Source organism: Grampus griseus, assembly GCF_964374135.1.
Source record: "Grampus griseus genome assembly, chromosome: 6".
Classification (NCBI taxonomy): domain Eukaryota; kingdom Metazoa; phylum Chordata; class Mammalia; order Artiodactyla; family Delphinidae; genus Grampus; species Grampus griseus.
In genome coordinates this window covers 22,436,427-22,580,605 of record NC_139000.1, presented here as the reverse complement: position 1 = coordinate 22,580,605, position 144,179 = coordinate 22,436,427, and the positions used below count along the sequence as shown (strand labels likewise).

General features: G+C 38.2%; 1 protein-coding gene across 2 annotated transcripts; it reads left to right on the top strand.

Moving 5' to 3' along the window:
- The first annotated feature begins 53,411 nt into the window (after positions 1 to 53,411).
- MUSK (muscle associated receptor tyrosine kinase) lies at positions 53,412 to 143,768 on the top strand. Of its 2 annotated transcripts, XM_082657412.1 has the most exons (16): positions 53,412 to 53,617; positions 64,780 to 64,906; positions 76,482 to 76,633; positions 81,434 to 81,561; positions 82,892 to 83,033; positions 92,587 to 92,616; positions 100,061 to 100,090; positions 107,819 to 107,943; positions 114,662 to 114,821; positions 130,733 to 131,021; positions 134,919 to 135,094; positions 135,767 to 135,790; positions 139,403 to 139,604; positions 140,115 to 140,306; positions 141,481 to 141,629; positions 142,826 to 143,768. In XM_082657412.1, exons 1-16 carry the CDS (start codon positions 53,539 to 53,541, stop codon positions 143,506 to 143,508), a joined length of 2,688 nt encoding a protein of 895 aa, XP_082513538.1. In that variant the 5' UTR covers positions 53,412 to 53,538; the 3' UTR covers positions 143,509 to 143,768. The 2 variants fall into 2 exon arrangements, with proteins under 2 accessions (XP_082513538.1, XP_082513539.1); XM_082657413.1 differs by lacking the exons at positions 92,587 to 92,616; positions 100,061 to 100,090.
- The last annotated feature ends 411 nt before the right edge of the window (positions 143,769 to 144,179 follow it).

The following is a 144,179-nucleotide window of genomic DNA, read 5'->3' as shown; positions in this document are numbered from 1 at the left end:
TCTAAAAAATAAAATGAATGAATATAATAAAACAGATTCACAGATATAGAAAACAAACTAGAGGGGAGAGGGGTCGGGGAGAAGCAAGATAGGTGAAGGGGATTAAGAGATATAGACAAATAGATATAAAATAAATAAGTTATAAGGATATAATATACACATGGGAATATAGCCAATATTTTATAATAACTTTACATGGAGTATAATCTATAAAAATATTAGTCACTATGCTATACACCTGAAACTAATGGTGTAAGTCAATTTTACTGCAATTTAAAAATATCATGCACACCAGGCATTTAAGAAAGTGTGGTAGACAACCTTTGAAATGGCCTCTAATGACACCTGCCTCCTGATATGCGTGTCTTTGTAATTCTTTCCCCTTGAATGTGGGTTGTCCTTAATGACCGACTTCCAACAATAAAATATGGCAGAAGTGTTGGGATGTCACCTTCAAGATTAAGTTACAAAAGACTCTGTTTTCCATTTTGCTCACTCTCCCCCCTCTTGCTCTGAGGAAAGCCAGTTGCCACGTCGTGAGATGCCTGATGGAGAGGCCCACAGGGCAGGGAACTGATGTCTCTGGCCAAGAGCCAACAAGGGCCTGCAGTCTGTCAACAGCCAGGTAGTAAGCTTCGAAGTGGGGCTTCTGAAGCCTTTCAACAGCCGTACGAGTGAGCGTGGAAGCAGAGCCGCCACTGTCAAGCCCTAAGATGACTGTAGCCCTGGGCAACATCGTGGCTGTAGTTTTTTGCAAGACACTTTGAGCCAGATAACCCAGCCTAGCAACACCTGGAAATGTCAGATATGAAATGTCAGATATGAATAAAAAATGTCAGATATGAAATGTTTGTTGTGTTAAGCCACTGCATTTTAGGGTAATTTACCATGGCAGCAGCAATGTGGGCACCTAAAGCCCATAAGAAAACTCATGTCTCTGACTAGAGGAACAAATAAAAGGGCCCCTGTGGTTCAAAGAGTTTGGAGGGAATCACCATTATTTTCCCTCCATGTTTTCTCTTGCTACTTCATCCTGATGGCCTTCTCAGTAGCATGGACTGTACAACTTGAAAGAAACTCTGGCTTTCTGGTCCAAAAACCAGGGAAAGGAACCATAAGGGACAGAGTGTGTAGGGGAAATTCTAGGGAGAAGAGATCTGGAGAAAGAGATCCTCCAATTCTGTGTATGAACTGAGACAAGTCCTCAGTCATGAGCTGCAAATTCAGTGACAGACACAGAGAACCATAGTTTTGAGAACTAGACTACAATATAAACCTGTATCCATTATTCTAGACTCACCCATATGAGGTGTGTGTGTGGAGCAGACCTAAACAGCACAGAAAGGGCTTTGAAAATTGAACTTATCTTAGACTTGCCACAGAAGGAGAGACATAATGTGTGGTCTAAACCTAACTGGGTTTATTCACTGTTAAAACAAAACAGAAGACAAGAAATTGGTGTCCTGTTAAAATCCTCTGGATTTTAGAGGACCTAGAATCTCACAATATAATATTCAAAATGTCCAGGATACATCTCAAAATTACTTCAAAAAACAAAAAAGGAAAAAAGAAGAATCTGATCACTTTTTATCAGGAAGAGACAATCAACAAATGCAAACCCCCAGACTGTTTAGATATTTGAATTATCAGACAAAGATATTAAAACAGCTATTATAAACATGTCCCATAAGGTAAAGGTGAACACTCTAAAAATGTATAAAAAAAAAGTTTTGAGCAGAGAAACTAAAAATAAACCAAATAGAAATTTAAAAACTGAAAAATGCAATATCTGAAATTTTTTAAAAAATTACTGATGGGCTCAATGGCAGAAGGGGATGACAATGACAAAGGAAATATTCAGTGAACTTGAAAATAGATAAATAGAAATTAGCCAATCTGAAGAACAAAGAGTCAAAAACAGATTAGGGGGGAAAAAAGAACAAAATCTCTGATACCTGTGGGACAGTATCAAAGTTCTAACTTTGTATCATTAGAGTCCCAGAAGAGAGAAAAAATAGATTGGTACAAATATATATATATATATTTTTAAGAAATAACAGGTGAACACTCCTTAAATATAGTGAAAGACATAAATGTACAGATTCAAGAAGTTCTGAGACCCATCACAGGACAAACTAAAAAAAAAAATGCCTAGACACATCATAATCAAACTATCAAAAACGAAAGATTAAATTATATGTATTTTTAAATCTATATCTATCTATCTCTATATATACACACATATATAAATTATACATATAGTAGTCAGAGACAAATGACATATTACATACAAGGAAACAACAGTTTGAGTAACTAAGGATTTCTCATCAAAAATCATGCAGGCCAAAGTAGTTAAATAACATTCAAGCACTGAAGGAAAGGAATTGTCAACCTCAAATTCAATAGCCAACGAAATGTCCTTCAGGAATAATAGCAAAATAAAGACATTTTCAGCTGATGGAAAATTAGAAGAATTAGAAACCACCAGACCTGCTCTAAAAAACTGCTGAAGGAAGCTCTTAAAAGATGGAGAAAAATGATACAAGGGGTAAAATGTAACTACAGAAATAAAGGAAGCGCAACAGAAATGGTGAATATCAAGGTAAATAGACCATTTTTCTCCTTTTACACATTCTCTTCAAATCAGTATAACTATCAAATGCAAAATTTACAACACTGTCTGATGGTATTTTTAATGTGAGTATATGAATATGTATTACAACTATAACATAAAGAAAGTGATGTAAGGAACCTATGTGGATGTAAGGCTTCTAAATTTCCACATGTTTCAATAAGAAGACAGAGACTTTCAGGTTAGATTTTCAAAAGGACTCAATTATATGTTAACCCATTTTAAATGTAAATATAGTAGATTGATAAAAGTGAAAGGAAGGTAAGAGATACACTGTGAAATCAATCACCAATCAAAAGGATACCTCAGTGGCTATATTATCACAGTGAGAGTAGACTTTAGAACAGGGAAATATTATCAGGGACAGCAAAGGACATTAAATACTGACAAAGGGGTGAATTCTAGAAGAAGCTATAATAATCCTAAATGTGTATGCTCCTAACAACAGGCATCAAACTACATGAAGCAAAAACTGACGGAACTGAAAGAAGAAATAGAGAAATTAACAAATATAGTGGGAGATCTCTCTAGTCAGTAATTAATAGAAGAACTTGATAGAAAATCAGCAAGGACACAGAAGACTTCAGCAACAGTAATTGCCATTAATAGAACACTTTGTACAATTATAGCAGAATATATCTTCTTTTCAAGTGTTCATAGAACACTCACCAAGATAGATGCTATCCTGAGCCATAAAATGAGCCTTAATCAATTTACAAGAATTGAAACCATATGAAGTATGTGCTCACTATAATGGAATTAAACTAGAAATCAGAAATTAAACAGAGAAACATCTGGAAAAACCCCAAACATTTGGAAATGAAACAACCCATGGACCAAAGAAAAAAGTCTCAAGGGAAATTAGAAAATATTCTTAACTGAATGAAAATGAAAATACACCATATCATAAATTTATGGAATGCGGTTAAAGCAGTATTTAGAGAGAAATTTATAGCATCAAATGCTTGTATTTTAAAAGAAGGATGGTCTCAAGTTGATTTTCTAACCTCATTTTAAGAAACTAGTAAAGAACAAATTAAACCCAAAACAAGTAGAAGGAAGGAAATAACGAACGCATTATTAGGGGAGTATACTCCCTAAATAAAGGAACAGAAATAAATGAAGTGGAAAACAGAAAAACAGTAGGGAAAATCAATGAAACCAAGGAATGGTTCTCTGATTAAAACTAGCCAGACAGAGCATGGGGGAAAAAAGATGCAAATTACCAATATCAGGACTAAAAGGGGAGATATCACTACAAACCGCACACACATTACAAGGACAACAAAGGAATACTACAAACAACTCTATCACACAAATTCAACAACTTTTATGAGATGGACCAATTCCTTGAAAACTACAAACTACCAAAAGTCACCCAAACTAAATTTGGGGGGAATAGAGGGCATCTATCTCAGGAGGCTCTCCGGGCTTTAATCAGGACCACTGCCTGCTCCCAGTATGCTGTTTCTCCAGCCTCAGGCTGAGTTCTCATCTCCATAACTCCAGCTACCATCAAAGCTTAGTCCTGAATCTTGATCATTGTTTCATTAGTCCATCCTTTTTGCTATAAACCTCTAATTCCATCCCTCTCCCCTTCCCAGAATATCTATATTGAGAGGAGAATTAATACAATCTTTAGGAACCTTGGATAGCTTAGGTTTTGCAGAAAAATTTGAAGAATCTGATTAGCCTCTCTTAGGAGCCCCTGTCCCCACTGCCCTCTGCCAAAACTTTCTCAGCAGCATGTGTGTACTCTGTATTAGTGCACATTCAGGAAGGTTCAAAGCACTTGCCTGCTACTCTCTACATGGCCAAGCCCTCTGTCAAGGGGCTGTCTTCATCCAGCAACACTCCTCAAATCAACTAGTTTTCAGTAGTACGTGGCTTTTCTCATGAGCTTTATTTCTTTTAAGGACCAACAGAGTCCTCAGAGGAACTAACTGTTATTTGTTCCAATAACTGTTGCAAGGTTAGGACCCTAAAAGTACATCTGCTCCAGCACTTCACTGTAATTTAAGGGAGAACTCAATGTGTTTCTGTATAGCTTATGTCTGTAGATTTATGGTTTAGGAATTAACATCTAGGGCCCTTCCTCTCTTGTCAGCTTTCCAGTTAGTTTTTGTTCGTTTATAAAATGGAAAACACACACATCCAAAGCATAGTTCTCAACTCTGTCTGAAAGTGATGAAGTCGTTTTTACCCATTTCTTACAGTTTTGGAGCTGGTGTTCCCAAACTAACATTGCCTGTGAGGGACAAATATATACTTCCAGGCAGCGTCTGCCAGCATCTTGACAGGCGTGACAAGGTGCATTCCTGGCAACATTTTGAGAGAATACAAAAGCAATGGAGTGTGCAATAGATTCAACAGTTAAGCCCAAAAGTTATAATGTTTGAACTTCCCAAGAGCCACCCCCCATAATTAATATGGATTTCTTTAAACCACCAGAGCTGGGCCTCGTTCCTCTCGCACACTCCCTGGGAACGTTAACTCTCATCCAAGACCTTCCCTTAAGACCAGCAGGTCATGGTGTTTATGGCCTCAACAAAACTGGACTTTTCCTCCTAGTTACATGTTGACCAATTTCTCATTGAAGTGATTCCCCACCTTTGCAGAAACACCTGAATGCTGCCACCAACGCCTCTCTGAGCTGAGCCCTTGCCCCATCTTTGTTTCTGTTTGTTTTTCAGAACCAGAATCGGCAAGGACTCATCTTGCTTTCTAAGCAAATATATAACTCCTACTCACCTCTTCCCTTTTGACAGCAGCAGGCCCCTCTTTCACATAATTACCTCTTTCTTTATGCTCTGCCCCTTCTCTAAACAGGCAGTTTTCTTTTTGTTCTCTTGTTTCCCTTAAGTAGCTAGGAATATAAAAGCTAGGGCTTGATTTTCACTTTGAAATGTTTCCCACACTTGTAGCGTGACTGTCACTAGAGGATTTATATTAGATTAAGTGAAGAAAAAAGAAGGAGTGTGAGAGGAATGAAGAATGAAAAAAACTCTCCTGTGACAGATCAATTATTTTCAGATAAAACGTAATGTCATCCCATAGCTTAAAGTAACTCTGAGAACTGCAGCCAGTTGGAGTAACCAATAACACGAATGTGCTTAGTTCTTCTCCTTTGGAACACTGATTTTCAAATTTGAGCACCCATTGGAATCACCTGAGAAATTTTTTAAACTACTGATACACAGATCCCATCCACAAAGACTCTGATTTAACTTGTATGAGTTGCAGCCTGGGCATCAAGATTTTTAAAATTTCCTCAGGTGACTGTACTGTGCACCAAAGGGACTCTATCGTGTAGGAAATTTCCGCAGGATCAGAATCACCAGGAGAGTTTGATAAAATATCGATGGCTAGAGTTTCTGATTCAGTTGGATTGGATGCGGGCCTGAGAATTTCCATGTCTAATGAATTCCCAGCTGAAGCTGATGCTGTGGTCCTGGAGGCCTTACTTTGAGAACCGCTGCTTCAGAGCACTTTCCTTTGCATCAGAGTCACTTTTCTGTGCCTGGGATTCTGTGAAAAGGCAGGCCTGCTTTAGTAGGTGTGGGATTGGACCTAAGATTCTGCATTTCTAATATGCTCTCAGATGATACCAATGTTGCTGATCCCTGGACCATACTTTTACAGCAAAAGATTAGAGTACAGGAAGTCAACTATTAAGAGTATTCATTAAATAAATATGATTCTGTGAAAAGAGGAAAAAATTTAGTACCAAAGCACCGATTTGGAGGAAGTTTTCAATAGTAATTTCAATATCATTATACAGATACATGATAAAAATTTCATGATCTTTGAGAAATTACCCCCGAAATGGATAATGTCATATAATGAGAAATTCAAAATTACCCTGAGTATTTTTAAGGCAAAAGTGTCTAATGTTCAAGAATGCCCCCTCCAGAAAAAACAGTATTGAATGAATATTTGTTTCTAACAGCTTTACTGAGATATAATTTACTCACCATAAAGCTCATCTATTTAAAGTGTACAATTCAATGGTTTTTAGTATATTTACAGAGTTGTGCAAGCATCATCCTAATCTAATTTTAGTACATTTTCATCATTCCAAATACAAACCCCATACCCATGGCTAGTCTCTCCCCATCTCCCTTACTCTCCCAGCTCTAAGCAATCACTCATCGACTTTCTATCTCTATAACTTGCCTACTCTGAACATTTCAGACAAACGGGATCACGCAATACGTGGTCTTTTGTGCTTGGCTTCTTTCATTTAGCATCATGTCTGTCCTCTATTATAGAATCCTATCAGCATTATATCAATACATATATAGTTATTTTTCTGGTGATATTTAAAAATTAATGTTCAGCTTTTACGTCTTTTTTTTTTTTTTGCAAGTGCAAACGATCAGTCCTAACCAAGAATGGAAAAGTAAACTAGTAACTCACATTTCTGCTTTTAAGTATATAATAAACAGTCTCAGATTTGACTCTGTTCTGAAAAGTAAGAAGAACACATAAAGATTCTGTTTGTGATGGAACTGGTTTGCTACCATACCGGTGGAGCTTCCCAATTTTCTTACCTGGGGTGACAGGGTTACGTGACAGTAAGTGCCTTTTGTTGAACTCGAAAATGTACAACTAGCCCCTCTAAAATACAACACGATCTCTATTAAGGCCTGACCGTTTTCTGATGATCCACTATTAAGTGAGGTCATTTGGAAGGGAAAACCAAATGCCAAGAATCTTGAAATAATAATATAACTTTTATGGCAGTTTGTAAAAAAAAAAAAACAATCAGTGTCTGAAAATTGCCTGTTAGAGTAAGAATTGGAAACACCAGGGTCATGAATAATTGTTTTGGGGGTAATTTCCACAAAAGAGTTCTAATATAACAATTTTGTGTCTGCTCACCACCTTATATTTTTTAACTTCTAGGCTTAAACTTAGGGTTAATAATTTTTATACTCTTTTTACTCTGCAAGTGCTTATCCGTTTTTACACAAATGACAAATCAGTTTCTGAAGTTTGTTTAGTACTTTCTTTCTATGCCTTGGGTGATGAGGGTCTTACGATAAGGTGGAGAGAGAACATTTGGTTCCCATCAAGTACTCATACACACATTAAAGCAATGGCTTCAGTTTCAGGAACTCCTGCATTTTTTGAAACATCAGAATGTGACATTTCCAAATTCTAAGACAACATGCAAATACCCAAACAAAATGGCATTTTAGTGTGAGAGCTAAATCCTAGATTTAAGATGCTAGGTTTTAAAGGAAGTGACAGATATGAAAAGTGACGAGAGAGAGGAAATATCAGAAAATATTAAAGAATTTGATAAGGTCATCTTTCAAAATTAGGAATAAGCTATTTAGCAGATTTTAGTAAAAAATAGTAAAATCAGTAATATGTACATTTGTTTCTTCCAAATTAGAATTATTCTCGCCAATCTGAGAGCTCATATCTGAAGGCATAAGAAGCTATGGGTGGTGACTAACACAAGTGAACATGGCATGATGTGGTGACAGCCCATTTGGGCTCTTTAAAATGAGAAGTTTTTACTAGACTGTTTCTTAGTCTGTTTGGGGTGAGGGGGGAGCACAAAATGCTTTGAGAAGCTTATGAAAGCCATGGATCCTCTCTCCAGAAAAATTCAGAATTTTGCATACAATTTCCATGGATTCCAGATCCTTGAGGATGACTAATGGGTAAGGATTCCTAGAGCCCACACAGTACTTGGCATGTCATAAGTTATAAATGATGGTGATGATGATAATAGCTTTGTGTCATGAGTTGAAGAATGAGGAAAAAAAGACACTTTAAAAATGGAGTTTCAGGGCTTCCCTGGTGGCACAGTGGTTAAGAATCCGCCTGCCAATGCACGGGACACAGGTTCGAGCCCTGGTCCGGGAAGATCCCACATGCTGCGGAACAACTAAGCCCGTGCACCACAACTACTGAGCCTGCGCTCTAGAGCTCACAAGCCACAACTACTGAGCCCACACGCCGCATCTACTGAAGCCCATGCACTCTAGAGCCCGTGCTCTGCAACAAGAGAAGCCACAGCAAAGAGAAGCCCACACACCGCAAACGAAGAGTAGCCCCCCTCGCCACAACCAGAGAAAGCCCGCGTGCAGCAACGAAGACCCAACACAGCCAAAAATCATAAACAAAAATACATAAATGTTTAAAAAACTGGACTTTCATTCAGGTTAGTGACTAGTGAAAATTCCTCCCAGATTCTGGCAACAGGCTGTCTGTCAATATTCATCATCAGTTTTTGTTATCTGGAATGTTCATTCTTTTTTGTTTTAATCAGTATTTTTTGCCAACTTGGGAGAGGAGCCATTCTGGAACTACTATTTATGAATTGTTTTGTACCAAGCACTCTGATAAGCAATTAGTCTGCATTAGCTCATTTCATCCTAACAAATCCCAATAAAAAGATTTTACTAATGAAGAAGCTGAGACTTCAGGTAGCTCCCAAGAGCCCCAAAGGCTGTTCCCAGCAAGGAACAGATTTGTTTCATGCAGTGAAGAACATGTAGAACACAAACCATTTTTTAAAAGCAAATTTACCTTCATTGGCCCAATAATTACTAGAAATTTCTTCCAGATTCTAGCAACATTCTGTTAATATTAATTTTTACTGTTTGTTATTTTGGATTGTCACTATTGTCTGGATTTTGTCAATATTTTAATGGGAACTCTGGACAGGGTAAACTAGGGGCGGCTAGCCAGAGGCCACGTTAGCCTTCTACCAGCCATTCTGACCAGAACTGTCATCTCCCTGACATAGTTCCAACATTGCCATTTGGCTTCCTTCTTATCTTTGGGTTTTGCCAAGAACCTGCTACGTGGCTTACAAACTGAACCTTATTTTATGTTCTAGACCTGTGTACTTTGTTTTCTTTTCCATTCATCCTGGTTTCATGCTGAATATGAAACTAGCTAGAAAATTACCACTTCAAAATGTTCATTGCAAGGTTGTGAAGAAAAGGACACCATTTTGGTAAAGACCGACACGTCCAAACTTATTTGGTAAATGTTTGTCATGAATGTCAATGGGTAACGAAAAATTAATGTCAATAGGTCGTGGAAACTGCTCACACTGTGATCATCTGCTTTCTCTTTTTAGTTTTCTAGACTTCTGCCTTCTCCTTCCATCATTTTTTAAAAGCTTCTTTTATGCATATTCCTGGTTTTGGCCACATACTGTCATCTCTACACATTCTCCTTGGTGACCTCACCCACTCTCAAGTATTCATGCCATGCGAATCTCCATTTCCAGTCCAGACCTCCCTCCAAACTCAACTTGTTCAGTCACGTACAACCTGGATCCATCCATCCAGGTTTCCATGGGCATTTCAAACTCAACATGTCCAAATGAAGTTATCATCCTCGACAATCCTTTGATCTCTCATCCTATCCATTTCTCTCCCATCATTCACCTCCCCAAAACATTACCTTCCGATGTTTCTCACCACCCGATAATAATCACTGGTATTAATTTATCCATGTGAAATTCAGAAGCGCCTACATTCTTTGATCCATGTGGTCTTTTTACTCATTAATCACCATCTTCTGCATATATGAGTAGGAAGAATAACATCTACTTATCTCAGCAGTGGTTTTATAATTATTTTAAGGCCTTTTCAAATATATTTTTGTGAATTTAAAATGATGGACTATTTTTTAATGTATTTACATATACCATGCAAAATGTTTCACCTTTCTAAGTTTGTAACTTTTGGCTTAGAAAGCATTAATATTTTTACTCAAGCCATCTGGGTCTTGGAGATGTCGTGTGTTTTTGATAATTATATGTGGAAACTGATTTTGATCTTTAAAAATTACTTTAGGAATGCTATTTGCTAAATTTCTTTTCCTTTCTGTTTTTCTGAGTGTATTACAACTAATTTGCAATTCAAGAGAAAAATTTGGAAAGGCTTATATTTAAGCAATTTCAAGTGAACATCACAGATATCAAATGATCAAACTAAAACATTAATAGCTGTAGATGACTCAAATGTTTCTTTGACTTAACTGTCTTGTTTTATGTAATTTTTCCTCCACGTTAAAAAAAAAATCCTTTAGCGCCGTCTGCTTCTATAATACTTTGTCATGCTTTAAAAATTTCATTCCCAGACTCTGCAGTCTTGAAATACCTCCATGAAAGTTTCGTAAAGGAAATAAATCGGAAAAAGAATTTCCATTCCTCCTAGCTTGTTTCTTAACAAACAGCAGACAAATTACTCAAGAAACATAGAGCTGCATAATTTTTGTCACAATCAGACACTTCCCTTCTGATTTTCCCTCTGACCTTATGACCATGCTGTGCCTGAGGAAACAGTATTTTATGTGCTATGTACACAACTTGTGCAATAATTTTTCTTTAAAATATGCAGATCTGGTTTTATAATCTGTACCATTAAATATGATGAATTGCTATATAGTCTCATTCATTTTATAGATAAACATTTAACAGATGACTAGATTACCAAAATAAATTCTCCAAGGGACATTGATGGACTGAAGCAATAATACCAGTAAAAGAAATCCGATAAAGTAAATAGACTCTTCCTCGATGAACTTAAAGCACACGTTTAGATAAAAATCAGACTTTTCCAGTTTGGGACAGCAGTAACGGAAGATTAAGTGGCTCACTTTTGCACTGTGTACAACTCAAGTCTGATATTGATTTAGAAATAGAAATAAGTGGTATTAAAATAGTGATGCTGAAATTGTGGTAGAAGAAATAGCAATAGGCCAACAGTCTCCTCGGAGAAGTCTAAATATGGATGTTCAATTGTTTACAAATATATTCAACCTTTCAACCATTATTCAATATACATCAAACACCTGCTGTGTCTAGATTCTCTACAAGCTTCTGTAATGAATCAATAATTTTCTAAATAATTTTAAATGAAATTGATTCATCATCTTATAGATAGAACTGGACTCCCTTCCTCCTGTATTTTCTTCTCTGGTCCATTTTCCACATACTAACCAGAATTAACTTTGTGAAGTTAAAATTATATAATAAAGTTCAAACTCCTTAATGGGGTTTACAGAAACCTGATGGTTTCACGCTTGCTACCTCTCTGGCCTTGCGCTCGCCCTCGCCCTCCAGCCACACTGAACGACTAAGCGTTCACAGAAGTCAGGCCTTTGCATGCATTTCCACTGCCCAGATAATTTTCTTCCTCTCCTTTTCTGACTCTTTTTCCTTGCTTTTTAGTTTCTGGCCTAAATATCTCCTTGGCTAAAACTTCTCTAAGGAATAAAGCCTGGTCGGGTGAGCCTCTTATGCAGTCAAATACTCTACACCTGAGCTCTCTCCATCAGGTGTGTCTCCTATGAACCACGTTTAACATGCCATGCCTTCCACCTCTTAGCACCTAACCCAGCAAGTTATTAACTTGTCTGCCTCTTCTACTGGACTGGCTACCCCTCAAGGACAATTGTTTGCTCTGGAAATCTCGTTACGTGAAATAGGGCCTTGGTGATAATTGGCTGAATGAGTAAACGGAAAATTGAAATACATTTTTTCCATTTATTTTGGTGAGGCCATTTTACAGTGGCATGTGTGTGAAGTAAGGGAAATTATCCTTGGTCCCACTACTTGACTACGTGGATTGAAATATTTGATGGTAAATGCACACACTTAAGCACACTCTCCTTTTTCACACGTTTTAATTTTAATTTATTATTAAATGTTTTGTACTGAAATCAGTAATGCTCCCGTCTTTCCTACTGAGAAGATTAAGTGGCTTAGTCTTGCTTTGATGTATCATGATGAGTCAAAATACAAGGCAACTCCAAAATCAACTTAAATTTCTTTTCTTTTCTTTTTTTTTAAAGCAGGGTAAGAAGGAGTTGCACTAACAATAGTTATTTCTGGTTGACTTTTACTTTCATTTTTTACTCTCCCATGTTGTCCTAAACATTGACAATGAGCAGGTCAAAAAGGAAACCAATAAATATTTTATACACAGGAAAGAACAGGAAGATAATTACATTGTACCAAAGACAGATTAGTAATATGGGTGATCTGTGACTTTCTTGCTACCTTTAAAATTCTATAATTTTATGGCTTCTCAATTGTACTATGCAAAAACATGTAGATTTTAATCCATACTAGATACAGTAGGGATTCAACTAGAAATGTCTGTGAAATGTTCTATCACGATAGAAATAATCAATGAAAAAGTTTACATATGACTTTAGTCATAATAAACGGTAAATGCCTTGCACATAGTGAGCACTCATTAACTGTTAAACGAATAAATCTATGAATTGGTCAATGAATGTTAAATGAAGTTTGTGTATTAAAATCCTGTCTCTGCTGCCCTCCAGTGGCTCAAAGGTTAAACTCTGAAAGACTTCATTTTCTGCATTTCATTTTCAGATCCTTATTTGAGAGGAGCATGAATGTCCAGGTTTGGGGGCTTGGTATTTTTCGTGGACAGTTTTGTATTTGTTCTCTGAAATATTACCTTGGCGGATCCAGACTAAATCCCCAAGATCAAATGCATTATCCATCTCTTCCCATTTGCAGGCTAAACTTCAGCAGTAGTAATAGGTAGTGTCAATAAACACTAACATTTGTATGTTCACAGTTTACAGAGATTCTTCGTGTCATCACATAAAACTTCTTGTAAGAAATAGTGGTGTCAATGACGACACCAACTGCAACTGTTTTATTAGAAATAGCTCTGGCCTCTTGTTACTATAAAAAGTAGGTGATAGCCTTGCCATGTGCTATTAGGCATGAGGGTTCACATAAATGACATACCCTATGAGCAGCCTGGGACTCTAAATTTACATGTAATCTAAAAGTAGTACGATAGAAAAATGTTAACTTTGCAGCAAATACCATTACAAATATCAGTTCTGCCATCGGGTGAACTACAGAACTATATTTTTGTATTGCCCTGGTCTGTGAGAGTGATATCCTGAATCCAACCGGTTACTAGAGTAGATGCAGGAGAAAACTTTTGTTTCCAAAAATATGGAGTTTTTGACATTGGCTAGGAGCTAACTGCCAGATCTCCTGTGCTTCAGGCCTCGTCCTGGGGCTTTAGATAATGATCTCCAACTGATTTATCTCCTAGATGACTTCTCTAAATGTTTACCTTCCCTTGTTATTATAGTTCTTCTGGAATTTCCTTTCAGTCGTACCCAAGGAAGTCTCTAAATTCCTTCCTAGTCTGCCACCATACCTCTAGGTGGTGTGATTGTTTCCATTTTTTGCTCACCTACGATCTATCGTCTTGAATCATAGTCTCTTACTTTATGTGTCTTACTTAAACGTTATTTCTTCCTTTTCTGTAATATGTATGTCCCATTTATCTGTCATAATACTACTTGTGTTTTTCTTATTATCAATTAGATTAGAATTTTGTGTATTTTATTGATGTTTTCATAAGCTCGGGTTTATTTAACAATTGTGTAATTTTTCTACTTTTTACTTCACTGTACTTTTGCAACTTGTTTTCAGTTAATATATTGGGAATATTATAAAAGAAAAATTCTTTTTAGAACTAATCCTAAGAATATTTTCTCACCAAAGCATTTTTATAACAGTGAAGCGTTTAAAAAGAATAAGTAAACTGAAATAAATGTCCATTAAGAGGAGATGTGTTATATAAATTCAGTGACATCGTAAAATGCAATAATATTCACTAATTAAAATTATGTTTTCTTTAAATATTTATTTGTTACAAGTCCATAAAATAGCAAGTTAAAATTACAGGACATTTTGTGAGTTAAAATATAAAAAAGTATTTTTTTCCATTTTTAGAAATGGATGTGCATGGATGTATTGTGTGTATGTGTGTTTATGTGTTATATGCACACATGTCTGAAAGAATATACTCTAAGCTACTAACAGTGATTTTATCTGTGGTGTGGTTGTTATCATAAGAATCTATAACCAAAAATGTCCCAACTCTCATTATTCTTCATGAGGCCTTTAACCTAATGTGCCTTAAACTTCAACATATACTTTAATATAATTTTCTAAACACTTCCAAAAATTTTATGGAGATACAGGCACAAAAACAAAAGAAAACAGCCAAACTGGGATGCTTTCCATTCTTGTTCCAAGAAAAGCAAACCAAGAACATAGTGAGAAATTGTTTCAAGACAGGTTTGTGGTTTGTTGTGGTTTGTTAAGGTTTGTTATGGCAGTCCTAGGAAACTAATACAATTTCCTTAGGAAATTATCCATTTTATCAAGGTTTTAAATTTTTATTTGTATAGAAGTCTATAAAGCAGTCTCTTAGGATTTGTAATTGCTTCTGCTTCATTTTGTTTTCACTCAGTTCTTCATTTTTTACTTTCTCTCTTAAGTTAGGGGTACTTTGTCTATTGTTTTATTTCACCTCAAAATAAGCACTTTATTCGTGAATTAGATTTATTGTTTTCTATTCTGAACCTCAACAATTCCTGCTTTTACCCTTACGATATCTTTGATTATTTATTTCTTTGGTTTATTTTGTTGTTTACCTTTATTTTTTTCTTTGTTTTTATTTTTGGTTTGTTTTTGCATTTTTGAGCTGGGCATTTAATTCATTTATCTTCATTCTTTCATTTTTATTCATGAAAGTGTTTAAGGCTTTGAGTTTTCCTCTCACCAGTACTTTAAATATCTTCAAAAGATTCTGAAATATAGTGTTTTGTCACTGGTTTTCAATAATTCTGTAATTTGTATTTCCCCTTTCACCCAAGAAGCAGAAATTGTTTAATGGAAGGCTTTTAAATTGCCAGTTGGACATACATTTATTTATTGTTAATAATTTTTCATTTTTTGGCCTTGTGATAAATGTATAATATTTCTTATTCATGGTACTTATTGATCTTTTCTTTGTGACATTATATATGATCAATTCTCATGACTTCCATGTGCCCTTAAGTAGGTACACTCTATTATCAGAGTCTGAAGCTTTATATATCCTTAAGATCTGTCTTACTATAAGTCTGATATTTGTGGTCTCAAGTCTATCATATTATTTTATTTTATAATTATTATTGTTATATTTGCTGAGTTTTTTCTACACACTATAGATATGTTTTGCTCTTCTACCTTTTAAACTTTGCTATTTACAAAGTGATTTAACTTTATCCTTATGTATATTTTAACGCCCTTAGTCCCGTTTCCTTATTTAAACTTCTACTCAATACTCTGTTGTTTTATTCTGGTATCATTAATTCTCACCTGTTCACTATATGTATAAAAAAATTAGTAAAATTATTCTACTTTCCTCTTTTGTTCTCCATTCTCCTCTGATATGTTGGTTGTGTTATTTATACTTGTAAAAGATACAACACATAACTGACATTGTGTATAACATTATTTTACCATCATTGTCCTCATTTTTATAGTACTATAGTCTTACTTAGATCTATATACAACTGAATGTATGAAATGTATACCAATAGTCTTTTTTTCTGGTTTCAGCAGTCAGATCTTGGTTAGAAGATGCTCATTCTCTAGTGAATTCCTCAAGAAAGGCTACCTACCGAGTACAGAATGTCCTGATCTCTTGCATATTTAAAGCATTGCTACCAAAGACAACTTGGCTTTATAAAATTCTTGGTTTGCACATCCTTTCCTGAAAGGATATGAAAATTCTGCATCATTGATGCCTTGCTTTACGTATGTTTTTCTAAGAAATTTGATGCTAGTCTAATTTTGTCCTTGTAACTTTTTTTTTAACCTGATGGCCCTGAGAATTTTTTTCTTCATCTTTAAAGTCTAATAGTTTTACTAGAATATGTCACAGCATTGATCATTGTAGGTCAATTTTCCCTGGTACCTGGTAGATCATTTCACTATGTAAATATGGGTTTTGTTTATTTCTAGAAACTTTACTTAGATTATACATTTTAGTATTAGTTCTGTTTAATTTTTCTGCTTCTGAAACTCCAATAATACATAAATTAGTTCTTTTTTGCTTGAATACCATCTAAATCACTTTTCTTTGGTGGTTAAAGAAAAAACTATTTAAAAACTATTTTTTCATTCCCATGGTTGTTGTCTTACTTTTATTCATTGCACTTTATTAATTTTTCACTCGTATCTTTTCTTCCATGATTCCCTCCTCCCCCACTGAATTCAATCAACTCCTATTTCATTTCTTATTATTCTTGACTTTTGAATTGTTTTTTTTTCGGTACGCGGGCCTCTCACTGCTGTGGCCTCTCCCGTTGCGGAGCACAGGCTCCGGACGCGCAGGCTCAGCGGCCTACGGACCCAGCTGCTCCGCGGCATGTGGGATCTTCCCGGACCAGGGCACAAACCCGTGTCTCCTGCATCGGCAGGCGGACTCTCAACCACTGCGCCACCAGGGAAGCCCCAACTTTTGAATTTTTGATGCAAAGTGCTGTTTTAAAAATTCCCAAGGGACTTCCCTGGTGGTCCAGTGGTAAAGAATCTGCCTTACAATGCAGGGGATGTGGGTTCGGTTCCTGGTTGGGGAACTAGGATCCCACATGCTGCGGGGCAACTAAGCCCACGTGCCATAACTTCTGAGCTTGCATGCCTCAACTAGAGAGCCTGCATGCTGCAAACTACAGAGCTCATGCACCCTGGAGCCTTCATGCCACACCAGAGAGAAGCCTGGGCACCACAATGAAGATCCTGCATGCCTCAACGAAGATCCCACATGCTGCAACTAAGACCTGACGCAGCCAAAAATAAATAAATAAATAGTAAGTAAATCTTTAAAAAAAATAATCCCAAATACTTGTTTGACAATACTTAATTCAGTTTGGAACATTGTGTGCTAGTTTCCTTTTCCTTTTCTTTTCTTCTGTTTAAGGGAAAGTTCATTAGAAAACTGTTTTGATTTTCATTTGTTTTATTTTAATAGTAATCTATACAGACAAAGACTGTATCCCTGCTTGGGGTAGATTACCAGATTCTTAGTTCAAAAGTATCTTCTTCAGTCTGTATAGCAAAATATAACTTCTCTCTAGACGGCTTTCATTTTTCTGTAGGGGATAAGGAGAATGATTATGTGCTCTTTGATATTTTAATTTCCTTTTGTTTTCTAGGATCTCAAATTTCCCTCTCTTGCTTCTTTTTCTCATTCACTCTGAATTTTCCAAGTTGTGTTTGCTTCTTTTTCTCATTCACTCTGAATTTTCCAAGTTGTGTCTCTCCCATCTGTTTAACCCCTACATCCCCGCAAACTTACTCTTTTCTAATTGCCTCCTTGCATCCGCTGTACATTTCTCAGTCCCTTCCATGAGATCAGTACTCTTTTCCAATATTTTTACACTTATGTTTGGTTTTCTTTCTCTGGAAGTAATTTCTAGATTAACCTTAGGCCCACTGCCAGTTTCCCTCTTCTTTCATGCAGCTTTTAATAGACTGCTTTTGCTCTCCATGGACACTTCTGTCAGGAATGTGAGTAGTTTACTGGTATTTTGTTTTTATTTTTCCAGTTTTACAAGTAATTGGAAGTCTGGATGTTCTCTACTACTAGAATTTTGCATACTTTTATTTGTTCTTGTTGTTCTGACTTTTTTTAAGAGGATATGTTGGGAGATTTGAATTTACTGAATGCCTCAACGAAAATCCCGCGTGCCGCAACTAAGACCTGACGCAGACAAAAATAAATAAATAAATCTTAAAAACAAAATTCCCAAATGCTTGTTTGAGAATACTTAATTCAGTTTGGAACACTGTGTGATAGCTTGCTTTGCTTTAGCTTCCCTGCCATTGCTTTAGCTTCCCTAAGTTCCCCCAATTTTATTTTAAGTGGTAGATTTTAATATATTATTGTCAATTAAAAGTAACTTCGAAAATGAGTATTTTTTAAAGCAAAAAAAAAAAAAAAATCCTACGAAGTTGCATGAGTCGCTTCACAGGAAAGACACATCTAACTCTTCAAGCCTGTGCTCCAAAAAGAATTGCTATTGAGATGCTGGAATCACCACTAATGATCTTTGAGATACCAAAGAGACATAGAACAGTTGCGAGGATATTGCAAATGGGTGAATCCTGTTGAAATTTTCACAATGTGAAAGATGAATTATGTAAGATAACTATAGCAATTTTGACTTTGAGCCCAAATAGTGTTCTAGGATGGTTATTTAAGAGGTCGTTTGGGGTTACTCAGATGAAGCTCAGGTTGAACATGGGTTCCTTGTGAAGAAGTACTATCAGGTTAGCTAGACTCCTTTTTTTTTTTGAAAGTATGGGTAGATTTGGGAATTATGTGAATATAATGTATCTGGAATTAAGAAGACATTTGACAAATCTTTTATTATATCCTTTTGGGCAAAATGGAAAATATAAGCTGTATTATAATATCATCTTTTTCTTGCTTCCTCTAAGCTATTAGACCTATCTTTGTGTCAGGTGCTCACTCCACCATATAAAAGAGGTCCAAGAACACATTCGTTTTACTACCATATTGTAAACAATTTTCCCTTGCTTGTTTCATGTTTATTTTACCCCAACTTCTGACCTGATTCATTTTCCCATTTACGACTTTAACTTGAGCCTTGGAACTATTGCTCATTACAAGTTGCTGGCTAGCAGTTACGCTTGGCTGGAATTCATATTCTCTCTTTGATTACTTCTATGAAAAGGGATGACTATAAATAAAAGATGATAAAACTATAAATAAAATGAAGGGATAAAAGAATGAGAAAGTTCATAATTCAGATTCTGAAAACTGTCTTAACGGTACCATATATATACTACACTAAGGAAATTCCACAAGATTTTTCCTTATATATCCCTCTTTTTCTTACAATTTTATAATGTTTAATTTTGATAACTACCGCCTTCCCTAAGTTCTAAACATTTTGCTGGTGGTGTTGTTCTGAAGAAACACTCCCAAGACGATCAGCAGATGGCACTGCTAACTTGAGGAACCAATTCCAGATGAACTAAAATTTGGAGATGTGACTTTTTAAAACTATTAACAGTCACTATTTTTTCATTACACAAGTGTATTGAAGAATAATGAGAAAATAAAGCTAAGCAGATGGAAGAAATTTTAAAATCAGATAAATAACAGGTAAATTCACTATGAATATTTTAATGCATCGCCAGTTTTTATGGTCACATGGAAACAAAAATGGAATATATCCCACAAGAGCTTAGTGACTAGGTTTTTTACATGAATAATGTATTATAAACAAATCGCTATGTCATCTTTCTCAGCACCATGGTTTTTTATGCCTATAAAACTATATCATAATTTGGTTAACTAATAACATGTTGTCTGAAATCTAGGCTATTTCCAATTTCTTATTCTCATAAATAACACTGTCGTGAACATCCTTGTGCCTAATTCCTTAATTATAAGCATCACATACTTAATTGTCTCCCAACAGGATAAATTTTTAGAAGTACAACTTCTGTTTCAAAATATATCTATATTTTCAAAGTACTGTTTTCAAATTGGTCACAAGAAAGGCTATACTAATTTACACACTCCTTTTTGCTTTGATTTACATACACTGAATATATTAAAAAGCATTTGCTTCAAAATAGGAACAAAAGTTAACTTTAAAGCAAATGTTGTCTTTTATTAAACATTTTTAACTTTTAATAGGTTTATGATCTGCTTGGTTTTTATGAAATTCGTATTCAGGTCTTTTACCCCTTTTTAAAAATAGAGCAAGTCATAATTTCTCTGCTTATTCTGTAAGCACTCTATACATTAAGGTTATCATTGCCACTAACTAGCCCAACACCATTAACCCCAGAGTTATTTAAGAGAGCATTATTTTATTTTAGAAAGAATATTTCTTCTTTGTAAAGTTTATTAACTTTTTTTGAGTATTATTTTATAATTAATTTTAATAAGTGTCCCCAGGGGTTATGAAAGGGTTAGTCTATATTTGTATGCTCTAGAATTCAAATTTTACAATCCTGTTATATTTCTCTAATTCTCTATATGTTATTTATCTTTGACCACTTGATTTCTCATGGAGAAGAGATGCTAAAATTTTCAACAATTATGTTTCTCTTTACTCACATTTGTTTTTTCTTTTTATGTTTTATCATTATATTATTTGATGCATTAAAGCTTATAACTCATATTTTTAGTGTGGATTTTGCATTTTAGCTTAAAGAAAGCCCTCTACCCTATTCAGTTGTCTCTTTAAAAAAAATCAAATTATACTTGGTATGCTCCCTAATTAATATATCAATTGTATATTATATCAGTTAAGAGATGCTTCTAAAGTGGTTGAAAAGTTTGATCTTTTCAGTAGCTTTAAACATTTTACTCATAATGTTTCCTGTTTTTTCAATGGCTTCCTTCAAACTGTCCCACAGGTCTATGTCATTCCATATTATAAATTAATAGAATTTGAATTCCATAATATAAATGCTATAAAAGAGGATGTGACTGTCTCTTATGCACTTAATGTTTAGGGAGCTGCCTAACTGGAATAGAGTATTTCTCATGTAAATCAATGGATTTTTTAAAATAAAGGCATTCACTCTGACAGGGTTTTCAGGATAGGTGTATTTACTCAACAAAACATCTACATGGTGGGCTTCCCTGGTGGTGCAGTGGTTGAGAATCTGCCTACTAATGCAGGCAACACGGGTTCGAGCCCTGGTCTGGGAAGATCCCACATGCCGCGGAGCAACTGGGCCCGTAAGCCACAACTACTGAGCCTGCGCGTCTGGAGCTTGTGCTCCGCAACAAGACAGGCCACGATAGTGAGAGGCCCGCGCACCGTGATGAAGAGTGGCCCCCACTTGCCACAACTAGAGAAAGCCCTCGCACAGAAACGAAACCCAACACAGACATAAATAAATAAATAAATAAAAACATCTACATGAAGTAGATATTATTATTATCATTATTGTATTATTACTGTAACTTTTTAGAAATGAGGAACAGAGAGATTGTTATTTGCCCAAGGTAAGATAACCAGGATCCAAACCCACACAACAAAAACATCTGAGTTTGTGGTTTTATTTCCACAACCAAGCCAGAGAGAGAGAGGCCTGCAAGCAAAACCTGAAAGTGATGATTTTATCTACGACTTTGTAGGATGAGGGTGTACGGCCCAATACTGCTGGTGCCTGGTGGCAGCACCTCGGCAACCACAGTGGAGGTTGTTTCGACAGCTTAAGGAGTATTAGAAGACAGTCCCTTTGGCAGGCCTGGCGACAGTATTATGGTGAGCAATAGAAAGACAGTGATGAAGCGCACTTACAACAGGCTTGACAAGATGCCAATGGAAGGGGCTGGCGCAAAAGAGCAAGACCGAAGCAGAGATGGCGCAGGTCAAGACTCAGTTGTGAATTCAAGTGCACCCCACCCCCACCCCCTGGGGACTTGCAATGAATATGACAGAGTCCAGAAAAGACCTGATTCTACAGGAGGGGACGAAGTTAAAAGCAGAAAATTTTGCTTATTTCTTGACAAATTGCCGTACTTCTACCTGTCTGCTAGTATGGCCTAGGAAATACAGGATCCTTCTATGGGCTGGGGGTGGGAGAGGCAGCAATATTGACAGAGCAAAGGCAGTGTAACCCACTTGGCAGGAATTACATTTGCAAAATCAAAAGATTGGTTTGCACAGCCATGGTTCACACCTGGCCACAATGCTTTGTGATGCCTTAGATCCTATTATCCTGATCCTGAGTCTAGAAGTCTTTTCACTAAAGCATCTGCGTATGATTAAGAGCAGCTAACATAGGATTTAAAAAGAAGCACCCATGGTTTACACATGGTAGTTTTTTATGAATGATTATTAAACAAGTCAGAGTGAACATCTACCATTTCAGCTGCAGAGTTGAAGCCCTAGTTCTGTCAACTGCCCTGAGATTTGTGTGATCTTAGGGAAAGCATACCTCTGAGAGCCTTGGTACATCCACCAAGGATGTACCAAACTTCCCATATTCCAAGTGACACTGACCCTCAAATTAAAACAAGCCTCTCTCTTAGGGGTAAAATTAGTGACCAACGGACCCAAAGGCTTTTGAATTTTGATGATACTTAAATGAAATTCTGTTAGACTAACTAGGCAAAAACAAAATAAAACAAAACAGGTAACTTTCAATGACATAAAAATTAGATTTACCTCAAACTTCTATGTGATATTGGATGTCAGACAACACTGAAGAAAAGTCTACAGTGAAATCCATTGCCTTTTACCAGGAGAGCCTTCAGTAGATATTCTTTGATTATACAAGGCCTCAGCAAACACACCTCCTATGCACCCTTCTCGAAAAGAAGAAAAATATTTTACTCAATCGAAAAATGAATCAAAATTCACAAGATGATTCTGAGACACATAGAACTGATAAGCTCATGAATAATATATAGAATTATCTAAAGAGTGTTGTAAGTATAGCTACAAAAATGGGTACAAATATGAAAATTGTATTTATTTATGAATTTGTCATACATATGTATATTTAAAAGTAATACAGCATTGTAAATAAACTATACTTCAATAAAATAAATTTTAAAAAAAGGTAATACAAAATTATGGTGGGTAATTTAAGGAGTCAAAAAAGTATGGAGAAATAATCATTTGTAATTCTGCCTATGAAAAAGAAAATCTTAGCATTTCAGTGTATTTCCTCCTGCTACATATATGCATGTTGCAAGCCAACTATAAATGGCAAGTTTTATTCTTACATTTTAAAACTTAATAACGGACAAAATCTAATAGCCTGAATTTCTGAAAACATGATTTTTAATATTTTTGCATAATATTATATTCGACAAAAATCCTGTAATTTCAAAAGATTTCCTTTTGGGGGCCATTAGATCATTTCTACTTTTGGGGGCTATTGTGTATAACATAGATGTAAATGTCTTTTAATCTCTGCATTGGATAGAGTCCTGAACATGAAATTACTGAGTCAAAATGTATTATCTTTATAAAGCTCTTAATAAAAACTTCCCATTAATTTATACAACCACCATCTGTGTAGGAGAATATTGGTCTATGTCATCAATAGCAACGATCATCCTTAGAAAGTATAACTTCCCAATTTGAAAGGCAAGCAATGACGTATTTTATTCTATTTAGGTCCTAATGTTTTTCACAGACATTCAAATCAGGGTATTTTCCCTGGGTAAATGCGACTGGCCAAGGAGTCAAGGAATCATGTTCTGTCTGATACGTTATCTTAACAAACTGTGTCTATATCCTGACTGCACACACCCCTCAGCCACACCAGCCCCACTTACTACCATCCCATCCACCCCTCTCCCACTACACTGTCTGTCCTTCTAGCCCTGAGCTAATGTCCTATCATTGCACCATCCATCCTACAGATGGAAGCAAAGCAAGTTAGGGCTGGAGGTAGGAGCATGGTGTATTACATGCTGCCCATTGACCAACATTCTCCTACAACTTGCTATTTAGAAATGGGGAACCAATTCTTACTGGTGCATTTGATTTAACTCTTTGATAAGATAGGCCTTAATAACATCAGGAATTAAATCATTCTTGCAGTCACCAGTGGCTGATTGGTACAAGGCCGTTGCTTGTACTTCATTGTCACGATACCAGTTGCACAGAAGCTCATGGACCCTGCTTTTCTCTCCAAGGTGGAATGACAACTCTAAGAAATCTCACTTACACATTAACGTTTACTATTTGTTATTTTGTTGAATACTGATTAGTTTGAGAATTTTTATGCTGTTAGGTTTTTGTAATCCTCTGACTTGTCCTTTGTTGAATTTTAGGTTGGAATTTTTTTCTTATTAGTTTATATGACCTCTTTGCCCACTATAGTTAGTAATCAATGCGATTCCTGTAACAAATATTTACCCTTAATTTGTCTTACGTAGAGAATGGTCCTACCTCTTTCCTGATGTCTATGTTTGAATTCTATGTGCATGAGATTCCTGGACATATTCTGACCTTGTTATCACTTCTTTTCGAGGGAGAAGCAGCATCATGACCCAATTGATGAGTTTGGGAGCAAAATCTGTGCATACACAGCTCAGTACCCTTTTCAAGTGTTTTCTAATTTGAGAGCAAACTTCCCCCTAGTGAGACAAAAGGGACAAGTTCTATTCTGTTTTCTCATGTCGTAAGTTCAACAGGCGCAGACCCCTAATGTGAACGCTTGGGTTGCTCCAAGGCTGCCTGTGAGTTGACGGGTACATAAGCCTAACTCAGGGGCTCTATGGTAGCAAACTCACCCGTTTGTCACTGTTCGGCAACATTCTCCAACATGAGCTTGATAATAATAAAGGTGATATTTTGGCCTCTGTCTATTGACTTATCTCTTTTATATTTCAATTGGTTCAGAAGTTGGATGGGGGAGACAGATACTATTTATTGAATCTTTGAATTCCAGTAATTTGTTTCTTAATGATGTGGTTTTTTAAATAATACAAACTAGTTTAATTTTTGTAGTCAAATTTATTGCTGCTTTCCTTTATTCCTTACATTGCTTTTATTCTTAGAAAATCTATCCCCATGCTAATAAGATCATTCAGATTTATCTATATTTTCATCCAGCTTTTATGTACTTTGGCTTTTTGTTATTTAAATCTATTTGAAATTAGCTTATGAACATGATGTAAAGTGAAGATTTCTTTTCCAAATAATTAAGAAAACACCTTGGCACACCTTTTTTGAATAATCCTTATTATGCACAAAATTGTAATAACCTTCTCATTCACTACCAAATATGTACACGTGGCTTCACCGACAGCACCGTCAGGATCTGGGACCTGCAGGACCAGGGCGTGCTCAGGGCCCTGCCGGGTCACCCTAACGGAACAAAGACCATCATTGTCAAAGACCAGAACATCCAGACCTGACAGTCTGGACTCCTGCCAGCGGTGCTGAGACCCAGGGACAGCCGGGGAGCCCCAGGAATACCAATTCATGTCTCAGATAATGAGCCTGTACCCCCGCCTCCAAGAGGACCGGGTACTGGTGGGCACAGCCAATAGCCAGCAGTAGCTGCAGCACATCTGTGGGAGCCCGAAGTACACGGTGGGGTGTAAGGATAGCACCATCCTCTGTCTCAAGTTCTCTTCCCTCTGGCAGGGGTGGGTGAGTGTTGGGATGGACCACCTCGTTAGCATCTACTGCATGCCCATGGTGACCAAGGTGTCACAGGCACCCGAGACCTCCTCTATTGTGTGCTGGGATGTGTCCCCCACAGCTGCCTGATGGTTACTGGGGTCCAGGGGCTGCTCCTGATGTACCAGATCACGTACTGAGGGGCTTGCCCCTGTTGTCCCGACTCCGGGTCCTTTTCTTTGGTCTTTTTTTTCCCCCAGGGATGGGGGGCAGGTGGTAGTGGTGATGTGTGGTGTGGGGATGCTGAGCTTCTTTGGCATTACAAGACTGGACCGGTGATCTTTGCCACATGCAGTAAAGCAACTGAGGGAAACAATAACCCCCCCCACCACATAGAGATATTACATATATATGCATATATACATGTATCTGTGTGTTTACATACATATTACATATATACACAATCATGTCTCTGGACTGTCAATTATATACCACTGATTCTTTTGCCAAAGTTCTATTTTTCAATTACGATAGCTTCTTTTTTTTTTAATCAGGTAAGGGAGGTTCTACCTTGCACAGTCCATCGTATGAATACATGTTATAATAAAATACCATTTTTAGCTATCAAGTTTTGCAAGCAAACATTAATTAATTTTCTGCACTAAACTTTTATTATTTTGTAAGTGTGATCTCTACACATTGTTCATGCCTCTGAGTCAGGCACGGACTGGACTGTGGCTTGGGCTCCCAGCTGGCCTGCTGCACGACCGAGAATGGTCTCCACCAGTCACAAATTACATCTGTTTGTGCCTCTATTTGTTAGACAATCTGGCACCAGGAACAGCTGAGAGGAAAGATTTGAAAACAGCTTGCTTGACTGATGTGTCTAGAGTTATCTCTAAATCCAAATAAAATGTTAAGTGCTATCAAGAAATCATAAATCAGGCATGTCTCTCTTTGAGCCATGAGAAGATCTTGCTAAAGCTTTTATGACACCCATTTGTGAGAGACTGGCTTGCATTCAAAGACAGAATTTAGATCTGCTTGTTCTACACAATTAATTAGGTCACATTTTTAACCTGATTGAGCTGTGGGGTGTAGCACAGGGCCTAGCATTTAAGTCATGGTGAGGAAAACTACTGGAACTAGGATTTCAGCCAGATAAGAGGAATATAGCACCTACTAAGAATGCAGAAGGTGGTTGATACCAAAGAATATGTTGGGAGAGCAGCTATGATCCAGGAGATGTGTCTGTGGGTAGTGAGACATCGATCAGGATGGGCATGAACAATACAGGGTAGCTGAGCAAAAAACCAGTAGGACATCACCTTGGGGGAGATCCCAGTACTGAACTCTGTGGGTTATAACAAGAAGTTTTCAAGGGAACCCTCCTACACTGTTGTCCGGAATATAAACTGGCGCAGTCACTATGGAAAACAGTGAGGTGGTCCCTCAAAAAACTAAAAATAGAGTTGCCATGTGATCCAGCAATCCTACTCCTGGGCAAATATCCAGACAAAACTCTAATTCGAAAAGATATGTGCACCCCTATGTTCATAGCAGCACTACTTACAATAGTTGAGACGTGGAAACAACCTGGATGCCCATCAACTGATGAATGGATAAAGAAGATGGAATACTATGGAATACTACTCAGCCATAGCATACAATGGAATACTACAACGGAATACTACTCAGCCACAAAAAAGAACTGACATAATGCCATTTGCAGTTACATGGTTGAACCTAGAGATTATCATATTAAGTAAAGTAAGTCAGAAAGAGAAAGACAAATACCATGTGATATCACTTATATGTGGAATCTAAAATATGACACAAGTGAACTTATCTACGAAACAAACAGAATCACAGATGTAAAGAACAGACTTGCAGTTGCCAAGGCGGGGGCAGGGAGGGGAGGGATGGATGGGGAGTTTGGGACTAGCAGATGCAAAATATTATATATAGAATGGATAAACAACAAGGTCCTCCTGTATAGCACAAGGAATTATATTCAGTATGCTGTAATAAACCATAATACAAAAGAATATGAAAAAGAATATAAATATATAACTGAATCACCTCACTGTACACCAGAAACTAACACAACATCGTAAATCAACTATACTTCAATAAAAAAAAGAAAGGTTTCACATTTTTATATCTGTGAAAACCCTAAAGGCCACGTGAGGGTGTAAATGGACCTCTTCTCCAGGCAAAGCTTTTTTTAAAAAAAAAAAATTTCCTAACTGTTGTATTAGATGTCATCAGTTAACACCAGCTCAGCCTAATTTAGGCAGAAAAGAAATCACTGGAAGAATATTGTGAAGCTCACAGAATCAATGGAAAGGCTAGTGAATCGAACTTGAGAAATGGGTAAAAACCAAGGAAAGTTAGGCAGGAGGCACTACGTTAAGGCCATGCCCCAGGAGCAGTTGGGCTCTGGTGACGTCTTGGCACCAGCACCTCTACCCTCTACCGTGGCTGCCCTGCACCATGTCAGTGAATGAATTCTCACATGACTTTGGCTTTTGCTGACTCAAGACTGGAAGTAGTGGTCAGGAACATCTGATTGGCGGATCCTGGTCATGTGCCCACCCGGGTCTGGAGGCAAGCGGGGGAGGATCTGGAAACTTGGGCTTCTTTATGTAAGGCTGGGCCTTGACTCCTTAGCAAGACTGTTGAGAGTGGGAGGGGAGGGAGTCTGGGTGTTGGGTAGTGAAACAAAACAACAACAAAAAAAACCCACAAACACAAATATATCAGCAATGGATTTCTATACCTGAAATTTCAACATTTTGAATATTTGTTACTTACAAAAATCTGTTTCTGTTTTCTGCAATAATTTGTTTTTAAAAGTCTAATGCTTGGGCTTCCCTGGTGGCGCAGTGGTTGAGAGTCCGCCTGCCGATGCAGGGGACATGGGTTCATGCCCCGGTCTGGGAAGATCCCACATGCCGCCGAGCGGCTGGGCCCGTGAGCCATGGCCGCTAAGCCTGCGTGTCCGGTACCGCAAAAAAAAAAAAAAAAAAAAAAAAAAAGTCTAATGCTTAAGGTCTGTTTTTCTCCCACTTTTTGTGAAAGGAATATTTTTTCTTTATTCTTTCTTTTGATCAGGTCCTGGTATATCTCCCCAGTAATAGGGTGCTTACAGCGCCCCCTGGATTCCCCTAAACATCACTTGGGTCTTCATAAGGAAGGCTGGTCTCCAGCTCCTTGATCCAGTAGCCCAAACAGAGGGACCTAGGGCACTGGGCAGCCTTGGCAGGTAAGTCTCATTTCTGAAGTAAATCTCATCTCTCTCTCTCAAAACTTACATGCCAGATACCACATCTTTCCTGGCACAGCATAAGCTATGGAAACCTGATGTAACTGTGCCACCTACAGAGGACTGTTCCCCACCTCCACCTACCCTCATTTTAGCACTCTGAACAGTTGGCGGCCTGGGCTTAGGCAAAAGTTTTCCAATATCACTTTTGCCAGCAGCCGGTGGCTTGACAAAGCCATCCAGGGCTCAGACGTCTCAGGTTAACTACTCTCAAATCTGGCTGGATTCCCCCAAGGCACTTATACCAGTGAATCTGGGGACGAGCTGCTGCCCAAGACCCTCGAGGAGGAGGGTTTTCTTATGATCTGATGGTTCATTTCCAACTCAAGCCCTAGACCATATAAACTAATGTATATTTATGGCATTCAGAATTTCTTCTTAATTTTTGAAAGCCTCTAATTTCTAAGGCAAGAGTTTGCAAGTCAATCCTGATTAAGCTTCTTTAAGCAGATCCCATGTGCCCTGTAACTAAAAGAAATTCTAGCATTTGGATGGTACCCTTCCCTGGTTTCCTATATGAATGGAGCTGTTTCTCCATTTCTTGGCTGATTTCACTAGCCACTGGGAAGAGAAATATTAAACACCTGTTGTCAAGTAGCTACCTTCCCACAGATGGCAAAGAGATCTGTGTTTGTTCTTTTTATATTTTATTTCACCTCTTCCTTTGAGTTCCTGTCTCATTGCTTTCTCTTGGCATTCATAAAAAGGTACGAGGCAAAGACGAATTAGGCGAGAAAAGAAGTAGCACATTTCTCTCATACCCCACACATCGTGGACAGGTGGTTTCCCATGAGCTCTACTCCTCTCCCTGCTCTCACATTTTACCTAGTTAACAACTGCTCAGCTCAAATGCTCTCCTCTCTGGCGGTCATCTCAGACCAGCCTCACCATTGCGGGACCCACATCAGCACCCAGAGTGCCCCCCCCCCACCACAGGGCTCTAAACATGCCTCTCTCACACCTATTGTACTCTCCCAGCATTGTCCATGCACTCACAGCATCTCCCTAGCCAGACTGTGAACTCCCAGATAGAGTTAATTGTCACTGGATCCCCAAGGTCAAGTGGAGTTTGTGAAATGAATGAACAGGTTTGGGAAAGAGATAGAAAAGACAAGACGAAAAGTTTTCTTAGAACCTCTAGATTGTTCCTAAATTGGTAGCATCTAAGATCTCTCACACTTTATTCAACCAATTTGGGAGGACAAATGTGAAGAAAGAGCTAGATTATGGGGCTGATAACCATTTCTGTTTATTCTGCTAAAAGCATAGTGCTTGTGTTAGAGGCTAACATTGTAAATAATTACTAACAGCAAATAAAGTATATAAACAAAGCTTTGGATAATAGTTTCTATACAATTCCCACTTCTTTACAATAAATGCCCTATTCTGCATTTATTATTAGAAAAACGAATTGTCCACTGTGGAAGAGCTACCCAGCAGCCTCAAAGCTCCTAAACAATATACAATCTCGTCGTTTATGGCTCTCAGCTGCACGCTGCCTGGAGGATGCTTTAGACGTGAGCCAACTTTTGACGTCTAACAAATGCCCAGTAAAAGACACTTCGAATTCCAGTTGGGCTGAACTTGCCCTTGCTCCAGAGGGCACATAAATGAATAAATACATCGTGCACACACATATGCGCGCACGCAATCCTCAGAGCAGCTGTGTTATATTATAAGTTGGAGGCCTTTTGTTAGTTCAGATGTTTCAGGTCTGTAAAAGCACTCTGGAGAAGAAATAAATATTATGAGTAAGTCTCGTTTCCAGGCTTATAGTGGAGAAACACTTACTAGCACGGTTAACTACAGCTTTATACGCAAACAATCTCGTAAAAGAATACCAGCATTACTCACTCAGCACATGACTGCTAAGACAAGATGGTGTTTGTTTTATTCCCTAAATATTCAAAACATGATTTCATTCAGACCATCTCCCAGATGGATTTTCTTTTCAGTAAAACTAATCAGGATAATCATGGATCATGGACCCACTTTCGTCTGTTTTTTCCTTAAAGGATTCATCTTTCTTTTACTTTACCAAATATTGAATATTAATAAAACTTCACAATGAGAGAGACAAGATGTATACATTTGAATTGTCAAAGGAGAGGCAGGAAGCTGGGCAGGAACTCAACGTGGACTCTAGATCATTCCATTTGAGGTTTTGGGCTTTTGCTGTGAAGGCTCAGGGTCTGAGGCTGACAAATTAGGCAACAAGAGGAGAATGTACTGAAGACTGATATAAATGTGAATTTATTAATTTACAAGGAGAAAGGACTCTCATAATAACCAAAATACTATAAGTCTGCCTATCAGTGCACTCTCTTATCATTAAACTCTACGTGAAGCAAAATTATAACAAGATTGTTTAGTGAACATAAAGTCAGAACAAAGGGACAGGGAGAAGTTGATTTTTAATGGCACTGAGAGCCTGATGTGTCCATATCCCTGTGAGGTCTTGTTAAGGGGATTAGAAACACTTTGCCACGCTCTTCCCAAAGCCTGGTACATTCTTCCCCCCTTCTTCACTAACTTTTACTAATCCATCTAATCTTAGCTTAATTATCACTTTCTTAGAGAGACCTTTTCTGGTCTTCTTATCTATGAAAGGGTCCCCACTGCACACTCCAGAGCACCCTGTAATTTTTCTTTAGAGCACTTGCCTCGATTTGTACTTACATACTTACTTGTTGCTCCAAGTCCTGTCTACCTGCAGACTGTAAGTTCCAGGAGAGCGGGCATCATGTTTGTTTTGAGTCCCACCAGGTTTTCAGTACCAACCACAGTGCCTGGCACCTCTGCAAGCATTCAGTAGATATTTGTTAAATGAGTGTTCATCCAGAAGCTGCCTGGATGAGTGGCTAAGAGCACAGGTGCTGGATTCAGGCTCCCCAGACTGAAATTCTGGCTCTGCCTCTTAATAACTATGGGAGCCTGAGCAAATTACAGAATAAGATCCCTTATCTTACGATAAGGGAGGACACTGAGAGTGCCTGCCTCATAGAATTCTAATGAGGATTAAATAAGATAATAGGGCTTCCCGGGTGGCGCAGTGGTTGGGAGTCCACCTGCCGATGCAGGGGACGCGGGTTCGTGCCCCGGTCCGGGAGGATCCCGCATGCCGCGGAGCAGCTGGGCCTGTGAGCCATGGCCGCTGAGCCTGCACGTTCGGAGCCTGTTGTCCACAACGGGACAGGCCGCAGCAGTGAGAGGCCCGCGTACCACAAAAAATAAAAAAATAAGATAATAGATGTAAAATACTTGAAACACTGACTAGCACAGTAAGCACTCAAGCAGAGTTAGCTCTTAATAGTTTCTTTCAAAGCATAATTCTAAGAAAAATTGAAAGCCTGATTGCTAAAACTCAATTTCCCTGGAAATTATTAGGATGAGTACCATCGATACTAATCTCTGAAGATATTTATGTTCCCATGGTTTAGCAGACCATCTTTTTGATTAAAAAATCCTTTATTACTAAATATGTGGATATATTGAAACAAGTCATCCTCAAGCCCTTCCAGCCTGGAATTCACTTTATCTTACGATGTTTTGTGTCTATGTACTGATCCACTGTGCATGGGCGACAGAGCTTAACTCTAATGGCAGCTGTATCATCCTCATTTCTGAGTTTTGTAACAATGAGTTACGGACAATACTCAAGGCGGATATTTTATAAAATTTAGTAAGGAAAGAAGAAGAACATAATAAATACACAAAATTCTGTAAGAACGGAGGTAATCACTATTGTATTCATTTGTTTTTTTGTGTTTGTTTTTGTTTTTTTTGCGGTACGCGGGCCTCACTGCTGTGGCCTCTCCTGTTGCGGAGCACAGGCTCCGGACGCGCAGGCTCAGCGGCCATGGCTCACGGTCCCAGCCGCTCTGCGGCATGTGGGATCTTCCCGGACCGGGGCACGAACCCGTGTTCCCTGCATCGGCAGGCAGACTCTCAACCACTGCGCCACCAGGGAAGCTCAGTATCCATTTGTTTTAAACGCTTTACTGACAAACACTATGGGGCATGCACCATATTTGTAATAAATTAGCATTGCAGTTTTTGCCCCCCTGCCACCCCTTGTGGGTTTCACATGGGTGCTTATGGATAAGCGCCTGGACACGAGGAGAAAAGTTACATAACCTCAAGCTGTCAATCAACTTGTCAGTCAAATGACACAGGACACAGGGAGGGGCCACCACTCTAAAAAAAAAAAACCCCAACCCTACCCCACTGCAGGGCTGCTTCTGGTTTCCAAACAGCCCGCTCTCATGCTTTCTCGGGACTGTACTTTTGCTCTGCTTAATAAAACTCTGGCTGCTTAAAAAATGCTCTATGCCTCTCAACTGAATTCTTTCCCTCGAGAGTGCAAGAACTGAGGAAATGGCCGATCCACTGGTGACAGATAAGAAATAAGTCCATATACATATAGTCAACTATAATTTTTGAGAAAGGAGACATGAAAACACAATGAGGGAAGGATAGTTTCTTCAATAAATGGTGTTGGGAAAACTGGATATTCCCATGCAAAAGAATGAAATTAGACATCTGTCTTACAACATACACAAAAATCAACCCAAAGTAGAGTAAGACTTAAATGAATGACCCGAAACGGTAAAACTCTGAGGAAAACATGGGGGGAAATCTCCTTGACATCCATCTTGACAATGATTTTTTAGATTTGACACCAAAAGTAAAGGCAATAAAAGCAAAAATAAATAAGTGGGACTACATCAAACTAAAAAGCTTCTGCACAGCAAAGGAAACCAATAACAAAATGAGAAGGCAACCTACTGAATGGGAGAAAATATTTGCAAATCATATATCTGATAAGGGGTTAATATCCAAAATATATCAAGAACTCATACAACTCTGTAAAAACAAACAAATGGGGCTTCCCTGGTGGCGCAGTGGTTAAGAATCTGCCTGCCAACATAGGGGACACGGGTTCGAGCCCTGGTCTGGGAAGATCCCACATGCCGCAGAGCAACTAAGCCCATGTGCCACAACTACTGAGCCTGCGCTCTAGAGCTCATGCGCCACAACTACTGAGGCCGCATGCCACAACGACTGAAGCCCATGCACCTAGAGCCCATGCTCTGCAACAAGAGAAGCCACCGCAATGAGAAGCCCATGCACCCCAACAAAGAGTAGCCCCCGCTCACCGCAACTAGAGAAAGCCCGTGCACGGCAACAAAGACCCAACGCAGCCAAAGATAAATAAAATAAATTAAAAAAACAACAACAACAAGTTGAAAAATTGGAGGAGGAACTGAGTAGACACTTTTCCAAAGAAGACATACAAATGGCTAACAGGTACATAAAAATGTGCTCAACATCACTAGTCATCTGGGAAATGCAAATCAAAACCACAATGAGATGCCACCTCACACCTATTAAAATGGCTATCAGCCAAAGCCAAGCAATAGCAAGTTCTGACAAGGACGTGGAGAAAACAGAACCATTTTTCACCGTTGGTAAGAATATAAATTGGTGCAGCCACTGTGGAGGTTCCTCAAAAAATGCAAAATAGAACTACCTTATGATCCAGCAGTTCCACCTCTGGTATTTATCCAAAAGAAATGAAATCATAATCTCAGAGAGATATCTGTACTCCCATGTTCATCACAGCATTATTCAAAATAGTCAACATATGGAAACAATTTAAATATCCATCAACGGGTGAATCGATAAAGAAAATGTGGTATACACATACAATGGAACATTATTCAGCCTTAAAAGAAGAAGGAATCCTTGCCAGCATTTGGTGCTGTCAATGTTCAGGACTTTGGACATTTTAATAGGTGTGTAGTGGCATCTCACTGTTGTTTTAAGTTGCATTTCTCTGAAAACATATTATGTAAAACAGATTTTTCATATGCTTAATTTGCCATCTGTGTATCCTCTTTGCTGAGGTGTCTGTTAGGGTCTTTGGCCCACTTTTGGATTGGGTTGTTTGTTTTCTTGTCATTGAGTTTTAGGAGCTCTTTGTGTATTTTGGGTAGCAGTCCTTCGTCAGATATGTCCTTCGCAAATATTTTCTAACACTTTGTGGCTTGTCTTCTCATTATCTGGACATTGTCTTTTTTTTTTTTAGGTAGTGAAATTAGAGGAAGCTTTATTATTTATAGTATTCTTCCATTAATCTATTTTATACCATGCTAATTGTAAAATAATTTGCACTCACTTTTTGAAATATGTGAACATTAATGTTCATCATTTATACATTTCATTATACCTGGAATATAGAATTAGTAAACTAGAAAAGAGAACTGGTACAATGCTTGTTCATCCTATTTGGAGAATAAAGCTGGGGAAAGGAATTAACAATTATGAATGCTAGTTTATTATGAGCTAGATATTGCCCTTGTTCACAAAATACATCATCCCCTTTTAACTTCATCACTCCATGAGAAAGTTTTATTACCATCTTTTTTTTAAGACTATTTTTTAGAGCAGTTTGTGGTTTACATCAAAATTGAGAAGAAGGTAAAGAGATTTTCCAAATACCTTCTGTCCCTACATGTGCGTAACTTCCCCCATTATCAACATGACTCACCAGAATGATACATTCTTTAACAAGGATGAATCGATATTGATGAATCACAATCACCCAAAGTCCGCAGTTTACCTTAGGGTTCACTCTTGGTGCTGTGGACCAAGGAATTGGACAAATGTATAATGACATGTATCCATCATTATAATATAATACATAATACTTTCACTGCCCTAAAAAACATTGTCTTTTGCAGAGCAGGCTTTAATTTTAATAAATTCCAGCTTGTCAATTAAAAAAAAAAAAGAAGGAAATACAGCCATTTTTGACAACCTGGATGAACCTGGAGGACATCCCGGTAAGCAAAGTAAGTGAGACAGAGAAAGACAAACACTGTATTTGTGGGGGTGGAAAAAATGGGGAGAGGTTGGTAAAACAGTACAAACTTTTAGTTATAAGATGAGTAAGTTCTGAGGATCTAATGTACAGCATGATGACCATAGTTAACAATGCTGTACTGCATACTTGAAATGTACTAACAGAGTAAGTCTTATGCTTTCTCATCGGAAAAAAAAAAAGGTAACTATGAGAAGTGATGGATACGTTAATTACCTTGGTAGTGGAAATCATTTCACAATGTATACACATATCAAATCATCACATTATACACTTTAAATATATTACAATGTCAATTATATCTCAATAAAACTGGAAAAAACCTACAATTTTTCCACTTGAATTATCAATTACACAGAGGTGTGTTAAAATCTTCCACAGTGGTTGAAATGGTTCTATAATAGCTGTGGATTTGCCAATTTCTCATAGTAATTCTATAATTTTTATTATAAATTATAATTAATTTCTATAATTTTATATAAATTATAATTCTATAATTTTTTGCTATATATTCTTTATATATATATATTAGGTACATGAAGCTACATAAATGATAGTGGGTGAAGAACAGATAGACATCAATGAAACACAATGTACAAATATAAAGCATCTTTCCTGTTACCCTCTCACATATGTGCTCATGGGAGTCCTTAGTAATCAATCACGGCACTCCATCCTGATCCTAAAATTGTTCCAGAATATGTTTAACATAGTGCTCTGTGCAATCATCTTCGTCACCCTTCAAGGTAATTCCTTTTTGCCTTTCCCTTCCTTACCATCTTATTGTCCTCAAGAATTTAATACACTAAAAAGATGAGATCTCAGGTAAATGGGATAAATAAGAGATTACTTTTTAATAAATGGAGATTATTATTTAATCAATCATTAAATTTAATTTAATAAATGGAGATTAGTTAATAAAGAGATTATTTAATAATTGATACTTTAAAAAATGTCATATTTCTACTTTCCATGATGCTAAGGAAAATTCTGGATTGATTGAAAAATTTAATATAAAGATAATAAACCCTTAGTTGGTCTAGAAAAGAATGTACGTTGTTATTATCTTTTCTTGGAATCCAGAGAGATTTTATGAACATAAAAGCAGGGCCTGGGTAGCGGGCACAAGGAAAAAGTCTGATAGATTAAGTTTTATAAAAATTAAAAGCATTTTTTTCAGTCATAAAAGGCACACTGAATAAATGAGGAATAGATCGACAATGCATATAATACTTTAGGTTCTTAATATATACAGATCTTATAAATTAAACAAGAAAAAGACAAACATCTTAGAGGAAAAACAGACTAAGAACAAGCTCACATAATTTACAATAGAAGAAGTATTAACAGCCAATACACATATTGCAAAAGGTTACATTTCACACATAAAACAGCACAAGATACCTATTTTACCCATCAAATTATCATAGACAGAAAGCCAAAGATTATATGATTTCACTTACATGTGGAATCTAAAAAACAAATGAACAAACATAACAAAACGGAAACAGAGTCATAGATACAGAGAACAAACAGATGGTTGCCAGAGGGGAGGGGAGTGGGGGGATGAGAAAAAAAGGTGAGGGAGATTAAGAGGTACAAACTTCCAGTTACAAAATACATGAGTCATGGGTATGAAATGTACAGTGTGGGGAATACAGTCAACAATAATGTAATATCTTTGTACGGTGACAGATGCTAACTAGAATTAGCTTCATGATCATCTTGCAATGTATAGAGATAGCGAATCACTTTGCTGTGCACCAGGAACTAATGTAGTGTTGTAGGTCAATTATTCTTCAAAAACAAACAAGCAAACAAAAAAAACTTATAGAAAAGAAGAACAGATTTGTGCTTACCAGAGGCGGGGTGGGGGAGAGGGAATTGGATCAAGGTGGTCAAAAGGTACAAACTTCCAGTTATGACATAAATAAGTACTAGGGATGAAATGTACAGCATGATTAATATAATTAATACTGCTGTACGTTCTATACGCATGTTGTTAAGGCAGTAAATCTTAAGAGTTCTCATCATAAGGAAAAAACAGTTTCCCTTCCTTTTGTATGAGATGATGAATGTTCACTAAACTTACTGTGATAATCATTTCATGGCGTACGTAAGTCAAAGCATTATGCTGTACACCTTAAACTGACACAGTGCTGTAGGTAAACTATATCTCAACAAAAATGGAAGAAAAAAATTATCATAGATAAGTTCAAAAATGATAGCATGATAGAGTGAAAATTGGTGACACTGGTAAAAATAGCTGGAAGGAAATTTGGAAACATATATCAAGGGCTTCATAAACATTCACATACTTAGACTCAGTAATTCCGTTCCTATATTTATCTGAAGGTCAGAGGATCGCATGAACAAGGATGGATGAGATGCTGACATTTTACTTCTAAGGTTAGGAACTGGAAATAACTAAAATGCGTGAACGATTGCACAGATGGTATTAATAGTATAGCTGTATGTTAGAATAAAATCCGTAATAATCAATGTTGGTAGAAACGTACACAAAACAATGTGCAGTGTTCTTCAAACTTTAACATATAGTCTATGTGTATGGCAATAACATGGCAAACATGGCAATAATGTTGGTTTGCTAAGTCTGGGCACTACTATTAAATGACTGACTATTGTTTTTATTGTTCTTAATGTTTTATGATTGTTTTCTTTTTCTTATTTATTTTTTTTACTATGAATGGCTAAAGACAGAAAAAGATTTTTAAAAAGAAAAAGTCAGCAAACAAAGAGTGCCTAAAAATCACATCAGACTATTGCAGTCTTCAAATGTTTCCTAATCCAGAGAAGTACAACTAACAACGGTTTTATTAGACCACTGACAAAGAAACATCTCAAAAATATTACTTCGCTCGCAAAGCTAGAAAATCACAGAAAATGTCTCCTTGAGTATGTACTGTAATCATTTCTAAAGCCCTATGTAAACCGCTACTCAAAATCTCCAGAACTTTCCCTAGTCTGCACAGTTCAGTCTGGCCCTTGCCCTGGGCTAACCAAAAGCAACCTGTCCTCCGGCCCATAGGCCACACACATCCAGGCTTTGCAAAAGGGCCAGAGGTATGGCTGGTCTGGCAACCCTAATCCTAGTGATTACCAGGATGTTACAAAATAAGACTTATCTGTGGATTTATATTTTTATTAAATTAAATCTCCTGAGGCTGTCAGGGTTACGCAAAAACCGCATTTACTAATCCTTGCAACAGCTCAGAGAGACCACTGCAAAATCAGACTGTGAATGCACTGACCACGTCATACTGATTCAGTGTGCAGCGTAATCTCCTGAGCGTTATTTGGTGCTAAGCTGTTGAGGAGCTAAATGAAGCCTTCTCTGTCCCTGAGATGGTATGTCTTTCAAAACTGGAAAATTCTTTCCAGGCCATTTGGACATTAGTACACACTTCCTGAGCCATTATTTATCCAGCACGTCACTATAAGGGTACTGTGCTGTTTATAGAAAATGCTAGAAGATGTATCTAGCGCCTTGTCCAATTTGTTTACAATGACTGAATTCAACCATATAAAGAAGCACTGTCATAGTCTGTGTGTGCATCTAGCAACTATTGCCAGGCAAGCAGAAGGGAGTGCTGACTAGATTCGTTCTCTCATTGTTTAGTCACCTGGCAAAAATGAAAGCTAGCAATTTTGGCAAGCAAATGCCAAAGCTACTTTCAATATGGTGTCAACAGTTCAAATATCTTCTGCTTTCGTTTTTGGAAATGAGGATGTCATAAATCAAATTAATAAAAAATTTAATAAACACAGAGATCTAAGAATTCAGCATGTGAATTGTTGTCTGCGATTTTCTTCCGTGCTCATGTTAGCCCTTAACCGTGCATGTTTGAAATACTCCTGACAAGGTCACCACCAACCACCATGTGGCGAAATCAGATGGACACTTCGCATCCCTAAACTCCCTCACCCCTCAGCAGCATTTGACCGAATTAACCATTTCCTCCTGCTTAGGAGCTTCCTTCTTCCCACAAGAATGCACACACCTGCTTTTCCAACTTGTCTGGCAATTGTGTCTCACTCTCTTCTGCCTTATTAACTTTCTCTTCTCAGTACAGCCTCTAAAAGTTGGTATTCCTAAGAGCTCAGTCCTGGGGTCTCAAATTTGCTCCAGCTACCCTTTTCCATGACAATCTCTGCTGTCTTATGATTAAACAACATCAACATGCTGAAAACTCCCGAATTTACATGGAAGCCCAAACTTTTCTTCTGAGCTTCAAGCCCTAAATCTAACCTGTTTAGCAGACATTTTTATTTGTGTGTCACACAGACTTCTCAAACGTCACATCCAGAACCAAAATCATGGTTAAGAACATCTTCCTTCTTAAGCTGTGTTTTTCCCTTTCTAAAAAAAATCCAGTCTTCAGCGTCTTAGTAAATGACACCCCGTCCATCCAGGTATTCAATCTAAAACCCTGAACATCATTTTTGTTCCTCCTTCTACCTCACCAAGGCCTGTTGTTCTAATATCCCAGATGAAGGAGCAGTCTTTTTATAACCTAATATCGGAGGTGACATACCATTGCTTCTGCTGTGTTTTATTCATTAGAAGTGAGTCATTAAATCCAGACCACACTCAAGGAAAGGGGATTACAAAAGGGCACTCCACGTTTGGGGACTATCTAAGAGGCTGTCAAAACACTCCCCCACTGTTCAGGCAGTGCTCCCAGCCCTGCCAAGAGCTTCTCTCCTTACATTGCCACATGGCCTAGTGGAAGCAGTTGTCGATGTTTCTTTTGGATGCCAGTGCCTGGGATGAGGACTCGTAATGACGTGTTGAACTGAATAGAATTGTACGTCTCTAAGGCATGGTCAGAATATGTAAACAGTGCTGATGGTTGGAACTAAATTGAGAAATAAAGCTTTTAAAATGGGATGTTTCCTTTGGAGGTGGTCTAGTTCAGTGTTCTCCAATCTTTTCCACAGTCCCCTGAAAATAGACCTAATGTTTTTGAGGAATATGTGGTAGGAATCTGGAACACACCAGTTATGATGATAAGGAAGAAGGAAGGAGACAGGTGGTGAGAAACAGGGATGACTCTGTCATCCTTGTAAGGGGCTTAAATGATGGTTTATGGTCTTCTCTGTGCCTCTCTGTCTCGGGAAACTCTGGATGAAGTTTAAGATTGAGGAAAGCAGAAGAGATGACAATACAGAGGGGCAGCTTACAGGGCACTCAGGTACTAGTTTTATTATAAGAGGAACTGAAGGAGGACCTTTGCTTACCACTACCCTCAGGTTCCCAAATGATAAGGGCCAGAGAACGCCCAAATCAAATTCACTCTTTTCCTGTACACAGGATATGCCCAGAATTCCTGCCTGCCATTTTTTTCCCTAATGATCTGGGTAAATACAGTAACATAGATTATCTTTCTTCTCTACCAAAAGCATAGACTTCAAGCATACAGCCCTATGACTCCAGTCCTGTTTTCTCTCCAGTGTTGAGTATGCCTTCAAACCATCATTTCTCCAAGCTGCAAAATGCAATTCTGCATGACCTAACACTCCAAATGCTCCTCTGGAGGAAAGGAAAAAAAAATACAGCCTATGAAAGTAAGCCAAGGAAACCCCTTTTAATGCTTCACTCCCGTGTCAAAAGAATCCACCACCAAGGCCTAAAATTGCTAGGGGGAAAGGAGGATATTGTTTCATTGATTCCTCTCTCATCATAAAATAGGTACCAGGGGTACAATACATCAGGAACTCTGCTAGGCACAGGCATCACAAAGATAAAAGATACAAAAATCAGCCATCGATAAGCTCACATTCAAGAGCAGGTAAGAATCTATTGTACAGTGTGTTGTGATATACAGAGAGTGGGGCGCACAGGGTCGGAGCACTGATGAGAACAGAGAAGAGGGCATCCTACCTGGGTCGAGTCATCAAACGAGACTTCTTAGGGAGGTAAGAACCGGGTGGAATCTTGATGGACAAGCCGTGACTGGCTAGAAAAAAAAGCAGAAGAGTTACATTTCAGCGGAAAGGAAGCCATGTTAAAAGGCAGAGAGGGGGGCTTCCCTGGTGGCGCAGTGGTTGGGAGTCCGCCTGCCGATGCGGGGGACGTGGGTTCGTGCCCCGGTCCGGGAGGATCCCACGTGCCGCGGAGCGGCTGGGCCCATGAGCCATGGCCGCTGAGCCTGCGCGTCCGGAGCCTGTGCTCCGCAACGGGAAAGGCCACAGCAGTGAGAGGCCCGTGTACCGCAAAAAAAAAAAAAAAAAGGCAGAGAGGCCAGAAAGAATGTGGTGATTTCAAGGCACTACAGTTACTCCTCAAAGAGTGTGAGGAAGGGAGGATGAGAGAAGAGGGGGGAGAGGTGAACAGAGGTTTGCCATGCTAGGGAGTGTGGAGTTTACCCCCCAAAACAGTGGGAAGCCATAAAACATTCTGGGCAGGAGAACAAAGTGGCCAAATTTGTATACTAGAAGGAACTCTGACATTGGTGGAGAGAAATGATTGGCAGACCCATTAGGGGGCTGCTGTAGTGAACAGACAATAAATTAAAGAGGGCTTAAAGTAAGGCAGTGAGGGCACTGAGAAAGGGACAAACTAGAAAGGCCTTCAGAATGTAAATCAGATAAGATTCACATTCAATTTAAGGTTCAGGGGAAAAAAAGGGTGTCAGGGATGATTCACAGCTTAATAGCTTGAGAAGCTGAGTAGAAGATGGTGATATTGACTGAAACAAGAGATAAAGGAATTCCCACATTTCAGGGAAGATGATGAGTTTAGTATTGGACATACTGATGCTGTAGGGCCTTAGGACCAATTTCCTCTGTTACTAGGATCTTGGATTCATTTAAATGAAGACAGATCTTTTGGTCGGTAGAAATTTAGACTCCAGGTCTTGAGAGCTTTGCGAAAAGGTTTTGTATCAGATTTAATCAGCTCTGAAATCATAACACCTTCCCAAGCTGTCTCCCACAACTCCCCAAAATAACTTCCCACTACCATACAGGGATTGGGGCATATAGGGGACAAACAACCGAGACTGTCTTACTTAAAGATACAGACAGCTGTACAGGAGTAGCTCTTGGTCTGTTACTAACTTACTCTAAGGAAACTTTAACATTGAAAATCACGTTTTACACGCAATTTAGAGCCACATCAACTTGAAAAAGTTATTAATTTATGTTCAACTCTTATTTATTAAACACATTCCATACGCCAGTCATTATTCTAAAGTACTTGCTTTCATAGAACTCACCAATAAGAGGAAACACATATCCTCCAACTTTCCCACTGGCACCTTCATTTATGAGTTTGGAACTAGGTCTAGTTTCTGGAGATATGTGGGTTTCCAGAACTATTTTAGCTCAGATGAGAACCGTAGAGAGCCATTATGGAGATATGGTCTGTAAATGACATTTTCGTCTTAAAGAGCCCCTTGCAGTGATGTGGAGAAAAAGCAAAGTTTGAAGGTTTTCTGTCCTCTCTGATCTCACTGTTAATTCTAGTTGAATATTAAATGGTTTTAAGATTTAAAATATTGTATCTCAACTGTCAAGTTTCAGTTGCCGTGGGGCAGCCAGGTAGGTGACCACATATGCAGGTGTCTCCAAAAGAGAGATTTAATTCAAAGATACAGGTGTAGGAGTCATACATGTATAGATGTTGTCTAATACTGTAAAATGGCTAAAGCCACTCTTAGAATATGTGTGCCAAAGAGGAATGCCAAGGACTTAATGTTGGGAAAAAATAATTTTAATTCTACATGGGAAAGAAACGGTTTTATGAGGGTGAGCACAAAAAATAACAAGAAAGAGCACATGCAGAAAAGCCAAGTGAAAAAGAACTTCGAGTAAAAACAACTGGCCAATATTGTCATATGCTGAGGAAAATTCAAGTAAGATACATACTGAGATATCCATTATCTTAGGAAGGTTTTTTTTTCCTTTTTGATAGTTGCCTTTTGGCAATACGTTTTCCAAGATAGATGTGAAAACTTTATGTAGTCAAATGTATTCATCCTTACATGACTTGTAGGTTTTGTATCATATGACTTTTCCCACAAGAATATACACATGTATTTTTTTCATGCGTTCTTCTACTACTTTCAATTGTTTTAGGATTTTACTTTGGTGTAATACATGAGGAACATACATAATTTTTTACTTTGGTGTAATCTATGAGGTATATAGATAATTAATTTTTTAGATGGCTACCCAGTTGATAGAAGTTATCTTTTCCCACTGATTTAAAATGTCATCTATCATTTATTCAATTTCCATCGATCTATTTATAGCCTAGTACTACACTATTTTAATTATTACAGCTTTTACAATGTGTTTCAACATTTGCTAGGCAAATTACCCCCTTGTTAGTCTATTTTTTCAATAACTTTCCTTGGTCATTTTTGCTTATTTAGTTTCCATATATGCATCCTAAAAATCAGTTCTCCTACTTCCAAAAATACTACTGGAATTTCATTGGGTTTTCCTTAAATATAGAGGCCACACATTATCTCAGGGGGCAATAGTTCTGCTAAAGCTGTGCCTTGCTCTTTTTCTTCTTCACAAACTGCCATTAGGAGTAAATGAAACACTATTACAAGTAGTTCTCCTTTAGGGTCTAGATCTCTAGCTCTAAGCAAGATTACCTGAACTAAGGGTACATACATAGGACTGATGTAAAACTGAGGTCCCGGTGGAGGCGGCAATACAGGCTTCTATACACTAAGAAGAAAACAAACCCCCCAAACCTCTCCACCGCTTGTATACTTGCCTGACATCTTAGGTGTTAATATCACCGAACCAGGTTCACTCACCGGGGGTGCAGCAAGCCAGACCCTGAGACGCCGAAGTTTGAAGCAGAGAAAGGGTTTATCCACGAGGCAGCCAAACGAGGAAATGGGTGAACGAATCTCAAATCCGCGTTGGCAAGGTTGAAGGGCTCGGGATATTTATGGGATAAAGCTGGGGCGTGGGGAAAGTGGGGAAAGGTGATTGGAGATAATAAACAGCTGAGGCACTCCTAGTTCTGCACAGGTGCAACTACGCTACCGGCTTCTTCACCGGCCGCACCTCCAGAAGAGTGGTACCAGCATGTTCTGAGGGTGGAGCTCCTGGCCCTCTGACGTCAAAAGGTCACTGAGCGGACACCCGCGCATGCCCAGTTGGAGGGTCAGCGGTCCCAACCAGTCTTTTCAGGATTAAGCGCAAACGGGACACAGCTGACTCCAAGTTTCCAAAAAAACAACTTGGGCAAACATCTCGTTGTTTAGGCTACGTGACACTTGGAGGAAATGTGAGTTTTTATAAAAAACCAAGTTAAAGCAAGCTTGATCCAGTGAAGGCAGGTCACAGTTTATTATTAATGGCTAACTAACTGATAATTGCCCTTGGTTTCTTTCATACACCAAGATAGGCAGACGCACAAGAAATTCATAGTCAATATTGATGACAGTAGGCTAAGTAGTTAAAATCCAATAATTAAGTCTCCCGTTCACAATCCTGTGAGTGGCAAAAGCAATGGGTGAACACAAATGACAGTAATTCGGTGGAGAAACTCTAGGTTTCTAGGGCCAGTAATTCCTGATGTTATCATCTCCGGCTCTTACAGGTAAGTCATTACCTCCTGCATATCCATAGAAAACTGGAATACTTTGCAGGATGAGATTAAGTTTGAAGGCAGTAAGTACTGAGGTTTTGGGGTTTGTTGGTTGGTTGGTTTGGTCTGGTTTGAATAGGCACCAGGAAGTAGAAGGGAAACAGTGACTTGGAGGAAAGCCCTGCATGAACCGTCTGGTCTCCTAGAAGTTCAGGAATATTTAAGTTTTACCTGCTGAGGAAGTTAGTTTTGGTCCCAGAGGGGAGGAGGCATGTACTTACCTGCCTCCCAAGTTTATTGGCTAAGTCCCACCAAAAACCTGACTGATCTCATCTGCAGTCATGTATACATCTTGGGTCACCTTCTAAGCCAGCCTGCTTACTATGACTGTTCACACCAATTTGTAAAGAACCCCAGATGACTCACCTTCATACGGCAGGACATGTCCCATGTGATCTTGGGACAGCATGTACCATCCCCATCCTTCTTCCAGAGTCACTGTATAACCATGTTTGCCGTTTCCCTGATTTCTCAGTTTGTATTCATCAGAGAAGATAAAATCACCACTTACCTTGACTAGTTCAACCTCTACGCTTGTTTGGCCATTAAAACACCCACCTGTCATATGAAGCGTATACTGTATCCACATTGTAGATGCAGCGGTTTGGGGGCTGGGATGGGCGGGAATCATATTTAGAAGCCAGACAGACCTGTGTTAGAATTCTGCCTCCACTTCCTAGTTACAAAACTTTGGACACATTTTCAACCTTTCAAAGCTTTAATTTTCTTTTCTGCAAAATAGACATTTATTGTTACAATCAACAACAAATGACTGGTTTATTTAGGAGAAAGGGAACTTGGGGGAAGGATATTGGGTAGCTTGTGGAATCCTGGGGAACACTGAAGAGCTAGGCAGGAACCTAAGGCAGTCAGGTGGCAAAGCGCTTGGACGACGATCTCAGCAGAGGAACAGCCTGGTCAGGATGACACAGCTCTGCAGCTGAACGCTGGGCACTGGCACTGCCATCGCTAGATACTGGATACTGCTAAGGCACTGCCATGGCCGCATGCTGCCCTTGGCACCACTGCCACTGAACACTTGATGCCACACCACTGGCGTGAATTCTAACTACCTCTTTCTTTGTGACACTTGCTCCAGATTCACAGTCCCAGCAAAGGCGTCTGATTGTCTGAGCTTAGGTCACTTACCATACCCAGCTAGCAGGTTCACAAGAGTAAGTATTCACTTTTCTTAGTTTCTGTAGGGACAGCATAGACTTTCCTCCTACCAAAACTCACAGAAACATAGGAAGAATTTCAAATACTGAATTAAAACAAAACAAAACAACTTCACTATAGAGTATAATGCCTTCCTTGCAAAGATGTTTTTAGGACTAGTTCTTGGTCATAAAAGGACATCTGTAGTTGTCATAATTTTTCAATATTTATAATAAAACTTTTATAAAAACATGAATACTATCATTGTATTGACTCTTTACATAAACTCTTTTTAAAAAAAGACTTTATATTTTTAGAGCAGTTTTAGGTTTACAACAAAATTGAGAAGGAGGTACAGAGATTTCCCATACACCCCCTGCCCCACACATGCATACCTGTCTCAATATCAACATCACTCACCAGAATGGTATGTTTTTTAGCAAGGATGCTTACATTGACACATCATAATGATCATAGTTCATGAACATTATGAACATTAGGGTTCAATCTTGGTGTCATACATTATATGGGTTTGGACAGTTGTATAATGACATATCCATCATGATTCTATCATACAGAGTATTTTCACTGCCCTGAAATTCCTCTGTGCTCTGCCTACTCATCTTTTCCCTTCTTTCCCTGCCCCTCAAAACCACTGATCTTTTTACCATCTCTATAGCTGGGCCTTTTCTAGAATGTCATATAGTTGGATCATACAGTAGGTAGCCTTTTCAGGTTGACTTCTTTCTCTTAGTAATATGCATTTATGTTTCCTCCATGTCTTTTCATGGCTTGACAGCTCATTTCTTTTTAGCACTGAATAATATTTCATTGTTTGGATGTACCACAGTTTATTTATCCACTCACCTACTGAAGAACAACTTGGTTGCTTCCAAGTTTTGACAATTATGAATAGAGCTGCTATAAACATCTGTGTGCAAATTTTTGTGTGGACATAAGTTTTCAACTCCTTTGGGTAAATACCAAGGAGTGCAATTGCTGGATCAGATGGTAATCTGTTATGAGTATGTTTAGTTTTTTTTTTTTTTTTTTTGGCGGTACGCGGGCCCCTCACTGTTGTGGCCCCGCCCACTGCAGAGCACAGGCTCTGGACGCGCAGGCTCAGCAGCCATGGCTCACGGGCCCAGCTGCTCCACGGCATGTGGGATCTTCCCGGACCGGGGCACGAACCATCTATTTTGGACCGGGGCCATCTATTTTGTTTTGGGACCCAAACAGCATCCTGAGATATATAAGATATACATTTACCTGTTGGAAATTCCTGCTAGCATACAATACTCCATTTTCTATATTCACTCAATTTTTCCAGTTGGAAATCTGTCTTTATGAACAAATCCTTCTGATTCACCTTTCCATACTTGTCTAAATCTATCCTTTTCTCTCCATCAACACTGTTACAACCTCATTGCCCCTCGTGTGAATGGCAACAGCTACAGAGCTGGTCTCCACTCTGAGAAATGAGCTTAACTACACATAAGCAAAATGGCCCCGGGTCGTGGGCTGTGTTCCCAATATGAACTCCTAAACTGGTTTAAACCTACCCCCATCCCTGAATCCACGCTTTTCATTGCTTGCTCCCCTTGTCCATTTCCTACCTTCTTTGTCCTGCCAGTATCATCACTGGTTTATTGACTATCTCTAACGCAATACATCCACTTTGCTTCCTATCATTACACTTCATTGTCTCTTCTGGAATGCTGCTTCCTTGGGTTAATATATCACTAACAAATACCCTTTCCTTCCCCCCTCCCCCAAATAAACCTAACATTTCAACATCTGTTATGTGGAAAGCTGAGAATTGGTAGAGAAAAAAATTACACCAGGGTATATGAGAATCAGTATGACTCTATACTGAACAATCTCAGCAGTGTGTTCTCTTCTTCTCCAGAGTAACTGTTTTAAATCTTCTCCGACCTCATCTTCTACCTGATAGAGATGATAGAAGTCATCAGATGAGGGTTCAGTAAACTCTTTGCCATTCCTGCCAAAAACTCCCCTACTTATCCTCATCATCTTCTATTACAAGATCCTATCCACCTGGTTTCCTTGAGACCGTGAATTGTCTATTATCTCTTTTCTCTCCTGTGTCTTTAACCTCTTTTCTTTCTACAGGATCCTTCACAGCACACCTTCAAAATAAATGAAAAATCAATTCTGTCTTCATCCAGCCTCTCCCTCCAGCTGCTTAACTTTCTCTATCCCTTCAAAGTCACTCTTCTTGAGAGAATCATATTTCCATACTGTCTCCATTTTCACACCTCTTATTCACTCTTCCATCTCTATACCACTGATTTCTCACCTCATTCTCCACTGTTTCCTGAGACTGCCCTTTATCAACGTCATTAATTACTTCTATGTTGCTAAATTCAATGGAAACCTTTCCGTTCCTTCTTACTTGCCCTCTCAGTAGCATTCAGAACAGTCCTGGAAAGTAGGCTCTCCTTCTGGAAACGCTCTCTTCCCTTCCTCCCTTTTGTGACACTCTATCAGTTTTTTTCTATCTCGCTAGCTGTTCCTTATCAATCTCTTTCTCTAGCTCTTTATGTTCTACTGAATTTTAAAGGGTGGGATGTTTCATGGCTCAGTTCTAGGGCTTCCTGTCCTTCTACACTCTCCCCTTAGCGCAGCTGATTCACTTTTATAGCTTTATTTGTGATCTACATTCCCATGAGTTATTCCTGCTCTTAGAATGAAGTTCTTACTGAAATATACAAGATCCTGAATGACCTCCTCTACCTGCCTCTGTAGGTTTTACCCTCACTTTCTATACTCCAAACACACTGACCCTTTTTCTTTCCATCACATCACATCCTTCATGTTCTGGGTCATTTCCACATTCTTCTCCCACTACCTGTTATGGTCCACTCCCAGACGTCCCTAGTTTAGTTGTCTGACTTTTACTTATCCTGCAGGGTTTAAGCCTCACTAGCATCTTCTCAGAGAAGCATTTCTTGAGCCCTCAGACTAGGTCAGGCTCAATTCTTATATAATTTCACAGTACAATGTATCTCTCCAGATTATAACTTAGTTAATTATTAATGTTATTGTATAATATTCACTCTATCACCAGACATTGTTTCCTCCTCCATTGATTCCTGCTGAATGTTCAGCATACAGTAGGTAGTTAATATAATTCATTCACTCATTGAATAAACATTTTGAGTCCCTCCCAATTTTACAAGGTATATGTTCCCAGAGTATTGATGTATCTCTAATTGCCATCCTAATATTTAATCAGACATTAAATCCATTTGTAAAAAATAGAACTCTAGAATATCCCTTTGACTTCCCAGGAATTTTCTGGAGAGGGCAATCCGTGTGGCACTTCTGAACCACTGTCTGCCGACCAGTGAGGCAGAGAACCAGGTCATTGCCCTTTGTGATAATTAGAAGGGGCTCCCTGCCAAGCCTCAGCAGATGTATGAGAGCAGGGTGCAGACCAGCGGCACTAGCTGGGGGATGTGCTGACTCCAGCAGGAATGGGGCCGGTCTCATCAGCCGCTGTATGGTTGAATTCTGGCATCAAGTCCAAGATATGGCTCAGCATGGTGCTGCTTGCTCTCGTGGCCAGCTCTTGAGATGAAGAAGCAGAGATACCAGAGGTGGCAAGACAAGCTTACCTGGTGACTGAGTGCATTTTACTGAAGGGAAGACTGGCCATCAGCCCCATTTACTCCCCACATGCCCAAGAAAGAAGCCAAATAACGGGCTGGCACCCAGTCTCCACTCGCTGTGGCTGAATGAGCCTGCTTTACCAGGAATAGGTTTGCTTGTAGTATTGGATGGAAGGCCATTTTCTATCCAGGTTCCAAGAAACTGCTGCAAGGACCATGATTGGCTGACGACCTCCAGCTGCTACATTTTGGGAGCTGCTGCAGCGTCCATGCCTAAGCCACACTCTCCAGGGGCTTCTCTTAGCCAACAGTTGATTCATTTTATTTATTTATTTCAATTGAAGTATAATTGATTTACAATGTTGTGTTAGTTTCAGATATACAGAAAAGTGATTCAGTTATACATACATACATATATATTTTTTTCAGATTCTTTTTCCTTATAGGTTATTTCAAAATATTGAGTATATTTCCCTGTGCTATACAGTAGGTCCTTGTTGTTTATCCATTGTATATATAATAGTTTGCATCTGTTAATCCCAAACTCCTATATTTATTCCTCCCCCACTTCCCCTTTGGTAACCATAAGTTTGTTTTCTGTGTCTGTTGGTCTATTTCTGTTTTGCATGTAAGTTCATGTGTATCATTTTTAAAATGTGGTTTATTTATACAATGGAATATTACTCAGCCGTCAAAAAGAATGAAATAATGCCATTTGCAGCAACATGAATGGACCTAGAGATGATCATACTAAGTAAGGCAGACAAAGAAAAATATCGTAGGATATCGCTTATATGTGGAATCTAAAAAAAATGATACAAATGAACTTATATGCAAAACAGAAATAGAGTGATTCATTTTAAACCAGCCCTCAGCCACACATTCTGGATTTCCCTCAACAGAGTTTTGTTTCCCCTTAGCTTCGCACAGTACTGTTGTCACCTTCAGGCTCAGGTTGTGGTAGAATTTGAAGTAGGGATAATTTCCTGGGGTCACTGGTCTAGAGGGTACAATTCCTGTTGGATTCAAAATGGGCACCATCAGTGCTTGTTCTCTACTTTAGGGGAAGAGGATGGAGAGTGGTCACTCCCAAATCCTCCTCCTGGACATTTGAATAGAGGCCCCTTGAATCACTCACCTTGGACTTCCCTTTATTAACAGCTGGTAGTGATCCTGAGCTTAACTTTAGCTCATAAATCTATAGTCACCCAAATCTCTGAAACCCTGTGCTTTCCCTAGTGTTGCTTATGGGAACCACAGCCACTCTGTTCATCCTGCTGATTCCTAAATTTCACATAAAAAAAAAAGTGCTCATCCTGCTAATGTCAAAGTTTCCCACGAAGTACGTTGCATCCGCAGGGTATTCTCACAGCAGAAACTACACCAAATTTCTATCTCTTCTATTAAAATTACATCAGGATTATTTGGATTGCAATTTAAGGAATCAAATTCATATTAGCCAAGCAAAAAAAATAAAAAGGAATTTATTAATTTCAAAAACAAGGCAATCCAATGGATCGTTCTGGCTTTGCACACTATTTCTTGTTAATGAAGCATGAAACCTCCAACAACCTTGGCTTTCCTGGTCCTCACAGGCGGTGATCTAAGAAAGAGGAGCTTATTTTGTATTAGGTCCAGTAAAATACCATGGAGACCTTGAGCCATAAACCAGCTTGAGCCCTAAGCCCTTTTCTGAAGCAATCACGATGGCTAGGTAGTAGAGCTGTTCTACACAGAAAATATTTGCAAAATATACAATGGACCAATGATATAAATTATTTACAACCAGAGTAGTTTTTAAAACTCCTATAAATTAATAAGAAAAAGAAAAATGACCTAAGAGGAAAATAGACAAAAGCCACAGAAGAGGAAAATGAATAAGAAACACCTGAAAAATTCTCATTACCAATAGTAAGAGTGGAATACATGTAAATTAAAACAACGACATACCCTTTTTATTCTACTTAAATGTAAAAATCCAAAGGTAAGTGTCGACGAGAGTATGGGGAAATGGATTCTCTCATACATTGTTGGGGCATGGTTAAATATACCATCATACATCCACGATTTAGAAATCTGTGTAGCCAATAGAAATAATGAGGTAGTGCTGTACATTAACATGGAAAAGTCTCCAAGACACATTGTTCCAGTGGGAAAAGGCAATTTGCATAAGAGAACATTTTGGAAGAATCTGCTGCAATTGACAGTCCATGGCTGCTGACTCTGTGGACTCACGAAGCCAAAGAATGAGGGAGACACCAACACAAGCGGAAAAAAATCTTAAAACCATGTGGTAAGTGCAATGACAGAGAAGCCCAGAGGAGGTAAACCTAATGCAACTTTGGGAAGATGTGGGAGTTTTGGTCCAGGATGGCTCCCAGGAGGAGATGATGATCAAGCTGAGATAGATATTAACTGGGTGGAGAGGAGGGGAAAGCATTCCAAGACGGGAGAACAGTAGGAACAATTCATGGAGGCAGGAAGGCTGTATACAGGAACCAGGTTGCTAAATACTAAACTAGAGGCATGGATTGTAGCAGATGGGGCTAAACAGGTAGGCAGAGTCCAGCGAGCCTTCCTACGGCATATTAGGTTTGAATATTTTTTTCTATGATGAAGAGCCACTGAAGACTTTTGAGTAGGGCAGGCGATCTGAAAAGAGATTAGAGGACAGTAGGACACAAGGCAGAGAGAACAGACAGGAGGTTACCACTGTCATTCCAAGAAGATGAATGTCTGAAAGGGAGGTTGGGATAGGGTGAGACTAGCTGGAATCAAAGGAGGGGAGGAAATCAAGGAATATCGAGTTGGTGCAATCTGTAGGAATTGTTAACGGGATGGATGTGGGAGGGGGAAGTGAGAAATGGGGAGGAGTCATGATTAGATATGCCCAGGGCTCTGGGGTGAGTGCGGGAGGGATGGTGAGCTGACTCAGAAGACCAGGAAAACTATACCTCGGGGAATCCAGTGATGGTTGCGAAAGGCATCTGGTATTGTCCTTCTACCACTGTCTTAAAAGGGATTCTAAAGGGATTTTCTTTCCCTTGTTCCTCCAGCCCTACACTTGCATTACTGGCCTAAGTGGATACTCACCAGCTGGCCGTGTCCATCATTACAGCCAAGTCTGAGAATTCCTGATTATACTTAGAGTCAGTGGAGCTGCTGACACAAACAGTCATTAGCAGACGACCCTTTTGGAACAAACTATGCTTTAAAATGTAAACTGGGGGGGGGGGCATTTTCCTTGTGTTGTCCAGAAAGAACTTTCTGCTGCCTGAGCCTGGATTAATCATGAGAGAGCTTGTCAACATTCCACTGGTACATATTCTTACTTTGGTTGCCTTCAGCGGGACTGAGAAACTTCCAAAAGGTTGGTTTGAGCAATCTTGTCTTCTCTTGCCTTATCATAGTTCTGAGGTGCATGCGTGTGTTCCGATCATGACTGATTCATATTATGGCATGCTTGGGTTTTACTTGGTGAAGTAGGGGTGCAGTATATGGAGAGGGAGAAAACTGTATAAATAAGCAATTGATTGATGGTCTCCATTCTACTGCTATCCCTCCTCTGCTTAGGTTCTGCAATAAAAAGTTCAGCCATTCAGTGAATGTGGAGCCCTCGCTTATAGGGGAAACATTAGCAGGTAGACTGCAAGTTATCGAGGTCCGTTTGTTTATGTGTATGTCAAACTTCAGGGTGGTCTAAATGGATGATGAAAACCTTTTCACATCAGGTTTGCCGGGAATATAATCAACCGCAGTCCCAGACATCCAGAGTGTTTGCTTCTGGACAAAAATCATTTCCATTTTCAGTTTCAGCTTTGCAAAACTCTTAATCAATATTTTAGTTCCTCCCACATTGGAATTAGAGAAAGACGCACACAAGTGCCTATAAGATAAAAGCCTGAAGAACAATGGGTTCTCAATAACTTAGAGGCTGGAGCCATGATTTGGTTTGGCAAGAGACTGTGAAAGGTTTTTTTCAGAGCCTTTGGAATGTACCGGAAATAACACCACCTCAGGGGAAAGGAAAGCAACTTAAGAAACTGACAAACACCTGTTGCAGTAGCAAGAATGTCCACAGTTTCTGGCCAGCGTATTATGAAACTGAGACTAGGGTATTTCAAATCAGGAAGAAAGATAGGAAAATAGGTGACTTGTGAAGTGACTGGGGGCTTCATTGAAATCTTTTTACAAAGACACGAGAAAGCAGATTGAATGATACTACAGAGTTTTCAAATTAAATGTATTACAGTAGAGTAAAAAAGGTTCTGTGATTTATGACCCACTCAAATGCATTATTTTCCCTTCATATTACTTTACCAAAGAACTGAACAGGTTTGTATTGTATAGATAAGTGAAGGTACTAAAATATATTGTATGTAGATGGGAAACATAGCTTAGATTTTGTGGTTCATTAGAATTTCTGGAACCACAAGGTCAAAATTCACATGCTAACAAGATACAGCTTTCTTCACAAACGGTCGGATTTCATAGACTTACGTTGTTTTGTTGCTTTCTTTTTCTATTTTACATGAGTAGAACAGCATCTTCAAATGTATTTAAATGTCTAATTGTCAACTAATACTTTAAGGTAGCTCCAGATAAAAGAGAATCTAGATCTTTCCAAATAGCTAATAATAGCCAGAAAGACTTAACATTGGCTTCAGATTATTTTAATACTTCCTGATCATACAACGGATGTCCGGAAAGGCAGCACCTGGACGTCTGGACTTATGGATTGTTATAGATTTATTTGTGCTATTCTAAACCATGAAGTTACATTAAAATGACATGGTTAAATACTAAAATATACTGAAATCCAGTCTTACAAGGAGCAGGACAATTGATTTTCTGGTCCAAATTAGAATCTCGTGCACAAAGAAAAACCAAACCCAACCTCCTAATTTATATTCTAGAAAGAGAAGATTTGTAGCTTCCAAACTTTACAGATGAAGCACACTGTTTATTTTGAAAACTTCAAAAATGGTGGCATAAATGTCACAAAGCCAAGACCCTGACTTCTAAATAAAATAGCCAGATTGTTACCCCAACCTTGTTTATTTGTTCATAATTTATTTACTGCTTTAATTAGACTGTAAAATCAAAAAAATATTTTTGCCTACCTACTCAAAGAGAGTATTTGAGTATTATTAAAAAATGTAAATTAATATGGGTTTAACGTCAGCCTTAGCCAAAACACCAGGCCTGGAAGAGCAAACATTCATTAACTACACTTACCAGTTCTGAGAATAAACATTATCATGAAAACACAATCCTTAAAATTTTAAATGTTGAAGTACATGGGATATATTGGTACAAAAAAACACATTAATATGTGATTATTTTAATACTATTGAAAGTAATGAAATTGTTCTACACAAAATATCTCTAGTTGTTTTCTCTATTCTTGGCAGAAGGCAATAATGGGAAGAGGCTTTTTAGATGGTATACCTTTTTCCTAAGTCCTTTAGCATGAATGAATCAAGGCGTCTGCAGCATAATATATCACAAAATAAACCGACACAATTAAAATACTGCAAGAGTATTCCATGGGTTCTTTTCCAACCATCGGCATAGGATTTCCTCCATAAAATTAATAACCAACTTTGTAGAATTAATAGTGTATCCTTATAGTTTTAATTTAATTGATATTCCTAATATTCAAAGACAAAGGGAAAAGTCACTATCTTTCTGAATCATTTCAACTAGTAATACTTTCAATCATGAGCTCAGTATCAAACCATAAGGAGGAAAATTTTATAAACTGTCATGTATGAAAATAGTCAACATTTCACTGAACATTCGCCTTAACCACATTCTTCAATAATATTTAACGCTTTATCAGGGAGTATGAAGTGTATAGTGGGATTTTCTGTAGGAGTATAGTAGTTCGTGTAAGCAGCCCTGAATTTGTTAACATGCTATGCACAAAGAACTCCCGTCCAAATTCCAGTTTTAAAATTACCCCATAACTACCATACCGAGAAGCTCTTGAGTCTCAAGGGATTTAACCTGAGGTATATTTTAGTAACTTCTTCTTCTAAATCGTATGTCTACAGGGATAGAATTCACAAATTCGACATATGACTAAGTCAGATAGGCACAGCTGTCATTGAAATCCAGGATACCAAGTCCTGGATGAATGTTTTATACTAACGTATATTGAAAGAGTGACTCATTCCACGTTTGCAGAAACACAGTTGCTTTAAATATTATTGACCTTAAAGAACAGAAAAAGAGAAGAAATGGCAAGATTTCTACCATATTTCGAAAGGTGAAGTAGGCAACTTCTCAGTGAAATAGGACGTGAGATTATTGGGGGAAAGTGACAAGTAAGGGATGCCTAGAGGACCTCAAGGAAATGGTCCCATTCAGGAAGATGAGAGAAGTGTATCCGATAATGTAGAAGGACCATATGTCCATGCTGAGGACCCGCTGGGACTGGAGACTGCATGCCCATCATGGTCCTGATCTGCACTGTTGTTTCACTTTATCCAACAATACTTTATGAACATATGAGCAGTGAAGACAGCTGGTTGGATTAGTTCAAGATTGGTACTTTCCAGGGTCAGTGCAGCTAAAGGACTAGAGAGTAAGGGAGCTGAGATTATCTGGCAACATACCATGTCGTCTAGGTCAAATAATGAAGAAAGTGAAACAAGGATATTGCAGGTCTGGAAGAGAATGTTACAATCGAGTTCCTTTTCTAGTCCCCAATGCCTTTCTGTGTGTCTTTAGGGAAAGCATGTAGTCACTGTAAGCCTCAGTTTTCTCCTAAAATGAAGGACCTACCAGTGCTCAACTTACAATGTTATGTACTATGCTAAGGATTGTCAATGATTGGTGGCGTGATCACTTCTGGGGAACAAGCACATTTTAGATGAGTCCCTATGAAATCATCTCTTAATCCCAAAGGAATGCCCCCCAGGAGAGGTCATTTCAGAAATTCTAACAGGCTGACCCAGAATTCCTACCTGCCTGTCCCCAGTGTCATTCCTGAAGGCAAGGACCAACAGTGTGTTCTGCGACAAAGAGTTAATGATACGGTATTAATAAGTGAGATAACAATAATTATTGAGATGATCAATGACCCTTACAAGTTCCAAAGACATCATAATAAAAAATAACTTATGTTTGATTACATCACCAGCAGAATAAATGTGTCAGTTTCTAAGATATGCCAAATGATGAGCAGTACTGAACATCCTCTTTCTTTGGGGGATTTGAAAAATTTCCGACACCAAAGTGTTTTGTCATACCGAAAAAACAATACTGTATTCATGATGTTAGAAAAGCATGAATATGTTCCAAGTCTGAGCCCTAATTATACCAGAACAGAAAGGAGCAAATACACCTGACTTCTTTGTTTATTCAGTCATTTGGTTATGTCAGTCAGCAGCTGGTCAATCAGAAGTTGGTATGTCAATGGCCATGTGCTAGAGCCCATAAAAGGGTAATATCATATCCTTCTCAGCAGCTAGTATCCAAGTCAAGTTACTCTTTGGGTACAGAAAAGCATTGTGTTTATTTTCATGTATTTGTTGTTCATGTGGTCCTTGGATTGAGGGAAGAAATAGTGTCCTAGTTTAAACAGGCCCTGGCTGAGATGAAAGCTGGATAGTAGAATGAAAGCAAACAGGAGACGGTCTGCTGAGTCAACAAATGTCATTAAATACAACTATGTGATTGTGCCAGTAAAAATCTGAAAGCAGATTTGTTTGGGTAATTTTGGAATATGGGCAAAGTGGACTTAACTGACTATACTCTGTCTATAGGTATTGATATTGGTGTCAATCATGTTTTTCCCCTTTCTGTAACTAGTACCACACTGAAGACATGGTATACCTTAGAGTTAAAAGATAGGTACTTTAAATCAAACTTAACTTTGAAGTTCAGTTCTATCACTTCCTGCTTTTGTTTTGTTTAGACAAGTTGTTGAACAATTCGTCGCCCTCATTCCTCATCTGCCAATGAGAATAATAAAAGTATCTGCCTTTATGTTTGTTGTGATACATAAATGAGATCATGAATGAAAAGTATAATGCATGGCTGATAGCAGGTTTTTAATCAGTTTTAGATGCTAAAATTATTAAAAACAGAATCAAATCTCACATGAAACTGTCATGCCACTGAACATTAAGGGAAGCTGTTCTTAGTAAGAGCTCATGTATTTCTCCATGTCTAAGTTTATCAAGACATTCTAAGATTTACTTCTTTGATCTTAACTGATCTCAACAGAGTTTGTGTTGCCTCGTTGGAAAGATAATATGTCTGTTAACTCTGTCACTTCTGCATCTGCATGTTGAATGAGAAGAAACTAATGAATAAAGTTTGGAGCTTTGGGTAAAAATAATTCATGGCCATTAAGAATGATATTGAAAACACAAAATATACAAAAGTTTAAAAGAGAAAATCACCTACACTTCCAGGACTGTAAAGATATTGATATATTTTCTTCCATTTTTTTCTACATATCCTAAAAAAAGATATCATAAGATTGTTTATGCAATTCTGCTCCCTGCCACTAAAGCATGAGCATATTTTATATCATATCTTCAAAGTACCATTTGCAGTGACTGTGTAAATAGTATCCTGTTTAGATAACAGTTGCTAATATATGTTGAACATTTGCCTCTCTGAGGAAAAAAAGGCCCTGATATGTTACATTTGTTGACTGCTGTATAAATGCTCCAGTCACAGCCAATTTCCAGGTACCAACAAACACTGAGTTGGGAGGAGATGTATAGTAGCACACCTACAATTTCTACAGACATTAGATGTAAATAACCGCAAGAACATAGATAATAGTAAAATATAGAAAAATAATTAGAAAGTGATAAATGTTAAGTATTATTACTTTGTTTTTAACACAATTTATCTAATCAAATTTATATAATTTTGTTTCTAATAATGGCTCTATTCCATTATGTTGTTAAATTTCTGAGAAATTAACACGTGACTCTTGCAAGCCAGTACAAGCCAGCTCCAGTAGACCACAGCTAGAAGACAAAGCTGTGTGCCTAACTCTTCTTCCACTTTCACACAATTAGTACAATTTAGTACAATTAATCTATTTTTGTGCAGTGAAATTCATCTATATGCCTTTCCATTTGGGGATTATTTCCTTGGGATAGACTCCTAGAAGTATTATTGGTAATTTGCAGGTAATACAGCAACCAGGAGAACAACTGAATAGTTCAGGTTTCTGTCTCTAAATTATAGGAATCAAATAACACAGAGTGTTCCATACGGACCAAGGACAATGTTAAATGCATTATGTATATTCACTTACTTAATCCTCATGACAAGCCTATGCGGTGGTTTTATTATCTCCGTCTACAGCTGAAGATGCCAAGGCAACTAGTTAAGTGAGTGGGAAGTAAGTGATGGAGCAGGGACTTGAATTCAAGTCCTGTGCTAGAACCTCTTACCGTCTAGTTCCTCAACAGGCTTTCTTTTTAAACAATGAAAGCATTCAATACTATCAGTTAACCATCATTACTTGCATCCCATGACCTTACTATAATATTTTTTGTTTTTTGATCTCCCAATATCTATGTGATTATGCAATTGATTGCTTATTTCATTCATTAGTTGTTTAGAAAAATCTGCTTTCTTTCTTAAGAGACTGACTTTCTCAAACTGTGTTATCAATTACAAATTTGCTTCCACTGCATTGGAAAATTAACATTTCTGTGGCCTTCTGATTTATGTCCTATAATTTTTATTACAAAGATAATATAATTTTATATATTTTATATTAATTTTATGTATTCTATATATTTTATATTAATTTTAATATTTAATATTTTTATATAAAATATAATTTTATAATATAAAATTATGATTTTAATATTTTATATAAAATATTTTATATTACTTTTAATATTTTATATTAATTTTATATATTTTATATATTTTATATTAATTTTATATATTTTAAAATATTATATAGTATTTTCCTGTAATACTTTGCTGTAAGGTACGGCAAAACAAAAATACAAAGTTACACACAATGCTCACAACTAGGAGGTAAATGATTATAACATTTTGCTCCTCATTCATTTTTCCACTCTCGTGTGTGTGTGTGTGTAATGTTCTTTAAAAATTTAGTAGCCTATTACTTCATTGTAATATCTTCTGGTAATATTAATTTTAGTCTGGGCTTTGTTTGAGTCTATATTTTTAAATAATTAAGCTTCATGATTGTTGTATCTTCCCGATGGATTGCTCCTTTTATCATTAAGTAGTATTTCTCTTCATTCTTTAAAGGCTTACTTATCACCTCATATTCCATTTTTTCTTATATTAGTACTACATTATTGCTTTATCACTTTGTTTTGTTTACTTCGTATATATTTTCCATTCTCTTTATATCCAATGTTTCTGTTTTAATTTATTTAGGCATGTCTTTTGTGTTTTTTAATCCTGTATGATAGTGTCTGTCTTTCCATAGATCAGTTTATACCATGGGTGTTTACTGTGATTTCTGATATATTTGGCCATGTTTCTTCCACATTAATTTGTGTCTTCTGTTAACTATACCTTTTCTTGGCTTATTTATCCTTTTCTGCTTCTTCATCATTTTTTTTAAATTGATACAGTTCTAGTCTCTTTTTCTTCTGCTACTCTGGAAGTTTGGGGTTTTAATCTATTATTTTAGTGGTAAGCATTAATGAAATTTTAACAATATGTCTCTAACCATATATTTTCTCCCCGTGTTTAGAGTTATTCAGTGTTTCTGTCATCTTCCTGCTTACGGTAAAGAACTTAGAATGTTTTAACAATCTGCTGAACTTCTTCCCTAAACTTTCATCTTATAATTGTTTGTCTAGAATTCTAGTTCCACTCTTTTTTTAAACACAAAAATTATTGAGTTTAAAAAATATATATTCCACAGTGTCGAAAATTGCAATTATTTTTTACCACCATCTATGCTAACTACAGTTTCTCATCACTGGCCCCTTTCTTTGGGGTACAAGTTATTTCTTATGGAGTTTATATACTTTCAGTAACTGTTTCAGAGAAGGTCTCAGTGGTAAATACTCTCAGCATTTGTCTGTGTATTTACTTTGTCTTCATTTAAAAAAAAAAATGATTATCTAAGCTGGCTATAGAATTCCAGACTAACAGTTATTTTTTTCTCAGCCTTTTAAAAATACTGGTCCATTGCCTTTTGGTATCAACTGTTGCCAAGTAATATCAGGTTAGCCTAATTGGCATTCTTCTTAAGGTGACTGATCTTTTCTTTCTAGTAAGGTTTAAGATTTTCTTTATCTTAAATTTTCTACAGTTTTAATCCAGTGTATCTAAGGATAAATTTATTTTTCTTTATCTGGCTCGATGCTTAGTGGAAACTTTCAATGTGAATATTTCTGCTTTTTTTTTCACTTTTGAAAAATGATCAGTGATTTATCCCTTTACATATTACTTCTGTGCCATTTCTTCTATTTTATTTTTTTTGGAACTTCTGTTAGAAGTTTATTAGTGCCTGTCTGTCTTTATGTCTCTTAACTATTCTTTAATACTTTTAATTTCTTTATTTCTTTGTACAGCATTCTGTATATATTAATGGTCATTTTAGTGCAAAGTTGGGAAAAGGGGGGCCTTGCTGCCTAGATATAAAAGACGTCATTTCACCTAAAAATTCTGCCCTCTTCTTTCACCTACTTTCTCTCAACCTTTTAAAAAATTTATGCCTTTTATAAAGCCCTCAGTAATAGAGTTTGGTTCATTTAAACAATACATTAGTCAGTATGCTAGCCCTCCAGATAGAGAGAGGTCTGAGACATGGTCCCTGACCCAAAGCTTAAGGTTTTTATAACTGAGTGTGGGACAAAGACATAAATCATTCTAATAGCATCTGTGTGGCAAGTGCTATGAGTGACATATATAGGATGACCCAAGGTTAAAGAAAAGGGCATTTGGTTCTATCTAGGAAGTCAGGGAGATTGGGAGGAGATGGTGCTTAAACTGGACCTTAAGAAAAGAATAACACTTACGAAAGAGATATGGGCTAAGTGGACACTCCCAACCACCATTTCCCTTACTCTCAGCCAATGAGTTTGCCTCTGAGTTTACTGAAAAAAATAAGTTTCATTTAGACACTGTATGCATTTTTTTTAATTTTTTTTTTTTGCGGTACACGGGCCTCTCACTGTTGTGGCCTCTCCCGTTGCGGAGCACAGGCTCGGGACGCGCAGGCTCAGTGGCCATGGCTCACGGGCCTAGCCACTCTGCGGCATGTGGGATCCTCCCGGACCAGGGCACGAACCCGTGTCCCCTGCATCGGCAGGCGGACTCTCAACCACTGCGCCACCAGGGAAGCCCTGGATGCATTTTTAAATGGCCAATGTGCCAGTTTTTTCTTGCTTTATGGGGCTGTCACCCCCTACCCTGCATCTAAAATATTGCTCACACTACTTACTTGGCTTTCCCAGGCACCTTGCATTTTAACTAAAATGACCATATAATTTACTGTCCAAACTCAGGTATTTTTGGAGTATGGGGGTACTATTAATAATTATGCCAGGATAGCAGGCATAACTGATTATTATAGCTGATCATTTTATGTATCTATCCTACCTTATCATCTATATTGTGGACTCTTACCAGGCAGAGATGTGCTTTACACATCTTTTTGCTTCTAGTCAACCCAGTGCCTGCTCCATGAAAAATCGTAAATAAATATTTGATAAATAATAACAAAGCAGTGATGATAATTATTTTAAATCAGATTATACAATGGGGTAGATTTTCAGACTCACCCAAATACAGGGGCCGGCACTCTCTCACACCATCAAACCCTTGAGGTGACCAGGACCTCACCCCTTTGTTTTGGTGGGATTCACAGATTTGTAAATTGAAGTGGGGTGCATCCCTTTACCAACACATTCTCATCCTTCTTAACTTCTCTTTCCTCCCCAATTCTTCTAAGCCAGGTGACCCTCATTTCATGGAGGTGGGAGGAGAGAGGGACCATGTTTATGGCCTCTCTTCCTTTTGTCTTTCTTTTTGTAACACACACACACACACACACACACACACACACACCCCAAGCAAAAACAAACAAACAAAACCCCCAGCTTTATTGAGATATACTTCACATACCAGTCTCTTTGGGTAAAATATACGGTTCACAGAGCTGTGCATTCATCATCATAATCGATTTTAGAACATTCTTATTACACCTATTTGAAATCCTGCATTCCTTAGCCATAGATTACTCCCTAAGCCCTCCATCCTCTTCCCAATTCCTAGACAATCACTCATGTATTTTCTGTCTCTACAGATAATGACTATTCTGGATATTTTATATAAATGAAATTGTATAGTATGTCGTTCTTGTGACTGGCTTCTTTCACTTAGTTTATTGTTTCCAAGTTTCACCCATGTTGTAGCATGTATCAATACTTTGTTTCTTCTTATTGTCAAATAATATTTCGTTGAATGGATATACCACATTTTGTTTATCCATTAATCTGTTGGCAGACACTTGGGTTGCTCCACCTTTTGGCTACTATGAGTAATGTTGCTTTGAACGTGGATGGACAAATATCTGAGTCTCTGCTTTCAGTTCTTTTGGGCATATATCCAGAAGTAGAATTGCTGGATCATATATTAATTCTATGCTTATCTGAGGAACCACCATCCTGTTTTCCACAGTGGCTGTGCCATTTTACATTCCCACCAACAATGCACAAAGGTTCTAATTTTTCCACATCCTTGCCGGTATTTGTTGTTATATTTCTTTTTTATTATAACCATTCCAGTGTGTGTAAACTAGTATCTTACTGAGGTTTTGGTTCGCATTTCCTTAATAGCTAATGATGTTGAGCATCTTTTTACATGCTTGTTGTCCATCCGTATACATTCTTTGGAGACAGGTCAGTTCAGATCCTTTGCTCATTTGTTGTTTGGGTTGTCTTTTTATTATTGAGTCTTTTTCTAATCTACTCATAATTCAGATGTGAATTCTTTATAAATCTGATGAACCTTCACCTTCAAAGCCTCTCATTTACAGGAGCCCCCTTCTAAGACCTCTGGTGGTTTCTAGCAATGTGTTCATATAAACATACGTTTTAACAAAATTTGGGAAAAATTGTTTTTAAACAGGAATTGTTAAGATTGTTTTCTCTTTTCACTTTGACTTCCCTTCAGTGACACTTCCCTTCAAGTTGATTGGTGTTAGGGAGGCAACAGACATTTTGTATTAATAATTTTATATATTTTTTCGTAAAAAGAACACCTAAATTATATAACTTTGAACTTCACACAACCTGGATCTGCCTCTACCCATATATAATAAATCTAAGTCCGACTCTCCTGAGAGCCTTCTCTTTTGATTCTCAAATGCCTACTTTAGAAGTAGCAACAAAATCCTCTGCACAAAATTTTTCCTTCCTTTTGGCAAATTTCTACTATGGGGAAATGTCATTCTCATTCAGGTATGTGGTGGCCTCTGACTACTTACAGAAGAGTTAGTAAGCAGTACTGTAGAATGCTCTCATTTGATTTCTCCTCTCCTTTCAGCCCCTGTCATCACCACTCCTCTTGAAACAGTGGATGCCTTAGTTGAAGAAGTGGCTACTTTCATGTGTGCAGTGGAATCCTATCCTCAGCCTGAAATTTCCTGGACCAGAAATAAAATTCTCATTAAGTAAGTATTCTGCCTTTTTCCAGCAAGAATGCCCAAGGCTGCCTTGAGATTCATCTTTGTCATAACTGTAATCACAGCTCTGGCAGTACTAAAGTTCACCTTCTAGAATACGTAAAATGCAAATTTCCTCATTTTATAAATGTAAGATCTGAACTTCAGTGAGGTTGAGAGAATTGCCCAACATAAAGTGATTTAACTGATATGGGGAAGTCAGGGTTATTTCATGGATCCCAGGTTAGGACCTAGAAGAAGTTTCACAGTAATTAGGAAACACCATGATATCCTAATTCTGGGGGTACATGTTCCGGGACACTCTGGGGAGTTAATAGGGACCAGCCTCATTTCCTGTACTTCTAATATCCCAATCAAGTGATGCATGTGGTCTAGGAATCTGACCTCTAGGTGACCATGACTTTTTCTTTTAAAAGTCAGAAAGGACTCCTGATGTATATAGTGAGGTAGCCTCTCAAACAGATAAAATTTCTACTTGGCACATAAAGGTTAGGCTATCCTTTCCCCATTACAATAGCTATCTGATCAAAAATACTCTAAAAATCTGTAGCAAATGTAACCACTGGCTTTCTAGCAGGCCACATAGCTTGCCTTAGGACTAGAGCATTTAACTCCTCCACAAACTGGAACTTGAACACATCCATGAACTTGGATGGGGAAAAATTACATCTTTGTTTTCACTAAGCTCCAATTGAAATTTATCATTTCCTTCTACTATATATGTTGTAATGTGGAAAACTACCCTGGGCTGCAGAAGCCTTCAAGTACTCTACCAGGCAAGCTATCCCAGAAGTCCTGGAATAGGAAAGCTCACAGACCAAATTAAGATGCCTGAAATACAGTTTATTAAATAAATTTAAAATACATAGATAGAGAAAGGAATGGAAACTACCAGAGGGTTTCTATAGGTGTGCGCTCTGTTCACGATGTTTCTGTTTGGCTGAAGGCTTCCCTAAGCCGTGTGGCTGACAGGGTCTTGGTGCTCTGGCCTTTTGTGCTGAGTTCAGGACACTGGACCACCAGAGACCTCCAGACCCCATGTAATATCAATTGGTGAGAGGTCTCCCAGAGATCTCTGTCTCAATGCTAAGACCCAGCTCCACTCAACGGCCAGCAAGCTCCAGTCTGGATGCCCCATGCCAAACAACTAGCAAGACAGGAACACAAGCACACCCATTAGCAGAGAGGCTGCCTAAAATCACACTAAGTTAACGACACCCCAAAACTCACCACTGGATGCAGCCCTGCCCAACAGAAAGACAAGATCGAGCCCCATCCGTCAGAACACAGGCACCAGTCCCCTCCACCAGGAAGCCTACACAAGTCACTGAACCAACCTTACCGACTGGGGGCAGACACCAAAAGCAACGGGAGCTACGAAACTGCAGCCTGTGAAAAGGAAACCCCAAACACAGTAAGTTAAGCAAAATGAGAAGACAGAGAAATATGCAGCATATGAAGGAGCAAGGTAGAAACCCACCAGACCAAACAAACGAAGAGGAAATAGGCAGTCTGCCTGAAAAAGAATTCAGAGTAATGATAGTAAAGATGATCCAAAATCTTGGAAATAGAACGGAGAAAATACAAGAAACGTTTAACAAGGAACTAGAAGTACTAAAGAGCAAACAAACACTGATGAACAACAAAATAAATGAAATTAAAAATTCTCTAGAAGGAATCAATAGCAGAATAACTGAGGCAGAAGAACGGATAAGTGACCTGGAAGATAAAATAGTGGAAATAACGACTGCAGAGCAAAATAAAGAAAAAATGAATAAAAAGAACTGAGGACAGTCTCAGAGACCTCTGGGACAACATTAGATGCTCCAACATTCAAATGATAGGGTCCCAGAAGAAGAAGAGAAAAAGAAAGGGTCTGAGAAAATATTTTAAGAGATTATAGTTGAAAACTTCCCTAACATGGGAAAGGAAATAGTCAATCAAGTCCAGGAAGCACAGAGAGTCCCATACAGGGTAAATCCAAGGAGAAACATGCCAAGACACATATTAATCAAACTATCAAAAATTAAATACAAAGAAAAAATATTAAAAGCAGCAAGGGAAAAGCAACAAATAACATAAAGGGAATATGCATAACATTAACAGCTGACCTTTCAGCAGAAACTCTGCAAGCCAGAAGAGAGTGGCAGAACATATTTAAAGTGATGACAGGGAAAAACCTACAACCAAGATTACTCTACACAGCAAGGACCTCATTCAGATTTGATGGAGAAATTAAAACCTTTACAGACAAGTAAAAGCTAAGAGAATTCAGCACCAGCAAACCAGCTTTACAGCACATGCTAAAGGAACTTCTCTAGGCAGGAAACACCAGAGAAGGAAAAGGCCTAGAAAAACAAACCCAAAACAGTTAAGAAAATGGTAATAGGAACATATACATCGATAATTACCTTAAATATAAATGGATTAAATGCTCCAACCAAAAGACAAAGACTGGCTGAATGGATACAGAAACAAGACCCATTATGTGCTATCTACAAGAGACCCACTTCATACCTAGGGGCACATACAAACTGAAAGTGAGGGGATGGAAAAAGATATTCCATGCAAATGCCAATCAAAAGAAAGCTGGAGTAGCAATTCTCATATCAGACAATATAGACTTTAAAACAAAGACTTTTACAAGAGAAAAGAAGGACACTACAGAATGATCAAGGCATCAATCCAAGAAGAAGATATAACAATGGTAAATATTTATGCACCCAACATAGGAGCACCTCAATACATAAGGCTAATGCTAACAGCCATAAAAGGGGAAATCAACAGTAACACAATCATAGTAGGGGACTTTAACACCCGACTTTCACCAATGGACAGATCATCCAAAATGAAAATGAATAAGGAAACACAAGCTTTAAATGACACATTAAATAAGAGGGACTTAATTGATTTTTATAGGACATTCCATCCAAAAACAACGGAAAAGACTTTCTTCTCAAGTGCTCATGGAACATTCTCCAGGATAGACCATATCTTGGGTCACAAATCAAGGCTTGGTAAATTTAAGAAAATTGAAATCGTATCAAGTATCTTTTCTGACCACAATGCTATGAGACTAGATATCATTCACAGGAAAAAAACTGTAAAAAATACAAACACATGGAGGCTAAACAATACACTACTTAATAACGAAGTGATAACTGAAGAAATCAAAGAGGAAATCAAAAAATACCTAGAAACAGATGACAATGAAAACATGACAATTCAAAACCTATGGGATGCAGCAAAAGCAGTTCTAAGAGGGAATTTTATAGCAATACAATCCTACCTCAAGAAACTAGAAACATATCAAATAAACAACCTCACCTTACACCTAAAGCAATTAGAGAAAGAAGAACAAAAAATCCCCAAAGTTAACAGGAGGAAAGAAATCATAAAGATAAGATCAGAAATAAATGAAAAAGAAATGAAGGAAACAACAGCAAAGATCAATAAAACTAAAAGCTGGTTCTTTGAAAAGAAAAACAAAATTGATAAACCACTAGCCAGATTCATCAAGAAAAAAAAGGGAGAAGACTCAAATCAACACAATTAGAAATGAAAAAGGAGAAGTAACAACTGACACTGCAGAAATACAAAGGATCATGAGAGATTACTACAAGCAACTATATGCCAATAAAATGGAAAACCTAGAAGAAATGGACAAATTCTTAGCAAAGCACAACCTTCCAGTACTGAACCAGGAAGAAACAGAAAATATAAACAGACCAATCACAAGCACTGAAATTGAAACTGTGATTACAAATCTTCTAACACACAAAAGCCCAGGACCAGATGGCTTCAGAGGCGAATTCTATCAAACATTTAGAGAAGAGATAACACCTATCCTTCTCAAACTATTCCAAAATATAGCAGAGGGAGGAACACTCCCAAACTCATTCTAAGAGGCCACCCTCACCCTAATACCAAAACCAGACAAAGATGTCACATAAAAAGAAAACTACAGGCCAATATCACTGATGAACATAGATGCAAAAAATCCTCAACAAAATACTAGCAAACAGAATCCAACAGCACATTAAAAGGATCATACACCATGATCAAGTGGGGTTTATCCCAGGAATGCAAGGATTCTTCAATATACGCAAATCAAGCAATGTGATACACCATATTAACAAACTGAAGGATAAAAACCATATGATCATCTCAATAGATGCAGAAGAAGCTTTTGACAAAACTCAACACACATTTATGATAAAAAACCCTCCAGAACGTTGGCATAGAGGGAACTTACCTCAACCTAATAAAGGCCATATATGACAAGCCCACAGCCAACATTGTTCTCAGTGGTGAAAAACTGAAACCATTTCCTCTAAGATCAGGAACAAGACAAGGTTGCCCACTCTCACTACTGTTATTCAACACAGTTTTGGAAGTTTTAGCCACAGCAATCAGAAGAAAAAGAAATAAAAGGAATCCACATCAGAAAAGAAGTAGAGCTGTCACTGTTTACAGATGACATGATACTATACAGAGAGAATCCTAAAGATGCTACCAGAAAACTACTAGAGCTAATCAATGAATTTAGTAAAGTAGCAGGATACAAAATTAATGCACAGAAATCCCTTGCATTCCTATACACTAATGATGAAAATATGAAAGAGAATAAACCTACCTAAGGAGACAAAATACCTGTATGCAGAAAACTATAAAACACTGATGAAAGAAATTAAAGATGATACAAACAGATGGAGAGATATACCATGTTCTTGGATTGGAGGAATCAGCATTGTGAAAATGACTATGCTACCCAAAGCAATCTACAGATCCAATGCAATCTCTGTCAAACTACCAATGGCATTTTTCACAGAACTAGAACAAAAACTTTCACAATTTGTATGGAAACAAAAAAGACCCCAAATAGCCAAAGCAATCTTGAGAAAGAAAAATGGAGCTGGAGGAATCAGGCTCCCTGACTTCAGACTATACTACAGAGCTACAGTAATCAAGACAGTATGGTACTGGCACAAAAACAGAAATATAGATCAATGGAACAGGATAGAAAGCCCAGAGATAAACCCATGCACATATGGTCACCTTATCTTTGATAAAGGAGGCAAGAATATACAGTGGAGAAAAGACAGCCTCTTCAATAAGGGGTGCTGGGAAAACTAGACAGCTACATGTAAAAGAATGAAATTAGAACACTCCCTAACACCATGCACAAAAATAAACTCCAAATGGATTGAAGACCTAAATGTAAGGCCAGACACTATCAAACTCTTAGAGGAAAACATAGGAAGAACACTCTTTGACATAAATCACAGCAAGAACATTTTTACCCACCTCCTTGAGAAATGGAAATAAAAACAAAAATAAACAAATGGGACCTAATAAACTTAAAAGCTTTTGCACAGCAAAGGAAACCATAAACAAGATGAAAAGACAACCTTCAGAATGGTAGAAAATATTTGCAAATGAAGTAACTGACAAAGGATTAATCTCCAAAATATACAAGTAGCTCATGCAATTCAGTATCAATAAAACAAACAACCCTATCCAAAAATGGGCAGAAGACCTAAATAGACATTTCTCCAAAGAAGATATACAGATTTCCAACAAACACATGAAAGGATGCTCAACATCACTAATCATTAGAGAAATGCAAACCAAAACTACAGTGAGGGGCTTCCCTGGTGGCACAGTGGTTGAGAGTCCGCCTGCCGATGCAGGGGACACGGGTTCGTGCCCCAGTCCGGGAAGATCTCACATGCCTCAGAGCGGCTAGGCCCGTGAGCCATGGCCGCTGAGCCTGCGCGTCCAGAGCCTGTGCTCCGCAACGGGAGAGGCCACAACAGTGAGAGGCCCGCGTACCGCAAATAAAAAACTACAGTGAGGTATCACCTCACACTAGTCAGAATGGCCATCATCAAAAAATCTACAAACAATAAATGCTGGGGAAGGTGTGGAGAACAGGCAACCCTCTTGCACTGTTGGTGGGAATGTAAATTGATACAGACACTATGGAGAACAGTATGGAGGTTCCATATAAAACTAAAAATAGAACTACCATATGACCCAGCAATCCCACTTCTGGGTATATACCCTGAGAAAACCATAATTCAAAAAGAGTCATGTACCACAATGTTCATTGCAGCACTATTTACAATAGCCAGGACATGGAAGCAACCTAGGTGTCCATCGACAGATGAATGGATAAAGAAGATGTGGCACATATATACAATGGAATATTACTCAGCCATAAAAAGAAATGAAATTGAGTTATTTGTAGTGAGGTGGATGGACATAGCGCCTCTCATACAGAGTGAAGTAAGTCAGAAAGAGAAAAACAAATACCATATGCTAACATATATATATGGAATCTAAAAAAAAAAAAGAAAAATGGTTTTTATGAACCTAAGGAAAGGACAGGAATAAAGACACAGATGTAGAGAATGGACATGAGGACATGGGGAGGGGGAAGGGTAAGCTGGGACAAAGTGAGAGAGTAGTATTGACCTATATACACCACCAAATGTTAAATAGGTAGCTAGTGGGAAGCAACTGCATCACACGGGGAGATCAACTCGCTGCTTTGTGACCACCTAGAGGGGTGGGATAGGGAGGGTGGGAGGGAGATGCAAGAGGGAGGGGATATGGGGATATATGTATACATATAGCTGATTCACTTTGTTATACAGCAGAAACTAACAAAACATTGGAAAGCAATTTTACTCCAATAACGATGTTAATAAAATACATAGATAGAAACAAGGGGAAAGAAATAGGGCAAGTTAATATACTTAGGAATCTTGGTTTACTTAATGTTTATGTGTCCAGTCTCTCTTCCCTGTGCCTCAGATGTCCCCACTGTGGTGTTCTTACAAGAAACAGAGTTGAGGTTGAGCAAGGGCCCACAGGTGGAGGGTTCCTGAAGCCAATGATATATATTTGCCCTGTTGGAGGGACGCAGGGATAAGTATACCTGGCCGGAGCTTGTCAGTTAGCCTGCTCAACAGCCATGGATTTTAACTGTGTTTCCTGGATACAGCTCATGGGACCATAATGGGGCCATAGTGTATATCACCAGTGGGTGGTTGTTTTCAAGGTGACAAAGTTGTCAGTCTAGAGGTGGCAGAATTATGAACTTGTCTTTCCATCTCTTCCTACCATAAATAATGCTCTTCTTTGTTCCATCATATTTTTAATTTATTCCATCTATGTTTAGTAGGTGGCAATTTTATTTACTACCTATATTCAACACAATTTATCAATTCTGCCTATATTTCATAAGTCAGTAGCTTACTTTTTATCTCTACTTACAAGTCATTTTACCAATATCTCATAAGTTATTAGCCTTACAATTTATATGCTTAACACTTTTTATGAGTTTTATCCATCTTATGTCTTTGTCTTCTATAATAAAATTGACTATTCCTAAACAATACAGGAAAACCTCATTTAATATACATCATGAATAACAGTGGTAATAAAGTACCTGTGACACTATTACAGTAGAAGTTATAAATAGTTTTATATTACAACATGATGTAATATATTACTGTTGCTTATATACTGGGATATTATTTATATTCTTCTCTACTTTGAAATTATAATAGGTGTTAGATAGCAGTCAGTATTCAAAAGTCAATATTCAAAGACTACTCTCCCCATCATCATCTTTTAACTTGTCCAAGAAGGAAGTTTGTTGCCTACATTGTCAAATAACTTTGAAAATTATTGCCCTATAATCCTCTCGTGTTTATCTCCCAATATTGTAAGTAGATGAAGAAATGGACAACCAATGAGTTTTTTTCAAATCATGCAAAGAAAATCAACATTATAAGTCTGGTTCAGGAAACCATAAATATTCTAACTTGGCTTAAAATACTATGAATAAAATTACTTTTAATAAATTTAAATCTTCCCTTTATTGTATGGCAAAAATATGTTACAAATAAATAAGAAATAAACGGAGCAACAGGTTCAGATAGTTGTTAGTCAAAGGATATGTGAAATAGGAAGAAATTACGTTTTGAAAATACAATTGAGTGCTTCTTGAGGAATAATGAATAACTTTACACAGGAGATACTCGACAAGCATTACCTCAGCCAGGTGATAAAGGTCAATATCAATAGTGAGAAATTATATTGATAGTAGTACCCTTGTTATGATGTGACGAAATGGCACTCTACCTGTGGTCTTCCTCCCCAAAGCTATAAACCCAATTTAATCATGATAAAAGCATATGACAAATTCCAATAGAGGAGCATCCTACAAAATATTTGACCAGTACTCTTCAAAACTGTCAAGTCATCCAAAGCAAGGAAAGTCATAGAAAATGTCAAAGCTAGAAGGAGCCTAAGGAAATGAGACAAATAAATTAAATGTAGTAGCCTGGAAGAGATTATGCAACAGAAGAAGACATTAGGTAAAAACAAAACAAATCTGAATAAACTATGACTTTAGTTAATAATGTATCAATGATGATTCATTACCTGTAACAAATGTACCATACTTACCTAAGATGTGGGAAACTGGATGTAGGGGGTATATGTGAATTCTCTGTACTACCTTTCCAATTTTTCTATAAATCTAAAACAGTTCTGAAAAATTTCTCTTTGACATAAATCATAGCAATATGTTTTTGAATCTGTCTCCTAAGGCAAAAGAAATAAAAGCAAAAATAAACAAAAAGGACCTAATTAAACTTGAAAGCTTTTGCACAGCAAGGGAAAACACCAACAAAACAAAAAGACAAGCTACAGAATGGGAGAAAATATTTGCGAATGATATGACCAGTAAGGGGTTAATATCCAAAATATATAAACAGCTCATACAACTCAGTATCAAAAAAAAAACCAAACAACCCAATCAAAAAATGGGCAAAAGGCCTGAATAGACATCCTTCCAAAGAAGACATACAGATGGCCAACAGGCACACAAAAAGATGCTCCACATCACTAATTATTAGAAAAAACAACAATAAGATATCACCTCTCACCAGTCAGCTATCATAAGTCTACAAATAACAAATGTTGGAGAGGGTGTGCAGAAAATGAAACCCTTGTACACTACTGATGGGAATGTAAGTGGTGTGGCCTCTATGTAAAACAGTATGGAGGCTCCTCAGAAAGCTAAAAATAAAGTATTATATGATCCAGCAATTCCACTCTGGGGTATATATCCAGAAAAAATGACAACACTAATTTGAAAAGATATATGCACCCCAAATTCATAGCAGTAGTATTTACAATAGCCAAGACATGGAAGCAACCCATGTGTCTGTAACAGATGAATGGGTAAAGAAGATGTGGTATATATTTAGAATGGAATCTTAGCCTTAAAAAAGAATGAAATTCTGCCATTTGCAGCAACATGTATGGACTTCGAGAATATTATGCTTAGTGAAATAAGTCAGATGGGGAACAACGAATACTGTATGATACCACCTACATATGAAATCTAAAAAGTAATACAAACGAATGTATATGCAAAACAGAAACAGATTCACATAGAAAACAAACTAGTGGTTACCAAAGGGGAGAGGGATGGGGGAGAGGGATGGGGAGGGGCAAATTAGGTATATGGGATTAAGAGATACATACTATTATGTAGAAAATAGATGAGCAGCAAGGATATATTGTATAGCACAGGGAATCATAGCCATTATCTTGTAATAACTTAATGGAGTATAATCTGTAAAAATACTGACTCACTATGCTATGTACACCTGAAACTAATATAATATTGTAAACCAAGTATACTTCAATAAAAAAGAACAATTTATATTTTGAAAATTATAAATACTTGTGTCCCTCACAATCTAAAAGCAATTTATGTACTTGAATTAAGCAGCAGTGATACCACAGATTATAAATCTTGGAAGTTTATATTTCACAGAGTGGCTGGACCCTTGGTCCACAAGCACATCTGTAAGATATTCCAATATTCATATTTTCCATGAAAACTTATACAAAGCAAAAACTACACGAGAGTGAATATCATGGCTATCCTCAGTTATTTGACGTGATTTAATGAACTACCCAGTGATTATATTATCCTTAGTCACATTAGACCAAAAATCACTCCATCCCTTTTTTCCTCTTTAAGATCAGTGTGTGATGGGAGCCACCCATTGAATTAGAAAAATCAAAATTCCATTCCCTTTACAGTTTTTGTTTTCATGTCGTGTTAGTTTTTCCCATTTCTACTGTAACAAATTACCACGCATTTCATGGCTTGAAACAACACAAATTTACTATCTCCCAGTTTCGGAGTTCAGAAGTCTGAAATAGGGCTCTTTGGGCGAAAATCCAGGTGTTGGCGGGGCTGCATGCTTTCTGGAGGCTCCAGAGGAAAGTCTGATTTCTTGCCTTCCCTAGCTTCTCGGAGCTGCCTGCGCTTCTTGGCCCCTTCCTGCATTTTCAAAGCCAGCAGCTGTGTCACTCCATACTCTGCCTCCACCATCACAGCTCATCCTCTGATCCTCCTGCTTCCCTCTTCCATCTTTTAAGGACCCTAATGATTACATAGGGTCCCTCTGGATAATCCAGGATACTCTATTTTAAGATCCCTGACATCTGCAAAATCCCTTTTGCCCTGTAAGGTAACATATTCACAGGTTCTGGGGATTCAGACATGGATCTTTGCTGGGGGTGGGGTGCTTTACTCTGCCTAATATACGGATTTAGCGTAAAGGATATTTGGTCATAAAACTCACTTTTAGGTTGACGCTTCCTCTCAAATTTCTTTCTTTCGTCCTAATTTCCTTCTCAACATTCACACTGCATGTCATTTAGTGAGATAATATATGTAAAACCTGTATTTTTACAGTTTGGACCTTTTTTGCTTACTTATGTGTCCCAAGGAACTAGCACTGTACCTGGCACTTGTTAGGCACTCAACAAACATTTGATTAATGAATGAACAAATAGTTAAGTGGTAGTTACTTCTATAAATATTTAACTCTTTTTTTTCCCATTTTTTAAAAATTGAGGTATAGTTGATTTACAGTGTATTAGTTTCAGGTGTACAGCAAAGAGATTCGGTTCATATATACATACACACACACATACACACACATGCTCTTTTTCAGATTCTTTTCCCTTATAGGTTATTACAAGATATTGAATATATTTCCCTGTGCTATACAGCAGGTCCTTGCTGTTTATCTGTTTTATATACAGTAGTGAGTATCTGCTTATCCCTTTCTGCTAGTCGCACTTATGTGTGTGTGTGTGTTTTCATTATCTAGCTGCTACTTCCCAGTAAATATGGGGCAGAACTCATATCTTGGGTAATGATATATACTTTCCTAAATAAATAACTTTATGTTTGGTCTCATCAACAGACATCACCTTTTGAAGTTATTTTTGAAGGACTCAACACTGCTCTGATTATTGGAGCCTAGGAAAGATTAGAATATAATGTTAGCTTTCAATTCCCAAATACGCTTATTCTGTTATTCAGAACTCAATCGAATTTCCTCTTACCTTTAGTCTACTTCCTCCATTGGTAAGCCATCTGTGTGATCATTTAATCATAGCCAAAACATCACAGATGGGGCCCTAACCTGCCATAATCCTCTGCGACCCACAGGCTCTTTGACACCCGGTACAGCATTCGGGAGAACGGTCAGCTCTTCACCATCCTGAGCGTGGAAGACAGCGATGACGGCATTTACTGCTGCATAGCCAACAATGGCGTGGGAGGAGCTGCCGAGAGCTGTGGAGCTCTGCAAGTGAAGATGAGTGAGTAGGAAAGAGAATCATCCATTGATTTCAAAGCTGACTTGGTACATTTTGAAGCAGGCAGTAAATAGAGCCTCCCGCATACCTGTATGTTCAGGCAGCCAGACAAGTTCAAGTTCAAATCACAACCTTGAGACAGTCCCACACCTCTTACTCCTGCCATCAACCACCATCCTACAGGCAAGCCTCATTGTTCTCTACCGTCTCCCATTTTCATGCCTTTATATGTCTCTTTATTTGCGCCACCCTGACATCTTTCACCAGGAGCTTCCCTTTAGAATCTTTACCCCATACCTTCAAAACAGTTTCATGACAACCAAACACCCTTTTAATCTAAAACCTCTTTGCAGACACTTCTCCTACCCTTTTGCCTTGTTTCAAACTTGATTTTCTTGAGCGACTTTTCAAACTTGAGTGACTTTTCTGCTTAAAGGGAGGCTATTTCTTCCCCATTTCATGTCAACAAGGCTAGCATGTACTGATGTTTCATGGTGGCTTTTAAGCCATTACATTTTGTATTCCTGTGCAAAACCTTTCCTCTCATGAGGGCTTTTGCCATTTTGACATTCTCTCTAACTTTATTCATCAAGTCAGCTACTCACTTCTAGGTCCTCTCCCATATTTCTCAAAGATTTTGATTCCAGATTTATTAAATTTCTATCCATTCCTACTCCTGCCATTATCCTAAGCGATTTCAACAGCCATGATTCAGAGCCACTGTCCACTTCATCCTATAGCTCCTTGACCTTCACAAGTCCAGTGATGTTTGCCTTAACTCTTTATCAGTCTACCCAATCTATGACCTTGTCACCCCCAGGAAATGGACTGTATTTCAAATCTTAAACCCCAGTAGGTCACATCCTGAACATGGACATTTCTATTTCCATCTCTGTCCGATGAGGAAACTAGTTTCCCACACTCATGATTTGCCTCCAAACTGAAGGCACAAACTCCATCTGTCTCCTTCTCAGCTAAGAACAGAGTCTGGCTCTCTCACACCCTTCCTCCCATTCCATACGATCGCAATCATGGTCATGTTCTCCTGCCCTTAACTCCATTGGGGGGAGTCTCTGTTCCATCGACCCCCAATGGGCACTTCATTCAATTCTCTCTTCACTTTGTTCTCTGTCCTACCTAGTGTGGCATCATCTCGCAGCCCTTACCAGCATCCTCAAATCTCATGACCCCCTGTGCTATAGCACCTGCTGCTTGCAAACTCTCAACCTTGTAATGAAGTAACCTTTATTTTCTCCTCTCTGATGTCACAGTACTGATGAGAAAAATCACAGAAACATGCATATTGGCACCATACAAAGCACGGTGGAATCCAGTTCCACCCGGAACGTTTATTATGAGGTTTTGTTGTTGACTTTATCACTATTTCTTACATCTTTTATCTTTCGGTTTTATTGTTATTGTTTTGCTGGAGGAAGTGGTTTGCTGCTTCTTTTCAGTGTGAGCACGCGAGATGCATTTTCTGAATGTTTGTGTGGCTGAAAGTCTTTATTTTGCACTCCAATTGTTTCTCCTCATATTTCCTACATATCTATCTTGATATTCTGCTTTCTAGGAGATTTATTTGGCTTTTCCTTCTATATCATGGATTTGGTCTTCAGTATGACCATTCTGCTATTCTGACCTTATATTCTGTACTTTGATCTTAAAAACCCGTATTTTTAATTTCTAGGTATTATTTTTTCCCTGACTGCTCCTTTTCTTCATAGCCAACTTTATGTGTATGATGCAACATTCACTCATCTAAGGATACTATTAATGCACTTTTTTAAAGCATTTTCTTCTTTCACCTGCTTTATTGCTGTTTTCTTCAGGCTAAGTTTTGATTTTATTTTGATTCTCTTTCTTCATGTTCATGGTTGTTCTCACATGTCTGTTAATCTTTTATGTTTGGTCACACCTATAAATGCTGTCCGAGATTAACTATAATAGGTATGTAGTGGGGCTAGTGGGACATCATGGGGAAGCTGATCTGGGGGTTCTGAGGGTAAAGAGGTTGGGATGTACCCACAAGCAGGCTTTCTTTCAGCATGTGGGGCAGTAAGAACACCAAGTAAGGAAGTTGGGATGTTCTCTTTTGCTGAAGAATGAAGGTGTGATTCCAAAGAGTACATTTAAGTACTTCACTACTTTGTGGTACTACTTTTCCTTTGAATACTGCTTATATTTTTCTGACACTAAATGTTCTTGATTTTGGTTCTATCCTAAATCCTCTTTTTTTCTTCTCTCCTCTTCTTTTCTCCACTCTCTCCTTAGGAAAGCTTACCCATTCAGGTGGCTATACACTGGTGTGGCCGTCCCAACTGTTAAAATTTTGGAATGCTTCCACACTGCTTGCTAAAGAGCTGTTTCCTGAGACCCTCGAGGTCCCCACCCCCATGGCTACTCCAACTACCCTCAGACCTCCTTCGGGAGTTCCCTCCCCCAGATTCCTTATGGTCCAACAACTAAGGGTTCAGTCTTGGCGTAGCAGGACACTTCCAGCATCCCACTTCAGCAAGATGACCAGTTCTGATTAGTCAGTGCTCATGGCTCCCCCTGAATCATGCTCCCTTAGGGTGGGGAATCCATGACTCCACATCAATACTCAGTTCATTCCTAGTTTTCTTAATGTTCAATTGCCCGCAAAGGTTCTCCTGAGCTCTCACCAACAGATGACAAGGACATCTATTTCATTGAGAAGACAGGAGTTATTTGCTTTAAGCAAAGGTTTTCTGCCTAAGACATTATCTGCGACTCAGGTTTGCCATAGGGATCAGTTCAGGGAGCCCAATGGAAGGAATGAATAATACTCTCTTTGACTATATCACAGGTGTATCAACTCCTAAGCTAAGCTTTTGCCAATAGCTGTATGACAACTCAGCTCACAGTTGAGGCGCCTAGTCATTGTCTAAGCATAGGTATTCACTGTCATTGATGAGAATGAGCATTGTATGCTTTAGATCGCAGACAAAGTGACAACGTTGATAGTTTTCTATAACATGTTTAAAGCCTATCTTGTATCTTTGCCACACTGCAGGGTCATACCACCTCTAAATGGCAATAAATAGCTAGATTAAAAATCAATAGACAGGGCTTCCCTGGTGGCGCAGTGGTTGAGAGTCCGCCTGCCAATGCAGGGGACGCGGGTTCGTGCCCCGGTCCGGGAAGATCCCACATGCCGTGGAGCGGCTGCGCCTGTGAGCCATGGCCGCTGAGCCTGCGCGTCCGGAGCCTGTGCTCCGCGACGGGAGAGGCCACAGCGGTGAGAGGCCCGCATACCGCAAAAAAAAAAAAAAAAAAAAAAAAAAAAAATCAATAGACAGGGCTTCCCTGGTGGCGCAGTGGTTGAGAGTCCGCCTGCCGATGCGGGGGACACGGGTTCGTGCCCCGGTCCGGGAAGATCCCACGTGCCGCTGAGCGGCTGGGCCCGTGAGCCATGGCCGCTGAGCCTGCGTGTCCGGAGCCTGTGCTCCGCAATGAGAGAGGCCGCAGTGGTGACAGGCCCGCGTACCGCAAAAAAAAAAAAAAAAAAAAAAAAAAAAATCAATAAACCATGCAGTCTTTGCAAATATCACTTATAACCACCACCAAACCATGTCCCTCCAACACACACACACACACACACACACACACACACACACACACAATTGAAGTAGAAGGGCAAAAATCCTTATTTCCTGCTCTTCTATGTCAAAGTAACAAATTGATTATGGCACATGACCTGAAAAAAATAAAATGCATCTATTTCTCAGTAGTCTCTCCTGCAAAGATAGTCTTCTGCTTTGTAACTGTAACATAAGATTCCTTAGGAAATAAATGTAGTTTTCATTATTTTATGAGTGTTTCAAATAGTAAAATCACTGGCATCCTGAACTTGTCAGTACTTCTATGCAATAGATTTAATAACGTCTTCCTCTGAAAGCTCCATGTTGGAGAATAAAAATTAACTGACATAAACTATTTCTTCTGAACAAATGAATTTAGGAGTGTTTCACAGAACAGTATACACAAGTTGGCTTTGCAGAGTGGAGTTACTCTGAATTATATTACAGAATTTCTCTGATTACAAGTATAGTAACATTTGATTTATTTTCTAGAGGATAAATGTATCTAATTTTTAATCATCAAACTTAATAGTCAAATTAAGATGGAAACCAAAGGAAAAGTAGACATAACTCAGAATTATACAAATAAAACTTATATCAAAACTTTACTTTCATATGTTTTCATGTCTGTTGCTATGAATTACGTGATGTTGAATTGTTATCAGTTTATTTTTATTTATTTATTTATTTTTTTTTTTTGCGATACGCGGGCCTCTCACCGTTGTGGCCTCTCCTGCTGCGGAGCAGAGGCTCCGGACACGCAGGCTCAGCGGCCATGGCTCACGGGCCCAGCCGCTCCGCGGCATGTGGGATTCTCCTGGACCGGGGCATGAACCCGTGTCCCCTGCATCAGCAGGCGGACTCTCAACCACTGCGCCACCAGGGAAGCCCTTATCAGTTTATTTTAATCAACTTTTTATTAACTATTTTAAAAGTGCAGAATACTATGATAATTATAAACTCCTAACATGTTTTATGAACTGATTTTTCAAATAAGATAAAACAGAGATAACCTAAATTTTCAAAAATGATTTCTGTTTGATAGCCACTAAAAACATGTCTTAGCATTTGGTGAATTCTGTATTATAATAGCCTAAGAATATTTTTAATGTATATTTATAATTAAACATAAACTTAGAAACTCTAAGTTTAATAAAGCCATATTGCTTTTTAATTTTTAACCTTCATTTCCCTTTAGAACCTAAAATAACTCGTCCTCCCATAAACATAAAAATAATAGAAGGATTAAAGGCAGTTCTACCATGTACTACAATGGGCAATCCCAAACCATCAGTGTCGTGGATCAAGGGGGACAGTGCTCTCAGGGTAAGTGATTGTTATGTTAAAACATGTATATACAACACATTGTCAAATACAACAATCCTTTGCAAGCTCAGTCGCACACTTACAAACTTAGTATAAACTTTTTTCCATGTACAACATTTAACCAAACTTTAATATTTCTGTTCCCATATATGCAAATTGTAAGGCATTCCAGTTGGGGCTGAGTAGGGGAAAAAAGAGATAGGAACCAGTAGTGTTAAGGATGATAAAGGAGGCAAAGCAGAGCAAAGCTACAGTCTTTTTTGTTGGTTGGTATTTGAATCATTTATTTTTCAACATTGAATCTTTGAGACTCATGAGATTTAAAAAATGGAACTAAGCTCCAAGCTTTAGACCTGACAAATCGTTTCTGGGAGGAGAGAGAGAAATAAGGTTCGGAAGAAAAGGAATGAGAACATTCTGGAGTGAAGTTAGAGCATCAAGACTGGTGAACAAACCACCTTGACAACAACCTCAATCACATACAGTAGTCAAACTTGAAATGCAGTATTCACACGCTTATTTTGTACTGCTTTGTATCTTATACCTACATTTATTGATAAATTACTATACTGCATCACCATCGTCTCTTTCCATCCTTGTATAACCTACGAACTGTGAACTCAGTGAGGTCAAAGACATTATGTTTTTCGTATTACTGTACTCAGAGTATTCCATGGGGAATACATAGGTGTTGATATATGTCAATTAATTGAAATAAAACATAATATCAATTAGCTTTGTTTTATTTAAAATAAAACAAATAATTTTCATTTTTTATGGTAATCTATATAATTCTCTGGCTTTCCTTTTGTTATATTTTCTACAATAAAAGCAGGGGGTGGCTCTATATGAATTTAGAGTCCCCAGAGAGAAGATAGATGTAACATTTTAACTATAAAGACCAATTTTTGTATTATCTGTAGAATTTTCGAACTTTTCAAAGGATATATATTCCCCTAAGGATACCATATAGGCAGTAAGCATGGCTGTTAAAAGCAATGCTTTTAATCAAACAGACCTGGATGTGACATTTTTAGATATCAAAGAAACTCCTAAAATAAGGCTTGTTGATGTAGGACATCCAATAAGCCTTGGGGTCCTCATATAATGAAAGAAAATAAAAATAACTATATCTTATGGCATTGTTATTAAAATTAATTTTGGTAATCTTATACTATCTCATTTATTATTGTGTTACCCATAATAAATGCCAAATAAATGTTAAAATAATATTTTTGATACAAGTGATAGTGATGACTAGATGAAATATAGCAAATGTGTCCTTGACAGACCTATGGCCATTTTTAATTCATGTCCCTGTCCCTGGCAGGAAAACTCCCGCACTGCGGTTCTTGAATCCGGAAGTTTAAGGATTCATAATGTGCAAAAGGAAGATGCAGGACATTATCGATGTGTGGCAAAAAACAGCCTCGGGACGGCATATTCCAAGTTGGCGAAGCTGGAAGTTGAGGGTAAGGAGCTGCGTTCCTTCCCATTACAGGGCTAGCTGAGGGCCTCACGGTCTACTGTGAAGCATTTCAGCTTGCAAAACAGAGAGGCAGTAGGTAGTTCATTTCCCTCATTTATTCCAGATATTAGACCGTTAGGTCAACACTCAAACATTTGAAACGAGAAAAAAAATGTTCCTTTGTATAACAGGTCATATTCCATCTATAGCCCGTCAATTAACCAAAACCGACTAAAGTCACTATAATACTAAAACAATAGGATATCATTTTAGAACATCTTCTTGGCTTGGACAATTCTCCCTTGTTTATAAATTTGAAGATATTCATTTTATCTTTTTTCAGCATAAAAGACGTGTCTTAAAAATGTATCAAAAAGAAAAGAAAAAAAGTAACTTCTTTCCAATTGTATTGTCACAAAGGGTTGAGAAAAATATAATACTGGCTCAAAATGTATAACCCCAAACGGTCCTACTTCTATGAGTTACATTGTCAAAATATTTTCCGTTTTTTAAAGTGTTCCTTTAAGTCAATTAATCCAACAACTGGTTGTGAAATATCTTCACTGAGAAATCAGAATCCAGATCGAGCTAGGGATTCTATCCATTTGGTCCTCAGCTCCTTCTTGACCTAAAATTATAACATATTTTGCTTAAAAATAGAAACTACCAGCATGCCTATACGAGGTGAGTAAACTGAGTACAAAACTCTTCCCAGCTCCTCCTGTTACAGGCCTTAGAATTAACCTCTCTGGCTCTCAGTTTTCTTATCTGCAAAGTGGGGTTTGTTGTGGGTATTCAATGAGATAAATTACTGGTAGTATTTAGCAGAGTGTCTGACGCTTTGTAAAACTCAGTAAATGTTGACTATAGGAGTTATCACTTCCTTTTCTGTTATCTGATGGATAAAGTGATTATCACACACTGGCACAAATTATAGTTCAGCTGGGGAAGACTTCACAGCTTCCCCATAGCTTACTTTGATGTCACCCTTCTCTTAGGCCAAAATCGAGCCTTTCCTACATTTCTTCCTTCTCAATCATACAGTTTTCTATTAGCTTCTTTAAGATTATCTTTATTTCCTAGCTAGACCTTCTTCTCACAGCTTTGATGATCTCATTTCAATTAACTGTTCATGGAAAGGAATGAGGTTGGAGGGAATAGTGGTTGTCAGATGTAAAAAGAATATATTTTTCACACAGCTGCTAGAATTTAATATCTTTTAAATTATCAGTGCTATTTAAAGCTCAGAATGCAAAAACCAGCTGATGTAACTTATGGAGTGAAAATTAAATAAACATACAAACACACTCAGTCCCACTTTCAGACACAGTGAATGTCTGCCTAGATCCAGTGTTTCCTTGACCTATATGTGGAGGGATACAGAACCAATGTTATCCATTTGTGTACAATATCATAAATATTTCCCTCTTCAAGGTATGAAATATGAGCCCACTGCATTATAACATCAAATACTGATTGTTTAGGTTACTGTCTTCAAAGATATTGAAACCATTTGGTTTAGCTTTGGCCTAGAGAAAATTATCACAGATCTCATTAGTTGGAGTTCAATTACACAGTTTGGTCTTGCCTTGCCATTTAGTTTTGTATCATGCCTATCAGTAAAACTGAACACTCTCCTTTCTTCCAAACACTGAAACGATCATGTTCATTGTGTTAGTAATTAATATATGCTAGAGATTTTATTAAACTTGCTAGTACTGAGAGCTCATAATATCATTTAAAATTACTCTACCAGTAGGTTAAGATGCTCATTTTAGCACACATGTCTATTTCTACTCCATTTTAATCCTTATTAGTCAATAGACACGAAAATATGTGACATGCTTAGCACAGCTGCTGGTATATAATATGCATTTAGTAAATGGTATCAACTATAATTATTACTATTAGAAGATAAATTTTGCAGAAAATCTGCTTTGGCTATTGAAGCTCTGAAAAATTGGCTTCCACCTAAAGAAATAGTGGAGGCATGTCCACAAGATATAATGCAAACATGACCTATTTTAAAGGAAGGGCCAATTCAACCAACAACTCAGAGCATGTGAAAAAGCAACTAAGAAGTCACTGGAAGAATCCCAACGTGCCTTCAAATGCCTGCTGTCTTGGCAATGGTGAGGGCTAAAGATGAAGCTGGCCATGGTCAGTTAGGACAGATGAGCATTTGCTATGTATTATATCGGTAACTCTGCAAATTAGTTTGAGCATATCAGAATGAGAGCCCTGTAAGTGCTAGTTGATGTGGGGCTACATTGAGGGCAAATAGATATGTCAGGGAAAGATATGGTTTGTCTGCCATTGTGAGCTTCTAATGAGGTTAAGCATGCCAGGTTATGGATTTAGTACAGTGTGTTTGCTAAATCCTAGCAGCCATAACAAACATGAAAGAAACACCCTTGGACACAGAAGTAAAGCTAGCTCCCTTTCTAGATTGCCATCCTCAGGCCGCCGGGTCTCTGGAATGGCAATGTAAAGATATTCTACCCTGACGCCTTGCCTTAAAAGATTCAAACAGTGGCATGCAAAATTACTGATGGGACCGTCTAACTCAACCATGACCAAACATGGATGTTTTTCGAAAAGGACGAGCAACGGGATGGCTAACATTTTAAAATCCTAAATGCTTTACATGTATTATTTTATTTTAATTTTCACGAACAGTCACTGAGGAACGGCCTATAATTGTACCATTTTAGGAAACCGAGGAACACAGAGGATAACTAATTCACTCAAGGCTGCACAGATGGAGGCACCTAAGAAATGGGGTAACACTGAATACTGTCTGTTCTATTAAAAAATGAGAGAATCATGTGTGACATTGTCAAGAGTGATGTCAGAATGGGGATGGGGAAGAAGCCAGAATTCTGTGAATGAAGGAGAACAGGAACTGAAAAAAAGAGAGACAGTGTATGCTGACAATTTTTTTCAATAAATTTGGCAGAGAAAAGGGATGAGTCAAAAAAGTTAGCAGTAGTTGGAGGCATCTTTGGCACATAGGAAGCGTGGTTTTGCATGATTTCTCTTTTTAAAAGATTGAAATGTTTAAGAAAAAACATGGACAGTGTTAAAATATTAACGAGAAGGAACCCAGAGAGAAGGAAAATTTGAATATACAGGAGAGAGGTGGAATGTTCAAGGGACTGTGGTGCTTGGGAAGGCAAAACAGATGTATTCAGCAATAAACTTTATATAGGGGGTGACCGCATGTCCCAGTTTGCCCAGGATAGTTCTGGTTTACACCTGTTGTCCTGGAATAATTATTAATAGAGTCCTTCTTTTACTTTCAAAAATATCTCAGCTTCAGTGGTCAATTATATGATTACTCAGACAGGAAGAAGAAACTTCCTTCCTCATAATAGGAAGAAGGAGAAAAGAGGTGTATGCCAGTGTAAATGAGTTCATAAGTTGGGCAGATGGAATTTGAGAAAGCTCTGTTCTGATGGGCTCTATTTCCTCTCGGAAGTAGGAAGTAAGGTTATCTTCTGAAAATACTTCTGTAAAGGGGGGCAGCGGGATGAGGAGAGTGGAAAGGTTTTAAAATAGCTGTGGGGAATGGGGGAGATGACTCACAGGGAAACTAGGCTTGCTGGGGAACATTCAGATTTTAGCAGAGAACAGGACTATGAATACAGAGTGGCATCAATTTGCTTCATTGCAGGTTTTCCTGCAGGGTTGCTCAGCAGTACAGGTGTAAGTTGGAATATGTAGAAAGCCAAATCCAAAGGCCAGATATAAGCATTGGAGTTTTGCCAGGAAAGAAAAGAGGGCAAAGGATTTGTGAATATTGGAAGAGAATGCTTGAAATGATGACTCATGGAATCTTTAGGTACTAAATACACAAACCCGGGATTACACACTTAGAACTCCAGCAACACGGCCAACAAGATAATATGAAAATCTTCCCACTACAAACAGCCAGAAATGCCGGGTTAGTTGTACAACTCATACGGAAAAAATGGAAATATTCAGAAGTCAGGAATGAATAGGAATTGGAAAAGCAGAGCGGTGAGATCATGAGCTGGTTGGGCACTGTCCTCCATGTAATGAGACAAGTGCCCACTTCTATAATGTAGAAGATTGGTTTTAAGGCTCTTAAAGGGAAAAAGTCAAGGTCTTGGGTCCCTGTGAAGTGGAAGTTAGCGCTGATACCCTTGTATAAAGCTGAGAACCACTGAAGTGAAAAGATAGGCCAGAAAAATGCTACCCGTTGGCATAGAAACACAGAGGCTTGTCTTTCTCTTCATAAGAATAGCCAATATTCATTCTTCATATGAATGAATAGCCAACACTCAGGACAGTATCTCAATTAGATTTGCTTTTGAATTCATGCTGCCAGCCGGCCAGTCTGGGAATCCCCAGTTGGAGAAATTAACATAAAAGTTAGTCCCAGGTCTTCCAAAAAAGAAATAGAGATGGCCAACAGGCACATGAAAAGATGCTCAATATTGCTAATCAATAGAGAAATGCAAATCAAAACCAAAATGAGGTATCACTTCATACTGGTCAGAATGTATATTATCAGAAAGTCTACAAATAATAAATTAGAGAGGGTGTGGAGAAAAGGGAGCCCTCCTACACTGTTGGTGGGAATGTAAATTGATACAGCCACTATGGAAGACAGTACGAAGGTTCCTTAAAAAACTAAAAATAGAGCTACCATATGATCCAGCAATCCCATTCCTGGGCATATATCCAGAAAAAATGAAAACTCGAATTCAAAAAGATGCATGCACCCCAATGCAGCACTATTTACAATAGCCAAGACATGGAAACAACCCAAGTGCCCACAAACAAATGACTGGCTTAAGAAGATGTGGTATATATAGAACGGAACATTACCTGGCTATAAAAAAAGTGAAATATTGTCATTTGCAGCAACATGCATGGGCCTAGATGATATTATACTTAGTGAAGTAAATCATTCAAAGAAAGACAAATATGTGCAAAGACATATGTGGAATCTAAAAAATAATACAAATCAATCTACATACACAACAGAAACAGATTCGCAGACACAGAAAACAAACTTATGGTTACCAAAAAGGAGAGGGAGAGAGGGAGGGACAAATTAGGAATATGGGATTAACAGATACAAAAAAATACATAAAATAGATAAGGAACAAGGATTCACTGTATAGCACAGGGAATTATATTCAATATCTTGTAATAACCTGTAATGAAATATAATCTGAACAAAACCTGAATCATTTTGCTGTACACCTGAAACTAATACAATATTGTAAATAAACCATACTTTAAAAGAAAAATTTTAAAAATTAGTCCCTGGTCAAAAATTTAACAACAAAAATGCTGAAAAAAGAAACACCTTACACAGGTTACATAGGGTTTTCATAGGTAAAGCCACACTGAGGATGAGTTCACAATACAAAATTATCGCATCCACAGGAAACAACCCGCCTTGAGTGAGAATTAGCTGACACAATATACAAAGTGATTTAAACCCCAGGAAATTCGATTAACAACACAATATAATAGATACTCTAAAATAAATATGTTTAAACTAAAGACACAAAAGGAGGAACAACAAAAAAGTAAGATACATTAGGAAGAAGAAAAACAGTTCCGATAAAGAATTAAATATAATTTTAACAAATGAAAAAGATAATGGTTAAAATTAAAATTCAGTGGTTGAGTAATGGCATATTAGAGATAAAGAGATAATTCACACATTAGAAGTTAGCTCTTCAGAATTAAGAATTCAGTGCAGAGAGACGGGAAAGATGAAATTGAATTTAAGAAATAATTAAGGATAAAAAAAGAAATAATTAAGGATATAAATTATAGAAAGAGAGAATAGAGAAATATAAGAGAAGCTATACTCAAAAGCATGATGCCTGAGAACTTGCCAAAATTGATGAAAACTTAAATCATCAAGTATGAGATGTACACCAAGTCCCAATAGTAAAAATAAAGAGCAGATACAGAAATATTTGCACACCCAGACACATTATAATGAACCAAACACATAATGAACCAAAGACAAAAAGGTGATGTTAATTATTAAAGAAAAGACAGATTGCTTACAAAGAACATCAATTAGAATAACAACAATTGACAGGGTGTAGGAAACCAGCACTTGCAATTATTCTTATAATTTGGTGTAGCCTAGTAGATATGTTTTTTGTTTTTAATAACCATCAAACTTTAAAATGTGTATAGATTTGTCTCAATAATTTAACTTCTAAAAATTTATCTAAGGGAATTCTTTACAGAAGTATATACTCAAGATTATCACAAAGTTGTTTATAATAGTAAAGTTTTTTAAATAATTTAAATTTGCATCAATAGGAGACTGACATAATATGTGATGAAATTCCGTGTGACCATTAAAAAGGATGAGATCGATCTATATGTATTAATTTCTAAGACTTTCCACCATATATGTGACTTGGGTCTGTTTCCTGTCTCTGAATCTCATTTTCCTCATCTCTAAAACAGGGGTAAAAATAGGACCTACCTCTTAGGTTTCTGCAATGATTACATGAATTAATACTGGCACACAGTATGCACGATATATTTGCTGCTTTTATTAGTAGTGATTTAATTAATACTTACATAGTGCTTACCATGTGCAAGGCAATATCCTATTTCTTTAGAAATATTAACCCATTAGAAATATTAATGTGTTCATAAGTGAAAAAGTAAGTTAAAGAACAGTATGTTATATATTATACACTGGAGTATAAATGCCGAATTGTTAATAGTCATCATCTCTGCATATAGAATTACATGGGGGGGTGGTAACCTTCCATAATATACTTTATATAGCTTTATACTTTCTGAACTTTTATAAAGAGACCTTTATAATGAGGAAGAATTAATGCTTGTATTTATGCTTTGGAAAAAATGACTTCTTCCAAATATTATACTATTTAAATCAAGTGACATCAACCTTTCTGTTCATTGGTTTTACATATTTTTGTAGCTCTCTTGCTCCATTCTGCTCTAGAACAAACTCAGGGATGGGAAAAGTTTTGTCAAAGGCAATCGATCCCTACCTTGATTAGATATTCACAACTCTTGCCTATTGGCTGAAGAACGTCTGTGGTGGGATCATGATAAACAGAACACGGAAGCTGCCATTTCCTTAGGCAGGGAATTAACCCGTAAAGACAGTAAGTTGAGGAAGTAAGGGAGTGGGAAGTGAAAAGGTTCAGAGAGTGGCAGCTACTGGTGAATTCTCTCCTCGTTTGACTCTTCTTTCTTGATTATGGGCAGAAACCTGGAATTTATGATTCTGTAGTAGCTTGGAGGATCCAAAGTAAAATTCCATACGGGTTCTGATTTCTCAATGAATATTTTCTACACTTGGTTAGGTGTTATTGACTCACAAAGTAAATTAACAGAAAGTTCACATAGAAAAGTGAAGCACTCCTGGGTGAGAACTATACAGCTCTACTGATTTGCCATTGGCAGGGAAGTCTCTGGTTTCCCAAATTCCATAGTCACCTGGGATGCAGAAAAGAGCTGTCAGTCTCACAACGATGGAGGCTCTCCCTCTGGAAATGTTAACCCCTCTCTCGGGTACCTCTGTGACAGTGGGCTTTAGGATAGCCCTCATGGCAGGATAAATGAGGGCCAGAGAAATCTGTACGTCATATTGCATAGAAAATTTCATTTTCTAAATGTTCATTTTTAAATATTTTACCATATTTGGAGTGAATCTCACAGTCATTGGTTTCTTACAACAAGCATTGGCTAACTTCTTGTTTCTTTATTATGCATTTTAATATATCTGAAATTGAGGTTTGTCTTACCCAGCTTAATGGCAATCATACCTTGTTTGTGGCTTCTGCCCCCTAGCTAAGATGGTTCCTTAGCTGTCTCCAGATATGCGAATGAATATACAGTTATAAAACAAAGATAAATCAATCATATTGGCTCAGAAAGATTTCCTTATATTTAACTAGAAATGTTCCTTCTGTTTGAGATCATTTGTTTTAATTAGTTCCTCACAGAGGTAAAAACACCATTTTCAGCAGCATAACTCTTTGTAGTCTCCCCTCCCCGCGCCGGCCCTGAACAATGATACTTGCTGCATTAGTTTTGGTTGAAAAGAGACAAAGTGACTTCTCAGGGACCTATGGAAGGAATTCTCTTCTAAGTCAAGGGACAGCGTTGTCTCTTTCTCCAATCTACTTCATGTTCTACCTTAGGCATGTGCGCATCCAAAGAATGATCCCTACTGTTTCTCTTATGTGTCTTTAATTGAAAAAGTTTTCTCCTGAGTACTCCGAAGTACTCAGTACTCCAGAGTACTCAGTGGCAGGGCGATACCACCATGGAGTGTGATGATCTGAGTGGTAGAGCTGAAGTTTTCAAGGAGAGGCTGCCGTCAGGGGAGGCTTTGAATGACCTCTGAAGTACCAGATTCTTATTTTAGTTTTCCAATTTTGACGAGAGGGATATTCTCCCTTAAAAAGTGTTTCATAAACACTACACCACAGAAATTAAACACTTCTAATACGATAATGTAATTATTCTTCTTATAGCCAGAAAGAACATGGTTCTGAGTTTTTTAATCATTGGAAAGGATCCATTAAAAAAAACTACAAATATCTAATTTTCTTATATTTCTCTTCTATTCTTACATATTTCCCTTAAACTTCCCTTATCTCCTTTGCCTTAATTATTAATGAAATGATTTATTTATTTGGAGCTGAGGGCGGATCTCATACATTCTGTGAATATCACATTCAGACGAATCCTGCTTTGTGTATAGAAACTGGTTGAGTGTAGAATACTTGAGACCCAAATTAAAACAGATGCATGTTGGAATGGATCGGGCTCCCTGCTAATTGCATTTTCCATTATTGCCTTGTTTCCTCTTGGAGCTTTAAGCCATTAAGGAAAAGGTTAGGCAGAAGGGAAGCTAGAACCAAGGGTTCTCAGTCAGTGATCACCAGTGGAAAGAGGTGGCTGGGCATAGTATAAAGTTGCAAGTGAGAGCCCTAGAAGCAGACCAAGAAGAGAACAGAACCCTTCTACACAGAGGGCTATAGAGGGTTACATAGAGGCTCCTCTAACGTTTAAACAACTCCTTATTTGCAGGGGGCCTCAAAAAGAGACCCATGTCTCCACACTTGGGAGAGGCATTTTGGGGAGTGAGGAGGAGGGAAGGTGAGCCATTTGGCAAACTTGATCGGCTCCAGGGCAAGAGTTTCCCAACACTGAACAGGGCACTTTATTGCTGTCAGCCCCTTTCTCTGCAATCTGAAAAGCTTCACCATGTATCCTTAGGGATGACCTGGTCTATTGGAGGCTTTTGTTGTTGTTGTTGAAGACTTTTGGCAAACATACGCAGTATATAAGATAAGTAGAACTCTAAAAGACCCAAACAGATACACACATAGGATGTCCCAGAGGCAAATGGCAAGAGATCTAACTCTAAGAGATCGGGACTGTTTTCAAAAATGTTAGACTTCTGGCTGTCTTCTTTCCTAGAGATCAGACTTCCTTACTGCATCTAGAAATGTTTACATACATTTGATTTGCTTTTTCCTTTGTTTATGCTGCAGCTCTTAATATGACAAATGCCACAGAGAGAGGTATTTAAACCCCCAACGTGTGCTGTGCTCTCAGTGATTGCAGTCTTAATAAAATTTGCAGTGGCCCTGTTCCCGGCATCAATTCTACCTGCCTGATGCCACTAACAGCTTTGATTTGCTGTCATGAGTACACTGTGCATTTAAAAACCAAAGAAAAGAAACAGGCATAAACCTTCGATAACCCGGGGGGCTATCATGGGGAAAATTAAATCTGCATGATTAATAGGGTGCATGCTCTAAAAGAAGGGTTTGACCCATTGATTTCAACTTTAGGGGAGATTATGCTGCATTCTCATCTAGAAAGTTCTGTAGTGCTTTTGAGAAACAATGGTAAAGTGGTCCTTTAGTTGAAGAGTTGTCAGTAAAGTTCTCTAAGGACAAAAAAGTGTTATATAATGATTATGCACTGAACATATAATACTTCAAGGTGAAGAACAGTTAGGTCCTCTTTAATCGCTTTTAAGAAAAGAAAATGTGGGCTTCCCTGGTGGCGCAGTGGTTGAGAGTCCACCTGCCGATGCAGGGGACACGGGTTCGTGCCCCAGTCCGGGAGGATCCCACATGCCGCAGGAGCAGCTGGGCCCGTGAGCCATGGCTGCTGAGCCTGCGCGTCCGGAGCCTGTGCTCCACAATGGGAGAGGCCACAACAGTGAGAGGCCCGCGTACCGCAAAAAAAAAAAAAAAAAAAATTTAGTGCGTGGGAAGAAAACAATGGTCTCTCTTGAGACCATTTTGCACTCCTTCCTGTAGCGAGAGCTATGTACTTTATTTTCTTTTTTGCTCTAGCTTGCACGTATCTCAGAATTCAGTTTGAAGCTTCGTCATAGTATCCGTTACACTAAACCAACAAGAGGTCTCCTTTTCTTGAAACTAATGTGTTGTTATTTCATTTAATTTACTGTCACACCATTGATTAGACTCACTTCAAAATTCTCTATGAAAAGAGATGGAAATAACAAAGCTGATGGACTAATGGAACTCTTCCTCCAAGGCAGTGGTTTCCAAGCATCAGTGCACATCAGATCTTCTTTAAAGGCATAGCTCTAGGTTGCATTCCCCAGGGATTCAGATCTGATGCGTCTCTGTTAAGGCCTTTTAACAATCTCCCAAATGATCCTTACATAGGTAGTCTATGAACTACACTTTGAGAAACATTGATTTAAAGATTTCTACCTGGAATGTCTTCATTCCAGATGAAGCTTAAAAATTTAAGGAGAAACTTAGCTTATTCACCATTAGTATTAGGATAACTTCAAATTTATTCATTTGTTGAGTGCCTACTATATTCCATGTAGTGAGGTAAATCCAAGGTTACAGAGATAAATAAGACATGGTTCATTTCTTGAAAAGTTTTCAAATTTAGTGAGGAAGGTGAACATGCAAGCAAGTAATTACAGTAATTAAAGTTCAATATATTTGCAATGATAGAGTTTGGGCAGGATACATACACAGGACAGGGGAGACAGTGAAAGGTCAGGGAAAGCTTCAGAGAGGTGAGGTCTCACAGGGCTTTGAAGGATGAATGGCAGCTCATGGTACAGATCACATCTCAGTGAGGGAGGGGAAAAGGCAGACTTATCATGCTAGCACAGGCACACTGACCCCTAACCAGGGAGTCAAAGATGGACTAAAGAGTTTGGGATAGTATCTATTGGAGGCGCTATGAAGACCGGAAGGAGCTGCAATTTGACTCACAAGCTATTTGAGTTTATAGTCTATGCTATCTTTCTTGGACATCATTTTAAAATGGGTGTATATCTACCATCTCATCAGCATGGGACCCTACAGTTTGGAGGCCTATATATGGTCCTATTGGAACATCCAGAATCCCATCTCAAAGGCTACAGAAATGTTCCCAAGCCAAGCCACTTTAGACAACTGGGATATTACCGTGTCACTTAAGATTAAGGTTGTGACTCCTGTTTCTTTTCCCAGATAAAACTTCTGGTCAGCTAAAAAATAAATAAATAATTTGAAAATGCTGGTTCTTATTAAACTTCAGTTTCTTTGACTACTGTCAGAGTCAGGTATCTTCCTTTTCATGCGATTAGGTCAAAATGTCATTTAAAAGTAAACGAAGATTTTGATAAATATACTGTAGTTATATACAGTGTTAACATTGGAGGAAACTGAGTGAAGAGTACCTGGGAACTTTCGTATGCTTCCTTTACAGCTCTTCTGTAAATCTAAAATTAGTCCCAAATAAAAACCTTTTGAAAGGGTAAACTAATAACGACTTCTGTCCTCCTCATCAAGCTGTTTAGCATCTCCTCCCATTAAAACCAGAAGATAATTTTTTTTAGAATGAAAAAAGTGAATCAGAACCGAAATTCAACTTTTGACTTACAGTTAAACTTGTAATGTACTTTCAGAACCATTTTAACAAAAATATTCCTAATAGTTGCTCTAGCTACGTCGAGGACTGAAATCAAAACAAGTTAACTCTGTGTGGCTCTTGTCTGATTTCCTTGGTAAACATGTCTTACTCACAGTCATTATTCACCATCCATATTTACAAGCTAGGAAAATGTTATTATCTCCAAGGCCACAGAAATGTTCCCAGCCCAAGCCACTTTAGAGAATTGAAATGTCACAGAGGCAGGCCAGCCTGACTTGGAGGAGAGAGGCACAGTTTGTGAGGGTACCATGTATGTTTTTCTAAAGGAACTTGCGCTCCCATCCCTTCAGAGATGGAGCCGCAGTGGATAAACCTCTTTATGCATTGCTCTGCTTCAAAGGGGACAGAAATGTAAACAGTGGCAGCACACCAGGATGGGGTTTCTTTGCTTTAGCCACCAAGAAGTCAGGAAAGGAAAACCAGGTATTTACTTAGGTTTATCATTACTATTGTCAGGTTTTCTTTTAATGATTGGAAAACAAAAGAAGAATCCGTTCAGAAACAAAGTACCACAGAGCCTCACTGTGATTTCTTTTCAACCACCCCTGAGCCATTTTTTTTAAGTATAAAATTAAAAATTAAAATGACCTTTTTTGTTCTTTGGGATGGTTGTCTACTAACAGGCATCTCTGACTCAATAATTCTTAAAATACAATGCTGTATGAGACAAATGTAGCCTATTTAAGAATGGATTCAAATAATCTAATATTGATTAGCATCTGTGTTTTGATAATAGGGCCTGAAGAATGGATTTCTCTTTCTAGAGTGATTCTTCTCGGATAATTGAGGAATGGATTTAAGCACAGGGTTTTAACACCTACAGAAAGGCTGTTCAACATGATCAATATCTGGGATGCAGCCAGCTAAGGCAGACTGAAATTTAAAGACAAGATAAAATAAAATAACCTTCTACCTCTGAAGTCAGTTGGAAGAACAGCTTTCATCAGTCAGGAAGATACCATAGAGATAGAAATAGCAAGCAAGAAAGCAAGCAAGAAAGAGCTAGAAGACATGGCTTCAAAATTAGCCCTCAGTACCTTCTAGCTGTGTCTTAGTTGCTGTATTAACTTGTTTGTACAAATCATTTCACTTAATCTTCTTCATAATTCTATGAGTTGGGAGTCGATACCTACATTTTCTGCATGAAGAAGCTGAAGTTCAAAGAAGTTGAGCAATATCACAGTTCAAAGAGCTAATAAGCAGTAGAATGAGGACTCAAACCCAGAGCCACTTGCCTGGTTTGTTTTAAGGATATTATATATAACTGTAAGGAAACAATTCTAGTAATACGATTTTGATTTCCCAATTTCTGAGTATGTCCTTAGAAAAAGCCCTAGAATGGTATTCTTAGAGTACAGAGATTTCCTTAAGATATTGCCTAAGAAGAAAATTATAAATGATGCCATCCTACAAAGAGCAAAGAATGTGCTATTTCAGCCTCCATTGAGACTTCAACTCTAGATAGCCAAATTCCTATTATCTTCTTGGCTTTCCTCACTCTTACAGTCAAAAGAATGGAAACCGTCTCACAGGTCTGCCTGTTTTCTCTTCTGGTTTCATTTCTTTCTTTCTACAAGATCTACATGACCTGTATTATTTAACCAAATATATTCCTTTTATTTCCGCCAGAGAACATTGATGACTTTCCCTCCTTCTGTATAACAATACATTTCCCCTCCAAACTTCTTCTCCCATCAACTAATACGGTGAACTAGTAGGAAAAAGTTAATTGACCTTAGAATCAAGTCATATTTACTCACTCTCTCACACACACACACATATTCAAAATTGGGGAGATAGACCTTAATAAAAGCAAATATAGAAATGAGTATTGGGTATTCAGGACTTTCAGTGGAACCAATGACCTGTTTTATTATATGAACGCAAATAAAAACGTACGCAAGTTTAGATTCATAGAGGTAGAGTATTTAGAAAGAGTCTTGCTATTCTTTGAATTTGTGAGACTCTAGGTGTATGTTAGTTTTAGTTCCTGGTACCACAAGATAAGAGGATAAATTACGAAAAGAGGGAAAGATAAGAGGTGGTTCAAAAGTGAGCAGTCAGGATGGTAAACTGGGGCTAGCAAGCTTGGAAAAATGATAATATTTGATGGATTTTTTTTTTCATTTTTGTCCAGTGGATAGAAGTAGGAACTAGGTCTTGGCGGGGGGGGGGGGGGGGGGGGCGGTGATTATAAGGAGACTGATTTTAGTTTGATTTAGAATATATATGTATATATTTTTAAAACACAGTTGTTCAAAATGGGTTGATATGATAATGCTGAGTTCCTCATAAACCAAAGTATTCAAGAAAATGATGGATATCCTCTTTAACTTGGATGTTGATTTTATCTCAGATTAGTCCAATATGAGAAGTCTCAGATTCTCTGTTCTAAATGTCCTACTGAACAATCCCAAGAAAGCAGAGACGGAAAATGAATCACTATCCAACTCTTTTTTAAAGAATTTCCTTTCTCTACAAGAGACTGTGCTGGACTTTAGGGGAAAAAAAAAAAAGGCAAAAGCAAAGTATGCTATTCTGCTCCCTCCTCCACCCCCTACTCCCCACCCCCCAAAGAAGATTACAAATCACATTGGAAGACAAGACTGATGCAGTACACATAAGGCAATTAAACGAAAATTTAACAATCAAGTGAGAATAAACACCATGAAACAGAATATGTAAAAATTGATAAGAGGTAAAGCAATCAGTTTAGAAGACAAGAGGGATCGTGGTAGGCTAGGCAAGCAGGATACACGGAAAAACTAGGGCTACAGTTTGACCTTGAAATAACAATCTCATACACTGAATGCTCGTACTCAACCTTAAATAGTTTGCGGGTATTCTTGCATATTTGCCTCTAATGTAAAGTAACCTCAATTGTGTGCGCATGTGTGTGACTGTGAATGTGTATATTAATACCTAAGCATATGTAAATATGTATCTATAAAGATGTATATTTGCATTTGTGTGTAGAAAAAAACTTTGAGAGTCTATATACGAAAGTATAATTTCTGGTGGAACTTCCAGACCTCCTCCTAGGAAAATGGCAAATCTTAGACATTCTTTCATCTTCCGAGTTGGTTCTACATGTCTGGAGTGGAGGAAATGGGTGCATTAGTTCAAAACTGCTTCCAATTCCAAACAGATCAAGTAAAATGAACAATAATAACAATAGTAGCAACAAGGTGAAAGATGGCAAAGGAAAATCAGCATTGCCCTCGGAGTCGACTTTAAAATACAGCCCAGTAGAAGATCACGGTGTCAAATTAAAAGGAGACTGAGGATTTACCTGTACTTGCTCTAGAATCCTAGTGAGAGTAGTGTAAGAGATGAGTAAATAAAGTTCTCAAAACTTACTTAAGGCCCTTCAACTTTAGTGGAACAAAATTTTGGAGATATAGCAGCCAGATAATAAAGACACTTAATATTCCCAGAGAAGTCCCTTGCCCATCTCAGGCACTCATAAATAGTTATTTGGCTGGTGGAAAAAAAAAAAAAAGGGTTTTTTCTAAGCTTAGAAATAAGCACAATTGTGCTGACGAACTAGAAAGATATGCGCAGCCCAAAGGCATTCAAATATAATTTTTCAGGTCCAATCTGGTCCAACTATGGACCTTTATTTATTTATTCTGATTAAGATCTGTGTGGCAAACAGGGAATCTCTGCAGTTTTCAAGTGTCCAGATGACCAGTTTTTAGCATGGAAAAAAACTCATTTTTAGCCAACATGACCTTGATACTTAAAAAAATAAAATAAGAATGTGCCACGGACTTGATTGGTGGAGGGAGGGAAAGCTCAGAGTAAAATCTAACTGGGAAATTATAAGTTCACTTAAATTTAAGAGTACTGGGTATTAAGTACCAAAATGAGGCCTTCTCACTGCGATGCTAGGTTAGAACAGAAGATTTGGTGTCTGAAAGTTGGAGTGGCATTTCTGGGTCTGCATCTGCAGCAAATCTGTGAGTCTCAGATTCCTTGTCTGGAAAATGGGCTGAATCATATCAACCATGTACAATCACAGAGATATGGTGAGGATTAAGTGAGATAATATACAATGTGTGTGAAAGTCTCCATAATCTGAAAAGAATTATACCAATGTATTCTTATCATTAAAAGTAGTTAACCATAGCATTGCCATTTTATACTAAAAACAAATATTGTACTTGGCTCATCACTAATTCAAAGAAAGGTCTATTCTAACTATACTCCAATAAAATTAAAATATTTTTTAAACAACAAAGAAAGGTCTAAATTGACATGAAAAAATAAATCTTCATGATAGAATAATAGAGCTTCATGTGGGCTCTACATCTGATATGGTTGTATTAAACATTTTGGAACAATTAATTTGGTGGTTGTCTCTTTTCTAGGATTTTTTAAATTCTAAAAATTCTCAATTCCGTATACCCAATTTAGATATTTTGATATTTTTCTTTGTAGCTTGCTTTACTGCTTTTTTCCTGAAAGAGAATGACTTGCTCCTCTCTGCTCTCTGAGCAGCCTCTGGGAATTGATACAGAGGAGAGAATCTCTGTTGGTTGTAGGCTCCGTTCTGCAGACACCCCCTAATCCTCTGTTTACCACAACACGAGTCTATTACCATAGAAATGATAGCTGAGATCCCAGATTCAACATCACTGACTTCACAGCAGGGCCTCGTAAGTGGAGAAGCCACGCTGACGAGGAGAAGCACAATCACTACTACTATTATCAGAAGAGTAGACAGTCCGTGGCCTTGAAAGAAAGGGTAATTGTCAACATCGCTATAAAAACGATGAATGAATGAGCTGCGTTGCTGGGATATGTTGTAGTTCATTTTCTGTGTAATACTGCCTGACTAAAAGTAATGAGTTGAAATTTTATGTCATTTAATAGTTTGCTTTTAAAAGGCCAGCAGTTTCACTGGATTGCATTTGTCTCTCATTAAGAAACAAGCAGATTCTAATTCATCTTTACAGCGCTGTTTCAGTGCTCAAAGGTTTCCCTTTTCATGATGCGTTGTTTTTGTTTGTGTTTGTTTGTGTGTCTTGTTTCTATTAATAGAAGAGAGTGAACCTGAGCAAGATACTAAAGGTATTTTTTTTTTGCTTTCTGCACTGCTTCTTTTTAAATGTATGGTTCGATTCAACTGTTTATTTCTCTGACTTTGTAAACAACTCTGGGTGCCACGATTTTGTAAGGAAATAACAAACGATGTACGGGGAATATTAATTCAGCATTTAACAGTGTTATTAGATGGGCTGCCTTATTACATAATATAGTTATTGAGCACTTACTTTTATTAAGAAAAGTTTGAATCGACCGAAATGTTTAAACTTTGTACCCCAAACTCTGAAAATGCAAACAAAATGAAATGACGTCAATCAGCATGAGAAGATAAATCTCACACAGATTGGAATAGAAAGATCCTCTGACCAAAAGCCTTGGGGGGACAGGAGGTGAGGGTGTTACAATCTTCGGAGACTTGTAAAAATGTCAAGGTGCCAGCTTAGGTTTTTACTGTCATTACTTGAAGTGGACAAGTATTATGCAAGTGCTCCAAACCAAACCAAATCAATCATACTGTTCTAATCTAACTTTTGTGTATTTTGGATGAAATTCACAAGTTCTCATATAATACACTTTGGCTCTAGGAATAAACCCTAGGGTGGTATTCGTTGAAATAGCACCTCCTTATCTTAGTATTTCAAATAAATAAGGTATCCGCGATGTTTTCCTATTTCTAAATATCACGCTGCTTATAACTAAATTTAGATAAAATTATTTCACCTGCTCCTGTGTGGTTTTGGGGGGTTTTGTTTGTATTTTAGTTTTTGTTTTGCTTGTTTTCAATTTACTCCTGTCAGTGCTGGTTTGAATCAAGTAGCCTCAAAGACCTCTTTAAGGGAAGCTAGAAAATTAGAAAGAAGGAAGAGAACGAAAGAAAAAATTCATGCAAACTTATTGTGTCCTTTGAAATAATTGCTCAGACATAGAACTTATAACGGACTTCAGTATTCTTCTGGTCCTACTCGCTTACCAAGAAAAGAGAGGCAATTCATCTCAAGCCAAACTGCTTATTAATTTCGGGATTTAACTTGGGTCCCCCACCTGTTAGGCTTTCCATTACCCCACCAGGCAAATTTCAGAGTGTATAATGGCCCTACTTCCTTATTACAAATTCAGATTACCCCTTAAAATGGCAGCCAATAATAAACTTTATTATATATCTGAAAGTGCTTTGAAAAATGGAATGAGAAAGATGCGGTGGGGTGGGGGGAAGAAGGGAGGGAAGGAAGGAAAAGGAAAGAAACAGAGAGAGAAAGGAAATGGGAATACAATACGGTTATATTATACAGAACTTTGGAATCACTGGCTGCTTAAGCCCAATTTTGAATACAGGATTCTCAACCTGCAGTTAGTATTGTAAACTTACCCCAGAGAAAGTAGAGCCCCAAACTCAGAACTAGATACCATGAGAGAAAACCCAGGGATAAACAGATTGCCCGTGTCTACTTTACATGTTGCAGATGAAGAATAACGTGCTTGGCCATAGGAAAGCAAGTCAGAAACAGCTCACAGTGAATTGGAGAATGATGGATAAAACTATTTGTAGAAAGCAGAGTTGGATAGTTTTTTTCTTTAAAAATCCACATCGAAACAATTGTAAACATTTTCCAAATTACTCAGTAATGTCATGCCCCTTCTATCAAACAGCTCGTTTATGCAACAAAAACACTTCTATATTGTCTTTCATGCAAATATAGGTAAAATAGGGATATTCAAGGGACATTTATTTGATATGAAACCTATCACATTACTTTTAAAATGGATGACTCAGAACGAATTTTCAGTTTGTGGCTGCCGCTAAAACAATGGGAGTTTATTACTGAACTATGTTTAAGTTTATTATTACAGGTATACTGTTATCCATGGAGCAGTCTGGCATTTATTTTTAATGGCAACTGGCTTTATTGTTTTGAATGTTTGATAAATGTGGTGAAATTTCCTTCTCCATCCCTTCACCTTTTATGCTTGGAACTGGTAACAAATACTGATGGGTATAAGAATATTAGCTTCATTGCCAATAAAGCTGAATTGAAAAATAAAGCTTTCTCTTCCTTCATCCAAGAATTGGAGTCAAGTGATCTACTGATTCCTCCCCACAACTCCACCTTTCACCTGGAGTCATAGGATGGAGAAGTCCTGACCTGGAGAACTTACCTACTGCATATTAACCCATACCCTTCTTGTTTGCTGGGTAGCTGGCAGAAAGATGGCCCAGAGAGGATTGAGATACTCATCACATATACAAGCACTTTTCCCCAATCTCACCAATCAGAGGAGTCACTAATTCACTCATTCAACAAATATCTATTGAGTGCCTACCATGTATCATGCAGGGTTCTGGATCAATTGATCAATGAACCGACCAATGATCTGTCTATCAATCAGCTTGTGTTAATGAACAAAGCAAGCTTTGCCCTTCTGATGCTTACATTCCAGGAGAAGAGACAGCCCAAAACCAAACAAATCAATACTTATGACATGGTGTGAGGGGGATGTGTCGAGAAAGCATTATGAGAAGACATCTGAGTCAAAACCTAAAAGACATTTGCAACCTTCTTTGAGGGAGGGAAACTGGCAGGAAAGGTGTAAGCTATCTTTCAATACTGAAAGAGTCAAGTTTCTATTTTATCTTTTGGCAAGAATGTGGGAGGGCAGGAGAGACCAGCTTCCCTTTATTTCCTGGCCTTTTTTTTTTTCTCTTAACCCATCAGACTTAACAGTGAAACCCATGATCAGCCAAGGGTATATCTGCCCCCTCGTAGCAGGAGACCAGGTTGTCAGCACAAGCCTACATTCATGAAGCCACCTGCAATGCCAATGGTGCTCCTTTCTGTACCCTCCTGTGCCCCACTGGACCTCCCAGAAGGTTCTGATATGGGACAGAGCAGCACATTAATTAAATTAACTCCAAGGCTACGTTGACCTCTAGAACGATGACGGACTCTGTTTCAGTTACCATCGCACGTAATTCTTAACTGTGTTGTGCAATATGGATCATCAGAGGTTTTGCAATGAGCCCAAATGATATTCCAAATAATGTAACGCCAGCCAGAAGAAGAGAAAAATCCATAAATTACAGAATAAATAAATAAATAAACCCTCCCTTATTACTAAATTTCCAGGAAGAATTTAAAGTCCCCAAATGAAAATTCTTGCCTTTGTAAATTAAAGCAGAAAGAAAACAATCTAGATTTCATAGTTCTCCAGTTTCTTACGCTTCTCATCTTCAGCCAGAAGGCTCTCATTCAGTTTTAAGGGCACACTGACTATTGTCATCTTCAGCAGCTGCTGTCTACACTTTTCCAGCATTTATGGAATTGAATTAAACCCACTCTCAATCTTTCAAGGATCCTGCTTTTTTCCCCAGATTCTCGAAGGCAGTGGGACCCGTAAAATGATCATTGCAGTAGACTCAAACTCAAAAACTTCTGGACATACAAGTATAGCCCCAACCCCCTACAAGAGTTATTTCAGCCAAATGATGAATATGGACTCAATTATGTTGTGCAATCTAGGTCTCCATTATTGTTGCCAGAAAACATCAGAAGGAAAAGAATCCCTGGGTGTACCCTCGCTCAGATGCCAGTCACTCTGTGTTAGTTGTCCAGGGTCCACAATCTGTGAACTTAGACTGAGTTGGGAGAAATCCCCTATCAGGTGTTCAGATGGGGTACCATGTTTGTCGCTCTGGAAGAAATGTACACTGCCTCCTAGCTGGCTTTTCTTCTTGAGAAATTTAGACTTTCCAATGCGGACAGCCTCTGTCTTCTAGTCTTTCTTGACACTTCCTTCTGACCCATCCAGCATTTTGCAACTTTTTAATTTTCTATTTCACCTTGGAGCCTTGTTTTTCTGGAACTCCAACAGAGGTGCAGCCTTCACCCCTATTTTAAGAAGGCAGTTTTAGCTCTCACCGCCAGGCTCTCAGGACTGGCTCCATAATTTGTGGACCAGGTGCAAATGACACTGAGGGCCCCTAGTTCAAAAATCACTTATAATTTCAAGACACAGGCAGCAGAAAAATAAACGAAGCATGGGCCCCTCTAAGCATGGTGCCCTGGGGGACTACACAGGTCACTCGCTCTTGGAGCCGACCCTGCTGACCACCATAATGACTGCTATTCCTCTTGCTATGGAATTTTTCAGGTTATAACTATCGCCTGCTAGGGAAAATTTTCCCTGAGTCCCACATTTTGTTTCAGTTTGGAATCATCCCCCACAGAGCTCTGATCTAAAACTGTTGTGGTTATTTCTGAACTCTTAGGACTGATACCTCTGACAAACGTTTTTCCTCAGAACCTTACCCTTCTTCAGGTTTTAGGTTTTCTAGTACCTTATGCTATTTCAATGGCAAAAGAGGTATGTGTCCCATTGTATGTTTCTCTGGAGCTGTAGAGTAAGCTCTACTGCAATTTTTAAACTTTTTAATGTTAAAACATTTCAATCTTACAAAAAAGTAGATACAGTAATATATTAATAGTAAACTCCCATGTTCCCATCACCCAACAGCAACAGTGATCAATAGTCTACCATTTTTGTTTTATCTAACCCAGTACCAGTTTATTGCTGCTGGCTTATTTTAAAGCAAATCCCAGACATGGATTCAATCAGTCCGTATGTACTTTAAGGCTTTTTAACGCAGTCACATTACCATTTTCATTACCCCATCCATCCCAGCTAGCACTAATTTCTTACTACCATTTACTACCAGGACAGTGCAATTTTTATTTGATTGTCTCAAAAAACTTCTTTTTACATCTGATTTGTTGCATAAGAATCCAAATGAGAATTCACACATTACATTTAGGGGTATGCCTCTTAAGCCTTTCTCAATCTATAATAGTTCCCTCTTTTTCTTTTTTTCCCCAATATTATTTATTTGGTGAGGAAACAACATAACTTGCCCTGTTCAGTTGTCTATATTTGGGATATGATAGAATTGTATCCTTATAATGTTGTTTAACATGTTCCTCAATCCTCTATTCTTTCGTATATTGGTAATTCGACCCCAGGACTTACTTAAAATCAGGCTCAATTTTGTGTTTATTTGGGGCAAGGGGGAAAATTCAGCTTCCTTTTAAACATTAAATCCACTTTTTTTTTTTTTCTTTAACATTTTTGCCTTGAAGTTGGCACCTTCCTTCCTTTTTCTTTCTCCTGGCTTTAGGGTCCAACATGTGTATTTCTAGCATGCTCTTCTAGATTCCACCTCTTAGAGTCCTCAATATCAAAAGATAGAAAGGTGAGTTCAGTGATGTTGAGCATTCTTTCATGTGTTTGTTGGCAATCTGTATATCTTTGGAGAAATGTCTATTTAGGTCAGAAATGCAAAGGAAAACCACAATGAGGTATCACCTCACACTGGTCAAAATGGCCATCATCAAAAAACCTACAAACAATAAATGCTGGAGAGGGTGTGGAGAAAAGGGAACCCTCTTGCACTGTTGGTGGGAATGTAAATTAATACAGCCACTATGGAGAACAGTATGGAGGTTCCTTAAAAAACTACAAATAGAAATACCATATGACCCAGCAATACCACTACTGGGCCTATACCCTGAGAAAACCATAATTCAAAAGGACACGTGCACCCCAATGTTCACTGCAGCTCTATTTACAATAGCCAGGACATGGAAGCTGCCTAAGTGTCCATCGACAGACGAATGGATAAAGAAGATGTGGCACATATATACAGTGGAATATTACTCAGCCATAAAAAGAAATGAAATTGAGTTATTTGTAGTGAGGTGGATGGACCTAGAGACTGTCATACACAGTGAAGTAAGTCAGAAAGAGAATACCGTATGCTAACACATATATATGGAATCTAAAAAAACAAATGATTCTGATGAACCTAGGGGCAGGACAGGAATAAAGACACAGATGTAGAAAATGGACTTGAGGACAGGGGGAGGGGAAAGGGTAAGCTGAGACAAAGTGAGAGAGTGGCATGGACATATATACACTACCAAATGTAAAATAGATAGCTATTGGGAAGCAGCTGCATAGCACGGGGAGATCAGCTTGGTGCTCTGTGACCACCTAGAGGGGTGGGATAGGGAGGGTGGGAGGGAGGCTCAAGAGGGAGGGGATATTGGGATATATGTATACATATAGCTGATTCACTTTGTTATACAGCAGAAACTAACACAACAGTGTAAAGCAATTATACTCCAATAAAGATGTTTAAAAAAAAGAAGATGATCAATAGATTGTGGGTGTTCGATTCTTGTGGTTAAGGACAAAATTTATATTTTCCTCAAATTTATTATGTTCTAAAATATGATCAGAAAATACAAGGTCCAATTGCCATCTCTCTCTAAAAAAAAAAGAAAGGTGAGTTCATCTGAACCTGCAAATCTGGAGTTAGAACTTGCAAAAAGCATACAACTGTTAAACAAATCATATCCTCCTATATCTTCTTGAATTATGTAACCCTTTTAAACAGGTATTCAAAAATCAGAGTAACTTCTAATACAGCTGAATTTGATCTAGCCCTGGCCTGTACATCTCCTATCTAGTATATACTATCTCTTCTGTACTTTCCTTTCGAATACAGACTCCACAGATTTCGCAGTTTTAGAAGAACTAAGCATCAAAGCCTGGTGTTAATTGGAATTTCATAGTCTAATATTATGTTCTGTCTTTAAGTCCCAGAAAACAAAAGGCAAGAGCAAAAAAAAAAAAAATCATGTTTGCAGTAAATGGGCAATTAAAAGGATTCCATAATGGTTTAAAGAACACTGGATTTGAAGTCAGAGGAGTTGAACTCAGGTTTCTCACCCATCAGTTTTATTACTTTGGGGAAGAAACTTAAATTACCTGGGATTTGGTTTCTACATCTATTTAATAAGAGGAGAAATCTAGTTGATCTCTGATGTCTCTTCCAAGATTAGTGATTCTGTGATTCTAAGTACCCTTCAATTTATTGTACATTCTAAACCTCATCTCCACTCTTCAATTAAAGGTAAAATTTCTTTTCACACCAAAAGAACTTCCTCTTACCTAGTTAGTGGGGATTCAGCCTCAGAAAAGAATATAAATCACCCATTCTCCTGCCCACTTTTGTCTAAAATATTCCTTTTCTTTTTGACCCTGTATGCTCATCTCACTCTCTGAAAAGTTTGACAGATTTTATCTGTCCTCCCACTGTGATACAGTTGAAGATGTAAAGCATTAGTTAATTATTTCATTAATTCAATTAAATATTATTACTTTGGTAGGCACTCTCCTAGGTACTGAACAAAACAGGCAGGGTCTTGGTTGCTGAGGACTCTCGGTCTACTGCGGGGATACAGACAATAGACAAAAAAATAAATAACTTCAGATAGGGGTAAGGTCTATAAAGACAATGAAACAGGATGATGAAAAAGCAAATGGGGGGAAGGTTAGACTTTACGTTGGGTGGTCAAGGAGGCCCTTTCTGAGAAAGTGTCACTTAAACAGAGACTTAGATGATACAAGGAAACCACGACATGAAGATCTATGGGATGAGTGCTCTAGGCTGAAGGATGGCATGGACATCTCTTAAGTTGGGAACAAGCTTGGTGTATTCTGGAGTGGTGAAAAGCATAGGGTCGTAGCATAAATGGCTTAGAAGCCAGGGCACAGTATTTGATATTACCCTTAAGACAGAGGGAACATGGAAGATCCTTCACAGGAGAACATGATCTGATTTGCATTTCTTAAAGACCACTCCAGCTTGACTATTCCCTGTAGGAGAGTCACTCACCACTTCTGTTTTCCTAACAGTTTTTGCCAGAATCCTGCGGCCTCCTGAATCCCACAATGTCACCTTTGGTTCCTTTGTGACCCTGCGCTGTACAGCAACAGGCATCCCTGTCCCCACCATCACCTGGATTGAAAATGGAAACGCTGTGAGTGCCAACTGTACGGAAACTTGTCTGGGGAAGACGCACTGGTGGTGAATTTCAGGGCAGAACACTTATTTGTAGAGTTACCTTGACCTCTGTCATTGGTCCCACCTGCACCTCCATTTTTCAAAGCCTTCCAATATTTTCATCCTAGAAGTCACTGACTTAGAGACTGAACTCCATAGGTTTACTTCTTTCCTTGTATCATGGGGATAGTAGAAAGTCAAATTCATTCTTTATGCTTTTGTGTAAAAGGGAAGTGGTATTAATTCCTTCCCACACAAAACTCATCAATTTAAGAATTAGTCCACTGTTGGAGCCTACTTTGATGAAAAGTAATCCAGAATTAGAACCCATGTCTGTTAGTGCAACAGAATTTTCTTTTCATTTCTAATACTGGTAATAATAACTAACATATAGTATGTGGTTGCTATGACCAGGCCCTGTTCTAAGCACTTTACATAGAAACATTCATTTATTCATTCTACAAATGTTATTGAGCATCTCCTGGGCATCAGGCATTATTCTAGACATTGTGGATACAGGCACAAACAAAACAGGTAAAGTTTCCTGCCCTCAACTTGCTTACTTGTGATGGGGAAAAACAAACAATAAAATAAGCAGATGGGAGAATCTATAGTCTATGTGCACAGCGTCAAATGCCATGGAGAAAAATAAAGCAGGAAAGTGAGAAAATACAATCTCAGGAGAAAGATTCCATTTTCAATAAAGTGGTCAGAGAAGCCTCATTAAGATGGAGATATTTGAGCAAAGATCTGAAAGAGCTGAAGGAGGAGGCTATGTAGATAATGTGGGGATGATAACCGGGCAAAGTCACTGAGATAAAGGTGCACCTGGTATGTCAGAGGAACAGCAAGTAGGTCAGTGTGGCTAGAGGTGAGTGAGCAAAGAGGAAAGAGGTAAGGGGTGTGCACAGGGGTTGTAGATCCTACAGGCTTATATAGGTCAATTGATACAATTTGGCTTTATTTGAGTGAGGCGGGATGCCATTGTAGGTCTGTTTCTGTCGTCTGTTTTCCTGCTGACTCTTTCATTGTGTTTTGTTTCCTTGTGTGCCTAGTTATCTTTGACTACCTGCTGTTCATTGTTTTGAGAAAAAAAATGTCAGAGATTAATTTGAGGTCTAGACAAAGGTTCTTTTCTCCAGAGAATTTTTGTTTGTTTCTGCTAGGGACCAGGGGCTACTACTAATCTTAGACTGCCTTAAACTTGTTATAGTAAAGTAACTTGTAGTCTTGTTCTTCTTCAGCTCTCGAATTAAATTTTAGATGCCATTTAAAATTCACATCTTATTTGGCAGTATGTTTTGTGGCTTTTCTGTGAAGCTGTAGGAGTTGTCTTAAGCCTCTCCAAGTAGTGTAAAGAGATGCCCTAAGAAAACTGGGTAACTGACAATATGACCTTGTTAATTTGTCTTAAGCTCTGTGAAAACAGTTAATACAGAAAATGGAAAGACATAGGCTTTTAAAAAATTCAGTGTTTTCAAAAGGCTCCTTTGAGTTTAGAACTGGAACATATATGATTATTCTCTGTTGGAGTTGAGGAGTAATAAAAAAAAGCCAATGGTTAGAGTTAGTTTTGGTCTTATTGAGACTCCAACTTCATCTTTCAAGATGTGATTCACAAAAAACAGAAAGCAAAATGGATTCTTCGGCAGAGATTCTAAAACAGGAATAAAATAAATGAATGGTAACTTTCTTCCAGGAAGAAAGCAAAAGGACATCTGCAGTTCTCATGGTCAGAGAGAGTGTTATTCTTACAGCCAAGTTTTTTTTTTTTTTACATCTTTATTAGAGTATAATTGCTTTACAATGGTGTGTTAGTTTCTGCTTTATAACAAAGTGAATCAGTTATACATATACATATGTTCCCTTATCTCTTCCCTCTTGCGTCTCCCTCCCTCCCACCCTCCCTATCCCACCCCTCTAGGTGGTCACAAAGCACCGAGCTGATCTCCCTGTGCTATGCGGCTGCTTCCCACTAGCTATCTACCTTACATTTAGTAGTGTATATATGTCCATGCCACTCTCTCGCTTTGTCACAGCCAAGTTTTGTTCTTGGTGCTACTATCCAAGTCCAAATAGAAATCGAGATGACTGCCCCGTGCTGATGCAAATCACAGGAACTGGAGGCAACTGCAGGCATTTAATAGATGTTGGACAAGTAGCCAACCAGAAAAGTCTATTGAGGAGAACAGGGAAGGGCCACAGACCTGGTATCATTCTGGGTGGGCAGGATTAAGACAAATGCAGAGTTGGGAGATATTTGACACAGAATAAAACAGAATTTGAACTGTGGCTTTTCACTAACTATAAGCCAGTGAACTAACTTCATAACACACTACCAAGTACAAACGAGTACTTTAAAAGATGTGAATGCTCCTTTTCTCCCCCTCCATGAACATGCCAAAAACGAAAACCCTGAATGATTACAGCCAAAGAACAAGAGAAGAGCAAGCAACTTACCCCAAAGCCATCAAGAATTCTTTTGCTTTCTTCCTATGGAAATATCATTCATTTTTCATGAAAATTTGTAGTCTTAGATGAACTCAGAGTGAGCAGTAATATCACGTTTGTTTTACAACGTTGGAAATAATAGTTTGGTGGGGCTATAGCAGAGTTTACTTTTCTAAAAGAAAATATCCTTATATTTTGATAAACAGATTTATTTAAAGTTATACCCATCTATTTATTATTTTGGCATTCAAATAAAAAACGTAGAAAATCTGCACATCTCTCTTGCTTTGTCCAATCAATATAGTTCCTAAAATATGTTAAAAGCTGAATCATTTTAACTTATTAGAAGGATTTTATAAAATAAATAGCCAAATCATCTGTGTTGAAGATTGTGGTTTTTGAATTTCCTTAAAGGGAGACTCACCTATATATATTATATGTATTTTTTTAAATTTATATGTTTATTTATTTTTGGCTGCGTTGGGTCTTCCTTGCTGCGTGCAGGCTTTCTCTAGTTGTGGCAAGCAGGGTCTACTCTTCGTTGTGGTGCGCAGGCTGCTCATTGCAGTGGCTTCTCTTGTTGCAGAGCATGGGCTCTAGGCGCGTGGGCTTCAGTAGTTGTGGCGCGAGGGCTCAGTAGTTGTGGCTCGTGGGCTCTAGAGAGCAGGATCAGTAGTTGTGGCACACGGGCTTAGTTGCTCCACGGCACGTGGGATCTTCCCAGACCAGAGCTCAAACCCATGTCTCCTGCATTGGCAGGCAGACTCCCAACCACCGCACTACCAGGGATGTCCCTATACATATTTTTAAGAGGCAGTTTTTTGGTTTAAAGGACATGAGCTTTGGAAACATCTCTCACTAACTGGGTAAACCAATATAATTACATATATCAAGTGGAATATATTAAGTTGAATATTTCAGCAGCTAGATCGAAAGAGGTCAATATTCATAGCTATGTTGATCAAAAACAGCATGGGAAATTTTCTCAATTGTTCCTTTTTCTATGATGCATAGACAGACGTTATTACAACTCATGGACCGTATTGGGCCACATCCTAAAGGTCCCTGAGACAATCCTAGCCAGCTGGGACTATTTGCAAGACAAGGTCATAGAAGCCAGAATACCATTCAGAGGTTTCTCTATGTTGAGGTCAAATCATGATGAAGTTGTGGGATTATCCATAACTTGGGATAGATTCTGTTCAAACAGCATTATTAATATATTAACGATATGTAGAAAATATTCCACCTATATTGCCTCGCTCAGAAGGCTTTTACATACGTTCAATCAGGTGGGAACTAATATGCCTATTTAATAGAGTTCCTGTTCGATGCCCTCGTTTGAGGTCACTGTCTCAATACCACACACAGAGCAGAGAGCTGTTTATCCAGCTCTTTCAGATCAGTATGCCTGGGTGATTTGGAGAAATACCATATTTACTGTAATAGCAGATAGAGTCACCTCAATTAAGTCCTCAACTTCGCCTCAGCATACCTTGGTCAAAGCTCCCAGGAATAAGCTGAACTCATCATTTTGAGCTTTTAAACCTGAAGAACAAAACGATCAAAACGCAGGGCAAAGGGCTGTTTTGAATTTTAGGTCATCAAAAATACTAAACTGTTGGTCAGGCTGCTCCATGAAGAAAGAAAAACAAATTCAAACGATGACTAACAAGGCCTGCTGTGCGTGAATCACAAACTGAATCAAGCCAGCCCTCTGGAAACAGGAGGAAAAGCTCTTAGGAATCACATCATAATCAGGCAATGAGCCTGAGGACTTGCTGGTCTACTCGTTGAACTATGTCAGCACCTGGATGATGTCCAGGAGAAGAGAGGTCAGGCGGTTTAAAACTCACTTCTCTTTCCTCCCAAGACTGTTTTCAGTGACCTTGAGGAGTGACTTTCTTAGGTGTGAACATGAAAATTGTGGGAGTTTAGTCAGCATTTGGGGGATTACTCGTTTCTGAGTTGTCTCCCAGGCACTGACGGTACAGACCTACTTCTTGAAAGAGGGAATGAACTTTGCAAAGGAGGAAGGTTCCACGGATTTCACATATATAAACTGGAAAGGGATTATATTTATAAACAAAATATCCTGAGAGCATAAGGCATACTGACTGACAGAGGTTGGAGGTCTTTAGCTTTTTTTCTCATTGTTGCTTTGTATTAAAATTCAGGGAGAGTCCAAAATTGTATTTCACCAACAAGCACCTACCATATAGCACAGGGAACTCTAATCAATATTCTGTAATAATATGGGAAAAGAATCTGAAAAAGAATGAATATATGTATATGTATAACTGAATCACTTTGCTATACACCGGAAACTAACAGAACATTGTAAATCAACTATACTCCAATAAATTTTTTTAAAAATTACATTTCAAACTGTTCAATCCTTTCCATCTAACTTGGACACTCAAATCCATAAGAACGTGCACCTCTGATAAATATGATAATGATGAATTCGGTTTGAATTCCCAACTGCATGTATGTCTCTTAAAGATATTTTTCTCTCTGCCTTGTCAATTTCTCATAGAGTCCAGGCTGCTTATCTGGGGAAAATGCCACAATACTTGATCTGACCTGGGACGTTTCCCCAGTTAAGGTAAATTGATGCTCACGTAAACCAGTGTTTCTCATAAGGAGACTAATAGCGCAGGTAAAGAATAAAAAGACAAAGAAGCTAAGTGAACAAACTTTCGCTGCCTAGTCGCTACAGAGAGTGCTGGGTTCTGGGGCCGGCCAGCCACCTGGCAGCAGAAGGATGGAAAGTTGGTCTCACCTCAGGGCTTCCCTCCCCCTTGCTGGTCTAACTGTGAAATCTTCCCTCATGTGAAACAGTAAAATAACTGGCTCCAAGTTTTTCATTCTCTTCTAGACAGAAAGATCTCTTTCAAGGCCACCATGGTACTCATCCCTACTCCTCCAAGATAAGGTTAAGGTAAAACCATCAGCTAATTCCTTGCTTGTCATTCCATTCACACTTCCCTCAAACCAGCATTTTCCCCTCATATAAGCAACGATAATTAAACAATAATTATTGGAAAGATGGTAGAGTGCTTAAGAAAACAGTGAAGAAAGAACCACCAGTTTAACAAGTGCCACCACTTTAACAATGACATTTAAGTCAGACATTTGTTTTGCTCATGGTTGATTTGAGGTTGTTACTACTGTCCTTGTTTTCTAGTAAGTCTATTCTGTTTTCTAGGACTAGGGAAGGCACTAAAGCATAATGATGAAAAGCACAGGCTTTGGGATCAGACAAACTAGGGTGTAAATTGGAACTCTGCAACCCAGTAGAATGTGCTAGACAGCTGTCTCTCTCACAGAGTTGAATGCTGACAGCTAATAAGCATTTACATAAATTAACCTGTCAATTATGTGCTAATATGGCATTGATAGCCTGGCTCTTTGAGGACATTTGACTTTCTGATTTAAGTAATGAGGCAGAAACAGAATTGGCTTTACAACCATTTTCTCCTGATAACCATTCACTATTTGATGTGCATTTATGGGGAACTGAACAGGAATTATGAAAATAAGCCCCAAACTCTATAACCTCTCATAATTGACTCTATCTTCAAGACAGAGAGACATATCTTGGAGGATCCACACAGTATATCCTTTCCTACTTTGCATTAGTTATCTATTGTTGTATCACAGACATCCCAAAGCCTAATGGCTTAAAACAATAACCATTTGTTAATGATCAAGTCTGTGGGTCAACCAGATGGTTTTCCTGATTTGGGCTAGGATTGCCTGCTCTTGCTGATCTAGCTCCTGTGATTGGCAGGTTGACTGGGAGCTGATTGGTCTAGAATGGCCTTACTCGTATATCTGGGTGATATTATTGGCTCGCAGCTGGATCAGTGAGGATGACTGGGCTATATGTGCCTCATCCTCCAGCAGGCTAGCTTTGGCTTGTTCACAGGAGGTCTAAGAGCAACAAGAAAGCAAGCCACAATGTGCAAGAACTTTGTAAGTCTCTGTGTCTTTCTAAAACATGTCACAAGCCAATCAAGAATCAAAGCATGGAGAAAGATGCCACCTCTTGAGGGAAGAGCAACAAAGTCACATTGCAAGGTCATGGGCATATGGAGAGAAAAGTTGTTGGCAAGTTTTGCAATCTACCACATGCCTTTTGATCGTAATCCTTATCCTTTTTCTTTCCAGGCAACTGATACAGCATATTAGAAATCCTTGACCTAATTCTATCTTCTTTTTCCCCCTGACTCCACCAGGTTTCTTCTGGATCCATTCAAGAAAGTGTGAAAGACCGAGTAATTGACTCAAGACTGCAGCTGTTTATCACCAAGCCAGGACTCTACACATGCATAGCTACTAATAAGCATGGAGAGAAATTCAGTACTGCAAAGGCTGCGGCCACCATCAGTATAGCAGGTAGGATGGATTTTCACAATTGCATTGCTCCAGGACAGGAGAGAGTTGGCACTATTCCACAATATCTTTCACTGGGGAAAATCTTTTTTTTTTTTTAATCTCTTACTCCAGTCCCATTTGGGATATTTCTTCCTCCATAGGGACACTCCAGAGGTTGACCTAGATAATTGATTTTGGCTGATTTGTTGCTTCAAAAACTAGATCCACAAATACCTGCCCAAGTGATGGGTAACAGCTTCCAGGAGTTCATTTCTTTTTCTTTCATTTTCTTTTCTTCCCTTTCTTCTTCTTTTATTCTTCCTTTCCTCCCTCCCTCCCTCCTTCCTTCCTTCCCTCCTTTCATCCTTCGTTCCTTTCTTCCTCCCTCCCATTCTTTTTCATTCCTTTTCCTCCCCTCTTTTTTCCCTTCCTCTTCTTTGTTTCTTGGGGTTAATCAAACTTTCCAAGGCTCTAAAGAGGAAGTTGGCAGATATTTAACATGGTTGTGCCAGTTTCCGCATGGCTACATTTTGAGGGCATTTTTACTTATGAATATGTGATCTACCTCATGGTCTTTCCCCTTCCTGTTTCATGCAAGTGATAGCAGGACCTACAGGTATTTTCAAGGAAAAGGGCTGACACATGGATTTCTAGGATACTTGTGTTCAGTTATAAAGGTTTATTTTTAAAACTTAAATGTCCCAAAGGCTTCTGAGAACATTTGTGGAATTCCTAGAGATGGAAATAATCCCTGTATCAGGAAATGCCTAGCATGATAATATTCATAGCACGTCTACTGTCCAAGGGTCAGCAGAGAGATGCTTGGCCTCACATGTAAGGCAAGCACTGGCAGAACCTGTGCCCAGGGCCAGCTCCCCAGAGCCTACTATTTCTTATTACAGTGCCACTTCTTAGATCTTCCCTGATGGGGAAATTTCTAGTAATGTTTGCGATTTTTTAGCATGAGGTGAATAAAGACACAGAGAGATACAAAGGGAGCACTGGACAAGGCTGGCCCTCTGAGGCATGCCCATGAAGGAAAGAGATTTCAAAACCAAGGATCCCTTCTGCCTTCTCCTCCAAGGATACATCTGCCTACAGTATCTTGAGACATCATATCAGTTATTTGAGAATTTCCACTGATGGGAAGTCATTTTCCCAGAGAAGAGTGAGATTCTTAAAAGTAAATTCATCTCAGTTTAACAAATAATAATAAAACGATTACTATTCACATAGCACTTTGTTGTTTACAAAGCACCCTTACATGCATTTATTAAATACACTGGGCTCAGTCCATTGCGTTAGGTAGAGGATGCAAACTTAATTAACGAATGGGATCATTAGCAATGGAGTCCCAGTTTTCTAGGGACTCTCAACCTAAAAAGGAAGTCCATTGGTCACAGACATTATGGCACAGACTATGTTCTATGCAGCAGCACAAAGTACAACAGCAGACACAAGACAGAGTTTAAGGGAATCCTTGGGAAAGAGATGCCATTTGAGTTAGAGATGACAAGGTCGAAATGAGTTCAGAAAATAGCAAGTCATGATGGAGACTGAGAATGAGGTGGAGGATGGGAAGAAAGGTTTGAAATGTGAGCTCTAGCTGGGTTATGAAGAGCCTGAGTAGGTTGACTATTCTTCAATCAATGGGAAGTCATTTAATTTTTTTAGAGAAGGCAAGCCATATGATCAGATATATTATTTATCAAATCGACAGATGTCGGGTGTCAAAAGATGGGGAGGCATGGCATGCAGATAGGAGATTATTCCAGGAGTCTGGGAAAGTCATGAAGGTCTGAACAACAACAGTAACAATTGGTAAAGAGAGAACAGGGGAGATGTGTGAAACCTATCAGGAGAGAAACGATAGGATTTGAAAGTGTTTGAATGCGGTAGAAGGAGTTCAGATGTGTCTGAAATTTTGAGGAAAGCATCTAGGACAAATAATAACAGATAAAAGAACATGAGGAGGTTCAAGAGATAATAAAACAATTAAATTTTTGATGCTTTTTAATTACTTGGAATGATTCTCACTATCTTATGTTTTATTTGATATTTGATCAAGACCCAGTGTTAAATACATAAATATATATTTATATAACCTATATCTATATATTTACAAAGTGTGTGTATGTGTGTTTGTGTGTGCAGAGAGAAGGAGAAACATTTACGTATGAATTCTCAAATCCAAGAAAATAGACTGATCTAATCTAGCTTAGATTAGAATCACCTCCACTGGCTAGAAGAGAAAAATTAATGTTGCTAATCTGAAGAGAGTCTCATTTCAGGTAATTACTCAGTCATTCAAAGATCAATTTCCTGCCACGTTTCTTCCTCCCCTTTCTCCTTGTGTCTCTTCCCTACGTGGAAAGAGAGAAGGAGTCTTGGATTTATGCAGTGATGTCCTCTGGATCCGCCCTGGTATTTGGTAAAGTCTACAGCTAGAGAACTAGTGATCTCATCTCTTGGCTTGGTTGGGACCCAGAGGACCTCCCTGTCTGGCTCAGCCCCACTGAGGCTCTTCCTGTAGCAGCACAACCCTCTACATCTCAGTCAAATCCTTCATCGAGCCCCTCTCTAGAGTCTACTCTGCAACATCTGCACATAGGTCACCCTGGCTCTCCCTACGATACCAGATATACTAAAAATCCAAGTCAGCTCCTTCCTTATCCCTCATGCAGCCTGAAGCAACTTCTGGATCACTTTCATGTTACACAAAATCCAAAAAAGATTCACACCTACCAACTCAGTTCTGCTGTCTACCCAACCATGTCATGCTACCATTTTTACACTAATATGGCCATCCTATGTCAGGGTAAGAGGTCCCTAAAAGGTTCTCTGCTTTTAGAGTCCCAAATAAGAAGTAGGAAAAACTCCCTCTGCTTTGGCTTTTTCCTTAATTTATCAATATACCTCTCTTCTAGGATTTTGGTCCAGAGAAAGGAATCTATAAAATGTGAATCTGAATTCTTAATTCCCTTACCTTCCACCTTTCTGCAACATACCAAGCTGAAGGAACTGGTCAGGGACTCCCTCTTTAGTGCGGTAACCTTCAGAGCCCACCCATCATAAGTACAAAGACAGGTGTGAAGGCAGTGCTATGATCAATAAAAAGAAGAACCTGATAAAATGGGTTTATCTCCCCCCACACACAAAGACAGATCCATCACATGACATGATCTCCAAGATGCTGAAAGGACTATAGAGCATAATTACCACCATAGTGTATATGGCAACATCACCCCTTTCATCCCAGTCCTAGTGCAAATGAGAACCTGATCCAACACCGTTAAGAAACAGAATATACCAACAGAGGAAGCTGTAATCCTAAAGAAAATGATGGTATCTTCTGGTGGTAAAAAGAGCCTTAAAGTGTGGACAGGCAGCATAGAAAGGTAATGTCCCAGAATGCAGGGAGAAGTCATTAATGTTGAGAATAGACCAGAGTGAGAATGAGGGCAAAGAGCAAAGGCAGCCTGGGGGAAAATAGCAGGAGAATTTGCATGGGGAAAGGAATGGTGGGAGCAATGCGTGAGTTGGCACGTAGCAGCAGAGAGGACTGGAAGCTTGCCGCAGCAGAGGTGAATGCAGATAGGGAGCAGTGACCGCAGTAGGGGCAATAGTCATGTAGACTGAAACCAGTAATGACTGGACTTTAGCCAATGGGCCTGTAGGTAATGTATTTGAATAATGAATGTGAATCCATCTGCACATAGAAACAAAGTTACTAAAATGAGTAGAGGGACTCCCTCACGTAGCTAATTCATAAAAAGCTGCAAGGCCCTTTTGTTCATCCCCTGATCTGTTTTTCCTGTTGGATCCCATTTACTATGAGACCTGAAGCTCCCCTACTTTTCCTAAAATTTCCTCAGGCAGATTTAATGAGGGTGTCTCATGAGTGCATTGGAATAAGACCTCTGATCCCCATGAGACACCTGCCATTTTTCTTCCTCTCCTTAAGCTGTTCTTTTCAGTCAAAGCTGCTAGATGCCTCATAAAAGTCTCCCTGCCATCACTGAGGAAACTGTCGTACTTCCCAACTCTGGGGTGCTCCCTGAACCAATATTCCATGGAAGTGAGGCCACTCTGGTGAAAAAGGGATTCATGGAACCACTTTAATTCAGAATCGTTTCAAAGCACGGTCTTATGCTCTCCAGATCTCTCAGAGCTTGGTTGTGACATTCGCTCTCTCCACTTCTGCTTTAGGCATCTCTCTCCATTGGCCTCTGATGGCGCTGGCCAGAGGTCCAGAGCCCGGTGCCTCCCCTGGACATTTTGGCAATGCTTCCTTACCCCAAATTCTCCTTTCTCTCATTTCAGCCATCCCCATCCTCCCCTAGTGTTCTGTAGTCAACAGTCCCCTTTGTCACATTCTCTGTGTTTCACTTTGAAGATTTCACTCCATCTGTTTATTTACTCAACCCAGCAGGAAAACTGGAAATAGAAAAATCTGGTCTAGTGCTTAGGATTATGTCTATTGATATTGCTAGTGTCTGAAAGACAACAACAACAAAAAATAAAGATCAGCCTTCATTTTCCCAAAACTCTTCCATGTGTATGCCCAGATTCATATGTATTATTTGAGAAATGTGATATACTTCTTTCTGACTCATTTACATTTGCTGTTAGTCATCAAAAGGAGCCAGAAAAACTTTTGGAACCTCTCCCTATGAACCAGGAAGTTCCATTTCCCCTCCAGTCACAACCTCAAAAGGCTCAAGTTGCAATTTAAACTCAGCAGGATGCTGGGTTATTGGCAAGATGCCTTCTCTTTGTCATCAGCCTTGTGACAGAGACCAGCAAGACACCTCATGATCCCTGTAATGAGCATAGTCCTGGAAGAGCCAAAGGCCATCAAAATAGACACAGGTATTAAATCTACCAAACATTTAAAGAAGAATTATCACCAATTTTTATTACCCTGATACCAATGCCAGGTAAGGGCACTACAAGAAAACTAAAGGCCAATTTCCCTGATGAACATAAATGCAAAAATTCTCAACAAAATTCTAGCAAACCAAATTCAACAGCACATTAAAAGAATCACACACCATGATCAAGTGGGATTTATCTCTGAGATGTAAGGATGGTTCAACATATACAAATCAATTAGCGTCACATGCCACATTAATAGAATGAAGGATAAAAATTACATGATCCTCTCAATAGATGCAGAAAAAGCATTTGACAAAATTCAACATACATTCATAATAAAAACTCTCAGCAAATTGGATATAAGGAACATACCTCACAATAAGGGCCACATATGACAAACCCACAGCCAACATCATACTCAATGGCAAGAGGTTAAACACTTTTCCTCTAAGATCAGGCAAATGACAAGAGTGCCCATTATCACCATTTCTATTCAACATAGTACTGGAAGTCCTGGCCCAAGCAATCAGGCAATAAAAAGAAATAAAAGGTATCCAAATTGGAAAGGAAGAAGTAAAATTCTCCTTGTTTTCAGATGATGCAATCTTATATATAGAAAATCCTGAAGACTCCACCAAAATCTGTTAGAACTAATCAATGAATTAAGTTCCACATACAAAATTGACATACAGAAATCAGTTTTTTAAAAATACACTAACAACAAAACATCTGAAAAAGAAGAAAACTATCCCATTTACAATAGCACCAAAAACAACAAAATACTTAGGAATAGGTTTAACCTAGGAAGAGAAAGATCTGTATGCTGAAAATTACAAGACATTGATAAGAGAAATTGAAGACACAGATAAATGGAAGATATCCTGTGTTCATGGATCAGAAGAATTAATATTGTTAAAATGTCCACAGCACCCACAGCTATTTGTGGATTTCATATACTCCTATTAAAACTCCTATGGCATTTTTCACAGAAATAGAACAAACAATTCAAAAACTTGTATGGAAGCACAAAAGAGTCCCGATAGCCAAGCAACCCTGAGAAAGAAGAACAAAGCTGGAGGCATCACACGTCCTGATTTCAAGCTATATTACAAAGCTATAGTAATCAAATCAGTATGGGACTGGCATAAAAACAGATGCCTAGACAAATGGAACTGAATCAAGAGCCCAGAAGTAAACCCACACATATGTGGTCAGCTAATTTATGACAAGGGAGCCAAGAATATACAACGGAGAAAAGACAGTCTTTTCCATAAATGGTGTTGGGAAAACTGGATAACCACATGCAAAAGAATGAAACTGGACCTCTATCTTACAACACTCACAAAAATTAACCTGAAATGAATTAAAGACTTAAACACATGACCTGAAACCATAAAACTCTTAGAAGAAAAAATAGACAGTAAGTTCCTTGACATCAGTCTTGGTGATGATTTTTTTGGATATGATACCAAAAGCATAAGCAACAAAAGTAAAAATAAACAAGTGGGACTACGCCAAACTAAAAAGCTTCTGTACAGCAAAGGAAACCATCAACAAAACTAAAAAGCAACTTATAGAATGGGAGAAAATATTTGCTAATTATATATAAGGGGTTAATATCCAAAATATATAAAGAGCACATACAACAGCAAAAAAACCAAACAATCTAATTTAAAAATGGACAAAGTATATGAATAGACATTTTTCCAAAGAGGACATACAGATGGCAAACAGATACATGAAAAGGTGTTCAACATCACTATTCATCAGGGAAGTGCAAATCAAAACCACAATGAACTATCACTTCATACCTACTAAGATGATTATCATCAACAAAGTAAGAGTTAGCAAGTATTGGCGAGAAAGGAACCCTGACCCACTGTTGGTGGAATTGTAAATTGGTTCAGCCACTATAGAAAACAGTATGGAGCTTCTGAAAAAAATTAAAAATAGAACTACCATATGATCCAGCAAACCCACTTCTGGATATATATCCAAAGGAAATGAAAACAGGATATCAAAGAGGTATCTGCACTTTCATGTTCATTGCAGCATTATTCACAGTAGCCAAGATACGGAAACAACTTAAGTGTCTGTCAACAGAAAAATAGATAAAGAAGATGTGGTATATACATATAATGGAATATTATTCAGCCATGATAAAGAAAGAGATTTGGTCATTTGTGACAACATGGATGAAACTTGAGGGCATTGTGCTAAGTGAAATAAGTCAGTCAGAGAAAGACAAATACTGTATGATATCACTTATATGTGGAATCTGAAAAAGTCTAACTCATAGAAACAGAGTACAGTAGTGGATACCAGGGGCAGTGGGGTCGGGGAAAAGGGGAGACATTGGTCAAATGGTACAAACTTCCAGTTATAAGATGAATAAGTTCTGGAAATCTAATGTGCATCATTGGTGATTATAGTTAATACTGTATTATATACTTGAAAGTTGCTAAGAGAGTTGCATTATGTAACTGTAGCAAATCAACACCTTGTCCACCTTAAACTTACACAATGTTGAATGTCACTTATATCTTAATAAAGCTAGGAAAAACAGACACAGGGATCCAGTAGAGGAAAATCCATGTTTGTATTTCCCATTCTCAATGGCATTAATAGGTCCTTCACGAAATACTGAGGTCCAGAGTTCTTTTCTGCTTATTCAGTCTGAGGGTACAGGAATGAGTCTGTGGTCACATCCCTCCTCTAACATAAGCCACTCCTCATTTTACCAACACCCCCACTGTCTGCAATGCCCCTTCTTTGGATTGACCTCAGAGTCTGGGGATTCTAAATTTAAAGCTCAAATGAAAATATGTAGCATAATCAAAGCTGGGCAGTAGGGAGAAATCTGATATGTTAGTATTGGAGTTCCCCACCCTCCCAAAATTGGCCACGTATTTTTATTTTTTAAATTTTTATTGAAATATCATTGATTTACACTGTTGTATTAGCTTCCACTGTATAGCAAAGTGATTCAGTTATATATATTCTTTTTCATATTCTTTTCTATTATAGGTTATTACAAGATATTGAGTATTGTTCCCTGTGCTATACAGTAGGTCCTTGTTGGTCATCTATTTTATATATAGTACTGTGTATATTTTAATCCCAAACTCCTAAATTATCCCTCCCCCCCCTTTCCCCTTTGGTAACCATAAGTTTGTTTTCTATGTCTGTGAGTCTATTTCTGCTTTGTAAGTAAGTTCATTGGCATCATATTTTAGATTCCACCTATAAGTGTTATCATATGATATTTGTCTTTGTCTGACTTACTTCACTTAGTATGATAATCTCTAGGTCCATCCATGTTGCTGCAAAATGGCATTATTTCATTTTTTTAATGGCTGAGTAATATTCCATTGTGTATACATACCACATCTTTATTCATTCATCTCATATTTTTATTTTCTATATTTTGTGTTGATGTTTCACATTATTACAGAAAAAAATTAGAACTTTGGACTCTTATTTTGTAATCGATATAGCTGATTGAACGTACTACCATGTTTCACGCTCTCTCTCATGTCTCATAGTCACACTCCCGTGTCCCCCGCAATGTTCCCCCCAGTTGTGAGACGTGGGGTGATGTAGCAGGGGCACACGACTCCCTCTATCACCCAGTGTTTCAGCCATGATAGGTAGAAGTGTTCTTACCAACAAAACAGGCCCCGTCCCTTGGCATTTCATGGTGGCTTCATCTGGTTTCCAATGGATTAAAGGTGTTTGTTTTTGTTTTTAATAAAAGGGAAAGGAATAAATGACTAACAGCCAGTAGCCACACTAAATTGCTACCAGCTGTTCTGCAGCTAGGCTCAAGAGGTAAGCATTCCTTCTACAATCAGGCAGCTTTTTTATATTAGATTGGCTGCCTGTTTTAGAAGAGAGACAACATTTTATTGGCTTTTCCAGATAATGGAAAAGATACTACAAATATTGATGGCTGTTGGAAGCTTTTGAAATTTTTAAAAATCTAGTTTTGAGATAAAAGCACTTGTTTATAATCGGAGGCTCTTGGACCCCTTCCCTGCTCCCCACTCTCCCCGCCCCCGCAAAAATGAAAATGTGACTGGAGAAATTTCTGTACGAAACACATGGAAGCCTAGTGAATCATCCTTTGATTCTCTTAATATTCTTGAAAAGACTGAGCACCCTTAAACGACCTTGATTTTTTTTTTCCTCACTTGTGCTTGAAATCGAAGCCTAGCTAAGCTGAGTATCTCTTCCCAAGTTCTACGGCTGGATTCTTTGGCTCTGGTTGACCTCCACGGTATTGAATCCTCTCTTTTACATCTTAAATTGAGGGCTCTTTCATATACATAACCTTGGACTTTTCACCTTTCAACAGGTTTCCCTGCTCAGCTGCTGTTAGATTCTGCCTTTACCCATTCCAAATTATATACCTTTTTCTCTGTAAGAATTTCCTCCTGTTTCTTCCATCTGTTCTCTCCAGAAAATGTGGGGCCCCTTGTTAAAAAATTATTAAGTGTTTCAAGATGATAACCGCAGAACATTCAATTAAGCATGGGGCCCTTCTGAGTGTGGGACGCTGTGTGACCACGTGAAGCCAGTGGGTCTGTAAGAATCGCAGCTCCGCCACCCTCTTCCTGTTCAACCTCCACTTCTTGCTTTCTTGATGCAAAGTCCTTGGGTGGCCAACAGAGGGAAATTCTGACCTATGATACTGCCTGGGCGAACAAGGCCACGGTTGACTCAGCTTGAAAGGAAGAATTCAGTTCCTGGAGACATTTAATATTTTCTTACTCTCCTTCTCCAAATCTGCCTGTTAATGCAGGATCTGGCCTCCTAGCAGAAGCAGGGAACTTTTCAGAAACTTAGAGATTAGAAGAATGAAAATTATCTGTTACAAACCTTGAGATGAAAATGTACTAACTTTTGTTTCTTTTCCCCTTTAATTTGATTTCCTGTGGAAACTTCCTTTCCTGTTACTAGAATGGAGGTGAGATATTATTGTTATACCAATGTTTTGTTTCGCTTTGTTTGACATGCCATTTATTGAGTATCTATTATTCGTTGAGTACTGTAATCTTTCAGAAAACTTTCTAATTTCTAATCCTTTTAATACTCTCACAAAATGATGATGAAGATGAAGATAGGCAACATCTGTTGAATACTTACTATGTATCAGGCACTGTGCTAAGAGCTTTACATGCATTTTAAAAATTTATCCTCAGGACATGAAATAGATGCTAGTATTATCCCTATTGTACAGAAAAGAAACAAAGAGACATACTTTGAACTGGAGAGTACACATGACTTACACAGTTAGTATATGATAGGCTTGGAAAAGAGACACAGAACTGACTCCCAAACCCTCCCTCATAGCTTTATCCTGCAGATAAGAAAGTAACACCATGTAATATAACACTGTGAAACTTACAGCATTTTATCTGCATAAAATTGCCTTTCATAAAAACTCTATGATGTGTAAAATTTCATCTAATTTTACAAATGATGAAACTGAGATTTAGAATGGTTCATTACTACTAATAACAGCAGTTAGGTTTTGCAGGACATTTTTGAGTACCACTGTTCTCATATTAATGTTTCAGCAACTTTATGGGGCAAAAGCTATCATCCCTCTTTCTTTATATGAGGAACCTGAGGCACAAGAGTTGTCCAGACCACATAGCTAACTACAAAGCCTCAATCTGAGCTCAGACAGACAGACTCAAGAACACAGATTCATACCTATGTTGCTCATCCAGGTAGCACAGCAACTGAGCAGGACCTGCAGCTCAAGCCATTGATTCTAATTCCATGGAATGAAATAATTCATTGCATAAGAAAATTTAGTTTGTTCTCAATCTTCTTCCCAATTCATATAGCTTTGATGCATTTGTTTACCTAATAAATAGGTATTGAGAAAGAGTCCTGACCTGAAGGATTCTACAGAGAAGCTGAATATCTACTGAAGGGATATACAACATAAACACGGGAAAAGGTAAATTAAAAGGCAGGCCAACCACAGAAGAGACGCCATCTTTCATTCATACACCTCTTTCATTCAGCACACCTGTCTTCCCTGTGCATTTTTAGAACATTCACTCTATTCCTGGCACTATACTGGAAAGTGATAAAACAAAACAAATTGTACATATTCCCTGCACCCAAGGAATTTACATTTTACTAGGGGACCGACACACACACACACACACACACACACACACACACACACGTTACAAGGTAACATAATAATGGAATCATGCACAAATTCTAAGGGCTCAAGAATAGAAATAAATCATTCACATGCAACTAAATGCAAATGAAAATAATTTAAACTGATTATGGTCAAATAAATGCTAACTAATGAAAATTCCATACCATCTTTCACTTGTGATAACACAAGCACTCTTGGTTTTCCGCAAAGGGCTAGATAGCAAGTATATGGCTTTCTGGGCCGTACGGTCTCTGTTGCAACTGCTCAGCTCTGCTATTGCAGCACAAAAGGAGCCACAGACAGTTTGTAAATGGATGAACTTGGCTCTGTTCCAATAAAATTGTACTTCTGGCCACTGAAATTTGAATTTCATATCATTTTCACTTCTCCTTTTGGGTTTTTTCAACCATCTAAAAATGTAAACACCATTCTTAGCTCACAGGTGGTATAAACATAGGCAGTAGGCCGAATTTGACTTGCGGGTTCTATTTGCCCATCCCCGTCATAGAGAATGAATCATATACAAAGACACTAGGCATGAAAGGATAAAAAGAATTCCAGTTTGCTTTGGAAGTTTAGAGTGGCGTAGGGCCCTGGCCATCACATTTGTTGGGAAAGTACAATGGGAACCAGGCAGTTGCTGTATAAGGAAGAAGATGTGTCGCTATCAGGGGAGAGGTCCCGTTCTCACGTGTGCCAGCCCTAGGGAGGGCAGGAAAAGAAGGTGTGGAGTTTCCGCTGGGGTAGTGGGGTTGTCCCAACCAACCATGGCTGGTCATCTGGATGTGCCCTTGGACAACGTGTTCAAAGGGAAGAGTGTTGCCCTCATAGAAACTGGAAGATCACATTTTAAAACAGTGGACCCTTGAACAATTCAGGGGTTGGGGCACCAACCAGCACGCCCTATAATTTAGAGTTGGCTCTCTGTCTATGTGCTTCCTCCATATCCACGTTCTGCATCCTTGGATTCAACCAACTACGGATGGGATGGTGTAGGACTGTAGTATTTATTGAAAAAAAAACTGGGCATAAGTGGACCCGTACAATTCAAACCCACGTTGTTCAAGGGTCAACTGTATTCTACTGAATGGGATTCATACATGTTAAAGCAAAGAGAAAATAAAAGCAAAAGGTGTAGTGAGAATCCTTTAAATATTCCATCTGACCAAGGAGAGCTGCCTGCTATAAAATAAGTTAGAAGGGGGACGTGGGATCAGATATCAGTTGTTGCCTCCAAAAAGAGAAACTGTTCAGAAAGAGAGGTCAGCCAGGTTCAGTCTGTCAGGAGACAAGAGAGGGACTGGCTCCATGTGCAATATTAACTAGAATTTTTGGAGGTAGTCCAGCAGATCATTCCAAAACAACCAGCATTCTGTGAACAGATCCCTGTGACCTCTGCCCCACTGTTCAAACGAGGAACAGGACCAGCTGTCTCTGCTGTTGCTCCATCCACAGTCCCAAGATCTGCATGTGGAGAAATACGACTTCAGCTGGACAGAAAGGGCACTCATCACTTGCAAAAGACAGAAGACACCAATGGAAATTTTTTGCATTCATCTTGTTCCCTGGGTTTTGCTGTGACCTCCTTAAATTTTTTAAGTGATAGGGTTAGAAGGATGAGGGAAAAAATGGCCCCATTGGCCTCCATATCTTGCCTCTGAAATTTGATCACTGCATAAAATTTGAGGTTTATAAGTCAGCAAAACAGGGGAGGAAACTGTTCCAACTCTGACTGAAACTGTGACTGGGCAGTCTCTTTATATATGTATTATGTATGTGTGTGTAGGGAAATTAAAATACAGGCCACCCGCAGAAGACATGCCATCTTTCATTCGCACACTGTTCAGCACATGTGTCCTCCCTATGTATTTTAAAACACTCACTCTATTCCTGTATATATATATTTGGTACTATATATCCCTTACCTTGTGGGGCTAATCCGAGCAAAGATATACTACCAAAGCTAAGTCTTTAATGCTCCCAGAACATCACAGAGACAGAGAAAATTAATAAGAACCATATACTTTGTATCTGTATGGTTTTTCTCAGCATGCAAAGGGTTTTCACAGGCTAGTTATCTTCAAGCTGGTAGGAAGACAAATCAAAATTAAAACCAAGATCTTCTCATTTCTATTCAAAACCTATTCTGCTTTTTCTTTTCTTTTGCATTATATAGCTAATGTTCAAAAATCAGTGAGGACTCCGTACTATTAATTCACATTGAGGTTGTTCTAAAGATTTTCCCAAGGGCTTTTTAAAAGAGAAGCAGCAGAAACTCAGAAAAAAAGAATTTTTTTTTTTAAGAATTGGTTCTTAATTATTAATAATCCTTATCTCTGAGGCTATTTTCATTTTTTCTTTTGTGTAATTTTTCTTAGTTTCCAATGTTTTCTTTTAAATGTTTTTTGCTTATGTAATTAAAGAAAAAAACATGAGTTTTTTAAATTAAAAATATTCATGGAGGGCTTCCCTGGTGGCGCAGTGGTTAAGAATCCGCCTGCCAATGCAGGGGACAGGGGTTCGAGCCCTGGTCCGGGAAGATCCCACATGCCGCGGAGCAACTAAGCCCGTGTGCCACAACTACTGAGCCTGTGCTCTAGAGCCTGCGTGCCACAACTACTGAAGCCTGTGTGCCTGGAGCCCGTGCTCCGCAACAAGAGAAGCCACCGCCATGAGAAGCCCGCGCACCACGACGAAGAGTAGCCCCGCTCGCTGCAACCAGAGAAGGACAGTGCGCAGCAACGAAGACCCAATGCAGCCAAAAATAAATAAATAAATTTATATAAAAAATATATATATATTCATGGAAAAATAAAGAAGTGTCATTCAATAGTTAGCACGTGACCGTGCAACATGGATGAATCATTCTCAGCTCAGAGACACTAGGAGAAATATTCAACTTTTACATGATATAGTTTTTTATAAATTTATGTATTTATTATTTATATTTGGCTGTGTTGGGTCTTCGTCGCTGCGCGGGCTTTCTCTAGTTGCGGCGAGCGGGGGCTACTCTTCATTGCGGTACGCGGGCTTCTCATTGCCGCGGCTTCTCTCGTTGCAGAGCATGGGCTCTAGGCACACGGGCTTCAGTAGTTGTGGCTCACGGGTTCTAGAGCACAGGCTCAGTAATTGTGGTGCACGGGCTTAGTTGCTCCGCGGCATGTGGGATCTTCCCGGACCAGGGCTTGAACCCGTGTCCCCTGCACTGGCAGGTGGATTCTCAACCACTGCGCCACCAGGGAAGTCCCCATAGTTTTTTTCTAAGTGAAAAGAGTCACACCTGCTCTTATCCATCCTATCTTTTTATGGAAGGATTATCAATATGTGTGACCATTTTGTGAGCCAGTTTGGGGTATTTCTAATTGTTAGGTATTATTATTCAGTTTCTTAAAGCATAGTATCCTTGCTTCTCTAGAACTTTCTTAGTGTCAGCATACCCTGAGTTCCCTCAGAGGTTGAGTCATGAGCTATTTCTCTGGGTGTTTTCTCAACCCTATAGGGCCCAAGTTTTCATGGGAGTTTTGCGTTTTCTTATTCAAGGCGTTCATTAAAAGAATCCCCAATGAATTACAGGTAATGCAATAAAATTCATGTTGACTAATTAGTGGAATGCTAGTATGAATTAGAGAATGATTCTATGTTACAAAACATCATTTTAAAATACAGTATTTCACGGAAGTTCATTGTTTTACCTGAATGAGTTGTATCTCATTTAATAGATTTGCTTCAAAGACCAGTCAATGATGTTTCTAATCACCTTTTCAAATTCAAATGGGGTCTGTTAGCAACTTAAACAATCCCCACAAATTCCAATTTGTTTAATTTTCTTTCCTTGAAATCCTTTATATAAAGATAATAAAATGCTAAATTCCAACAGATGTACAAATCTAAATGAGAGTGCAACTTGAATTTGCTGTCATTGTTAATGAGATATCTGATGGAAGGCATAAGGATATATTGAGACCATTACAGTGCCTGCACATAATAAGTGCTCAATAAACATCTGTCAGGTGAGTATAGGAGTTATTATAATTCCCAGCATTGCATTAAGGAAGCAGTGGATATGTGGAGGGAGTACCAGCTGCGTTTTCCATTTTTCTTATTGTCCTCTTCAATTGTTATAGCAGATTAGCTTTTAATCTTATTGCTGTGCTAACACTTATATTACCCATGAACACACAATAACCTGGGTTCAGGATAATTACTTACATCACTTTACAGATTAGAACACTGTCAGAGGCCAGATGACTCTCCCCAAGGCATGTGGTAAGAAAATAGCAAAAGTGAAGATGCTACTTAGCTCCTCTGAGAGCCATAACCAATGCTTTCTCCTTCCTGTGTGGCTTTCTTCTTATTCTTTAATGGAATGCTGGGAAGATGTGTGAGTGAGAGGATCTGATGTTTGGAAGATGTGCCACAAAATTCAAATCATTAATTATCATAACGTTTAAATAAACTATGTTCATCAAGCTGCAAGCTCTTTGGATCAGAGCAATTACTACGTTCAGTCACTTATTAATCATGATGATGAATATATTTTTTAGATGTATTTACTTGCTATGTACGCTTATATGTAACAAATGTGGAGTTAAATTTTATTTATGATGGAAACAATAAAAATTCTCCCATCCATTCTGGCCTTGAGCGTTTCCAAAGCTTTCCACACCCGTTATCACATTTGATCCTCTTCATAGCCCTCTGGAGTAGCTAGAGGTAATATAATTGCTGCTGGAAATGAAGACAATATTCAGATGGAACGTTTCAACCAATTTGCTGGTGCAATCTTCTATTTCTGTGATGCAGATGTGGAAATGGAAAACAAACAAAAAGGCAGCTGGAATGCTAAGAAATAGCATGTGATCAGGAATGTTTTTCACTGCTTCTTTCAGTAAACCACAGAAAGATGACAAAGGCTACTGCGCCGAGTACAGAGGGGAGGTGTGTAATGCTGTCCTGGCAAAAGATGCTCTTGTTTTCTTCAACAACTCCTACGCAGACCCTGAGGAGACCCAAGAACTACTGGTCCACACTGCCTGGATTGAACTGAAAGCAGTGAGCCCATTCTGCCGGCCAGCTGCTGAAGCTTTACTGTGTAACCACATCTTCCAAGAATGTAACCCTGGGGTGGCACCTACTCCTACACCCATTTGCAGGTAAACTTTACAAAATAAATAAATGGGGAAATTCTGTTTGTCTGTCTGCCAACAGGAAAAGTTTTCAAAAGAGGAAGTTGTTAGGTGTTTGGCTTTTGTCCAAAATATAAGGTAATTAATTGGACAAAATTCCTACCATGTGAATCACTGGTGATACCCTATTATACAAGGGCTCTAAGTTAGAAAATGTCATAAAAGGTATAATATTCTATTACATTTGTTATTGTTCACATTATTATCATATTCATAAACATCCCTGCTTTCTAGGAAGTGAAAAACAAAATCCCAAACTAATATGGACCTCATTAGTAAGCCAAGATAGAGAAAATAAAGACTACATATCCAGTATTTCAGCATTATTAGCCAATAAATATGAGATCTTGGTGAGCATGTCAGAACATTAAAATACATTCCACCCAATATTCTAATTTACGTACTGACACTCTTGTGTCATGGCGGGTGGAAGGAGTAGAAACAGTTATAAAACAGATATTTCTTGAAAACCCCCTACTCTTTAAACACTGAAATTTATAAACCCACTTTCAATAGAATTATCTTTGCCTTTATTTACTTCTTGTGTAGAAAAGGCAGGAATCAATGTAGCTTTTGAGCTAAATGGAACAAAGTTCAAATACTGTTTTGTACTGCTTTCTAGATGCACTGACATATGACCTCAGCTAAACTTCAGTTTCCTCGTCTGCAATAGAGCTGAGAGGATTAAAGGATAAATTGTACCCAGGGTATATATTAGAAACTGGATGGATACTGTTTGCTTTTCAAGAAAACACATGAAGACTACCAACACAGCACATTTCCAACTGTTTTGATAAAACCAGGAACTATTTAAATATTGAAATAGTTTTAAGGCATTCTATTTAGTATAAAAGGACTACAGAGGTCATTAAAATAGAGTGCTCCATTCTTCAACTTACTGCAAATTTTGAGGGTTTGGAGACATTTTAAGACTAATATAGGGACTTCCCTGGTGGTCCAGTGGTTAAGACTTCACCTTCCAATGCAGGGGGTGCGGGTTCGATCCCTGGTCAGAGAGCTAAGATCCCACATGCCTTGCAGCCCAAAAACCAAAACATAAAACACAAGCAACATTGTAACAAATCCAATAAAAACTTAAAAAATGGTCCACATCAAAAAAAATCTTAAAAAAAAATTACTTAAGACATAATTTGTTGTTTCTTCACTTAAGATTATATTTTCATCAGACATGACATCTAAGTATCTTTTGAGGAACAATGAGAATTAAAATTGAATTGTATCTTCATATGCTAGCACAAAATAAATTTATTGAGTAATTTCCCAACATTTATGCCCTAGACCAGTTTAAATGCATAGGCCACAGATGTTCTTTCTCAAGATTGAAAATAATTTAACTTTTTTGTTTTTTTAGAAAAAAATCCCATTCACTGAGATTTCAAATTTATTAGAATAGCATAGTTAATTAACTCTTAAATCTGTGAGCCATTTGTAGTGTACTTAAATTTTTTTCTTAATTCCAGCTGTTATTTAAACAAGTATTTTTTAAAATTTATTTATTTCTTTATTTTTGGCTGCATTGGGTCTTCGTTGCTGTGCGCAGGCTTTCTCTAGTTGTGGCAAGAGGGGGCTACTCTTTGTTGTGGTGCGTGGGCTTCTCATTGCGGTGGCTTCTCTTGTTGTGGAGCATGGGCTCTAGGCATGCAGGCTTCAGTAGTTGTGGCATGCAGGCTCAGTAGTTGTGGTGGGCTTAGTTGCTCCGCAGCATGTGGGATCTTGCTCGACCAGGGCTCGAACCTGTGTCCCCTGCATTTGCAGACAGATTCTTCACCACTGTGCCACCAGGGAAGTCCCTGAGTATGTTTTTTAATCTGAAAATTGTTTCTATTTCTTTAATCCTTGTAAACAATTTATTCACATTGGGGTTGAAAAATATAGTCTAGAAATTTTCACATTTTTATACTTCATTAAGGTTTTCTTTTCTCTTATATAATCAATAATTGTTTAAAAAATTAGACATTTAGAAAGACTTGGGAGTAGATTTCTTTTCATTATTTTCTTTCCTATAAGTAATATAAAAAGAATGGATAATATGATTTCATCATCAGACTTATGTCCTTTTTATTTTAAGAATTTTTCTTATAGTATATCTCTGAGTATTTTTCTATTTTTTTATGTGCTCTAGTTTCTTGTTGGGAAACACTGTTATTTGTACTTTGAATTTCTTGCTTGCTTCTCCCTCTCAGTTATCTCCTTGCTCACTATTTTCATCTTTCTTTCTGCATTCAGTTAGAACTTCTAAAGTTTTCCCCTATTATTTGTTCAATATCTTGCTGTGCCGTTTCTTTCTCAATGAAGATTTCACTTGTTTCAGTGAAACAGTTGTTTTCACTTCTTTGTGGTCTTTATTTTCTTCAGTCACTACCATGTTTAACTTAACCTAGTTTTCACTCTATTTTCCATTTCATCTTGATTTTTTTTCCCAGTGAAAAACGCTTCTGTAGAGGCCATGCTTCAGTGCATGCAATGAAAACAAAACAATTTTTTAAATTCTCTAACGTGTCTTTTCCATGTATAATAAAAAATAATTTTCCCAGGTATTTGCTTTCTCCACATAATGTGGGCTAAAAAGTTCTTTCATATGTCCCATATTGCTTTTGCACAGTTTAACTATAACATCTGAATGCAGAAAGATTTGCTTATATGACCCAAGGATGGGACCAGGCATAAGAAGAAGCAAGCCAAACAATGTTTCTCCAGTTCTTCAGAGTCTCAGAAGCCTGAAAGCCCCATTGTTCCCTCTTCCTTTGCAGACATATTAAGAATCTACATCCCATCATTGTACTCATGACTCCCATTATATCCCATCACATTAGTATGCACAGCCCTTTCATTCTGCACATGCTCAGTTGGTCCATATTGGCAAGTGGTTGCCTGGGAAGGCAGGAGTGTAGGCATGAGTAGTAAAAAATATATATACATGTATATATAACTACACATACACACGAATGTACACACTCACACAAAATTTCCTCCTCTTTTATACTTCATATATTGAATGAATGACATTACTATTATTATCCTTAATTTCTTTAATTATCTTTAATTTCCTCTTATTATGAATCCCAAATATCTTAATTTGGAACTAACTTGATTTTTCCTATGTAGTCTATCCTATTTCCTATAAGATAAGCTTGAACAATTATTAATCCACAAAATTCTAATTAGTCCAACTAGTCTACCTAATCTTTCTTCAGCCTTTTCACTCAGTACAACACAGAGATGAACATTGCAGCTTCATACTCACACAGACCTTACTCTAGCTTTCTCAGATGAAAGCACACACAGCAATGAGATAGGACTCAGCTTCTCCAAGGGTAGGGCTGGGTAAGGACTCCCAAGCCCTCCTATAACCTTTCAGGAAGGTGATACTATTCTGTTTTAGGGAACAAAGCACACAGAGACACGGACTGTGTTCCTCAGGCCCTGCCCATTAGCCCTGAGATTACAGAAAAACCTCCCAGGCTGGAAACTGCTTGACAATGATCTTTTAAAGCTCTGCGTACCTTGTTTCTGTACCTTTGTAGTTACTTTAATATGAAGTTAAGAGAAAACATATCTGGGATTCCTAATCCATTACCTTTGGAACTTGAACGTTCTTTTCCCCAGTAGCATTAGTGATGTTTTTAAAACAAAACAAGACAGCATTTCATCTCCTGGGAATATACTATATATTTCATAGCTTCTCACATTATTTACAATAAAAGGATCTTTACAAAAACACTTTTGCAAGAACAAACAGTGTACTGTGATGATGTTTTGAAAATATGGGATTTAGGCTCCACCACCAATTTGGCTTCAACGTGCTATGATTCATCAAATTTTGTTCTCCCTAAATTATTTTAGAGAATACTGCCTGGCAGTAAAGGAGCTCTTCTGTGCAAAAGAATGGCTAGCGGTGGAAGAAAAGACCCACAGGGGACTCTACAGATCTGGGATACATCTGCTCTCCATGCCGGACTGCAACAAACTCCCCAGTATGCACTGGGACCCCATGGCCTGTACCAGACTGCCATATTTAGGTAACAGAGTTCTCTCGAGACTTTGGAGGTTCAGAGAAATTTACTATTTTGAGGAAACTAAGGTGTGAATTTAAATCTCCTAATATTTCTAGGCATTTCCAATATTTTTTGAGTTCTGCCTTCCTTCCATACCCAATAACAGAATCCTATTGCTATCCTAATTGCACCGGTTAACATAAGGATTTATTCCATTTGTTCTAAAAGAAATTAAAGAGCACTTTTCGCTGCTGCTTGAGATCTTACCTTACTTCATAAGCAGATCTTATGAGAGCTCATAACATTTTATTGAATGTGCAGAGAAATGGCTAAGAAACAGTTCATATTTTGTCAGAGGAGTGGAATAAAAGCATAAAAGTCCTCTTTCTTACCCAAGGAAGCAGATTTTTCAGCATGCAAAAATAAGCCATATGTTTGCAAATGCTGATCTCACAAAACAAAGCTGAATGGCTGCATGTTGCTTTAATGAACTTCATCTGTAAGGAACTATGTGGTGAGCCCTAACAGCTGTTTTAATTTCAAAGATGCAATCCTTTCGCATTCGAATGCGAAGAATGTTTTCCCATTGTATATTAAAAAGCTGAAAGAGAACTTGCATTTCTTAGCACTCTCTCACAGAACACAGGAGCTATCTGGATGTTCACTTAAAACAAATTTTTATCCTTTCCCCTTCAGATTATAAAAAAGAAAACCTAACAAGTAAGTAATTTTGTTTGTGCCCTTGAAACGTTATGTGTATGTAACTGGATTCATGCATGCGTATTTACACCCGTATTTCATGATGTCCAGAACGGGATGTACGGTCCCTCTCAAAGTCTTTTCACTATACTCACCCAGGGTAGAATATGAAGGAAGATCATCAGAGATCCCAGTTTATAGCTTCTAATTAGGCCATGGAGAGCACCATATTTAGTGAATGATGCAAATCCCATCTCCTACCTCAAGGTTACTAAGTTGCTTTATCCCTTCCATGGCTATAAAGTAAGCCAATTTAAAATATCACCTTTTGATTTTGCATTCATGATTTTTGTATCATCCAATAGTATAAAGTTTACAGGGTCAAATCAAATGGTTTTAAAAGGGTGATCTCAAAATCTCTAGGAAAGAATTCAAGAAGGTTGCTTGAAAAGGGGTGTCCTAGAAACTAACGTGTATCAGATGGTACGTTAAGCCTATCAGAATGCAGAAATCTTCAGAATGAAATTAGAAATTTTTTTCATGTCGACTAACTTCCTCTGATTTTCATGTTCAAGGCTCAAATCTTATTCATTTCTTGGGCTAGATATTCCAGGCCTAATTGTTTCTGCACTTGGCTAAGTGCTAGGACTTGATTTTACCAGCTTACTTAAAGGACTAAGACTTAGAACATTGAAAGAATGCTACTGGTCACAACTGAATCACTCAGAGCTAGGAAACAAGAACAGCTTTGGAAAACCCTAAAAACCTATTATTCTGGAAGCCTGTCAAATTGTCATTCCCAACTTGAAAGAATGAAAAAGAAATGTTTCAATTCTTTGTCACAGAAGCAACCAAAGTTAACTTTGATTGGACTCTTAATTGATGACTGTGATGTTTGTTACCCTTTGATTGTTTACTCATTCATCCATTCACGCATTCATTGAGGGTTTACTGTATGAAACGTGCTGACCTTCAATCCTAGATTAGACAGAAATAAGACACACAAAAGCATCCAGATTTCTGCCTTCTACACTGATTATAAGAAATTGCGAGCAGCATAGATTAGCTAAATCATTTTATGAAATCTTTGCTATATGTAAGAAAATGAACTCCAGATGTCATAAACTGATCATTTCATCTGACCATACGGTGAGGAATGTCTAAAAATATGTTCCCTGAGTTAAATACAATTATCAAAGAAATTGGCTTTAGCTCTTCAGGTAGGTCGATCATTGAACAGAGAAGTCAACCTTATTAGGTAGACTGTCTCATATTCTGTGGGAGTGTGTAAAGCCCTCAAATATTTCTTGGAGAGTCTCTTGAATTCTGAGTAAACGCTAAAGGATATTACCAGTTCACTTTGAAGGGTGATGGAAGATTTCTTTTAATCATTAGTTTATCTTTTGGGTATTTCCTTCTTGCTTCCCTTCTCCCTGTCTTTTAATGATTGCTCCTACTTTCATATTAGCATTAAGTTTAGCTCTCCAATTTAAGCCCCCCTCCCCACTCATCTTGGACTGATTTTTTTAAATCTTCGAATGACTCAGTCCACAGAAAGTCAGAGCAGCTTTCAAACCATCACAGCGGAGCCTGGGAAGTCTGTTACATCCACCACTGCTGTGATGCTTGATGAGAAATGCTGTCATTGGTCCTGCACAAATGTTTTACTGCTGTGCTAATATTCTTCTAGTTCCAGGTGCCTGCTTGAGTCACAGGGGTAACCAAACTTGGTCTCCACAGGCTTCAAAACCACTTGCTTAGCCACTGGTGCTCAGGGCATAATCACTGCTTCCATGCCTAGACTAAGAAGTCATACGTAGGCACCCCTTATAATCTCTGCTTTTACGTGTCCTATTTCAAATGGCTTCAGGTATCCCTGCAATGAAAGTTTTCCTTTGACTCTGTGACGTGTTATAATAATATAGTTCCTTCTATGAAATCTTTGACTATATTGCAGTCAATTTCTAATATTTCATTTAGCATCTTCTAAATCTATGCTCTATAATCTGCACTTTTGTGCTAACACTGTCAGGTTGTGATATTAGTATTATAATAGCTTGCTAAAACAATCTGAAAGATTTTTCTCTTACTGGAATATATTATAAAACTGTGAAAATTGTATCTCTTCCAATACTGAAAGAATATAACCATAATTCTATAATGACTTAAACTTCCTGGTTATGGCTAGTTTCAGACTTTCTGATTCTTCAAATTTGGTAATTAATGTGCTCCTACCATTTCCCTTAAGATTTTAAAAATGTAACTCCATAGTTATATATCATTTCATTTTTATTGACCTTTGAGTCTATTGTTAAAATGACTCTATCATTCCTAATTTTGTATGTTTGTGCCTTTCTTTTCATTTTAAAATTAAAATGTCACTGATTAGACTACCTTGTAAATATTTATCAGAAAAACTATTGACCTATTTTTAAATTCTATCATTTGTGTTATGTGTATTCTAACGTATTAATTTCTGCTTGTACATGGCTCTTACTATATCACCTGTTTTCCTTTGTTTTCTGTAGATTGTTTCTTTTCCAAAGTCTTGAATTAAATATCTAGTTCATTCACTTCATTCATTTTATCTAATGGAAGAAGATAATGCTATGAGTTTATCACTGAACACATCTTTGGCCAAATCTCATCAACACTGCTAGGAAGTTACTTTGTCATCTGTAACTATGGCTACTTTCTACTCTTTGATTGAAAGGTTATTAAAGTGTTTCTTTTTTGAATGTCTTATTGGATTTTATTTAATCTATTATTAATTGCATTTTGATCAAAGAATAGATCTGCATCATTTCTTCTTTTGAAATTTACTGAGATTCATCTTTGTGACCTGACACAAAAGACCGTGTCTGTCAGTATCCCACAAATATTTGAAAATAAGGTTTATTCTGTCTTTTTAGGGTACAAAGTTCATTCTTCACTATTAAGACATTCTTGTTGATTATATTATTAAAATATTCTGTATCCATGTTTTTGTCTTTACTCAGTCAACTAAAAGGATTTAAAATATAATTCATAATGTTGTTTTAATAGATATACAATGGACGTTGCACCCTACAAACAGAGGGACATTAGTATGACATCTTTTGGTTTCCAGCGGTAATACAGATTTTAACTTATTTGTATATTGCATTGACCTTTTTAATAGGAATTTGACAGGAGTTCAATTAGATGAACTAACTTCCTCATTTCTGTCCTACTATTTCCATTTTCCATGTTCTTCCATTTAATTCTGTTTGTAAATCAACAAACCTCAGCTTTAGATAATCCTGACTTCAATTTCATAAAAATATTTTATTTAGTAACTTAACAATGTCCATGATTGTTGTCAGGTCATAAAAACTATGATGAGTGTGAAGACACTAGCCCAGGATTTGCATCTGTCTTGGAAAAAGTATTTCCTTTCTCTGAGTCTCATCTTTAAAGTTCTATGATTCTGTAAGCTGGATTTACTTACAACTAGACTTCACTGGATTCTTACAATTGCGCTTTATAGATATATAACCAGGGAGAACCTGATACATTAGAACATAATCTTAAATTTAGTTTCCTGATTGCCTGAATACGAACGTTGCTGCTTAAAAGTTTAAGAATGAGTGAAAATCTGTTGTTGACTTACAGCATTCCCACCAATGACGTCCTCAAAGCCGAGTGTGGACATTCCAAACGTGCCTCCCTCTTCCCTGTCTTCCTCCTCTGTCTCACCTACATACTCCATGACTGTAATAATCTCCATCATGTCCAGCTTTGCCATATTCGTGCTTCTTACCGTAACCACTCTTTATTGCTGCCGAAGACGAAAACAATGGAAAAATAAGAAAAGGTGAGATTCTAGTTTAAGTGAACCACGTGTAGTAACATTTTTAAAACCTTTACGTATTTGGTATTGAAGCTGGAGACGGGAGGAGGGGTATATATAACACTGCCACTTCCTTTATGACAGCCATTGCCTTGCTTTAACGGTAAGCAGCCCCACCATGATCTTTCAAAATGTCAGTGACTTGTTGCATAGGATCACATGTCCTAAGGTTAGTTTTTCACAGCAGATGGAATCTAAACCACGGTTTGGAAGAATATGGCCGTTCCTGCTCGCTGTCAGCCCCCTCAGCCCCACTGCCACTATCAGATTGGATAGTGACACAATTCCTGAAAAAAAGAATGTAACTTTAGGCTCCAAACCAAATTCTTCGTGGCTCTAAAATGGAAGGATCTTTGGTGAACTTAGCATAATTTGTTTCCTCCTAAACACCATGTCTCTTTAGAACCTAAGTCTGAGTACAAAGCTCTCACCTGGTCCTCAGCTCATTATTGATCTTACCTGTCTTACCTGCAGAGAATCAGCGGCTGTAACCCTCACTACTCTTCCTTCTGAGCTCCTGCTAGACAGACTTCATCCCAACCCCATGTACCAGAGGATGCCACTTCTTTTGAATCCCAAATTGCTCAGCCTGGAGTATCCCAGGAATAACATTGAATATGTGAGAGATATTGGAGAGGGAGCATTTGGAAGGGTCTTTCAAGCAAGGTAAAGTTGCCCACGTTAAAAAAAAAAAACAAAAAACTACCAACTGAAATACGTTGTGTCTGAAAAATTACCAGATATTAACTTGATTCTATGTAATGTGTATAATAGTTATTATCAAATTAGTTCATTCTTCACATCATTCACCTTATTTTTATTGAGTACTATACTTTGAATCTTGATACTTTTCCCCCTCTGCTGGAAAATAGGGTTGTGTATATGGAGGGAATCTTTATAAAGTGTTCCGATGATAAGCAATTAGCAAAGTTTAATCATATTTTCTTTTCGGAAGAGAATTTCGTTGTACATTTTAAATAATCATTTCTCACATTGCTTTTAGTAAATCCTTCTAAAATCTCTTCCATTTTCCATTGCTACAGTCTCCACTTCACTTAATGTTTACTTTGAAATAGTGTTTCAGTTTAAGAACTCAAAGCCTGACATGTATGGATATTAAATAGATGTTCACAGAATGGCAAGACAGAAAAAGGAAAAAAAAATTACGCAAAAATGTCAGCCAACAATGAGCTCAAAAAAACGAGTATGTATTAGGGCCAATGCTAGCCCAGTTAATGTCTTTGTGTGAGTTGGAATAAAATATCCTCTCTGCATGGATGTACCTCCACAGACACACAGCTGGGCCACAGAGTGTGGACTTGGTTTTAATCACCAACTGTTACTTTGGCCTGTTGCTCTTGGGCAGGATACAACCTTACTTCTACTCATAGTGGCCCTGGTATGGAGGTTACATGATTAATGAAAATCTCACACAAATACTTATTGAGAACCAAAAAATATGCAAGGCACCCTTTTAGGCTCTTTGGGGATATAAAGATGAATAAGTCATGGTCCCTGCCTTCCAGGAATTTCTATTCTGGCCAGAGATTAAGGGGTTAGGATGGTAATGATAATCCCATTGGATTTGGGCACTTTTGGTTTTCTGTTATTAATAAATAATGCATTTTTCAAACAATCTATGTTGAAAATAACCCCAGTGATTTTTATTCATTGGAGCCAAGGAACTTTAAGCGTGACCTGCCATTGGCATCTTACTTTGGTTCTGTGGCTCTGGGAAAGGCTGCATGAGTGTGGGGATGTGTATACATGGGTAGTTATCATGTGACTCTGTGTAATCTTCCTGATCTTTGATTTCTTGCTAAATAAATGTATCTCTCAGGGCTCCAGGCTTACTTCCCTATGAACCTTTCACAATGGTGGCAGTGAAGATGCTCAAAGAAGAAGCCTCAGCAGATATGCAAGCAGACTTTCAGAGGGAGGCAGCCCTCATGGCAGAATTTGATAATCCTAACATTGTGAAACTCTTAGGTATGAAAATATAAGTGAAGAAATGTATTGCATCAGAAAACAGAGGCTTGCCAAGTTTTTTCTCCTTCATACTTCACTTACGTTTTTTCTTTCATTCCTTGATCAGAGAGATGTCTCTGTTCCTCCCCATAGAATATATTCTGTACTAGGGAGTAGACTATTTCATTAAATCACCTAAATTCAAAAAATTGAAGTTTTAAAAAACTTCTCAGAGAAATATTTTATCATTTCATTAATTCTTTTACCAATTTTGTATTTAAATTTTTAATTTAATTTATATAGTACATATAAATATACAGATTGCTAAAGTCCCTGGAATTAAAAACTAACACCAAAATAAACAAGCCAAGACAATAGTATTCTCATTTCTCTTCCTTTTTGAACAGACTTCTAACTTTTGCCTGAAAAAAAAATAGTTAATGATCTATTTTTATGCTGATATGAAATTGTGACCATCTGATCTAATATTTCAAGTTGTCCATTTCCCTCTCAAATACAGCAAGATTTTAAAATTAACAAATGTCTTCCTGGCGCTAAATCTAAGACTCTTTATGTTAACATTTTGTTTCTTTCTGGAATGAACACTGTAAATTTACCTACATGTTTTACTGCAGTAACCTGAATACTTCATCTAAGATCCTGGATTGTTTCTGTGCTCCTTTCCAAATTTCATACAACAGCTTCCTTATCATCCTTCTTCAGAAAGGAAGCAGAAAGACAGAGCAATTGCATTACATACTCAAAGCAAACATCCACTCATAAATTCATTCACCCAATATTTATGGAGTACTTGCTCGCCAGACACACGGTAGGTGTGTGGAATTTAAAGAAGACTTAAGATATAATCTCTAGTTTAAAGGGCTAAAATGTTGGGAAGAAACCTCAGCTAAATGGGTGATTATAACAGGCAGGTAGATAGGATGCAGGATTAAGGATAAAGAATGACGGAAGGAAAATCTGATCCTGGAAAGGTCAGGAGCTGAAGCACCCCATGAGGAGTGATAGATCAGTTGAATCTTAAAAGATAAATAGGAGATGTTTACACAAAGAAAGGGGGTCAGAGTTCGACTATGATGCCCTCAACAGAAAACCAAGCCACCACATTTTCTGATCTGGTCATTTGCTTTCGTACAATTTTTTCCCACGTGTCACTTTAGAAACGCAACCTCTAACAGGAGGCCTTGTTTTGGTTCTAGGCGTGTGTGCGGTGGGGAAGCCCATGTGCCTGCTCTTTGAATACATGGCCTACGGGGACCTCAATGAGTTCCTCCGCAGCATGTCCCCTCACCCCGGACGCAGCCTCAGTCCCAGCGACCTGACCCGCGGGGCGCAGGCCTCCAGCCCCGGCCCGCCGCCCCTTTCCTGTGCCGAGCAGCTGTGCATCGCCAGGCAGGTGGCCGCCGGCATGGCTTACCTCTCCGAACGCAAGTTTGTCCACCGGGATTTGGCCACCAGGAACTGCCTTGTGGGTGAGAATATGGTGGTGAAAATCGCCGACTTTGGCCTCTCTAGAAACATCTACTCGGCTGACTACTACAAAGCCAATGAAAATGACGCCATCCCCATCCGTTGGATGCCCCCGGAGTCCATCTTCTACAACCGCTATACCACGGAGTCTGATGTGTGGGCCTACGGGGTGCTCCTGTGGGAGATCTTCTCCTACGGCCTGCAGCCCTACTACGGGATGGCCCACGAGGAGGTCATCTGCTACGTGCGGGACGGCAACATCCTCTCCTGCCCAGAGAACTGCCCCCTGGAACTGTACAATCTGATGCGTCTGTGTTGGAGCGAGCTGCCTGCAGACAGGCCCAGTTTCACCAGCATCCACCGAATCCTGGAACGCATGTGCGAGCGGGCAGAGGGGAGTGTGGGTGTCTGAGGTCGAAGATGGGCAGGTAGAACTCTCCAGTCTCCTCTCGGACTCTAGGAGCCTGCGGAGTCCAACACCAGAGGCCCAAGGAGACCCAGATAGGAAATAATAGTAGCAGGCATGGGTACCATGCTGTTTGTTTCTCAGAAAAAAAAAAAAAAGGGCAGAACTCCTGGGGTGGGTGGAAAGTGGGTGATGGGAAAGGCAGGGGAGGAAAAATGTCAGATAATTGGAGATAACTACTCTTCCTCATGGGGAAAGTTTGTATTATAGACTGTACAGGAAAGCATGTCATCCTGTTCAGTTCCTGAATTAGCTGGCAGCAGAGTAAGACTCTGCTGTATTAAATTTTGATACAAAACGCAGCTGAGAACTCCATTTTTAATGGAGTTCATTCTCCTCCATTAGGAAAGTAGCGTATCTTCCTGTAAGAAGTTTAGCTCAAGCACAGAAAACTACAAAGAAGGGAAAACCATTTATCGTCTCCTCACCCAAAGACGGGTGCTGGTTTTTTATTCAATATTTCTTGAGTTTAACGCACACTTTTATATTTGTTCGTATTCTACAGAGTTGTGGCTTACTTTATTGATAGAAGGTTTCCAAGGAATGAAATGATAAATCAGCAAGGCTATATTCTTATTGTGATAAGAAATAAGTTCCCTTTTTCTGTCTTTGTGTTT

Coding starts and splice junctions, on each gene's coding strand:
- MUSK (XM_082657412.1), top strand. CDS start 53,539: ATGAGAGAGCTTGTCAACATTCCACTGGTACATATTCTTACTTTGGTT. Junction 92,617..100,060: donor GACAAATGCCACAGAGAGAG/GTATTTAAACCC, acceptor TTCTATTAATAG/AAGAGAGTGAACCTGAGCAA. Junction 114,822..130,732: donor GGCCACCATCAGTATAGCAG/GTAGGATGGATT, acceptor GCATGTGATCAG/GAATGTTTTTCACTGCTTCT.